General features: G+C 37.6%; 2 long non-coding RNA genes across 4 annotated transcripts; both read left to right on the top strand.

Moving 5' to 3' along the window:
* The first annotated feature begins 48,665 nt into the window (after nucleotides 1-48,665).
* Nucleotides 48,666-80,344, top strand: LOC134484291 (uncharacterized). Of its 2 annotated transcripts, XR_010061700.1 has the most exons (4): nucleotides 48,666-49,415; nucleotides 52,874-53,070; nucleotides 54,024-54,078; nucleotides 78,957-80,344. It is a non-coding gene; the product is annotated as an uncharacterized LOC134484291 (long non-coding RNA). The 2 variants fall into 2 exon arrangements; XR_010061699.1 differs by lacking the exon at nucleotides 48,666-49,415 and having other exon boundaries at nucleotides 52,800-53,070.
* Nucleotides 80,345-85,836: 5,492 nt separating this feature from the next.
* LOC134484415 (uncharacterized) lies at nucleotides 85,837-135,509 on the top strand. Of its 2 annotated transcripts, none has more exons than XR_010061868.1 (4): nucleotides 85,837-86,030; nucleotides 92,656-92,746; nucleotides 119,703-119,901; nucleotides 132,737-135,509. It is a non-coding gene; the product is annotated as an uncharacterized LOC134484415 (long non-coding RNA). The 2 variants fall into 2 exon arrangements; XR_010061869.1 differs by lacking the exon at nucleotides 85,837-86,030 and adding an exon at nucleotides 88,674-89,263.
* Nucleotides 135,510-144,179: the final 8,670 nt, after the last annotated feature.

The following is a 144,179-nucleotide window of genomic DNA, read 5'->3' as shown; positions in this document are numbered from 1 at the left end:
AAGAGATAGAAATGGATCAATTGGAACTCAGCTATATACAGAACAACAGCTAGGGTAGCATCATTTCTTAAAATGCTTTCTGTTATGTTCAACATACTTAGTCATCAGGTAAATGCAAATCAAAACAATGCTGAGATTCCACCTTACATTAGTTAGAATGGCTAAGATAAAAACTCAGATGATAGCAGATGCAGGAGTGGATGTGGAGAAAGAGGAACATTCCTCCATTGTTGTTGGGATTGCAAACTGGTACAACCTCTCTGTAAATCTGTCCTGAGTTTCCTCAACAATAGGACATTGCACTGACTGAGGACCAAGCTATAACTACCCTGGGCATATACCCAAAAATACTCCAACATACAACAAACAATCATGTTACACTATGTTCATATCAGTCTTATTCATAATATTCAGAAGGTGGAAAGAACCCAGATGCCCTTCAGCAGAGGAATGGATACAGAAAATGACATATATTTTCAGAAAGCACTACTACTCAGCTATTAAAACCAATGAGTGCATGTAATTCATAGTCAAATGGATGGACCTAGAAAATATCATCCTGAGTGAGGTTTCCCAATCACAGAAAAACACACAAGGCATGAACTCATTGATAGGTCGATATTACTCCAAATCCTCAAATTACCTGACATACAATGCACAGACCAAATGAAACTCAAAAAGGTCCAAAATGGAGATGATTCACTCCTTCCTTAAAAGGGTAACTAAAATATCCATAATAGGTGTAGGGCGGCATTGTTTTAGGAGACTGAAGGAATGGCCATTCAGAGTCTGCTGGACATGTGATGGATATATATATATATATATATATATATATATATATATATATATATATATATATATATATCTGTCAAAACTTGATAAAGTTGATGAAGCTAAGAAGTGCATGCTGGCAGGTACTGTTTATAGATCTCTCCTTAGAGACACTACCAGAGCATTTGAAACACAGAGATGAATGTCAGCAGCAAATCACTGACCTAAGCATAGGACCCCCTTTGGAGGAATTAAAGGAAGGACTGAAGGAGCTAAGGGACTTGCAACCTCAAAGAAAAAAAAAACTGCCAGCTAACCAGATATTCCAGGTACTAAACCACAACCCAAAGACTATACATGATCTGATCTGGGGCTCCAACTGCATATGTAGTCTTTTTGGGGCACCATTGTGAAGCCCTTAGTCCTATTAAGGTTGGACCCTTCATGTAGGGGAAAGTACAGATGGGTGCTTTAAGGAAGGGAATGGATGTGGAGAGTACAACCACATTATAGAAGGGGAGGGGGAGAGGATAAGGCTGATGGCCTGGAACCACAGAAAAGGAATAAAATTTGAAGTGTATATAGTAAATACCCAATTTAATAAAAATCCACTATACCCCCGTTTAGAGATTGGATATGTCAGAGATGAAAAGGGTTATCTTCGGTTCCTTATTGAATTTTATTTAATTAAATAAATGTACTTAAAAAGAAATATTAAATAATATAGTTTTCTCACTCCGTGAATTTCACTATAGAGTCAAGAAATTTTGTTAGTATATATGAGTCATTCATCAAATTTTTCATCCACTAACCTTCAGCATGTTCAAATTAACAACATCAATATTGAAACCTGTACCAACTTTAACTTTATTTCCTTTTCTGCCCTATAACTATTTGTTGCCATTTTTCTAGTATTTACCATGGATTTGTTAATAAACATATTTATGTAGTCCACTCAGAATCACTTGTAAATATTTTTCAACAACTTTCACTCTATATAAAAGTTCAGGTCTTTTACATTTTTTGTTTACAATTGCATGACGCACTTCCCTGCATGAGGTCTTCTACAAGCTCTGCTTTCTCTTCCAGAAGTGTTCTTCCTATTCTTCCTGTCACATGAAGCTATCTTCCACTCCACCCCCATTCTACCAGACCTCTCCACTCCCTGGGGTCTCAAGTCTCTTGACAGTTAAGTGCATCTTCACTTGTTGTGTCCAGAACCAGCACCCCAGTTTTAGGGGCTTCATATTAGCTGGTGCATGATGCCGCATTGGTGGCTCAGTGTCTGAAAAATCACTGAGGTCCAGGTTAGTTAATACTGCTGGTCCTCCTACAGGGCTGCTCCCCTACTCAGTTTCGTCCAGTTTTTCCCTAGTTTGACCACAGGGCTTAGCAGCTTCTCTTCAATGTCTGAGTGTAATTGTCTGCATGTGACTCTTTCAGCTGCTTGTTGGGTCTTTCAGAAGGCAGTCATGACAGGTCCGTTGTAGGAATATTGCAAAGCATGAGTAATAGTGTCAGGCCTTAGGGGCCTCTACTTAATCTGTTTCCCACATATGGCCGGTCACTGGAATTTCTTTTATTCATGCTCTTCTCTGGTTTTGTCCCTGAAGTTCTTTCAGAGAGGAAGAAATATGGGTCAGAGTTTTGATTTGTGGATGGCAACCTTATCCCTCACTTGATGCTCTCTCTTCCTCATGGAGGTAGTCTCTACAAGTTCCCTCTCACCACTCCTGGACATTTCACTGAGTCCTGATAGTCTGTTACCTCTCAGGTCTCTGGAATTATCTAGAGATACCACCCACCCCCAACCTTTTAGTTCCTGAAGTTGCCTTTTTCCATTCATTCTGCTGGCACTCAAGGCTTCAGTCCTACTCCCCATCCATACCTGACCATGTTCTCCTCTTTCCCTTACTGTCTCCTTTCTCACCCAGGTCCCTCACTCTTCTATCCTGGGGTTTATTTCTTCTCCCTCTCATGTGGGATTGAGATTTGTCACTTTGGCTCTTCAGCTTGTTAAACTTTTATTTTTCCTGTTATAAAAATTGGATATTTTTGTTTAATTTCAAATATTATTCACTTTCCCAGTTTTCCAGTCATAAGACTCCTATCCCTTCCCCCACCAGTTCCTTTATAAAGGTGTTCCCCCTCACCAACTACTCCCTTTCCCAGCATCCCCTGACATTCCCCTACACTGGGGGTCCAGCTTTGGTAGGCCTAATTGCTTCTCTGCCCATTGATGTCCAAACAGGCCATTCTCTGCTACATATGCAGTTGGAGCCATAGAACTGTCCATGTACAGTGTTTGAATATTAGTTTAGTATCAGAAAGCTATAGGTCATTGTCATTGTGTTCCTATGGGCTTGAAAGCCCATTCAGCCCTGGTAATTCTTTCTCCAAATTTACTAACAAGAGGTCCGTTTGCATTCCAATGGTTTGCCAATAACCTTCACTTCTGTAATTGGCATGCTCTACCTGGGTTTCTCAGGAAAGATCTATATCCTTTTCCTGGCAGCATCCACTTCTTAGCGTCATCAATTTCATGTAGTTTTGTGACAGATCTATCTATCTATCTATCTATCTATCTATCTATCTATCTATCTATCTATCTCTATCTCAATTTCCAATTTCTATATCTTTATCTATATCTTTATCTATATCTTTATCTACATCTATATCTATATCTATATCTTTATCTATATCTATATATGTATATATTTGGTGGGTCCTACAGCTATGTGGTTATGTGGAATTTTAGGATGGATTCTGTGCAAATAGGTAAAAATGTAGAATCAGCAAAGGCCAATGCCAATGAGACTCCCTCCTGTTATTATGAACCTATTAAAGGTGAGGATTCTCTGGACATCAAGCCATTTCTCTTCCTGCTCATCCCCCTGAGTCTTGTGTTTGGCCTGAAGAAAGAATCATGGTAAAACCTCCAAAATCTTTAAGTCTGGCCCTTTGAACATAGGAAGGTAAATATTATAGAACTGATATCTAATGAGACTAGAGACCTGCATTCTATAGTCCATGATGTTTTTTGCTTTACTGATGTCTCATAAATTTTGGGTAAAATAAGGATTTAAGAGTTTATCATTTGAATTAGGTATACAATATTTACACTGTTATATTCACTCTATTGCTTATTCATTTCAAAAAATGGAATTGCAAAACAGAATTTTTGAGTACATATTCAGGAAAAAAAAATATATATATATATAGTCTCCTATAAAGGAAAGGACAATGCAAAAATGAAATACTATTCAATCAATTAAAGGTCTGTAGGGAGAACACTGGACTTTTGGAAAGAGAGAAAACCTAGGAAACTGAAGTGTATGTCACAGGAATGGACCAGGGAATAGAATTATTATCCAGAATAAACTCCTCCTCCCCATGTTCCTAGATCTTTTCTACCCATGGCAAGTGCCTGAATAACTTTCTCCATTCAGAGCATGAAACCACTAATGAAGCAAGAAGAAGTCTCTAGCTTTAGAGTGATGGAGTATGTAAAGTTTTCCCCTGTGTCACAGGAGACACTCCTGGAAAAGGCACTCTCAAAACTGGCCAATGTAAGGAAAGCTTTTAAGCAAGTAGGCCAAGGCAGTTCTCAGAGACATCATCATTAGGCCTTCCTGAAAAATCTCTTATAACCTGGAGATCCCTATCTTCTGTGATGTCACAAGTGTTGTCCTGACAGCAACAGCCTCTCAGATATTCCTTCAGAACCTCTAGGGTTTATTAATTGGACTCTAATTCAGAGTAAACATCAATTTGGGAGGGTGAACAAAGAGGATGAAGAGATCAGAAATGGGGAGAACGAAGGAAGCTGGCCTTCTGTCTTGGTATAAAAAAAGGAAGAAATATGTGGTCCTTGGTACAGCTCAGTGAGTACTTGGTAGGGATTTAGTGGGATTGCTAAAGGGATAGCCTTGATCTGAGCCTCCCACCTATGGGAATCAGGAACTTGGAGTCTCTCAGAAGCATCTGGACTTCCCTGTTCTTACAGTTTCTGGAAATTAGAGAGTTTATATCATTAATTTCTTTATTCCTAAAGCCAAGTGTTGGGAAGGACACAGTTGTTTTCCTGAGAGCTCATGGCAGTTACACTTTTTGAGAAGAAGAAAAAGGTCCTAAGGAAAAAGGGAGAGACCTGTATTGTGTCCATAGCTCAGAGTAAACTCTTCCATATTTTGGGTATCTATAGTACAGTCTGGGAAGCAGCAGTATTATTAGTTGTGACTTCATCATTTCAGTCTTTCAACTAATATTTCCATTGACTAACACTTTACTTTTCTGAGTCAATAGGTATGATTAGTTGTCAGTTTCTCTTCTTTCATTTCTTTCATTTTTTATGTTTTAGCAATTATTATTGCTTTTTTAACTTGAAGTTTCTATATTTACCTTTAATGTTATTTCATTTCCCATTTTATTACCATAGGATTCCTAACCGTATCCTTCTCCTTCTTCTCTAACCCCCCTGACTGTGCCTTCACATTCCCTTGAACTGGGAGACAAACCTAGAGAGGAACAATAGCTTCTTCTTCCATTTGTGATGAACAAGGTCATCCTGTGCTACATGCAGTTTGAGCCATAGCTCTGTCAGAGTACATTCATTGAATATTGGTCTAGTACCAGAAAGCATTGACATTATTGTTCTTATGGGTTTTAAAGCTCCTTTACCTCTTGAAATTCTTTCTCAAAATCTGCCAACAAGAGGTCTGTTTCAGTTCACTGGTTTGCCACTAGCATTAATTTCTGTAGTTGACATGATCTACCTGTGTCTCTCAGGAAATACCTATATCTGGTTGCTGGCAGAATGCACTTTTTAGCTACAAAAATCTTATCTAGTTTTGGTGGCTGATGTACATATATACTTCTGGTGGCTCCTACACCTATGTGATTAGGTGGAATGGTAACATGGATACTGAGCAACTAGGTCAAGAATGTGGAGTTCAGAAATGACAATGCCAAATAGACTCCCTCAAGTTCTTATGAACCTATTGAAGTTGAGGTTTCACTGCTCCGCAAGCCATTCTTCTTTCTGCTCGTCCTCCAGTATCTTATGTTTGTCCTTCAGAGAGAATCATGGTAAAACATCTGACCTTCAAGTCTAGCAATGGGAACCAGGAAGGTAGATAGTGTAGTACTGATACCAAATAGGACTAGAGAACTGAATTCTATAGTCATTTTGTCCTTTGCTTTGGTGAAAATGGAATTGGAAACAGAATTTTTGAGTACACATACAGGAATATTAATAAAGACTCATATCATGGAATGTACAATGAGAAAGTGAAATACAATATTCATTCAGTTAAGGTCTGTAGGCAAAATACTGTCCTATGGGAAACAGAGAAAAACTGGGATATTGAACTGTATGTCACAGGAATGAACCTGGGAATAAAATGTTATCTAGAAGAATCTCCTCCACTCTATGTTCCTAAATCTTTTCCAGCCATGCTAAGCACCTGACTAACTTTGTCCATTCAGAGCATGTAACCACTAATGAAGCAAAGAGAAAACTCTAGCTTTAGAGAAACATAATATGTAAATGATTCCACTGTTTCACAGGAGACACTCCTGGAAAGGGCACCCTCAAATCTGGTCAATGTAAGGAAAGCTGGTTAGCAGTTAGGCCATGGAAGTTCTCAGTGACATCATCATTAGGCCTCTCTGAAAAATTTCTTGTATCTTGGAGAGCCCTAGCTTCTTCTGTGATGTCACAAGTGTTGTCCTGACTGCAACTGCCTTTAAGATATTCCTTCAGTACTTCTAGGATTTACTAATTGGCCTCTAATGCCGAGTAAACAGTCATTTGGGAGGGAGAACACAGAGGATGAAGTGATTAGACATGGGGTGTAGGAAGCTGGCCCTTTGTCTTGGTATAAAAATGAAGAAATTTGTGGTCAATGGGAAAGCTCCTTGAGTCTTGGGTAGGGGTTTAGTAGGTTCACTGAAGAGTTAGCCTTGATCTGAATCTTCCACGTATGGGAATCAGGTATTGGGATCCTCTCAGAAACTTCTGGACTTCCCTGCTTATTATTTATCTTGGAAGTCAGATAGTTTATATAATTCATATCTTTATCCCAAAAGCCAGGTGTTGGGAAGGGCACTATAATTTTTTCTGAGAGCTCATAGCTTTTACCCTTTTGCCAAGAAGGAAAAGATCCTAAGGAAGAAAGGTAAGACAAGTAATGTGTCCTCAGCACAGAGTAAACTCCTCCATGCATTGGATTCTAATAATGCAGTTCGTGTGTGGTACTGATATCGGAGACGGAGAAGTGCTTATAGATGAGACTTCATCATCTCAGTCTTTCCACAAGTAATACTCCATTCCCTGACAGTGACCCCTTAAAATTCTGAGTCAATAGGTGTGGTTGGCTGGTAGATTTCTTTTCTTTTATTACTTTCATTTTTTAATTTTTAATAAATTTTATTGCTTTTTAATTGTATATTTCTAAATTTACATTTAAAATATTATTTACTTTTCCAGTTTCCTGATTATAAGATCCATTACCAGTCCCCTTATTCTTCTCTTATAAACCCCCTTACTGACCCTTGACATTCCCTTGAACTGGGAGTCAAACCTAGGCAGGACCAAGGGTTCTCCTTCCACTGTTGACCAACAAGGCCATCTTCTGCAACACATGCAATCGGTGCCATAGGTCTCTTCATGTACATTCTTTGAATATTGGTCTATTAGCAGAAAGCTCTGTTTCATTGGCATTGTTGCTCTTATGGGGTTGAAATCACCTTCACCTCTTCTAATCATTTCTCAAAATCGACCAACAACAAGTTCGATTTCAGTTCACTGGTTTGCCACTAGGGTTCATGTTGTGATTTGCCCTGAAGTTATCTGTGTTTGATGCTAATTCCACTACCCCAAGGTCAGCTACATAGTTCTCTACTCAGAACTCAGGTGAATTCACCAGAACCACCTCCCTATTGAATTTGTAAAGAATATGTGAGTGGCAGGAATAGGATAGAAGGACGGTTATCATGGAGGAGAAGGAAGAATGGGCAGGAGAGATATTTGAAGGAAGAGGAAGAGACAAGAGGAAAAAAAGAGAGAAAGGAATGTGACAGAGTGAGAAGCCATGGCAGGTGAATTTAAGATTCTGCTCTGTGTATTTACAGGTCTTTATTAATGTTCCTAAGTGATGGATAGTACCCGACGTTGTATGTTTCAGTGGGCAACTATATCTAATCAACTAAATCAAAGATTATTGTGCTGTGTGTTTTTTATGTGAGGGTTTGAGTATAGGAGAGTGTGTGACGGCATGAAACACTCGGTAGCCGAGGAGCAGGGTGGTGTTTCTCCCAAGATATCTAGCAGAGAATTTCAGACTCTTCAGTGCCAGAGTTAGCAGGGTAAAACAAAATTTTACTTTTTTATTTTATTTTTATATTTTTAAAAGAACACATTCAGTTCTCTGTATAATATGCTCTAGGTGGGTCTCAGGAAATATCTATATCTGGTTCCTGGCAGAAAGCACTTCTTAGCTTCATCAATCTTATCTAGTTTTGGATATATATATATATATATATATATATATATATATATATATATATATATATATATATTCTTCTGCTACTTGGGTAGGGGGAATTTTCACATGGATTCTGTGTAACTAATTCAAGAATATAGATTCCACAAAGAACAATGTCAAATCCCTCCTGTTCTTATGAACATATTGAAGTTGAGGTTTCACTGGACGTCAAGTCATTCCTCTCACTGTTCTTCGTCTTGTATCTTATTATTCCTCAAGAAGGAATCATGGTAAAACATCCACAAACCTCAAGTCTGGCCACGGGAACACAGTGAGGTTGATAATGCAGAACTGATATCAAATGGGACTAGAGAACCACTGAATTCCATAGTCCATGTTGTCCTTTGCTGTACTGATGTCTGGTAATTTTGGGATAAAAATAAGGATTTGGAAGTTTATCATTTCAAATAGGTACACAATATTTACACTGTTATACTCATTCTATAGCTGGGCCACATTTGTTGCCAAAATCATTACAGAAAATGGAATTGGATAACAGAATTTTTGAGTACACATTCAGCAATATTTATAAAGTCCCATAACGATTAATGTACAATAAGGAAGTGAAATACAATATTCATTCAATTGACGGTCGGTAGGGAAAATACTGGCCTTTGGGAAATAGACAAACCTACAAAATTGTACTGTATTTTTCAGATTGTACCTGGGAATAAAATTAATATCCAGGAGAATTTCCTCCTCTCCATGTTACAAGATCTTTTCTACCCATTCCAAGCCTTGACTAACTTTTTCCATTCAGAGCATGTAACCATTAATAAAGCAAAGAAAAGTCTCTAGCTTTAGAGAGATGGAGTACATAAAGGTTTCCACTGAATCTCAGGAGACATACCAGGAAAGGGCACCCTCAAATCTGGTCAATGTAAGGAAAGTTGTTTAGCAAGTAGGCCATGGCAGTTCTCAGTTACATCATCATTAGGCCCTGCCTGAAATCTCTTGTAACCTGGAGAGCTTTATCTTCTTCTTTAATGTCTCAAGTATTGTCAAGTCTGCATCTGCCTCTCAGATATTCCTTCAGTACCTCTAGGGTTTAGTAATTGGCATCTAAGTCTGAGTAAACCGCCATTTGGGAGTTAGAACAAAGAAGTTGAAGAGATCAGAAATTGGTAGAAGGAAGCTGCCCTTCTGTCTCGGTCTAAAAAATGGAAGAAATATGTGTGTGTCGGAAAGCCCAGTGAGTCCTTGGTAGGTGTTGACTGGTATTGATGGACAGATACCACTGATATGAGACTCCCACATATGCAATCAGGAACTGGGGTCCTCTCAGAAGCATCTGGACTTCTCTGTTCTTATGGTTCCTGGAAATCAGAGAGTTAATATCATTAATTTTTTTTATTCCAAAGCCATGTGATGGAAAGGGCACTGTTGTTTTCCTGAGAGCACATGGCCTCCATTCTTTTTGACAAGAAGAAAAAGGACCTAAGCAAGAAAGGAAGGAAAAGTATTGTGTCCCTTGTTTAGAGTAATCTCCTCCAAGCTTTATATATCCTTTGGGCAGTTTGTGTCTGACACTGATATCTGGGAGGGAGAAGGACTTCTAGTAGAGACCTCACCATCTCACTCTTTCCACTATTATATCATTTATTTCTCATATTTTTTATTTTTTACAAATTTTATTTGTTTTCTTAAACATATAAATTTCTATATTTACATTTAAAATATTATTTCCTGTAAGAGTTTCCACCCATAGGGGCCCTAACGGATTCCTCTCCACTTCTTCTATAAACCACCTCACTCTCCCTTCACATTTCTTTTAACTGCGTGACAAACCAAGGGAAGACCAAGGCCTTCTACTTCCATTGGTGCCCAACAAGTCTATACTCTGCTACATATTCAGTTGGATGCAGAGGTCTGTCCAATAACAGTCTTTGAATATTGGTTCAGTGCCAGAAATCACTGGTTTTTGGCATTGTTGTTCTTATGGGGATCAAAGCTCCTACAGCTCTTGTTATCCTTTCTCAGAATCTACCAACAAGACGTACATTTCAAGTCACTGCTTTGCCACTAGCATTCACTTCTTTATTTGACATGCTCTAGCTGTGTGTCTCAGGACATATCTATATCTGTTTCCTGGCAGAATACACTTCTTAGCTTCATCAGTCTTATCTAGTTTTGGTGGCTGATATATATATGTATGTATGTATGTATGTATGTATATACTTTTGTTGCCTCCTACAGCTATTTGGTTAGGTGGTTAGGTGGAATGTTTACATGGATTCTGTGCAAGGAGATCAAGAATTTAGAATTTACAAATGAAAATATCAAATAGAAATCCCTCCTGTACTTATGAAGGTATTGAAGTTGAGGTTTCACTGTTCCTCAAGCCTTTCTTCTCCCTGCTCATGCTCCTGTTTATTATATTTGGCCTTAAGAAAGAATCATGATAACACATCTAAAACCTTCAAGTGTGGCCACGGGAACACAGGAAGGTAGATAGTGTAGTACAGATATCAAATGTGTCTAGAGATCCGAAATGTATAGTCCATGTGGTCATTTGCTTTATTGATGACTGGTAATCTTTGGATAAAATAAGGATTAGGAGTTTATTATTTGAGTAGGTACACAGAATTTACACTGTTATACTCACTCTGTACAACAGCCTATTTCATTGCCAAAATCATTGTGGAAAATGGAATAGGAAAACAGAATTTTTGAGTACACATTCAGGAATATTTATAAAGTCCCCTATCAAGGAATGTACAATAAGAAAGTGAAATACAATATTCATTCACCTAAAGGTCTATAGGGAATATACTGGCCTTTACAAAACAGAAAACCTAGAAAATTGAACTGTATATCACAGGAATGCACCTGGGAATAAAAATATTATCCAGAAGAATCTCCTTCACTCCAAGTTCCTAAACCATTTCTACCCATGCCAGGAACCTGACTAACTTTCTCCATTCAGAGCATGCAACCACTATTGAACCAAAGAGAAGTCTCTAGCTTTAGAGAGAAGGAGTACATAAAGGTTTCCCATGTGTCACAGGAGAAACTCCTGGAAAAGGCACTCACAAAACTGGTCAATGTAAGGAAAGCTGTTTAGAGGTAGGCCTTGGCAGTTCTCAGTTATATCATCATTAGGCCCTCCATGAAAAATCTCTTGTATCCTGGAGAGTCCTAGCTTCTTGTGATGTTACAAGTGTTGTCATGTCTGCAAATGGCTCTCAGAGATTACTTCAGTACCTATAGGGTTAACTAATTGGCCTCTAGTTCACAGGAGGCATCAATTTGGAAGTGAGATCAAAGAGGATGAAAGGCTCAGAGTTGGGGAGAATGAAAATGGCCTTCTGTCTTGGTATAAAAATAAGGAAGAAATATGTCGACCCTGGGAAATCTCACTGAGTCCTTGGTAGGAGCTGAGTAGTTACGTTGAAGAGATAGAATTGATATGCGCCTTCAACACATGATATAAGGAGCTCGGGGCCTGTCACAAGCATCTGGACTTCCAAGCTTCTAGTGGTTCCTGTAAGTCAGAGAGTTTATATCATTAATATCTTTATCCCAAAAGTCAAGTGTTTGGAAGGGCACTGTTCTTCCTTTAGAGCTCATGGCTTTTATTTTTTTTTGCCCAGAAGAAAAAGGTCCTAAGGAAGAAGTGAAAGACAAGTAATGTGTCCTCAGCTAAGAATAAACTCCTTGATTATTTGGATACCTATAGTGCAGTTTGTGTCTGATACTGGTTTTGGGAGAGAGATGTGTTTCTAATTCATCATATCAGTCTTTCCTCTAGTATTACTCTGACTCCCGTTGCCTGATAGTGACCCTTTATATATCTCAGTCAATGTGTGTGATTAGATGGCAGTTTTCTTATCTTTAACTTATTTTTTTATTATTTAGCAATTTTTTAGACCAAGGGCATCTCCTTCCACTGGTGCCGTACAAGGCCATTCTCTGCTACATATGCAGTTGGAGCCATAGGTCTATCCATGTACAATCGTTGAATATTCGTACAGTACCTGAAACCTCTGCTTGGTTGGCATTGTTTTTCTTATTGGATTGAAAGCTCTTTCAGCTGTTATAATCCTTTCTCAAAATCTACGGACAAGAGATCTTTTTTCAGTTCACTGGTTTGCCACTACCATTCACTTCTGTATTTGACATGCTCTAGCTGTGTCTCTCAAGAAAGAGCTATATCCGTTTCTTCTAATCATGGAAGTCTATGCTTCATCAATTTTATCTAGTTTTGGTGGCTGATATATATATATATATATATATATATATATATATATATATATATATATATATATATGTGTGTGTGTGTGTGTGTGTGTGTGTGTGTGTGTGTGTATTTACATATATCTATATATCTATATCTATATATATATATATATATATATCCTATAGATATGAGGTTAAGTGGAATTTTAGCATGGATTCTGGGAAATAAAGTCAAGAAAGTAGAATCCACAAATGACAGTGCCAAATAGACTCTCTCCTGTTCTTATGAACCTAATGAAGCTGAGGTTTCACTGGACCTCAAGCCATTCCTCATACTGCACATCCTCATGAATCTTATGTTTGGGCTATAGAAAGTATCATGGTAAAACATCCAAAAACCTCAACTCTCTTCCTGGGAATACAGGAAGGTAGATATTAGAGAACTGATATCTAATGGGACTACAGCAACACATTCTATAGTTCATGCAGTCCTTTACTTTAATGATGTTTTGTAATTTTTGGATAAAATAAGAATTTTGGAGTTTATCATTTGAAGAAGGTACAAAAGATTTACACTTTAATTCTTGGTAGCCACCCATACCAGCTGTTGTCTGTTACTACAGGGCACAACTATTGTCCCCCCCCGAAAGACGAAGTGCTCATGCGCAAAGGTTTGTTCACGCCAAGTCTTTGCCCACTCTGGGGCGTTCCAATGAGAATACAGCTATGCAGCCAATCAGGAAGGAACACGTTGCTTTGGGGGATAAAAACTAACACTCTCTGGGGCCGCGGTGCCTCTCCTCTTCAAGATGCAAGAAATGCTTTCCTGCACAAGGATCCTTGTGGCCGCGTGCGTTCTTGCTGGCAAGACAATAGCGCGGGTCATTTAATATTCACTCTATAGCTGTTCCTCCTTTGTTGCCATAATCATTGCAAAAAGTCAATTGGAAAACAGAATTTTTGAGTACACATTCAGGAATATATGTAATGTCCCCTATCAAGGTATGTAGAAAAAATTTAAATCAATATTCATTCAACTGAAGGGCTGCAGGAAAAATAGTTGCCTTTGAGAAGCAGAGAAAACTTAGGAAATTTAAGAGTATGACACAGGAATGTATCTAGGAATAAAATTATTATCCAGAAGATTCTCCTCCAATCCATGTTCCTAGATCTTTTGTACCCATGCCAGGACCCTGACTAAATTTCTCCATTCACAACATGTAACCACTAATGAAACAAAGAGAAGTACTTAACTTGAGAGAGATGGAGTATGTAAAGGTTTCCACTGTGACACAGGAGAAACTCCTTGTAAGGGAACCCTTGAAATTGATCAATGTAAAGAAAGCTGTTCAGCAGGCAGGCCATGGCAGTTCTCAGTGACATCATCATTAGGCCCTGCCTGAAAATTTTTGTATCCTTGAGAGCCCTAGCTTCTTTTGTGATGTTACAAGTGTTGTCCTGACAGCAACTGCCTTTCAAATATTCCTTCAGTACCTCTAGGGTTTACTACTTGGCCTCTAATTCAGAATAAACAGCCGTATTGGAGGGAGAAGAAAGAGGGTAAAGAGAATAGTGATGGGGAGAAGGAAGCTGGCCTTCTTTATTTGTATAAAAGAGGAAGAAATACTTGGTCCATTGGAAAACTGAGTGAGCCTGTTTAGGGGTTGAGTGGGTTAGCTGAAGAGTTATTCTTTATTTGAGCCTTCAACATATTGGAATCAGGAACTGAGAGCCTCCCAGAAACAGCTGGACATCCCTGCTTGTTATGGTTCCTTGATGTCAGAAAGTTTATATCATTAATTTCTTTATACCAAAAGCCAGGAGTTGGAAAGGACCAAGTTGTTTTCTGAGAGCTCATGCCTTTTATAATTTTTCCTAGAAGAGAAAGGTCCCAAGGAAGAATGGAAAGACATGTATTGTGTCCTCAGCTGTGTAAACTCCTCCATGATTTGGATTCCTATAGTGCAGTTTGTGTCTGACACTGATATCAGGGAGAGAGAAGTGCTTCTATTTGAGACTTCATCATCTCAGTCTTTCCACTAGTATTATTCAGACTATCTTTCCCTGACAGTTACCCTTTAGATTTCTGAGTCAATAGGTTTGATTGGCTGGCAGTTAACTTTTCTTTTTTTTTTCTCTCCTTTTTTTTTTTATTCTTAAGCAACTTTTATTGCTTTTTCTAATTGAATATATTTAAATTTACAATTCAAATGTTATTTCCTTTCCCAGGTTCCTTACCATGAGATCCCTAAACAGTCCCACTAACCTACTTCTATAAGCCCCCTTACTGCACCTTGACATTCCCTTGAACTGGGAGGCAAACCTAGGGAGGAGCAAGGGCTTCTCCATCCATTGGGGCCCAACAAGGCCATCCTCGCTAACTGTGCAGTTGGAGCCATAGGTCTGTCCATACACTGTCTTTGAATATTGGTTTAGTACCAGAAAGCTCTGCTTAGTTGAATTGTTGTTCTTATGGGGTTGAAAGTCCTTTCAGCTCTTGTAGTCATTTCTCAACATCTACAAACATGAGGTCCATTTTCAGTTCTCTGGTTTGCCACTAGCATTCACTTCTGTATTTGACATGCTCTAGCTGTGTCTCTCAAGAAAAATCTATATTCAGTTCCTGGCAGCATGCATTTCTTAGCTTCAACAAAACTATCTAGTTTTGGTGCCAGGTATATCAATATATATACTTTTGGTGGCTCCTACTACTATGAATTTTGATGGAATATTTATTGGAATCTGTCAAGAATTGGAACCAGGTCAAGAATATAGGATCCAAAAATGACAATTTCAAATAGACTCCCTCCTGTTTTTATAACCTATTGAATTTGAGGTTTCACTGGACCTCAAGCCATTCTTCTTGCTGCCCACCACCCAGAAACTGATGTTTGTCCTGAAGAAAGAATCATGGTAAAACATCCAAAAACCTCAAGTCTTTCCCTAGGAACACAGGAAGGTCGATATTAGAGAACTGATGTCTAATTGACCTACAAAACCACATTCTATAGTCCATGTTGTCCTTTGCTTAACTGATATCTGGTAATTTATGGATAAAATAAGGATTTGGGAGTTCATCATTTGAAGGACCTAAACAATATTTACACTGTTATATTCACTCTATATCTGGTCCCCGTTTGTATCCAATTTTACTGCATAAAATAGAATTGGAAAAATGAAATTTTGAGTACACATGCAGGAATATATATATATATATATATATATATATATATATATATATATTCCCTTATCAATGAATATACATTCAGAAAATGTAGCACAAAATTCACTCAATTAAAGGTCTCTAGGGAAAATACTGACACTTGGAAAACGAGAACACCTAGGGAATTGAACATTATGTCACAGGATTGGACCTGGGAATAAAATTAATCTCCAGAAGAATCTCCTTCTCTCCTTATTCCTAGATATTTTTTACCCATGCTAAGCACCTGACTAACTTTCTTCTTTCAGAGCATGTAACCACTAATGAAGCAGAGAGGAAGTCTCTAGCTTTAGAGAGATGTAGCTTATAAAGGTTATCACTGTGTCTCAGGAGACATTCCCGGACACGGAACCCTTGAATCTGGTCATTGTAAGGAGATCTGTTCAGCAGGTAGGCCATGGCAGTTCTCAGTGACCTCATCATTAGGCAGTGCCTAAAAAAACCCTTGTATCCTGGAGAGCCCTAGCTTCTTCTGTGACATCACAAGTGTCATCTTGACAGCCACTGCCTCTCATATATTCCTTCCTTATATCTATGGTTTACTAATTGGCCTCTAATTCAGAGTAAATAGCAATTTGGGAGGGAGAACAAATAGGATGAAGACATCAGAGATACAGAGAAGGAAGCTGGGCCTCTTCTTGGTATAACATAAAAGAAGAAATATGTGGTTCTTTGGAAAATACCCTGGGAAGATGACTTTAGTTCATAAAAATCTAGGTGCACCGAGCTCTTGGAGAAGTTGCTGAATATCCTTAAGACTTTTGGGCAGAAGAAGACTTTTGGTAAAGTTGTAGATACCCCTTTTTAGATTTCAATTGTCCTGGGATTGTATGGCTAATGGTAAATGTTTCCCAGGAAGAGTGCTAGAGCCCGATTGATTTTTAGATGTTTTAGAAGACATGTGATTTTTTTAGTATACTTAGGCTAATGGCATAAAGTCCAAATGATTTTCTTTTCGATGGGGACATTCCTTCAGTCCTTTGGAAATATAAAAATGTTTTGTATTTTTGAAGTGTAATTTGCACAATGAAAAAATCACTTTGAGCATCATTGGACGACATGGGATGTCCAGCATTTCCTTGAATGGATTGGTAACTTTTCACATTTCCTTCATCATTTTTTGAAAATCCAAAGGCCCTTTGGACAGATGTAGAAGGTGTGGGACTCACCTGAAGAGTAGTTGTAGCTTTTGGTGTCTCTTTTGCAGAAGAAGATGGCACAAGATTCCTTTTGGCAGAAGGGGGAAGGTTGAAACTGTCTTCCTTAGAGGAGAAATTTTTCAAGACTCCATCAGAAGGATAAAATCTTAACCCTTTGTTTCTAGAAACTGGATGCTTGTGGTCCACTTTGGTTGAGGGAGGATGTCGACTATTTCTCCCCAGAGTGAACATGTGAAATAAATCTACTTGGGTAAATGGGGATAGTTGTAAAGAATGCTGTTCAGACTCAGTAGATCCTAAGACATCCTCCTCAGTTGAGGAAGGTCTTAATGTACTGTGTATATGTGGAGAAATCTTGACTGAAGTCAGAATGGGGGTTAGGTATTAGAGCTAACTCTGAAGAGCTGACCTCTCCTAAAGCATCATGGACATATGTGAGAAGTCTGAGAGTCTCATGAGCAAATAAGGATGTTTCTATATATTGTTCTGAAATTGAGGAAGTTCCAAGAAAAATTACTTCTGCTGGAAAAGAGGAAACAGACTTTAGTATAAAAGAGTCCGTTTATCTAGTCTGATTGATAGGCAAAACAGGTTCCAAGGCCCCTTCAGGAGATTAGGTAAAATCCAGAGACTTTGAGGTATTAGGCAGATGTTCTGGGTCCCCTTGTGGGTATAAAGAAGGACTGGAAACATTTTGTGCACATTTGGAAGAGTGTGTAGCATCTTCTGTAGTTGGGGAAGATGGCTGATCTTGAGGAGACAAGGAAGTTCCCATATCCTCCTGTGAAATTTGCAGAGGTAGTATGCATTCTTTTGCACAAATGGAATCCAAGGAATTGGTTTCCTCAGATGTCGAGGATGCTACAGACACGGGTGGTCGCATATTATGTTCCACCACTACTCTTTGACATATGGTTGGATCCATAATGTTCTCTATAGATGGAATATGTCCAAGAAAATCTTCTGCATAGGTGTCACATCCACAAGCCGTTTCTTAAGATGTGGCTGTACGAAGAATGCCTTTAGTAGATGTTTCTTGCCCCACAATCTTTTATGAGATAGAGTACTACTCAGAGTATCCTGCTTAGTTTTGAGAAATTCTAGCATCTCTGATGTATATGTGGAAAATTTTGGAGCCTCTCCTTTTGGACAGAATGACCTAGAGTCCCCTGTGGAGAAAGGGGATATTTACTCTTCTCCATACATTGTGTAAATATGGAGTCTGCATGGCTCATTGACTGTGTGTTGTGATAAACTTGTCTCTTCCTGGTCTAATGACAAGTCAGGAGTGTCCTTTTGGGTGGTACAGGATATTTGAATGATTCTCTGATGTATAAGGACATAGGAAGCACTGGGGGAGATGGTGAGGGTAGTACATCCCATTTTTTTTATATGCACAAGGAACAAGAGACCCTTGGGTAGACTCAGAATTTTTTACCACATCTTGCGTGTTGTGGAAATCTAAAGAGCCCCTTCTAATTGGCAATGGTCCTTGATCTAATGGTGTACATGCAGAAAGGTTTCTCTCTTCTTGGGCTTGTATGTGTCTTATGAGGTTTACTTGGGGATTCGTGACTGCATTTTGTCCCCCTTGGACCATAAGTGATGATTTAAGCCCATTTTTAATAGTGTAGTGCATTGAAAGTCCTCTTTGTTTAATAGGAAATTTCTGAAATTCCCTTTGTCAGCAGAATCAGGTTTCAAACTCATTTAACCGAAAGCTGATTGCTTAAGACCCTGTGGTGGAGATGGGGGACATCTTAGACTGTCTTTCTGAGTGAACATAGCTCTGCCCTGCTTTGATAGGTGGCAAAGGTATTAAAGTCTCTTGTGGAGAGGGGCAGGAATTAATCCATTTGTGGAATATGAGAAATCACTGAAATTACCTTTAAGAGAAGAACTTTTGCAGGCGTCTTTGTCTGATGGGGCCTGTTGTACCTCCCCTTGATTAGAGGGGTCTTCTCCAACACACTATGGAGGAGAATTGGAAAGACTGGAGACCTGCAGGATAGGTAATGAACATTTGAACCTCCTTTGGAAACTCTGTGGGACAGAGAGCTGATCACCCAGAAGAGTGGGCAATATTGAGATCTCAGGGAAGGAGAGACTCCCACTTCTGTGCACCTGTGCCCACATCCCTATCCCAAGAGGAAACTGCATAGTGCCTCTGGACAGATGAATATAGGAGCAGTCAAGCTGCAGGAGCCTTGCAGTCCAAACTGCTCCTGTATATGAACTGGTCCAAACAATATTCTACACCCTAATCTCATGTGGGGTGAGGAAGTCTTAGACCATGAGATGGGACGAAACTCCTGAGAACTCTGCTCACTTTCCTGAATCAAGAAAAAAATACCTAGCTCAGTGTGGGCCTCCTGTGCGTAGGGACCTAGGAGCAGTAGAGGCAGAACATTTGTGGTTGCAGCCCTCATGGAAAGCTGCAAGTCAGCCCAATGAGCGAATTCAGGCCTGCTCAAAGTGAGCTGACTCGTGCGCTCAGGACAATCAAAAGAAAAACTACCTCAGGACCAGGCACTTCCAGTTTCTAGCTGGCTCCTGAACCTCTGTGATCCCTGCCCAGAGCTCCCGATCCTAGATGCTGTGGGAGAGAGAGCTGATCACCCAAGATTTTGGGCAATACCGAGCGTACAAGGCACAGAGACTGCCACTTCTGCCCACCATTGCCCACACCTCTAGCCCAAGACAAAACTGCCTAGTGCCTCTGGACACAGCAATGTAGGAGGAGTAAAGCTAAAGGAGCACCATGTTCCAGACTGTGCCTGGATATGAACTGAACTGGTCAAACAGCTCCCTGTACCAAATCCTGAGTGTGGGGGAACTAGACCTTCAGAGAAGTAGACACTCCTGGGAATCAAGAGTGGACTACACTCTGCCCAGATTCCTGACTAAAGAGGAAAACATTTTGTGCCATCTGTGACCCCATCCTCTACAGAGGGACCTAGGAGAAGTATGGTAATTTCCTTCTGGTTCCCGGCCACAGGGACAGTTGAAAGCCAGTGGACAGGACCACCTACATGCCTGAGAGCAGAATAATCTGTTCCCATAACTAGGTTAAAAAAAAACTGGAAAACAGGTCTACAGCAATCCTGACACACGAGCCTAAAGGGCAGTCCATCACTATCAGAAAGACCAAGACATGCTAACTCTAGAGACAACCTGATGGCTAGTCAGGAACACAAGCAACAGAAATCAAGACTATTTAGGCACAACAGAACCAAATTCCCCCATCAAAACAAACACTGTATATCTAAAGAAACCAGAAAAGCAAGATCTAGATTTAAATTCACATTTTATTTTAACGATGGAGGATGTTAAGAAGGTCATAAATAACTCCCTTAAGAATATGCAGGACAATAGAAAATTCAGAAGTAAACAAGTAGAATCCCTGAAAGAGAGTACTCAAAAATACTTTAAAGTACTTCTGGAAAAACAGCAAAACAGGAGAAGGAAATAAATAAAACCATCTAGCAGTTAAAAATAGAATTAGAAACAATAAAGAAAGCACAAGGAAGACAACCATGGAAATGGAAAACCTAGGAAAGAGAACAGGAGTCACAGATGTGAAAATCACCAACAGGATAAAAGAGATAGAAGACATAATCTAAGGAGCAGAGGATTCCATTGAAATTATTGACACAACTGTCAAAGATAATGTAAAATGGAAAAGAAGCTAGCCCAAAACATACAGGAAATCCAGGACACGATCAGAAGATCAAACCTAAGTATAACAGGTATAGAAGAGAGTGAAGACTGTCAACATCAAGGGACAGTAATATCTTCAACAAAATTATACAATAAAACTTCCCTAATCTAAAGAAAGAGATACCCATAAACATACACAAAGCCTACAGAACTCCAAATAGATTGGAACAGAAAAGGAAATCCTCCCATCACATAATAGTTAAAACAACAAAATCAAAAAAATAAAAATATTAAAAGCAGTAAGGGAAGAGGTCAAGTAACATATAAAGGCAAACTTATCAGAATTAAACCAGAATTCTCACCTGATACTATGAAAGCCAGAAGATTCTGGACAGATATCATACAGACACTAAGAGAACAAAAACGCCATTCCAAGCTACTGTAATCAGCAAAACTGTCAACTGGAGAAAGCAAGATTTTCCATGACAAAACCAAATTTGCAGAATATCTTTCTACATATCCAGTCCTACACAGGACACTAATGGCATAACCCAAAAAAAAAGAGGCAAGTAAAATTATAGATAAAGCAAGAAATTAATATTTTCAGAACAAAACAAAGATAAGAGAAGCACACAAACATTAACTAACCTCAAATTATGAAAATAAAAGAAAGTGACTGTCACTATTCCGTAATATCCCTCAACATCAATGGACTCAATTCCCCACTAAAAATACACAGATTGACCCACTGGATATATAATGAGGACCCAGGGTTTTGCACTACAGGAAAAACACTTCAGAGACAAAGACAGACACTACCTCAGAGTAAAAGTCTGGAAAAAACTTTCAAAGGAAATGGTCTGAAGAAGAAGCTGGAGTAGCCATTCCAATATCATATAAAATTGACATTCAACCAAAAGTCATCAAAAAGCATAAGGAAGGACACTTCATATTCATCAAAGGAAAAATCCACCAAGATGAATTCGAAATCATAAATATATATGCTCAAAATACAAGGGCACCTGCATACATAAAAGAAACCTTACTAAAGTTCAAAGAACATATGGCACCGCAAATAATAAGAGTACGAGATTTCAACACCCCATTCTCACCACTGGACAGATCACGGAAAGAGAAATTAAACAGAGACATAGACAGACTACCAGAAGGTATAAACCCAACGGACTTAACAGATATTTAGAGAACAATCTATCCATAACAAAGAATATACATTCTTCTCACCACCTCATACCACTTTCTCCAACATTGATCATATAATCAGTCAAAAAGCAGTCCTCAAATGATACAGAAATATAGAAATAGTTCCATGCACTCTATCAGACAACCATGGGCTATCGCTCTTCTTCAATAAAAATTAGGAAGGAACACCTACACATACATGGAAGTTGAGCAATGCTCTACTGAATGATAACTTGGTCAAGGAAATTTTAAAGGAAGAAATTAAAGACTTCTTAGATTGTAAAGAAAATGAAGGTACAGTATACCCAAACTCTTGGAACACAAAAAAAGCTGTGCAAAACGAAAACTCATAGCCCTGAGTGCCTGCAGAAAGAAACAGAAGAGAGCATACATCAGCAGCTTGACAAGACACCTAAAACCTCTAGTACAAAAAGAAGCAGATATATGCAGGAGTAGTAGAAAGCAGGAAATAATCAAACACAGGGCTGAAATCAACCAAGTAGAAAAAAAGAGACTATACAAAGAATCAACAGAACCAATAACTGGCTCTCTGAGAAAATCAACAGGGTACATTAACCCATAACCAGACTAGCCAGAGGATACAGAGAGTGTGTCCAAATTAAGAAAATCAAATATTAAAAAGGGAGACATAACAGCAGAGTCAGAGTAAATTTAAAAAAAATATTATTGTACTACAAAAGCCTATGTTCAGCAATACTTGAAAATCTGGAAAAAAAAGGAAAATTTTCTAGACAAATACAATGTACCAATGCTAAATCAGGAAAAGATAAACCATTTAAACAACCCAAAACTCACAAAGGAAAACAAGAAATCATCAAAACTCTCCAAACCAAAAAGAGTCCAGGATCAGAAGGGTGTAGTGCAGAAATCAATCCAAAATTAACTGAAAATTTCATAACAATACTGTCCAAACTATTCCGTAAAATTGTAACAGATGGAGTACTACCAAATTGCTTTAATGAAGGCACAATTACTCTTATAACTAAAACACATAAAGACCTAACAAAGAAAGAGAACTTCGGACCAATTTCTTTTATCAATATGGACGCAAAAATACTCAAAGAAATTCTTGCAAACCTAGTCCTACAACACATTAAACAATAATCCACTATTATTAAGTAGAATTCATCCCATGCTTGCAGGGATGCTTTAATATACAGAAAACCAACAACCTAATCCACTGCATAGAAAAACAAAAAGATGAAAACCACATGATCCTTTCATTAGATGCTGAGAAAGATTTTGACAAAATTCAACATCCCTTGATGATAATAGTCCTGGAAAGGACAGGAATTTATGTCCCATACTTAAACATATACAGCAAATCCGTAATTAATATTAAACTAAGTGGAGACAAACTTGAAGCAATCACACTGAAATCAGGAACTAGACTAGGCTGCCCACTCTCTCACAACTTATTCAATATAGTTCTAGACATCTTAGCCATAGCAAGCAGATACTGAAGGAGGTCAAAGGGATATAGATCGGAAAGGAAGAAGTCAGAATAACACTGTTTGTAGTTGATATGATACTATACTTAGTGACCTCAAAAGTACAACCAGAGAATTACTAAGCCTGATAAAATAATTCAGAAAGTGGATGGGTATAAAAAAATAAAAAAACTCTGCAAAAAAGCTAAACAAGTGGAGAAAGAAACTAGGGATATGACACCCTTCATAATAGCCCCGAATAATATAAAATATCTCAGGTGACTTGATCCAAGTTAGTAAAAGATGTGTATGAGCAGAACCTCAAGTCTCTGAAGAAACTGAAGAAGATTTCAGAAGATGGAAAGATCTCCCATGCTCATGGACTGGCAAGATTAATACAGTAAAAATGGCCATTATACCAAAAACGGTCTACAGATTCTTTCCAATCCCCATAAAAATTCCAATCCAATTCTTCATGGAGTTATACTGATCAATTCATAAATTCATCTGGAATAACAAAAAATACAGAATAGCTAACACTGTCCTCAACAATAAAAGACTTCCTTGGGAATCACTATCCCTGAACTCAAGCAGTATTACAGAGTAACAGTGATAAAGACTGTATGGCATTGAGACAGAGCCAGGCAGATAGACCAGATGAATAGAACTGGAGACCCAGAAATGAACCCACACACCCATGGTCACTTAATTTTTGAGAAAGGAGGCAAAACCATCCAATGGAAAAAAAGATTGCATTTTCAGCAAATGGTGCTCGTCCAGCTGGGAGTCAATATGTAGAATGCAAATTGATCCACACTTACTGCCCTGTAGAAAGCTTAAGTCCAATTGGATCAAGGACCATCCCATCAAACCAGATACACTCAAACTAACAGAAAAAAAGTGGGGAAGCATCTCGAACACATGGGCACTGGAGAAAATTTCCTTAACAAAACACCAAAGGTTCATGCTCTAAGATCAAGAATAGACAAATGTGATCTCATAAAACTACAATGCTTCTGTGCGGAAGAGGACACTGTTGTTAGGACAAAATGGAAACCAACAGATTGGAAAAAGACCTTTACCAATCGTACAACAGAGAGAGGGCTAATATCCAAAATATACAAAGAAATCATGAAGTTAGACTAAAGGGAGACAAAAAACCCTATTGAAAAATGCGATTCAGAGCAAAACAAAGAAATCACAGCTGAAGAATTTAGAATGGCAGTGAAAAACTTAAAGAAATCTTCACCATCTTTAGTCAAAAGGGAAATGCATATCAAAACAACCCTGAGAATCCACCTTATACCAATCAGAATTGCTAAGATGAAAACCCAGGTGATAAAAGATGCTGGTGAGGAAGTAGAGAAAGAGGAACACTCCTCCATTGTTGGTGGGATTGCAGACTGGTACAACCATTCTGCAAATCAATCTGGAGGTTCCTCAGAAAATTGGACATTGAACTATCTGAGGACTCAGCTATACCTCTCTTGGGCATATACCCAAAAGGTGTCCCAACAAATAACGAAGACACATGCTCCACTATGTTCATAGCAGCCTTATTTATAATAGACAGAAGCAAGAAAGAACCCAGATTCCTTCAACAAAGTAATGGATACAGAAAATGTGGTACATCTACACAATGGAATATTATTCAGCTATCAAAAACAATGACTCTTCTAAATTTATAGGCAAATGGATGGAACTGGAAAATACCATCCTGAGTGAGGTAACCCAATCACATAAAAACACACATGGTATGTACTCATTGGTAAGTGCTATTAGCCCAAATGGTCGAATTACCCTAGACACACAGAACACATGAATGTCAAGAAGGATGACCAAAATGTAAATGCTTCACTCTCTTTCTTTAAAAATGAGACAAGAATACCCTTCTCAGGGAATAGGGTGGCACATTATAGAACAGAGGCAAAAGGAACATCCTCTCAGAGCCTGCCTCAAATGGGGCCCACACATATACAACCACCAAACGAGATAAGATGGATGAAGCAGGAAAGAAGTGCAGGCTCACAGAAACCAGATGTAGATCTCTACTGAGAGACAAATCCGGAATATGGGAAACACTTAGGCAAATGCCAGCAGCAAACCACTGAACTGAGAAAGGGATCCCAGGTGAAGGAATCAGAGAAAGGCCTGAAGGAGCTGAAGGGGCTTGAGACCCCATATAAACAAAAATGCCATCCAAGCAGAACTTCCAGAAACTAAGCTAGTACCCAAAGACTATACATGAACTGACCCTGGACTCCAAATTCATACGTATCAATCAATGCCTATTAGGGGCACCATTGGAAGGGGAAGTCTTTGGTCCTCCCAAGACTGAACACCCCGTGAATGGCATTTTTGGGAGAAGGGCAGTAATGTGGGGAAGGATCGGGAGAGGAACACCCCTATAGAAGAGTAGGGGGAGGGACTAGAAAAATGTTAACGGGGAAACCTGGAAAGGGAATAACATTTGAAATGCCCCAAGTTAATAGTTCCCAAGTTAATAATGATTGAAAAAAAAACACTCCTTCTGGAAGAGGAGAATGTATGATTTTCCATTCAGGATGTATGGGAGGAATTTTGGACACCTTGACAAATGTGGAAAAAACCTATAGAACATTGGAAACATTTAGTTATTTCAGGAAAGTCTTGGGTGGGTAGGAACATCTTGGGGAAAAATGGGAGATCCAAGTTCTCCCTGTCTAGATAGGGAAGGATGTTGGGAACCTGTAATGTGTGGGGAAATTACCTGTGCCAGTTTTTCAGTAGAAGAGTCAGCAGATGGTGGCCCAGGCACAGTGTGATCTTCTTTGAGACTTTCACTGCTCTCTCCACTAGTGTGTTTTGTAGATGTTGCAGGCATTCTGGCTACCAACTGGTCATAGTCACATGTTCTTCAAACCCAGTAGACATAATCTGCCTTTTTTTTTTCATCTTCCCAAGAATGGGCACTAAAGATGAGGCCACCCTTTTTCTAGTAGCAGGATGTAAAGCAGATGTTCTGGTATCCCTGGCCATTGGTTTACTCAGTGATGTGCTATCCTTGGTCAGTGGATTACTCATGCCCTCAGGAACCGTCAAAGGAAGTGGAACTGTCCATTTCTTGTACTCCGTCAGTTCCCTTCTGGGGTCTAGGGCCCTCTTATTGACTGAAGCCTTTATATGATCTTTGAGTTTCTGTAGCTTTTCTGTAACACGAGCATCAGGTTTTTTTAATCTCTGGTCTTCATAAGGTTTTGTGCATCTGAACTTGTGCCGAGTCCTTCTAAGATGTCCTGGAGGTGCAAAGTCCCTCGGGTTTCTGCTGTTCAAGTGTTTCCCCAGTTGGGATAGGATGTTGCAATCTGGTTGGTGGACACTGAAGGGGGTCCAGGCGGCGGTGGCTGGGAACCCTTCAAGTGCTTCCACCATTGGAGTCCTATGTTATAATCATCTTGGAGGGCACTGAAGGGGTTCACAGGCTGTGGAGGCTGGGCTATAGGCGGTGCATGGTGTGAGGGTAAAGGCCGGTATGAGGCTCGCTGGCCCCTCTCCACACGTTTGCCCATTGAGTCATTAAGGAAATTGAACAAGAAATGTCAAATGGCCTACTACCCCGTGAAGGGGCAGTGAATGTGCTTTCCAATGGTGAGTCGTGGAGAACATCATTTAAGCTGTACTCTTTGAGTATGGCTCTCTCTCCCAAGAACCATGGACACTTCCTGAACTGGAAGCAGGCCAAACTCGTGTGTCCATTGATCTCGAGAAACAAGCAAAGCTCGAGAGGGACTGTTCTCGAGTCTGCACCGGCCGTCAGGGGCTGCCTCACTTGACAGTTCTGCTTATAGTAGCGGCGCGATCATCCAAGCTTTCTGAATAAGAGGGAACCCTGTCGACTATCTTCCTTTGAGTTCACCACAGGAGTGATCCGGATCACCTCATTATTCTACAGCTGCCCTGGCAAGGGGACAAGCCTGCGCATGTGGGATAAACTGATTACTACCAGACAGGACTGGGTGTGGGCACCATCTTTATTTTACCGAGCCGCTCCCTACACTGAAGGGTAGTTGAATTTTGTCAAACGCTTTCTCAGCATCTAATGAAATGACCATGTGTCCTTATCTTTGAGTTTGTTTACATGTTAGATAACATTGATGGTTTTCTGTATATTAAAACATCCCTGCATTCCTGATCAAGATGAATGATTGTTTTTTAGATTCGGTTCGCAAGAATTATATTGAGTATTTTTGCGTCAATATTCATAAAGGAAATTGGTCTGAAGTTATCTTTGTTGGGTCTTTGTGTGGTTTAGGTATAAGAGTAATTGTGGCTTCATAGAAGCAATTTGGTAGCGCTCCGTACAATTGTGTGGACTAGTTTGCACAGTATTTGTATGAAGTCTTCTATGAATGTTTAATAAAATTCTGCCCGGAATCCTTCTGGAACTGGGTTTTTGTTTTTGTTTTGTTTTTTTGTTTTTTTTTGTTTTTTTTTTTGCTTGGGAGACCTTTAATAACTGCTTCTATTTCTTTAGGATTCATGGGGCGTTGAGATACTTTATTTGATCCTGATTTAACGTTGCTATCTGGTATCTGTCTAGAAAATTGTCCATTTCCTCCATATTTTTCAGTTTTCTTGTATATAGACTTTTATAGTGGAATCTCCTGATTTTGGGAATTTCTTCAGATTCTTTGTTCTGGATCCATTTCATTTCTGATTTAGTCAATTTGGATACATTCTCTGTGACCACGGGTTAGTCTGTCTAAGGGTTTATATATCTCAAAGAAACAGCTTCTGGTGTTGTTGATTCTTTTAAAGTCCTTTTTGTTTCTACTTGGTTCATTTCAGCTCTGAGTTTGATTATTTCCTGCCTTCTACACATCTTGGGTTTACTTTTTTCTTTTTGTTCTAGAGCTTTTAGGTGTGTAGTCAACCTGCTGATATAGGCTCTCTCCTATTTCTTCTCCCAAGCATTCAGAGCTATAAGTTTTCCTCTTAGCACTGCTTTCATTGTGTTACTTATGTTTGGGACTGTTGTATCTTCATTTTCATTAAGTTCTAAGAAGTCTTTATATTCTTTCTTTATTTCTTCCTTGACCAAGTTGTCATAAAGTAGAGCATTGTTCAATTTCCACATATACGTGAGTTTTCTGACATTATTGTTATTGTTGAAGACCAGTTTTTGTGTGTGGTGATCTGATAGAATACATGTGATTATTTCTGTCTTCCTGCATATGTTGAGGCCTGTTTAGTGACTGATTATATGGTAAATTTTGGAGAAGGTTCAATGAGGTTCTGAAAATAATGTATATCCTTTTATTTTTAGGATGGAATGTTCTATAAATATCTGATAAATAAATTTGGTTCATAACTTCTGTTAATTTCTCTACATCTCTGTCCAATTTGTGTTTTCATGATCTCTCCAGTTATAAGAGTGGAGTGTTGAAATCTCCTACTGTTATCTATCATGAGAAGTCCAATGTATGCTTTGTACTTCAGTAAGGTTTCTTTTATGAATGCAGGTCACCTTTCATTTGGAGTATAGATACATACGGTTGAGAGTTCATCTTGGTGGATTTTTCCTTTGATGACTATGATGTCATAATCCTCCTTTTCCTCCTTAGAAAGCCATGTCCTTCCTTATCTTTTTCTTAAAGACTTTTAGTTGAAAGTCAATTTTAATTGATATTATAATCTAACTTCAGTTTGCTTATTCAGGCAATTTTCTTGAAATTTGTTTTCCAGTCATGTACTCTGAGGTAGTATCCGTCTTTGTCTCTGAGGTGTGTTTCCTGTCTACAGCAAAATGCTCGCTACTCTTTATGTATCCATTCTGTGAGTCTGTGTCTTTTCATTGGCGAATTGAGTTCATTGATGTTGAGAGATAGTTATTTTCCTAGTCAGAGGTAGAATTATGTTTCTTTGTCTCTCTTTTCATTTCATTGCAAGGAAATTATATTCTTGTTTTTGGTATGATGTATTTTCTCTCCTTGTGTTGGAGTTTTCCATGTATTTTCTTTTGTAGGCCTAGATTTGCTGAAAGAGATTTCATAAATTTGGTTTTGTCATGGAATATCTAGGTTTCTCTGTCTATGATCCTTGAAAGTTTTACTGGATACAGTAACCTGGTCTGGCAATTGTGCTCTCTTAGGGTCTATTTGAAATCCGTCCAGCATATTCTCACTTTCATTGTCACTAGTGAGAAATCTGGTGTAATTCTTATAGATCTGACTATATATTTCACTTGGACCTATTTCCCTTACTGCTTTTAATATTCTTTCTTTGCTTTGCACATTTGGAGTTTTGACTATTATGTGATATGAGTAATTTCTCTTCTGCTCCAATATATTTGGAGTTCTGTGGGCTTCTTGTTTGTTTATGGGCATCACTTTCTTTAGGTTAGGGAACTTTTCTTTTTTAATTTAGTTGAATATATTTACTGGCCCTTCAAGTTGGGAGTCTTCTCTTTCTTCTATACCTAGTAACCTCAGGTTTGAACTTTCATTTTATCCTAGATATCCTGTATGTTTTGGGCCAGGAACATTTGTTTTCCATTATCTTCATCAGTTGTGTGGATGATTTCTATGGAATCACCTGTCCATGAAATTCTCTTTTCTATATCTTGCATTCTTCTGGTGATTCTTGTATCTACGGTCCTTTGTCTCCTCCTTTGTTTTCCTATCTCCATCTTTGTCAACATTTACTTTCTCTATTATTTCTATATCTATTTTCAAGTCATCTTCCTGTTTGGTGATGTTTCCTGTAATTCTTTCATGGATTTTTTTTTCCTCTTGAAGGGCTTCTACTTGTTCACTTGTGTTCTCCTGCATTTTTCTAAGGGGATTCTTTAGGTTCCCCTCAAAGTCCTCCATCATTGTCAACAAATGTGACTGTAAATCTAAGTCTTGCTTTTCTGGTGTGTTTAAATATCCAGTATTTTCTTAGGTGGGATAACTGGGCTCTGCTGATGCCAAGTAGTATTGGTTTTTGTTAGTTAGGTTTCTTTGCCTGTCCCTAGTTATTGGGTTGTCTTTGGTGTTCACTTGCCTTACTGTTTCTGTGAGTGACTTGACCCTGCTGTAGCCCTCTGTGTCAGCATTGTGGTAGAACTCTTTTCTTGTTTTCTTTCAGCCTTTCCTGCGAACAGGTGTTCTGTTCCCATATGTGTAGGCACTCCTGGAGACCTTCTTCCAGTTCTAGGAACAGGCAGGAATCAAATGATCATGACCCTGACTGTTCCTGTATGTAATTACCCTCCATGGGCAAAGTTGGCACTGTGCAAAACCCTCTTGGGTCTTTATGGTGGGAAGCTGGGTATTCTCCTCTGACATCTCAGGATTACCCACACTCTTGAGGGTCCAGCTCTCTCCACTAAGGGATTTGCGTACAGGGAACTGTTTGGCCATTCAGTGCAGGCCTTGTTACAGACCCGAATCGTGGGTACCGGTGGCTGACTGTTCCTGTATCCCAGTGTCCAGAAGTACTGTTCAATTTCTCCTTGCATCAGGGATGTGGGCTGAGGTTTGTTTTAATTTAATATTGAGAAATATTTACAGTACATCAAAATAGGTGTGAAATGCATCACAATAGAATCCTCTGCATTCCAGCAATTTTTATACAAGACCAGAGTTTACTGAGAGGTCTGTACAACAGACCTCCTGCTTTATAATTGTCAGAGCTTTAAGTCTGTCTCGTTCTCTACACTTAGATTTTTATAACTTTTGCATGAATGGGTGCAGATCTAATCTAATAGATGTAATAAGCTAGTATACCTGACTAAGTCTCCAGCCCCCATGAGGGACTATGTATTGTTTTGCTTTTTTGTTGTTGTTGTTTGGAGAACTGTGTTTTTCAGTATCCCCAATAGAAAATTAATCTAGTGATGAATTAGTGAATAGAAACGAAAATTATGAATGATTATGAGGAATTCCCCAAAACAGAGTGAACACAAAGGTAAATCTGAAATGTGTGTGGGTAGACATGCACACATGCTCATGACCCATGTATCTGACAAGCATTCAACACCAGACCAACTTGAGTGATTTGGGAAATTAACTTATTTCACACACAAGCAAACTCATTGGGAATACATTGTTTTCTCAGTCGCGTCTTTAAGTGACCAAATGGTGAAACAGTATGTAAACAAATACTGTTACCCTGCTTTGTTGTTTATACTAACATTTTAATTCATGTACAATCTTCATGTGCTCTTTCTCTATTGTGTTTCTCTGTGTCTGTGTTTCTGCATGAATATATAGGAACACATGTGTATGTGGCATACATGTGAGTGTTTGTGCATGTGTGTGTGTATATGTGTGTGCGTGTGTGTGTGTGTTTTATGGAATTTGTAAACATAGGTAACATGTGTATTTATAATTTGGAAATACTGAAACTCACATTTGATTTGTTGATCAACCATGCGACTGATCTACTCACATATCTCTGAAATTCCATTATATCAAGTGAATAGAGAGAGAACTTAATAGGCTTGTGGTATCTCCAATTCTACCCTTGTCAGGAAAAAAATATTTTTTGGCAACAAAACCCAAACTTCAACAAACACATATACACCCTACAAAACAGGAAAGGTTATGTCATTTAAAGGGAAAAGATATCAGACTGGGAGAAAAATGAGTAAGCCACATCTCCAATACTTGAGAGACATGAGATTGAACTTCAGAAGATATAACGGGAAGGGACAGGCAGAATCCCTAAGAAGCCAAAATAAGCTAAACACTGGAGCTTCTCATTACATGACAGCTCATGGGTTGGTAAGGATGGTAGACTATACTCAGTCTCCATATAAGACTACAATTTGAACAAGGTGAAAAGCCTACAAAGTGCTAACAGGTACTTTACAAGTTACAGTGTGAAAAACAGAATGTAACTGTAGAAAGAAGAGAAGGATGATATCTGAAAACAGACCAGGCTGTGGTGGAATTGAACAGCTTTCCATGTAAGTAACCAAGCAACACAGCAGCTGCCCTATGCAAAAGTGAGCAAAGAGGAATGAACAGTATAGATACTATGTGTATATAAATACAGGCAATTTGGTAGATTTTTAAGATGTTGAGATGAAAGAATAGGAAGAAATTTCTATCAAGCTCGGCACAATGTCTTGCTCTTAGAATACTCACATTTGAGAGACTGAGGGAGAGGAATAAGGAATTTCAGGTTACCCTGGAATACATATCAAGACAACACCTCTTTTTTTCTCTTTTTTTTTTAATTCAAATCACTAGTGTGATTGATAGAATATCATGAACAATTTTAAGAAAACAGAAATGTAATGTCTATGCAGTGATACTCTCACTAAGAAAACATGTTCTATAAAGAGACAGGTATTATTAAGTTACAGATAACAGCTGCATTATTGAAGGATGTAGCATGAAGGGTTATGATCCTGTTTGATTGATCCTTCTTCTCTTTCATGGCTCAGCATCTCTGACCACGTCATTGTTGTGCAGACATCTAGATGTTCCCTGGCTTTAAATTTATGTATGTAAACCAGTAATCATTTATATATCCAATGATTTTTTGATTTTACTTTATCTTCAAAAACGATGAGTCTTTAGGAAATGATACCTTTATTGTGTGGGTTTGAATATACATAATTGCAATCAGAGAATAATCTGGGCTACACACACACACACACACACACACACACACACACACACACACACAGGATGGTTGGAGATACTATACCTGTGGCATCAGGAAAGCATAGAGATGAGTGTTTTGATCAGGTTTTCTGTATAATATTGATGACAGGTTAATGATAAGACTGGGTAAAAAATTGAAATACAGTCAAGGTTTTTTTTTCCTTCCTTTGATTGATAGCTTGTACAGCATGTGAAACTGAACTTAAACGCAAGGTAAATCTTGAGCCTGAGCTTCATTAGTGGCAGGACTCCATGTTTCCACCTTCTCTTGTAAATATATGGACACTTGGCTCAATGCTTAGCACACTTTAAAAAAATCCCCTGGTGTTAAGAGAGAAAGTATTAGATATGGAAGTATGTGAGAAAAAATCTTTTCTAAGCTTTGATTTTTGTTACTGCAGAAGAAGACTTTGACTCTGATGTAAATGAGGCTCTAAAATACTAAAAAAATAATATCTCTCATCTGCAAGAATCCTACTGATTTCTTACTGCTCTGTGTTTCCGGAGATGAGTGTCAATTGTGTCAATTGTTCTTTGTGGCAGGAAAAGGTATTGTCTTTCAAATGCTTTGCAAGTGCCAAGTTCTCTGAGGTCCCTGGAGAATGTTTCCTCCTGTTCACCCTTATCCTGCTCTCATTGTCTTTGCTATCTGCACCAGTCCATCTCTACGCACCCCATGCACTTCTTTCTGCTCAACTTATGTAACCTGGAAATTGGCTACATGGGCTCTGTCATACCCAAGATATGGAGAGACTTGTCAGTGTGATCTGAGGGCTCTCTTAGGAGGGATGTACCACACAGATGTTTTTCTCCACACTTTTTAGTATAACTGAGTGCTGTCTATTGGCAGTCATGGCCTTTGGCTATGGTATTGGCAAGATTAACTATGCAATCCAAATGAGTCATGGGGTATGTGTCCATTTATCAATTATTTCATGGGAAATAGGTTCCATTGTAGGGTTTGGACAAAATTACTTGAGGCCCAAATATAACCACACATCAAGATTTGATAAACTCTTGGTCTATACAGCAGTGACATCCATGCTGAACCTCATCATCTATAGCATAAGGAACCAAGAAATCAAGGAAGCACTAGGAAGAAATCTGGGTTTGAAGAAAATTGTGATAATAATTATGTGCATAGTCTGTGAAAGAAAGAAAACAAAACACTGTGATCTTTCTGGCTGTTTTGAAAGAAACTTTAAGAAACATAACTTTGTTTTAGAGTGTTCTCTATATTCACCACCATTCTTAATTGTAAAAATATTAATGTTTGCTTGCTATTAAATAACTTTAGTAGATTAGTCCAGTACTTAAAGATTTTGATATGGGCAGAGTTTAAACCACATGCTAATGTCTCAGGGGCCTTGAAAGTCCTCTGTATCCTTTCTTACATATTTGGAAATCTTCCAAGAAAATACTTCAGCACATTATGTTTCAATTCCAAACTCTTCAGTACATGTAAATTCAGTGCATTCGACTGGAACTGCTAAGTAGTTCTTAGGTCAGTAAATTGTTAGTCTCTGCTTTTTGTACTATTAGGTGAGTCCACATATCAGATTTGGGCACGCAGGGCCTATTATTTTGGAACAGGAGTAATCTTTCCTCCCTTTTATGATTTCTAAGAGGGCGGTGGAAAAGAATTTCAGCCAGGTGATTCTCAAAATCAACATCCGTGTTTCAGATAAACACACACACACACACACACACACACACACACAAACACGCACACACTCACACACACACACATACACATGCATTTATCTGCACATTATAAAGAAAATTAAGTGGGTTTACAAGTGACAGAAGACTAATATAAATGGTCAGCTTGTGTCAGATAATTAGATTCTGGTTGTTATTCCCAAATAAAATAAAATAAAATAAAATAAAATAAAATAAAATAAAATTAGAATAGTGTATAATGAAAGAAAAATAGAATTCTTTTCAAGTGTGCAGAAAATATGGAAGACTTTAAAATATAAATTACAATGACACTAAATCTAGAGTATTATTTTAGGCATGAGTCACCTATACAGAAAGACAATGATTAAATTCTCCTCAGAATCATTGTTCTCAGTCTACTTACACGCAGTAAGGACCATTAAGGCCAGAGAGTTGGAAAAAAATGAGGGAGAAGCTGAAAACAAAGCCTAAAGTTTTGAAGAAACACACAGTCTTTCCATAGTCTTCAAGTACTTCTCCTATAACTTCTATTACTTTAAAAGAAAATATAAAAGAAAAATACATTAAAATATTTTAAACTACAAAAGAAAAATAATTTAAAATAATTTCATTGCTCCTTAGTTGGGTGTTATTAAGATGCCAGTCATCCACCTAATGCTGAACTGAGATAAACAAAGCAGGAAACACTTTTTGGCATCTCTGCCAAGTACATAGAATCTCGACCTAAAAGAGAAAAAACACTAGGCAAATCCAAATTCAGAGACATTCTAGCAAAGTAATTATTTCACTTCAAAGGTGTAGTCACAGAAGATAAAAATAGTAATGAATTATCACAGAATAGAATAAACAAAGATATGTAATGATTAAGGGTCAACTGGATTTCTGGATTTTATACGGGCATAGAACATGTACAGTAGTAGAACCATTGCTTTTATGATTTGCTCAAATCACTGTTGTACTTGTAATATGTTAATGTTTTTCAATTATCTGATTTTTGAGAATTACTCATTAGATGGATTATGGAATATAAAATTGAGGAATTAGATTACGATAAAAAGGAGTACTGTTTCCTATCAATTACATTTGATTTTCCTGTACATTTTGACTTCAGCTTTATTTTTGGTATTTATTCATTTTTTTAATTTATATCTCAAATGTTGCCCTCCTTCCTGTCTTCCCCCACAGAGTCCTTTACCTCAACCCCCATCCCTTTCTGATTTCTTCTTCTAAAATGACAGAACAACAGTAGACATAAGGCATGATTAGTTCCTGAATAGCTGTTTTACATGTATTTGAAAATCTACAACACCGATAGTACAGACATCAGGAAATAGTTTCAAAAATGATCTTCAAAAATTAAATATTCTCAAGTTATCAGCTATAAGCTATCAGCTTGACAATACTGGAAAGATCCAAGAACATAAGTATCTTTGTCATATACATAGTTAAAAATGATCAGACAAGAAGAAAAACATATTGCAGCCTTCCTAGATTCAACATAAGAGAGCCTCAACAGAGATTATGGGATAATACCTGGAAATGAACTCCTACAAAAACCAAGAACAAACTAACCACAAACTGCAATATTTATAAAAGCCAAACAAATAGGTGGAAAGTATTATTTTCAGCTCTATATGAGAATATTAATGTTTATTAATTTGTATATTAATAAAATTTTAATTTCATGACTGCAAATTTTTATTGCAAATTTTTAAATCAATAGATTTTAAGTGACTCGTGATCATTAACTTTAGTGGCTTTGATTGCATTATAGATTACTAAAGTGTTTATTTGACTGTGATTATCACTATGAATATTCACAAAAATCAAATTATGTCAATCAGGAACTGCTCTTCTGTTTTTATACTTTTTGTTCTACATATGTAAGAGTTTTACCTGCTTGTTCACGTGTGCAACTCATCCATGCCTAGTGTCCAGGAGGTTGAAGAGCGTGTGAGATTCTGTGATGCTGAAATTACAGCCACTTGTGAGCTGTCACTTGGTAGTGTATATCGGCACTGGGTTCTCTGGAAGAACAGATAATGCTATTAATCACCGAATCATACCTTCATCTTCAGCAACGCCATTTTTTTCTTAATATAGTGCCTAAACTGTCCTGTCTTCTGCATAAACCACTATTTTCTCAATTGTGATAAGTTAATATTAAACACATAGCCACCTGCTTCTTGCCATCATATATATATATATATATATATATATATATATATATATATATGTATATATGTATATATATATGTATATGTATATAATATATACACACAGACACACACACAGACACATGCACAACTGCTCTTACTTTCAAGTTTACTTACTTACACACATACACAGACACATGCACAACTGCTCTTACCTTCAAGTTTACTTACTTACTTACATACACACACACACACACACACACACACACACACACACACACACTGCTTCTTACCTTCAAGTATACTTAGGTATTTTCAAAGCTATTTGTTTACTTATTCACTTTACATACTGCACACTGCCACCCTCCCGTTCACCCCTCTCACAATCCTTCCTCTAGCCCTCTCTCCTCTGAGCAGGAGGGGACCTCACAGGTATCTCCTCTGCTCGCATATCTAGTCTCTGTGATCACATCCTCTGCTACAGAGGACAGACACAGCAGTCTACATGGATAAGGGTGGTAAGGTAGATGTCATATCCAGAAAGAGGCAAAGAGCTGGGGTAAGAGATGCCCTTGAATCAATGGGTGTTTCCTTAGCTGAGACTCACAGCCTCAGTGATATCTACATGAAGAAGACATCTCCTGTAGCCAGAGATCAAACCAAATGGAATGATAGAGACACCAACTTTTGACCCAAAATTTATTCTTACCACAAGAAATAAAAAGGCAGTGCATAGAGCAGAGAGAGTGGAATGATTAACCAATGGTTAGTGCAGATTGAAAACCACCCCATGGATGAGCCCCAATCCCTGATACTATTAATGACACTCTGTTATGCTTGGAGAAAGGAGTCTAGCATGGCTTCCCTCTGAGAGGCTACACTAAGCTGCTGACTCAGTCAGTAGCAGACATCAACTAGCCAAACTATGGGTGGAGCTTGGAACTCTGATTGAAGAACAGAATGAAAAGGATTATGGCCTCTAAGGGTATAGGCACTCCACAGGCTTTGTCTTCATGTGGGTACCGAACAACTAGAATTGGGCTTTCCCAAACAAGTTGTCTATAGATGAGACATCTGTGTCTTTAAAATTTATTTATTTATTTTCTCACTTTACGTCCCATCCTCAGGGTACACCAACACCCATTGTCGGGGGAACCCATAAAAAGAAAAAAAGCTACACATTTCCTTCCTATGTCCTAAGGGCTCAGGTTCAGTACAAGTTCACTCTCTGGTTGGTGGTTCAGTGTTTGGCAAACCACAAGAGTCCCTGTGAGTTGACTTTATTGGTCTTCCTGTGGAGTCCCTCATAATATCTGGGCCTCGATTCTTCACCTGTTTTTTTAAAGACTCCCCAAGCTCCAGCTAATGTTTGGTGGTGAATCTTTACACTTCTTTCTCTCAGCTGTTGGGTGGAGTCACTTAGAGGACAGTTATGCTAGGATTCTGTATGCAAGCATGATAGAGTATCTGTAATAGTGTCAGCAATCGGTGATTGCCCACGGGGTAGATATCAATCTGTGCTAACCATTGGTTGGAAGTACCTACCATGTCTGCTCTATCTATCTTTGTCTCTGAAGGTCTTGTAGGTTGTGTTCATTTTGGACTGAAGGTTTTTTGGTTGTTGTTGTTTATTTTTTTTTCTTGTCACATTACTGGTAGTCATGTGTGGCAACAGAAGTGGCATTTTAAGAATCCTTATCCCCATTGCGAATGTCAACCCAATAGACACCCTGGGGATTTGCCTTTCCCAGGTCTCTGGCACTTCCTAGAGATGCACACCCCACACTTGTGATTTCCATTCCCTTTTCCCTTCATTCACAATACCTAGTTCCTCCAAACCCACTATATCCAATTCCTCCTACACATTCCCTTCTCTACCTCCCCTCCCATTCAGTTTCCTCCTTTCCTCCATCCACCTCAATATCTATTCTGCTGAATGCATTTTAAAGTCAATATTTAGGAAAAATACTGAGTAAGTATAGGAAGAATTTCAGTAATTATGGTCGATGTTTAGGCAAGATATGAACATATTAAATTGTATAGAGGCCACAATTACTACATATATTGATATAAGAGTCACTGTCTTTATTACATTCAACTTGAAGGAAAACCATTTATATATTCTATTAAGTTATACAAGGGAATCTGTTAAAAGAGTTACATGCATCACACAACTTTATTACTTTGAATGCTCTCTTTATTGCAAATATTTACGAAATGAAAAGTACAACGGTTTAAACTCATGTAAGTGTACTTTGTTGTAAAGTTAAAGTTTATATATACAGGTTGATGACTACAGTCATCTCAGATTCACAGGAGATAAATACATCAGGGAGTCATCTATTACCTTACCTGTCTTCTTTCCTTTATTCCTGATGAAGACTCATCTCATTTGCAGCCCCTCATGTGAGAGATGGATCAGAAAATGCTGAGTGTCTACAACCCAGTATACAACGATAGAAAAGATAAAAGACAACATCTCCAAATAGTATACACAATCGAAACTTTCTTGTAGATCTTGAAACAAAATGCAAAGAACAAACCCACATCTTAGGATATTACCACATATACGAAACGGTAGCTGGAGGAAGCATTCTCAGGGTATTTTAAACATTTGCACCTAGGAATGAAACTGGCTCCGTGAACATGAAGATTTACTCTTTTGGCAAGAAAGTCAGTCTGTCTCCTGATAGTCATGTCATCTGTCCATCACTAGAGCAACGGCCATGCTTTATGAATGTGTACAGATAAACACATACTGGTTTCCACGTTTTTCAAAGAATTACAAGAAGAACCTGAAAAAGAATACATAATTTTCCAGAGATGAAATATGGAATTTAAATTAGTCATCATACATATGTTGTTAAATTTTTCAGCCTACTATTATTTAATAATTATGACTATTCCTGCTATGAATGAAGAGATGGTTATTTAATGTCTACCAATCCTCAAAGCCTGAAACATTGTGAAAAATTGTATTATTTCTCCCTACCTTGTGTCTTTGGTCACCAACCTTTCCATTGCTCGTCCAAATACTCTTTCTCAAATAGATCAGAGGACTACGTGAGGGTGTCAGTCTCATGAAGAAGACCAAGGAACTTTCTGTACTTGCATGTATTTGCTCTACGGAACATGTAAATAAAACTTTCAGTTTCAAGAACTAAAACATGGCCGTCCATTGGGGCCCACATGAACCATAATCTTCCTGGCATCAGTGAATATTAGCAAACTAGTAACAGCGCAGACAATAATATAATGGAATAATTCTGGGATAATAATAATAATAATAATAATAATAATAATGATATATAATGATGATGACAATAATAATAATAATAATAATAATAATAATAATAATAATAATAATAATAATGGAATATTCCCCTCAAGGGATCACAGACTAAGGAAAGTAAATGTACAGACGTTTTTTTCAAGGGTTATTGTATCAATTAAAGTAATTCTCACTAGGACAGACTCCTCATACATGAAAATCACTCAACCTGTCATGTCTTCACAGAGAGTTGAGAACCAGGGTGGTCTTTTCTTAGGACAAGAGAAAGATTTGCCAACCTTCCAAAAAGAAAAGCAAACCAGACAGTCTGTGTGTAAGGATGGTTAGCTTGTGCAAGACTAACACACACACACACACACACACACACACACACGCATGCACACACACACACAGGCACACACACACACATGCACACAAACACAAACAGACACACACACGCATACACAAAGATACACAGAGAGACACAGACCGATAGACAGACAGAAACACACACACAGAGACACAGACTCAGAGACAGACACACATACACACATATACAGACACACATAAACACAGAAAGACACACAAAGAAACACACACATACAAACTCTCCCACACATAAAAATACACACACAGACACACACACACAGACTCACAGAGAGACACACAGACACACAATCACACATAAACACTCACACACATAAAAATACACACACACAGAAACACACAGACACACAGACACACACACACACACACACACACACACACACACACACACACACCTCTGATGTATGCTTCCTAGAGTGTTTAGGTGCAAAAGGATGAAGTGGCCCCAGGAACTAGTCGGTCAACACAATCTTGGTCAGCCTGCAAGTGAGTTGGGGGTTGCTCCAAGGTATTCAGTGTCACAACTCTCTTAGAAGGTATTCAGGGACGTGCTGTGTGCATATATTTTACTCAGGTTGAACAAGGGCTACACAAACCTTGGAGAGGGGGAAGGGGTTTTCGGGTGCATTTACATCGATAAGAGGCTTAAGGTACCAGGAAGGCATCATTTGCTTGAGCTTTTATAATCTCTGTCCCAGCATCCGTCTGTTGTTCAGGGATCTCCATTTGACTTCCTCAGAAACGGACTCGACTGAATGTGACCATCCCCAATCCTGAAGTCCTACTCCCTTGATTTCAAAGGATTGAAGGTTCGGACTCTGCGTTCTCTATCAGATTACATCCTCGGGAGGTTGCCCTCTAGATGCCGTGAATAAACCAGTTCATCCATCAAGTTTCTGCACTAACCCGTATGTCCCCTAACTCTGGCCGGTTCTCTTTGCACCGCGCTATCTCTCCTTCTTCCCCTCTGACCTTCTGCTCATGTCCTCAGTCGCCCTCACTCATCCACAGAATCTGTTCCAGTTTTCCTTTCAGAGAGGTCAATGCTTTCCCCTCACCGGCCTTCACCTTTCCTGTGACCTCTCTCCATTTGTGGATTGTAGATAGAATAAGATTTATCTCACAGCTGATACTATCCATAGGTAAACGTGCGCCATGTTTGTCTCCCTAGGTCTCAGTTCACTCTCGGGGTGTTTTTTTTTTTTTCCTAATTTCAACTATTTTCCATGATGCTTCATGATATCATGCCCTCATCACGATGATATCATGCCCCCACCTCCATGATGTCATGTCCCACTCTCATGATGTCATGTCCCACCCACATGATGTCATGCCCAACACCCATGATTTCACGCCCCCATCCCAGTGATGTCATGCCTGCGCCCCTTGCTTGAATAGTTGCATATATTCAACAGGTAACATTCTGAATGCTGCCCTTTCACCACACTCCTCCAGGCTCCACCCATTTACAGCCCCTCCTTCTATTCACTCCCCTTCTTCTCTGACAGAGTGGAGGACCCCTCTTGGTGCAACCTCTCCCCAGGCACATCAAGTCTCTGCAGAACTAGATTCATTGTCTCCCATCAGGTACTGAAAACGCAGCCCGAGTAAGAGAACAGGATCCACAGACAGGCGACAGTTTTAGTGAACACACGTGAAGACCATTGTGCTCCTCTACTTTGTCAGTCATTCCTTCAGCTCTTCAGTGAGAATCACTGAGCTCCATCCGGTATTTGGCCGTGCACCTCTGCTTCTGTGTCTGTCGGCTGCTTGATGGAGCCTTGCTGAGGACATAACGCGACCCTCCCGTCTGCAAACACAAGAAAGGACCATTAATAATGTCAGTGTTTGTCGTTTGCCATTAGGATAAGGCTCACATCCGGGCACTTATCCTTTGGCCATTCCCTCATTTCCTTTTCTATTTCTGTCCATGTGTTTCTTATGGTGGAGGCAATTTCTGAGTCAAAATTTTGGGGGTGGCTTTGAGTCCTTATCCTTCCACCTTGGGTCCTCTCTGGCTGAAGAAAGTGAACATTTCAGTATCTGTATCCCCACTGTTAAGAGTCTCAGCTAAAGTCACTCTCATGGACGCAGGGGTAGTCTCACCCATCCCAGATTGCAGGGAAATCACAGAGATAGCACCCACCCTGCCCAGTCTTTGATTTCAGTTTATTCTCTTGGCCCTCTGTCCCACTTGCCCGTCTCTCCTAAGAAATGATTCTCAAACCCCATTTCCCTTCCCATCCCCTTAGGCACACAGTCTTTTCCTTCCATCTGCCTCTTCTCATTAGTTTATTCCTCCTTCTGAGTGAAATTAAAGAATTTTTCTTGGCCCTTTCTTCTTCTTTATCCTCTTTGGTTCTGTAGATCTTAGTGTGTGAATTCTGTAGTTTATGGCTAACACCCCCTTTAAGTGAATATGTACATGTTATTTTGGGTCTCAGTAACCTCATTCAGGATAATACTTTCTCATTCCATCTACTTGACTGCAGCTTCTCAATGTCCTTATTTTTAATATATGTGTAGTATTCCATTGTGTAAAGGAACCACATTATCTGTAGCCATTGTTTGGTTGAGGGGCATCTGGCTTATTTCTATTTTCTGTTCATTATGAAGAAATCCACTATGAACATAATGGAGTACATGTCCTTGCGGTATGGCAGAGGTCTTTTCAGATATAAGACAAGATGTAGTATAGCCGGTTCTTTAGGAAGAATATTCCCCATTTTATCAGAATCCACTGGATAGATATGGAAAGCATTATAAGTATTTGCTCTTCCCCCAGCAAAAGTAATTTGTATCCTGATATTTATCTGCTTCCTCAAAGGAGGTTTCCCCCCGACTGGCCCTCTGTCATGGACTTAGGAGATGGCATATGAACCTTCTTCCCATTATAACCGGTCAGTAAATGCTAGAGCCTATTACTGAGAGCCAGAGGGGAAAGTTGGTACTGGAGGTTTGGCTGCGGGGTTAGGTAGAGAGGCAGAAGAGGGTAAGAGGGAAAGCCAGAGGACTGAAGAAAAAGAGGAGGAAGTAATGATGGAAAGAATCCATATGTCCTTGAGAAAGCACATGTAGCAACGTGTTTTCTGGTTGGGGAATACATTATGATAGCGTTAGATCTGCCCAATACACATTTATAGATTGTAATTATAATAACCAGATTGTGTGTTTTCTTATGGGTTCATTGGGTTCAGAAATTCCAACAAGCTTTCCTCAACAGTATTTCTGGATTAAATTTTCTGTTAATAGAGATCTCCCCTTGTAGGGTCTCTAACCATTGCTCTATAGTCCAGTAGACAAAGTTGTTCCTTCTTCGGTCATGTCTCTTGTAATTTCTATGGAATTCTGTGTCTTCAGTGACCCAGGCCCAGTGTTCCCTTTTCTCGAGGTCTTCAATGATCTCACTCAGAGGTTTCAGGTTTCTCAACTCGTTCCATCTAGTTGACTGCAGCTTCACAATGTCCTTATTTTTCACAGCTGCATAGTATACTATTTCAAATATTTCCTGATAATAGTGAACCGTAGCAAGCAGCTAAAATTTCCCAAGAAAACATTAAACATTCAGTATCTAAATCTAGATCTCCTCATCCAATGATGCTTGGGCTGATTGAATGGTGTGGCATGAGCAGTTTGTTCTTACAGACGCCAAATCCATTTCCTTCTCCAGTAGTGGCTGCCATCCCTCTGTTAGAGATTTTTACCCTGGTTATTTTCGGTGACTTATGTGATTTAGAAATTGTGATACCATCTGCATGTTAGAAAGCTAGAGATGTTTCAGGTTGACCCTGCCTCCACAGCCAATGAGGTAACATGTGCTCATTGGGCAACCATGTCACACCCAAATAGCAAGATGTCGTCTTTGATTCCACACATGACTGCAAGATTGCGTCTTGTCGTGCATGCACTTTGGCAACCATGTCACACCTGACAGTGAGATAGCAACTTTGTATCTTCACCCAAAAGTAAGATGGCCTCTTTGAATCTCTTAATCCTACCTGTCCATGAGCATGGGAGGTCTTTTTGTCTTCTGCTACCTTCCTCAGTTTCTCTCTTCAGAGACTTGGAGTTCACACCAGACATGTTTCTGATGTGCTAGGTTAGAGTTATTTTATATTTCATATATATATATATATATATATATATATATATATATATGTGTGTGTGTGTGTGTGTGTGTGTGTGTGTGTATATATACATATGCCCATTGTGAATGGCATTGCTTCCCTAATTTCTTCTCAGCCTCTCTGTCATTTGCATGGCAGATTATTTTCATTTTATTTTTCATCCGTCCACTCGGCTGAAGGTGTTATTCATATGTAGGTCATTTCTGGTAAATCTTTGGGATCACATATGTTCACTATTATATGATGTGTGAATGGTGATACACTGAGTTCTGATTTTCCAATATCATCCCCTCGACTTCCTTTGGTTGTCTTATTGCTCTAGCTGGGAATTTAAGGACTTTTCTGAAAGGATGCTGCGAAATGAGCAGTCTGTTCTCATTCTCCAATTTAGTCGAATTGCCTTTTGTTTCCCCCCCCCAATATTTGGTATTAACTGGTGGACTGCTTTATTTCATTTTATGTAATATTTTTGTATTTATTTTAGTATTTTATTGCATTATGTATGTGCCTGTCATCCCTGGTCTCCCTGAGACCAAAAATAGCGAAGGACGATTTATTCTGTCAAAGGCTTTTTCAGCATCTAAAGAGATAGTCTTGCATTTTTTTCTTTGTTTCTTCAATTCTGCTCCTTCACACCATTGTGTAATAGTGCATATTAAAAATTCATATTAAATATATTAATAATCAATATATTAATTTTGAAATATTAATGTAACATTTCATTTAATTTATTATATCACTATTTATTAATTTAATATTGTAACATAACATATCAATATTAATTATATTTACCATATTAATATAATTTAATGTATAATACAAAATGTTAATATTAATATAATACATTAATATTAGTTATATATTATAATATTAAGATATAACAATTTAATATGTTAATATATATATATATATATATATATACATATATATATATATATATATATTGCATGATATGCAACTACCAAAAAGTAAAATCAAAGGAGAGCTCCCACGTTAATGGAAAGTGCTGAGGGCAGAATTTTTTTTTCAGTTCAGTTTGTTAATATGGTGGATTTCTTTGATCAGTTTTCATCGATTGATCCACTCCTGCATCCTCAGGAGCAAGCCTACTAAATGTCACTGGATGGCGGATTGAAATGTCCTTGGATTTTGTTTTCAAGCATTTTACCTAGTCTTTTTTCCACCAATGTTCGTCAGGGAATTCGTCTGAAATTCTTTCTTTGTTGAGTTGATTTGTGATTTTGGTGTCAGGGCGACAATGCTGTCATGGAATCAGTTTGGCTATTTTCCTTCTGTTTCTGTGTTTAGGTGTAGGTTGAGATATCTTTGAAAATCTGGTAGAAGTCTGTGCTCAATCAATCTGGCCCTGGGAATTTTACAGTGGGCAAACTTTTAATTACTGTTTAAAGGTTAAATTACTCTTTAAGTGTTGTAGAGCTATTCACATAGTTTATCTGACCTCAGTTTACCTGTGGTCAGTGTTATCCTTCGATACAATCATCCATTTAATTCAGAGATTCTAATTTTGCAGACAGCAGGTTTTTGACACCTAATGATTCTGTGACTTTCATCAGTGTCCATCTATGCGGCTCCCTATTCATTTCTGATTTTGTTATTTGGATGCTGTCTTACCTCCTATTACATTATTTGTTTAGGGCTTTGTATGTCTGCTTGATTTTCCCAAGGAACTAGCTCTACTTTTTGTTAATTTTTGTATTCACTTTGTTTCTGATGGATCACTCTCACCCCGAGTTTGATCATTTCTTTCTGTCCCCTACTTTAATATGTATTTGCTTATTTTTATTTTAGAGATTTAGGGTATGCTGGGAAGTTGCTAGTGTGCGGTCACTCTGATTTCTTTATGAAAGCTCCCTGTGCTGCATATGCATGTTCCCCTTAACACTGCTTTCCTTACGTCCCTTAAGTTTGGGGAAGCTGTGCCTTCATTTTCATTAAATTCTAGGAATGCTTTTTCTTTTTCTTGTCTTCTCTGAACTTGTGGTTCTTCAGTTTGGAGCTATTGAATTTCAATGAATATATATATATATATATATATATATATATATATATATATATATGTATATATATATATATATTTTTTTTTTCCGGAGCTGGGGATCAAACCCAGGGCCTTGCACTTGCTAAGCAAGCGCTCTACCACTGAGCTAAATCCCCAACCCCTATATATTTTTTCTTATTGTTGAAGTCCAGTTTTAATCCCTGGCGATCTGAGAAGATCCAATGCTTAGCATAGTCTTTCTGTATCCGTTGTGGCTTGTTTATAGTGGGAGAACAAGGTCAGTTTAGGATAAGGTTCCATGAGGTACTGAAAAGAGAGTGTATACTTTTGTGTTCATGTGAACTATTCTGTAGATATCAGTGTGGTCAATTTAATTGAACCCCGTGTTAGGGACATCATTTATTTATTTATTTATTTTTTTAGTTTCTGTTTCAATGGTCTGCCCTTAGTGAGAGTGGGACATTGATGGACCCCACTATTATTGTTGAGCTTCGATGTGATATTTAAACTTCAGCAATATTTCTCTCACCAATATTGCTGCTTTTGTCTTTGTCTTATAGACATCCAGAATTGAGATGCCATTTTGGTGGATATTTCCTCTGATGCATAATAAGTGTCCTTCCCAGTCTCTATTCATTACCTTTGGTAGAAAGTCTGATTTGCTGGATGTTAGAATGGTTACACCATCTTGTTTCTTGTGTCCATTTGCTTGGAAAAACTTTTCCAACCCCTTGGTCTGAGGTGTGTCTAGCTCGGTACCTGGATTGTGTTTCTTGGGAGCAACAGAAGGATGTTTCCTCTTTTTAAATCCATTGTGTTATCCTGTGTCCTTTTACTGTTGAGTAGAGGACATTAATGCTTAAAGGTATTAATGAGATGTTGCGGAAGCATGGTTTTTTTGCTTGCATGTTTTTTGGTTTTTGTGTTTTCGATTGGGATGTTTGAGAAGGTATGTGAGTATTACTTCTTTTCAGTGGGGTGCATGTTTTTTTGTTTGTACTTTTTGTTTTTGTTTTCTGGGGAGCTATTGGAGTATGCATGTAAATGTGAGATATTTTCTGTAGTTTATGCTGTGTAATTATTAATTTCTAGTGGGAGGCAGGGATGGTTCAATTTCTGAAAATCCATCAATATATTTCACTATAAAGTGAAACTGAAAGAGAAAAACCACATGATAATCTCATTATATGCTGAAAAAGCTTGCAAAAATATTCCAACCCCCATTCATGTTAAAAGCATGAGACCAATCAGGGATATGATTCCTATGCAGAAACATAATAGAGGCAATGGACAGCAGGCCGGTACCCAACATCAATCTAAAGGGAAAGAAACATAAAGCAATTCCATTAAATCAAGGGCAATGTAAGGCTGCCCACTATCCCTATTCTTTATAGTATTTGAAATTCTATCCAGGGTAAAAGCATAGTTCAAAATTGATTCTGACATGGAGTATGGCCAAGGCCTGTGAAGGAGGCTTTACAAACAGCTTTAGAACTCCTGGGGTATGGCCCACTCTTCAGCACAGTCTCCTTGGACCTTGGTGAGTCATGAACCCCACGAGAACTTCACACAGAGTGTCACTCAGTTATTGCAATCACTCTCTCTTAATCTAAGAAGAGCATGAAAATCCTCATGGAGCTTCCCACCACTCAGAGGGCAGAGCCATTGGCATTTGCAATAACCGTGGTCCAGGTCTTTTAGCAATTGCCCCTGGGGTAGATCAGTGCTTCTATCGTTGACCAAGGAAATGTAGAATTGTCACAACCCTTAAAAAGGACCACAACCCTTAAAAAGCATTTGGAAAAATAAAATTGATTGTGAAGCTGCCTAAGATCTTTTCCGTACTGACTCTGTTATAAAAAACAATGTATGGAACAATTGGTAGTTCAGAAAGGCTGGGATCTTTTAAGGTCAGGGATCAAGAAAAATGGCGGCACAGACTTATGGTGTGACTGTAACAAAGGCTGGAATGTTGATGACTGATTTCTGAACCAGTTTTACCCTCTGCTTCCTGATAGGATTTAATAATGATTCCCAATCACAGATGTGCACTCTGATAATTTGAAGCAGATGACATTTTTATACAGATGTTTATATTACTGTTTTTTTAAAGATTCTTATAAGAGTATTTTTGAAGATAAATAATACAATACTTAACCATTTCTCTGTAAAATCAAATTGCTTACTAATGAAGTTATGTTGGCTTTGGGAATAATTTGTTTTCTTTAGGTTACTATGTAATATTTGTTCTAATACTGTATTGGGTATCACTTTTTCAACACTATGCAAGAGAAGAAAACTAAAACATGATCACATTTTTTGTAATACAATATTCAATAAATTAATGGTCTATAGGGAAATACTGCCCATTGGGAAACAGAGAAAACCTAGAAAATTTAACTGTATGTCACTGGAATGAACCTGGGAATAAAAATGTTATGTAGAAGAATCTCCTATACTTTATGTTCCTAAGTGATTTCTACCCATGTCAAGTCCCTGACTAACTATCTTCATTCAGAGCATGTAACCACTAATGAGGCCAAGAGAAATCTATAGATTTAGAGAGATGTAGTATGTAATGGTTTCAACTGTTTCGCAAGAGACTCTTCTGGAAAAGGCACTCTTGAACCTGGTCAATGTAAGGAAATCTGTTCAGCAGGTAGGCCATAGCAAGTCTCAGTGACATCATCATTAGGCCCTCCATTAAAAATCTCTTGTATCCTGGAGAGCCCTAGTTTCTTCTGTGATGTCACAAGTGTTGTGACATCATCTGCCTCTTAGATATTCCATCAGTACCTCTAGAGTTTACTAATTGATCTGTAATTCAGAATAAACAGCCATTTGAGAGAGAAAAAAAAAGAGGATGAAGAGATCAGAGATGGGGAGAAGGAACCTGGCCTTCTGTCTTGGTATAAAAAAGAAGAAATGTGTGGTCCATGGTAAAGTTACGTGAGACCTTTGTAGGGGTTGAGTGGGTTCTCTTAAGAGACAGCCTTGACCTGAGCCTTCCACATATGGGAATCAAGAGCTGGGAAACTCTCAGAAGCATCTGGACTTCCCTGAATATTATGGTTCCTTGAACTCAGAGAGTTTCTATCATTACTTTATTTCAAAAGTGTTGGGAAGGGCACAGTTTTCTTTCTGAGAGCTCATGGCTATTATTCTTTTTGACAAGAAGAAAAAGGACCTAAGGAAGAAGGGAAGAACAAGTATTTTGTCCCTAGCTCAAAGTAAACTCCTCCATGCTATTTATATCTATTGTTTAGTTTGTGTCTGACACTGATATCGGGAAAGAGAAGTGTTTCTAGTTGAGACTTCACCATCTCAGTCTTTCCAGTATTATTTCTCTGACTACCATTCCCTGAAAGTGACCCATTAGATTTCTGTGTCAATAGCTGTGTTTAGCTGTCAGTTTTCTTTTCTTTTATATCTTATTTTTTTTAATTTTTACAAATTTATTTGTCTTTTTAAATGTTTATTTCTCTATTTACAATTATAATATTATTCCCTTTAAGAGTTTCCTCCCATTAGATCCCTAACCGGTCCTTCTCAACTTCTTCTATAACCCCCCCTTACTGTCCCTTCAAATTCTCTTTAACTGTGAATCAAACCAGGAGAGTACCAAGGGCTTCTTCTTCCACTGTTGCCCAACAAGGCCATTCTCTGGAGTTGGAGACATAGGTCTGTTCACGTAGAGTCTTTCAATATTAGTCTCGTACCAGAAAACTTTGTTTCATTAGCATTGTTGTTCTTATGGGGTTGAAGGTTCCTTCAGCTCATGTTAGCCTTTCTCAAATTCTACCAAAATGAGGTCCATTTTCAGTTCATTGGTTTGCCACTAGCATTCACTTCTTTATTTGACATGCTGTAGTTGTGTCTCTCAAAACATATCTAAATCCGTTTTCTGGCAGAATGCACTTCTTAGCTTCATAAATCTTATCTATTACTGGTGACTGATATACACACACATACACACACACACACACACACACACACACACTTTTGGTGCCTCCTCCAGCTATTTGGTTAGGTGGAATGTTAACATGGATTCTGCACAACTAGGTCAAGAATGTACCATTTACAAATGACAATGTTATATAGACTCTTTCCTGTACTTGAAGTTGAGGTTTCACTGTTCCTCTAGCTTTCTTCACCCTGCCATCTTCCTGTTTCTTATATTGGCCTTAAGAAAGAATCATGGTAAAATATAGTCCATGTGGTCCTTTGCTTTATTGATGTCTGGTAATATTAGGATCAAATAAGGATTTGGGAGTTGATCATTTGACGTAGGTACACAACATTTCCACTGTTTAGTCACTCTATAGTTGGGCCAAGTTTGTTATCGAATTCATTGCAAAAAAAAATGGAATTGTAAAAATGAAATTTTTGAGTACACATGCAGGAATATATATGTCTCCTGTCAATTAATGTACAATCAGAAAATGTAAAACAATATTCACTTGATTAAAGTTCTGTGGGGAAAATACTGGCATATGGAAAACTGACGAAACCTAGGGAATTGAACTATATGTCAAAAGATTGGACCTGGGGAAATAATTAATCTCCAGAAGAATCTCCTTCACTCCTTGTTCCTAGATCTTTTCTACCCATGCCAAGCCCCTAACAAACTATCTCTATTCAGAGCATGTACCCACTAATGAAGCAGAGAGACGTCTCTAGTTTTAGAGAGATGAATATGTAAAGGTTTCTACTGTGTCACAGGAGACACTTTTGGAAATGGCACCTCCAAATCTGGTCAATGTAAGGAAATCATTTAGCAGGTAGGCTATGGCAATTCTCAGTGACATCATCATTAAGCCCTCCATGTAAAATCTCTTGTATCCTGGAGAGCCCTAACTTCTTCTGTGATGTCACAAGTGTTGTGCTGACAGCAACAGACTCTTGGATATTCCTTCAGTACCTCCAGGGTTTCATAATTGGCCTTCAATTCAGAATAAAGAACCAATTGGGAGTGTATTTGTATAAAAAAAAAAATACTTGGCCCAGAGGAAAGCTCAGTGAGCCCTGTTTATGGGTTGACTTGGTTTGCTGAAGAGATAGCCTTTATCTGAATCTTATCATAAGGGAACCAGGAACGAGGGCTTCCCAGAAGCGTCTGGACATCCCTTCTTGTTATGTTTCCTTGATGTCAGAGAGTTTATATCATTCATTTCTTTATTCCAAAATCCAGGTGTTGGAAAGGGCCCAGTTGTTCTGTGAGAGCTCATGGCTTTTATAATTTTTCCCAGAAGAGAAAGGTCCTAAGGAAGAAGGGAAAGACAAGTATTGTGTCCTCAGCTCAGAGTACAGTCCTCCTTGCTTTGGATTCCTATAGTGAAGTTTGGGTCTGACACTGATAACTGGGAGAGAGAAGTGCTTCTATTTGAGATTTCTTCATCTCAGTCTTTCCACTAGTATTACTCTGACTACCATTCCCTGACAGTTACCATTTAGATTTCTGAGTCAATAGGTATGATTAGCTGGCAGTTAACTTTTCTTTTTTTCTGTCATATTTTTTTTTTATTTTTTAAGCAATTTTTATTACTTTTCCTAATTGGATATTTTTATATTTACATTTCAAATGTTATTTTTATCCCAGTTTCCTGTCCATGAGATCCCTAAACAGTCCCACTAACCTTCTTCTATAACCCCCCTTACTGTACCTTGACATTCCCTTGAATTGGGAGGAAAACCTAGGGAGGAGCAAGGGCTTCTCCTTCCATTGGGGCTCAACAAGACCATACTCTGATACCTATGCAGTTGGAGCCATAGTCTGTCTATGCCCAGTCTTTGAATATTGGTTTAGTACCAGAAATCTCTACTTAGTTGAATTGTTGTTCTTATGGGTTTGAAAGTCCATTCAGTTGTAATCCTTTCTTATCATCTTAAAACAAGAGGTCCATTTTCAGTTCTCTGGTTTGCCACTAACATTCACTTCTGTATTTGACATGCTCTAGCTGGTTCTCTCATGAATGATCTATATCCAGTTCCTGGCAGTATGATCTTCTTAGCTTCAATCATCGTATCTAGTTTTGGTGCCTGGTATATCTATATATCTATATCTATCTATATCTATCTATCTCTATCTCTATCTCTATCTCTATATCTCTATCTATATCTATATCATCTATATCTATACCTAAAATATATATCTATATCATCTATAACTATATCTATATCATCTATATCTATAACTATATCTATACCTATTTCTATATCTATCTATACCTATATCTATATCTATCTATCTATCATATATATATATATATATATATATATATATATATATATATACTTTATATATACTTTATATATACTTTTAAACTTATATATACTTTTGGTGGCTCCTACAACTACGATTTTTGATGGAATATTTACATGGATTGTGCCTAACTAGGTCAAGAATATATGATCCACAAATGACAATGCCAAATAGACTCCCTCCTGTTCTCATAACCTACTGAAGTTGAGGTTTCACTGGACCTCAAGCCATTCCTCTTGCTGCCCATCACCCAGAAACTAATGTTTGGCCTGAAGGAAGAATCATGGTAAAACATCCAAAATCATCAAGTCTTTCCCTGGACAAACAGGAAGGTTGGTATTAGAGAAAAGATATATAATAGAACTACAGAACCAAATTCTATAGTCCATGCTGTCCTTTGCTTAACTGATGTCTGGTAATTTATAGATAAAATAAGGATTGGGGAGTTGATCATTTGAAGTAGGTACACTATATTTCCACTCTTATATTCACTCTATAAGTGGGCCCCATTAGTTGACAAATTCATTGCAAAAATGGAATTGGAAAAATGAAATTTTTGAATACACATGCAGGAACATAAATGATGCCCATGGTCCATGATTTTCCAGTCACAAAATGTAGCACAATATTCATTCAATTAAAGGTATGTAGGGAAAATAGTGGCAACTAGGAAACAGATTAAACCTAGGGAATTGAAATTTATGTCAGAAGGGTGGAAATTGGAGTAAATTAAATCTCGAGTAGAATCTCCTTCCTTCCTTGTTCCTAGATCTTTTCTACACATGACAAACCCCTGAATAACTTTCTTCATTCAGAGCATGTGATCACTAATGAGGAAGAGAGAAGTCTCCAGCTTTAGAGAGATGTAGCATGTAAAGATTTCTACTGTGTCACAGGAAACACTCCTGGAGAGGGCACCTCCAAATCTGGTCAATATAAGGAAAGCTGTTCAGCAGGTAGGCCATGGCACTTCTCAGTGACATCATCATTAGACCCTCCATGAAAAATCTCTTGCATCCTGGAGAACACTAGCTTCCTCTGTGACATCACAAGGTTTATCTTGACAGCAACTACCTCTCAGATATTCCTTCTATATATCTATGGTTTACTATTTGGCCTCTAATTCGGAGTAAAGAGCCATTTGGAAGGGAGAACAGATAGGATGAAGAGATCAGAGATGGGGAGAAGGAAGCTGGCCTTCTGTCTTGATATAAAATAAAAGAAGAAATATGTGGTTCTAGGGAAAATACCCTGGGAAGATGACTATAGTTATTTTGTTCTCTAGGTGCACCGAGCTCTTGGAGAAGTTGCTGAACATCCTAAAGACTTTTGGGCAGATGGTAAAGTTTCTAGATACCCCTTTTTAGATTTCAATTGTCCTGGGGATTGTATGGCTGGTGGTCAATGTATTCCAGGAAGAGTACTAGAGCCAGATTGATTTTTAGATGCATGGGCTAATGGCATAAGGTCCAAATGATTTTTTTTTGATGTGGACATTCCGTCAGACCTTTGGAAATATAAAAGGGTTTTGTATTTTTGAAGTCTAATTTGGACAATAACAAATCACTTTGAGCATCTTTGGAGGACATGAGATGTCCAGCATTCCCTTGAAAGGATTGGTAACTTTCCACATTTCCTTCGTCATTTTTTGAAAATTCCACGGCCCTTTGGACAGATGGAGAATGTGTGGGACTCACCTGAGGAGTAGTTGTAGCTTTTGGTGTCTCTTTTGCAGAAGAAGATAGCACAAGATTTCTTTTGGCAGAAGGGGGAAGGTTGAAACTGTCTTCCTTAGAGGAGAAATTTTTCAAGACTCCATCAGAAGGAACAAACCTTAAAACACTGTTTCTAGAAACTGGATGCCTGTGGTCCATTTTGGTAGAGGGAGAATATCGAGTATTTCTGCCCAGAGTGGACATGTGAAAGAAATCTATTTGGGTAGATGGGGATAGTTGTAAAGCATGCTGTTCAGATGCAGTAGATCCTAAGACATCCTTCTCAGATGAGGAAGGTCTTAATGTACCTTGTACATGTTTAGAAATCCTGACTGACATCAAAATGGGGTGTAGGTATTAGAGCTACCTCTGAAGATGAGACCTCTCCTACAGCATCATGGGCATATGTGAGAGGGCGGAGAGCCTCATGAGCAGATAAGGATGTTTCTACATATTGTTGACTAATTGAGGAAGTTCCAAGAAATATTTCTTTTGCTAGAGAAGAGGAAACAGACTTTCGTATAGAAGAGTCAGTTTCCCTAGCCTGCTTGACAGGAAAAACAGGTTCCAAGGCCCCTTCAGAAGGTAAGGAAAAGTGCAGAGCCATTGAAGTATTTTACAAATGTTCTGGGTCCGCTTGTGGGTATAAAGAAGGACAGGCAACCCTTTCTGCATATTTGGAAGAGTGTTTAGCATCTTCTGTAGTTGGGGAAGATGGCTAATCTTGAGGAGATAAGGAAGTTCTATAGACTCCTGTGAAGTTTGCGGAGGTCATATGCATTCTTTTGCACTAATGGAATCCAAGGAATCCCTTTCCTCAGATTTCGGGGATGCTACAGACACTGGTGTTTGCATATCATGTTCCCCTACTCCTGGTTCACATATGATTCGACCCATAACCTTCTCTACAGATGGAATATGTCCTAGAACATCTTTTGCACATGTGTCCAATCCACAAGCCAATCCTAAAGATGTGGCTGTGGGTAGAACTCTTTTGTAGATGTTTCTTGTCTCACAGAATCTTTATGAGATAGAGTACTACTCAGAGAATACTGCTCAGTTTTGGAAAGTCTAGCATCTCTGATTTATATGTGGAAAATTTTGGAACCTCTCCGTTCAGGACAAAATGACCTAGAGTCCCCTGAGGATGTAGGAGATGTTTTATCTTCTCTGCACATTGTATAAATATGGAGCCTGCATGGCTCATTGACTGTGTGTAGTGATAAACCTGGCTCTTTTGAGCCTAATGACAAGTCACGTGGGTCCTTTTCAGTGGTAGAAGATATTTGAATAATTCTCTGTTATATAGGGACATTTGCAGTACAAGGGGAAATGGTGAGGGTGCTAGAACATATTTTTTTATGTTCGGAAGGCGTAAGAATTCCTTGGGTGGACTCAGAATTTTCTAACACATCTTACACGTGTTTGGAATTCTCAAGAGCCCCTTCTGAAACTGGCAGTGGTCCTTGAACTAATGGTGTAAATGCAGAAAATTTTGTCTCTGCTTGGGCTGGTATGTGTGTTATGAGGTTCACTTGGGGATTTTGTCCCCCTTGGACCATAAGTGATTATTTAAGCCCATTTTTAATAGTATAGGACATTGAAGGTCCTCTTGGTTTAATAGGGTACTTCTGAAATTCCCTTTGTCAGCAGAATCAGGTTTCAAACTCATTTTACCCGAAGCAGATTGCATAAGGCACTTTGGTGGAGATGGGAGGCATCTTTGTCTATCTTTGTGAGTGGACATGGCTCTGATCCCTGCTTTGGCAGCTGGCCAAGGCAGTAAAGTCTCATGGGGAGACAGGGCAGGATTTAATCCATTTGTGGAATATGAGAAATCACAGAGATAACCTTTAAGAGAAGAACTTTTGCAGCCCTCTTTGTCTGATGGGATTTGTTGTACTCCCCTTGAACAGAAGGGTCTTTTCCAATACACTTTGGAGGAGAATTGGAAAGACTGGAGACCTGTAGGATAGGGAATGAACATTTGAAACTCCTTTGGAAACTCTGTGGGACAGAAACCTGATCACCCAGAAGAGTGGGCAATACTGAGACCACAGGGAAGGAGAGATTGCCACTTCTGATCACCGGTGCACACATTCCTAGCCCAAGAGGAAACTGCAGAGTGCCTCTGGACACATGAATATAGGAGTAGTCAAGCTTCAGGAGCCCTGCAGTACAAACTGCTCCTGGATCTGAACTGGACCTAACATTATTCTACACCCTAATCTCATGTGGGTTGAGGAAGTCTTAGATTGTCAGAGGGGCAGAAACCCCTGAGAACTCTGCTCACTGTCCTGAGTCAAGAAAAAAACACCTAGCTCCATCTGGGCCTCCTGTTAATAGGGACCTAGGGGCAGTAGGGGCAGAACATTTTTGGTTGCAGCCTTCATGGAAATCTGCAAGTCAGCCCAACGAGTGACTTCAGGCCTGAGACAAGAGGTGAATCAAACTTTTCTGCTTGAAGTGAGCTGAGTGGTGGTCTCAGGACACACAAAGGCAGAACTGCCCTGGGACCAGTCAGTTCCAGTTTCTTGCAGGCTCCTGAACTTCTGTGGTCCTGGCCCAGAGCTCCCTGATTCTAGATGCTGTGGGAGAGAGAGCTGATCACCCAGGAGTGTGGGCAATACCAAGCGTACAAGGAACAGAGACTGCCACTTCTGCCCACCATTGCCCACACCTCTAGCCCAAGACAAAACTGCCTAGTGCTTCTGGACACAGGAATATAGGAGGAGTAAATCTAAAGGAGCACCATGTTCCAGACTGTGCCTGGATCTGAACTGAACTGGTCAAACAGCTCCTTGTACCAAAATCCTGAGTGTGGGGGAACTAGACCTTCAGAGAAGCAGACACTCTTGGGAAACCAGAGAGGACTACACTCTGCCAAGATTCCTGACTCAAGAGGAAAACATTTTGTGCCATCAGTGTCCCCACCCTACAATGGGACCTAGGAGAAGTATGGGAATTTCCTTCTCATTCCCGCCCACAGGGAAAGATGAAAGGGAGTGGACAGGAGCAACTACATGCCTGAGAACAGAATACTTTGTTCCCATAACTGGGTAAAACAAAACAGGAAAACAGGTCTACAGCAATCCTGACACACAAGCCTACTGGGCGGTCAACCACCGACAGAAAGACCAAGAGAAGCTAGCTACAGAGACAACCTGATGGCTAGTCAGGAACACAAGCAACAGAAATCAAGACTACTTAGGCACAACAGAACCCAATTCTCCCATCAAAACAAACAGTGTATATCTAAACAAAAGCAAGATCTAGATTTAAATTCACATTTTATCATGACGGGGGAGTGTGTTAAGAAGGTCATAAATAACTCCTTTAAGAATACAAAGGACAATAGAAAATACAGAAGTAAACAAGTAGAATCCCTGAAAGAGTGAACTCAAAAGTACCTTAAAGAACTACTGGAAAAACTGCAAAACAGGAGAAGGAAATATACAAAACCACCCTGGAGTTAAAAATAGAAATAGACACAATAAAGAAAGCACAAGGAAGACAACTCTGAAAATGGAAAACCTAGGAAAGAGACCAGGAGTCACAGGTGCGAGAATCACCAACAGGATAAAAGAGATTGAAGACATAATCTAAGGAGCACAAGATTCCATAGAAATCATTGACACAACTGTCAAAGATAATTTAAATGGAAAAGCAGCTAGCCCAAAACATAAAGGATATGCGGGGCACAATGTGTAGATCAAACCTAAGCTTAACAGGTATAGAAGAGAGTGAAGACTGTCAACATCAAGGGACAGTAATATGTTCAACAAAATTATAGAAAGAAACTTCCCTAATCTAAAGAAAGTGATGCCCATAAACATACACAAAGCCGACAGAACTCCAAATAGATTGGACCAGAAAAGGAAATCGTCCCATCACATAATACTCAAAACACCAAAATCGAAAAACAAATAAAAATATTAAGAGCAGTAATGGAAGAGGTCAAGTAACATATAAAGACAGACCTATCAGAATTAAAACAGAATTCTCAGCAGATACTACGAAAGCCAAAAGATCCTGGACAGATGTCATATAGACACTAAGAGAACAAAAACACCATCCCAGGATACTGTATCCAGCAAAACTCCTAATTAACATAGATGGAGAAACCAAAATATTCCATGACAAAACCAAATTACAGAATATCTTTCTACATATCCAGTCCTGCAAAGGACCCTAACTGGCAAGCCACAAAACAAGGAGGCAAGTAACATCATAGACAAAGCAAGAAATTAATCTTTTCACAACAAATCGAAGAGAAGCACACAATCATTTTCTAACCTGCAATTATGAAAATAACAGAAAGCGACCATCACTATTCTTTAATATCTCTCATCATCAATGGACTCAATTACCCACTAAAAATACACAGATTGACACACTGGATATGTATTGAGGACACAGCGTGTTGCACTACAGGAAACACACTTCAGAGACAAAGACAGACACTACATCAGAGGAAAAGACTGGGAAAAAACTTTCCAAAGAAATGGTCTGAAGAAGCAAGCTGGAGTATCCATTCTGATATCATACAAAATCAACTTTCAACCGAAAGTCCTTCAAAAGCATAACGAAGGACACTTCATATTTATCAAAGGAAAAATCCACCGAGATGTACTCGAAATCATAAATATCTATGCTGCAAATACAAGGGCACTTATATACAAAGAAAAAACCTTACTAACGTCAAAGAACATATGGCACCACAAATAATAAGAGTATGAGATTTCAACACCCCATTCTCACCACTGGACAGATCACGGAAAGAGAAATTAAACAGATACATAGAGAGACTAACAGAAGGTATAAACCAAATGGACTTAACAGATATTTAGAGAACATTCTATCCAAAACAAAAGGAAATACATTATTCTCACCACCTCATGGCACTTTCTCCAACACTGATCATATAATCAGTCAAAAAGCAGGCCTCAAAGGATACAGAAATATAGCAATAATTCCATGCACTCTACCAGACTTCCATGGGCTAAGGCTGTTCTTCAAAAACAATCGGGAAAGAACACCAACATATACATAGAAGTTGAATAATGCACTACTCAATGATAACGTGGTCAAGGAAACATTAAAGGAAGAAATTAAAGACTTCTTCTAATTCAATGAAAATGAAGGTACAATACACCCAAACTCTTGGGACACAATGAAAGCTGTTCTAAGAGGAAAACCCATAGCTCTGAGTGCCTACAGAAAGAAATAGGAGAGAGGATACGTCAGCAGCTTGACAGCACACCTAAAACCTCTAGATTAAAAAGAAGCAAATACACCCAGGATGAGTAGAAGTCAGGAAATAATCAAACACAGAGCTGATATCAACCAAGTAGAAAAAAAGGGACTATACAAAGAATCAACAGAACCAATACCTGGCTCTCTGAGAAAATCAACAGTATATATTAACCCACAGCCAGACTAAACAGAGGATACAGAGAGTGTCCAAATTAACAAAATCAAATATTAAAAAGGGAGACTTAACAGCAGTATCAGAGGAAATTTAAAAAAAATCAATCTACTACAAAAGCCTATGTTCAACAAAACTTGAAAATCTGGAGAAAAAGAACAATTTCCTAGACAAATACTAGGTACCAAAGCTAAATCAGGAAAAGATAAACCATTTGAACAACTCATAACTCCCAAAGGAATACAAGCAATCATCAAAACTCTCCCAAACAAAAAGAGTCCAGGATCAGATAGGTTTAATGGAGAAATCCATCCAAAATTCACTGAAATTTTCATAACAATACTGTCCAAAGTATTCCATAAAATTGAAAAGATGTAGTACTACCGAATTGCTTTCATGAAGCCACAATTGCTGTAATAACTAAAACACAGAAAGACCCAACAAAGAAAGAGAACTTCAGACTAATTTCTCTTACCAATATCGACACAAAAATACTCAAAGAAATTCTTGCAAACCTAATCCGACATCACATTAAACAATAATACACTATGATTAAGAAGGATTCATTCCAGACTTGCAGGGATGTTTTAATACAGAAAACCAACAATCTAATCCATTGCATAAAGAAACTCAAATATGAAAACCTTTCATTAGATGCTGAGAAAGATTTTGACAAAATTCAACATCCCTTGATGATAAAAGTCCTGGAAAGGACAGATACTTAAGGCCCATACCTAAATATATACAGCAAATACATAGCTAACATTAAACTAAGTGGAGAGAAATTTAAAGCAATCACACTGAAATCAGGGACTAGACAAGGCTGCCCACTCTCTCACAACTTATTCAATACAGTTCTAGACGTCTTAGCCAGAGCAAGCAGACACTAAAGTAGGTCAAAGGGATAAAGTTTGGAAAGGAAGAAGTCAAAATAGCACTCTTTGCAGATGATATGATAGTATACTTAGTGACCTCAAAAGTTCCACAAGAGAATTACTAAGCCTGATAAACAATTTCAGCAAAGGGCCTGGGGATAAAAATAACTCTGCACAAAAGCTAAACAAGCGGAGAAAGAAACTAGGGATATGACACCCTTCAAAATAGCCTCAAATAATATAAAATATCTCAGGGTGACTTTATCCAAGCAAGTAAAAGATATAAGCACATGAGCAGAACATCATGTCTCCGAAGAAAGTGAAAAAGATTTCAGAAAATGGAAAGATCTCCAATGCTCATGGACTGGCAGGATTAATATAGTAAAAATGGCAATTATACCAAAAGCAACCTACAGATTCATTCCAATCCCCATCAAAATTTCAGTCCAATTCTTCATGGAGTTAGACAGAACAATTAATAAATTCTTCTGGAAAAAAAAACCCAGGATAGCTAAAACTGTCTTCAACAATAAAAGGACTTCCCTGGGAATCACTATCCCTGAACTCAAGGAGTATTACAGAGCAATAGTGATAAAAACCATATGGCTTTAAGTCAGCGTCAGGCATATAATCCAGTGGAATAGAATTGAAGACACAGAAATGAACCCATGGTCACTTAACTTTTGAGAATGGAGCCAAATCCATCCAATGGAAAAAAAGATAGCATTTTCTGCAAATGGTGTTGGTTCAACTGGAGGTCAGCATGTAGAAGAAGGCAAATTGATCCATACTTACTGCCCTGTAGAAACCTTTAGTCCAACTAGATCAAGGACCTCCACATCAAACCAGATACACTCAAACTAAGGGAAGAAAATTGGGTAAGTATCTCAAACACATGGGCACTGGAGAAAATTTCCTGAATAAAACAAAAATAGCTCATGCTCTAAGATCAAGAATTGACAAATGTGATCACATAAAATTGCAAAGCTTCTGTACGGCATAGGACATTGTTGTTAGGACAAAATGGCAACCAACAGATTGGAAAAAGATCTTTACTAATCCTATAACAGATAGAGAGTGTATATCCAAAATATTCAAAGAACACATGAAGTTAGCCGGCAGGGAGACAAAGAACCCTATTGAAAAATGGGGTTCAGAGCAAAACAAAGAATTCACATCTGAAGAATATCGATTGGCAGGGAAATACCTAAAGAAATGTTCAACATCTTTAGTCATAAGGTAAATGCAAATCAAAACAACCCTGATATTTCACCTCGCACCAGTCAGAATGGCTTAGATCAAAAACTCAGCTGATAGCAAATCCTGGCGAGGATGTGGAAAAAAAGGAACACCCCCCATTTTTGGTGGGATTGGAGACTGGAACAACAATTCTGGAAATCAGTCTGGAGGTTCCTCAGAAAATTGGACATTGATTTATCTGAAGACCCAACTACACCTCTCTTTGGCATATATCCAAAGATGCCCCAACATGTATCAAAGACACGTGCTCCACTATGTTCATAGCAGCCTTATTTATAATAGGAGAAGCTGGAAAGAACCTAGATGCTTATCAACAGAAGAATGGATACAGAAAATATGGCACATGTTCACAATGGAGTGTCATTAAGAGATACCAACTAAATAACGATGGAGAAACTTTACTGGCTCTTTATCTGATGTATGGATCATATCTATAAGACACAAAATACCTTATTCATCAGAAATAAAGTAATGCAATTAAATATGCAATATGGTTGATTAAATGCTTAAAATAATGGCACAGTAATTATCAAAAATTATATGAAAATTACTAAACCCACAAATCGTTGATGAAGTACAAATACAAATGACAGTGTTTGAATAGTGTTGCTGGAACAAAGAACCCTGGTATATGTTTGTTGGATCTAAAATTCAATATAGCTACTAAAGAAATTAATATAAAACTGAAAACTGAAATTATTTGTGATTCAATAGTAACACTGAAGGAATATGTACCTTGAGGAATATGTCTATTCCAGGTATAACTCCATGACTGTATTTACCTTCTCACTGTTCAAAATATCCATGTTACAAAATTGGAAAAATAATTTATATAGGCACCAGACCTTTTTTTTAACCATCAAAAGAGCAAAATTATATCATTGGCATGGATATTGATGAAACTAGATATCATTGTGCCAGTTGAAAATCCAGAAATATGAAGACAATTATATAAATTTTATGAAAATGGCCAACTGCTGTTTGTTTGACTTTGAAGCCTCTACTATAGAAGGAAAGTCAGATGTCATGTTGTAAACACGGTCACATTTTCCCCATGGCTCACATGGCCATAGAGAGGATCCTACTATTCCTGTTTTGCTAAATGGCCATGTTGTTAAACTGCCTTCCAATACTAACTGTTTTTATCCATACATTACTACTTTTATGATCTGTGGTCAGAGAAATGTATAGGTGTACTGTGCAGTAATTACTGTTGATCTGTGTAACTTATATAAGTGCTAAGACCATGAGAAGAAGAAAGCTGAGCATAAGGATGGGGAAACAGCAGAAAAGGAGAAGGCCAAATTGGGGAGTGAGAGGATCCAACCATGACATCTAGAGATGAAACAGTTGTCGGACCAATGGACTCACTGCATCTACAGTCGTATGCACAAGTCCTGTACACAGTTAAGACAATGAATTAGGGAAGATCCCAACAGGCAGTAATCAGTGAACCAATAGATTATAAAGAAAATAAAACAGGAAAATATAAAGAACATGAAGCTGGAAATGGAATGAATCCAGAGAGAGTAGAACCAAGTTAAGGATCGGTGTGATCAAGGTACATTGTATTCGTGTGTGAAGAATAAATAAAATTCTAAAATAAGGAAAAAGTTCTGAAAATATATTAAGGATTTTTATATCCTATGGAAGTCATTTTTTCCCAAAAATAGAATGGAGAATCCTAACTTTTTGTAAGTTGCAGAAAATTCAGTGAAAATATGTAGTTACATTAGTTCAGTGCATGCTGTCTGCATTATGGAAATATCAAACTGAGACTCATTAATCTGTACAGTTAACTTATATCACTTCTTCAAATATAATAAAATAAAACACTGTGTAATGATCCACCAAAACCAAACTGCACACTAGAGATTGAAATGCAAACCTAAAAATGCCCAGTTCTTAACCTCAACAATTTTACTCTTTGAAACTCCAAATACTTATGAATATAAAAGTTCTAACCTGATAATCAGCATATCTTATGGTGTCTCTGTGACTTATATAGTAAGACTTTTAGAGTTGCACATTGCCATCAATTATGTCATTCACTTTTAAAATCCTAGGACAACAAGATCTAAAATTCATGGGCTTTGGTCCTGACAGCCAGGGAGTGCACTCTGTACATGATCACTTTATATTAATTAGCTAAACTCTGAAAGGCAATTTGCTGCCTCACATAATTAAATTGATTCATTGCTATGGTTATGGTAAGGGTTTCATGTGAGTATATATATATATATATATATATATATATATATATATATATATATATATATTTCTCAGGACAAATTTGCTTTCTCTTGTAATGGATAGTGGGCTATTGATGAGCTTAAACCTCTTCCTTCCCAACATAGCACTTACAATAGATTATTTTTCACTCTCGATCCTAGACACAATAAAGATAGGAAAAACACTGAATATATTATGGGCTTTGTTCTCTGTCCCAAAAGATCGTTTTTGACTTCTTCATCATATTCACCACCACAACCAACACCACCACCAACACCACCACCCCCTCCACCACCATCATCAACATCAACATCATCATCTTCATCTAATTTACATGAAATTGAATTTGGAATCTTGTTACACCAAAGGATGAAATGAGAAGTATTTTGCTTGAAGAAGAGATGTTGATTAACACTAACTCCTGTACAGCCATTTTAATGTTATAAAGACATTATCAAGGTTTCTTCAGATGATTGATTTAAATGCTAGCGCGCTGTACATCAGGGTTTGAAATTCCTGTTGAGAGAGAATGATCTTTTACAGCAAGACCTTCATTATCAGACCTTAATTTAACCCATCTACCAACGAAGTGAAATTGTCCCAGAAATAAAATAGTGCCTCTCCAGAAACAGCTTTTATCCACTGATACACATCTACTTCTATTTCTTAATTGTCATGCTGATGTGGGCTTAGGATACAATATATTCTGAATTATTAATGGTATTTTAGTATTATTTGGGTTAATTGTGAAAATTTCAAAGGATCATACCTCTTCCTTGATTGTATCCCATACATTTAATTTGATCTTGAAGAGTTGCATGAAAACTGAAGTATCGAAAATGTATATCTTCCCATTGAAAATTTCTAACATCCATCATGTGAAACTCCCACTGGACTTCCGTGGATTAATATCTCTGAAAGCATTTAAAGAATTTCCTATTGCAATATTGCAACTCTACAGAAGCTTCACTCCCATAGTTGCAGTTCCAGATTGGCTGTAAACAAATAATTTTCCTTGCCTTGGAAAGGGTTTAAAATATTTTTATTAACTTTTAATATAAAATTTGTTAAGCCTTTGAGAAAAGTGGGCAGACAGGCACTAGAAAGTATGTTTTTTAAAATTCTTTTCTTAAAATTTGACTTTTTCATGCAATGTATTTGAATTATGATTTCCCTTTCCTCTATTCCCTCCTTCTTCTATTCCTCTCCAGTCATCTGTATCTACATTCTTCTGACTCTCACTAGAAAACAAACAGTCATCTAAGGGATAAAAATAAAATGAAAGTTCATGAATTTGAATAGAACAAAACAACAGATAGAAAAGAGCCAATGCAGGCTACAAGAATCTGATACAGACACAGAGACACAGACTTCCATTCACACAATCAGGTGTTTCATGGAAACAGAAAACCAAGAAAAAATATATACACAAAGCATACAGAGTAAAAATTAATAGATAAATAAATAAATAAATAAATAACAAAAGGAAAAAGACATTCCGAATAAAAACTCCTGTCATATTATGAGACAAGGATCCCCCAAAGATGTTGTTCAGTTCCCTTATTTCTTTATACGAATTCTACCCTTAAAATTAGTGTGGTTACCCAGTGAGATTCCCTTGGAGAAAACTAAGTTTTCATTTTCAAATGATTATCCACCGGAGATAACTTCCAGTGTAGAGATAAGGTGATATGCAGGGCTTGGCCTCTTTCAAGGGCTAATTAATAGGTAAGGAAATCTGTTAGGTGCTGTCTTCTGAGCTTGATACAGTTGTGGCACTCAGGAACTCAGAATACTTACATCTATCTGAACAGACCCTATATAATATTGACCCTGCCTATTCAAAGGAACTAAGCGAAGTGTTGGAGAATAGAAAATGATGTAGCCACTGGTGTCTTATAAGTTGTTAAGTGTATAGCTTCATGGTCTTTTTCACAAAAGTGACTCAGGTTAAATCCAGGATGTCATGAAGGAAAAATAAAAGATATGCATGTGCTGAGGGGATTTGGTCTAAAGAGGATATGTTCGTTGGGGAAGATAAGATATTGGGAGTGTAGTGGGCTTCCATACATGTGTTGTGCATGTATGGAATTGTCAAAGAATAACTTGCTTTCTTAAAACTTCCAAATGTAACCACTAAGATCGGTTTGGCAGATATTCTTTCAAATCAGATCTATTTGTTTTTAAAATTGGATCTCATTGTGTAGCTCAAAATGACCTAGAACTGCCAGTGTTCTGTCTACTGCCTCCCATGCTCTTGTATCAGGTTTACTCTACATTGACAAAATTATAGAATATATGTTAATCTTCTGTTTATAAAGTTTAATTACATAATGCAATATTCTCTCATTTGTTTTTCATTTAACAATATATCTTGAATACATGTGCATGAGGAATTTCTTCATGGAATATCATGCATTTAATAAATGGTAGATTACTCATTTGTTTAAATAATAACCTAATTGTGGCACTCAGATTATTTTCATTTTCATTAAGTAAAGTTCGCTACAGAAAATCAGCATGGACACTGACTTTGGCACTGTACTCAGTGGTGATTATTTACAATATATTTTGTTTAAATTACAAAACACATTGTTGGAATGATCTCAATGCTGTAAAGTAATGAAATACTTGTATAAATACTGCCAAATTTCCATCTCTGAAGACTATAATAAATACATAATGCTATCAATTTTTTGTGAAAGAACCCATAGTGTACCATTCAAAATTAAATGATACATATATTTTAAAACGGTAACAGTCTCTGATTTCTGTCAGTTGTTGGATTAGGGGAAGGATTGACGAAGTTGAAGTGGGGGGCAACCTCTATAGGAAGACCAGCAGTCTCAACTATTCTGGACTGTTGATATCTCCCAGACACTGAGCCAACAACCAGGCAGCATACACTATCTGCTCTGATGCCCTGACACATGTATAGCTGACGACTGCCTGGTCTGACCTAATCCTTGAGAGTTTTGAGGCCCCAGGGATTATGGGGCCTGGCAGAATCTGGGGAACATCGTCTTGGAGTCAGGGAAGGAAGAGGTGGAATGGGATGAGTAACTGTGTGAGGGGACAAGGAGATTGTACAATGGAAGGAATGTATTTAAATAAAATAATTTATAAAATAGTTTTACTCATAAATTCAAATGTTAGATTTTTTTAACATACACATTGCAATTCAATAGTGAAGTTTAACATTTTATCCTTACTGAACTGTGTAAGCTTTAATCCTTAATTTACTCTTCATACTATTTGCGAATTGTCTTCTTTCTTATTATATTGTAGCAATTGTGTTTGCATATGTAGAATGTTTACTATTCATAATATGTGCAGAAAATACATTCATGAATCTTTTTTATTTGAGTGATCTGTTATGTGTGAATGCGTATGAATAGATTTGTGCACATGGACACAGGCACCTGGGGAGACCAGGAGATGTCAGATCCCCTGGAGCTGCTTTTACAGCTGGTTGCAAGTGGCTTCGTGGATGTTGGAAAATGAATGTGTTTGCTCTTATGAGTATAAGTGCTCTTAACCACTAAGCTAATATTACAATACTTATTCCATAATAAATTCAACCTATTTATCATTTTCTCATGTATTTCTGGTGTCTTTGTATTTGAGACATCTTGGCACATTCTAGGTGCTGAGACTACACTCAGCCATCATTTTTTCCAGTTTTCTTTCCTTTATCATCGTAAGATGTGTTTGATTAAATATGTTAATATTATACTGTAGATCTTTCAAATTTTTCTTATAGAACCTTGGATAAGTGTCTGTTTCTGTCCTCTGCACAATCGATCTCATGTGTTTTTGCTTTCATATAGAATGAAGTAAAAGCCTGTTAGTTTTCCTTTGAATAGTTAGTGTACTAAGAAAAAGTGTTTAATTTCCTATTTTAAGACCAATACAATATATTATTTATTTAAAATGTTCCTATAGTTTTGTTTTTTTTCTTTTTCTTATCATTATTGTTCTCATTAGTCTCATTATTAATATTCTGTGTAGCCTTTATGTGTGCAGGTGTTGTGGTAATATTGAAGTCTTCAAAACATATATGTGTAGGTATCAAATTTAGGTTCTTGGTTTTTGAAGGCATGAAATTTTATCTGCTGGGACACCTCACTGGAACACACTATAAAACTTTAAGGTGACATATAGCTCCAGGCTGCTTTTATGTAAACAATATTTTCATCATTTTGCTTTTAATAAATATTTTTGGTTATTCAAATATATTTTATTTTCCATTTATACTTGGTAACCCAAGTATGCTTATTTTAATATTTAATTAATAATTTAATCATGATTATTATGCACTTGAAACCTAGCTAATATGATATAATCTTATATACAATTGAATAAATGCAATTATTTACCTAAAGCATGAAGCTTGGTACGTAATTTTGTTCATTATTCCTTTGTATTTGCATAAAGCAGAGAATATTTCATAGTTATAACCCTGATGCCAATTTTAGAAACTATGACAGCTACCAACTACATGTGACTTTCAATCACTTAAAAGGTGTTTGGATTATACTATTAAATTATATTTCCCCAACATCAAGTAAATATTTATTTTGCTTCAATTAAAAAACGCTCTATAGCAGGAAAAAGTTTAATTTCCTTTTGTTAGTTTAAGACTAAATTTAACTTTTACGTTCTCCTGAGTATCAGAAAGTAACTATTAAAGAGAAAGATGTGCCAGGCACAGGTCTAATTTCTAGTATAGCATGTAATTACAATCACCAGTCTTGTCAGTTTCAAGTGATTGTTCACATCATGCCTGTAAAACACAATGATCAACATGACAGGATAAACATAAGGGCAGTGCAGTGGCAGAAATAGCTTGCTGATAGCCAACAGCTCTCTAATTTTGCTTAAGTCCTGTTCAATGAACATGGATGGTACTGGTAATTTAGCCACATAAATAAGGCTATTGCAGCTGTGACTATGGGGGAGTATATACAGTCCCTTACTTACTTAAGCCAGTATCATACCTAACATCAATCAAAGTCATGTGTCCTTATATACAGAATTAATTACAGTCTCTGCAACAAAGATCACAGTAAAAATCCCAGCCTTTCAAAATGCAGGATAGAAATTTCAGGTGCAGTCTCAATGCATCTATCTATAAAACGTCACTTGATTCAAGGCTGAGGGACATTACAGAAGAGGGGAAAGAAGATTGTAAGAGACTAAAGTATACTATGAGATGGTGTTCCAAAGTAACACCAGAAATTACACTTATAGCATCTCACTAACATGACTGCCTAAACAACAGCTGAGGAAGAGAGGGAATGGGGAAGAATGGAAGTTTATTTTTCTTTCTCTTTCAATTCCTTCTTCTTCTTCTTCTTCTTGTTCTTCTTGTTCTTCTTGTTCTTCTTCTTCGTCTTCTTCTTCTTCTTCTTCTTCTTCTTCTTCTTCTTCTTCTTCTTCTTCTTCTTCTTCTTCTTCTTCTTCTTGTTCTTCTTGTTCTTCTTGTTCTTCTTCTTCGTCTTCTTCTTCTTCTTCTTCTTCTTCTTCTTCTTCTTGTTCTTCTTCTTCTTCCTCTTCCTCTTCCTCTTCCTCTTCCTCTTCTTCTTCTTCCTCTTCTTCTTCCTCTTATTCTTCCTCCTCTCTCTCTCTCTCTCTCTCTCTCTCTCTCTCTCTCTCTCTCACTCTTTCTCTCTCTCACTGTTGGATATTTCCTGTTTACATTTTGAATGTTATTCCCTTTTCCAGGTTTCCAGTCCACAAGCCCCTTAGCCCTTCCCCCTACCCTTCTATAAAGGAGTTCACCTCTCCACTCACAGCCTCCCTACACCTCCCCACATTCTCCTACACTGGGGGTACAACATTGTCCGAAAAAAAATTGTTTCTCATTCCATTGTTTCTCAACAAGACCATCCTTTGCCACATGCAGTTGGAACCATGGGTCAGGCCATGTATAGTCTTGCTGTTGGAAATTTCGTCTCTGGAAGCTCTGTTTGGTTGAGATTGTTATTATTAACTTCAGTTCTTTCAATCCTTTCCCTAATTCCTCCAACTGGGGTCTGATTTGGTTCAGTGGTTTGCTGTTGCCATTTGCCTCTGTATTTGACATATTCTGGCTGTGTCTCTCAGGAGAGATAAATATCCAGTTATCGTCAGCCTGCACTTCTTAGCTTCATACATCTTATCTAGTTTTGGTGACTGTATATGTATGGGCTACATGTGAGCCATGCTCTGAACGGCAGGTCCTTCAATCTCAGTTCTAAACTTTGCCTCCTTATCCCCTCCCATGGGTATTTTGTTTCCCCTTTTAAAGAAGGAGTGAAGCATCTGCATTTTAATCATCCTTCTTGAGTTTCATGTGGTCTGTGTATTGCACGATGGGTAATTCAAGCTTTTTGGATAATATCTACTTACCAATGAATGCATACCAAGTATGTTTTTCTTTGATAGAATAACCTCATGTAGGATGATATTTTCTAGTTTATTCTATTTGCCTATAAATTTCATGAAGTCATTGTTTTGATAGCTGAGTAATATTCTACTGTGTAGATGTACCACATTTTCTGTATCCATTCCTTTCTTGAAGGGCATCTGGGTTCTTTCCAGCTTCTGACTATTTTAAATAAGGCTGCTATGAACATATTCGACTATATTGCACTGTTGTATGTTGGAACATCTTTTGGTTATATGGCCAAGAGACGTATTACTGGGTACTCAGGTAATGGAATGTCCATTTTTCTGAGGAAACTTCAGATGATTTTCAAAAGGGTTGTACCAGTCTGTAATCCCACCAACAATGGAGGAGTGTTCCTCTTTCTCCACATCCGTGCCAGCATCTGCTGTCACCTCAGATTTATATCTTACCCATTCTGACTGCTGTGAGGTGGAATCTCAGATTTGTTTTGATTGAATTTCCCTGATGACTAAGAATGTTGAAAATTTATTTAGGTGTTTTTTGACCAGTTGAAAACCTTCAGCTGAGAATGTCTTGTAACTCACTCTACCCCATTTTAATAGGGTATTTTTGCTTTCTAGAGTCTAACTTCTTAAGTTCTTTGTATATTTTGGATATTATCCACTGTCAGATATAGGATTGGCAAAAATCTTTTCCAATCCGTTGGTTGCAGTTTTATCCTAATGACAGTGTCTTTTGCCTTACAGAAGCTTTGCTGTTTTATGATCTCCTATTTGTCAATTCTTGATATTAAAGCATAAGTCACTAGTGTTTTACTCAGGAAATGTTCTCCAATGCCCATGTGTCCAAGATTCTTCCCCACCTTTTCTTCCATTAGTTTGAGTGTATCTGGTTTTATGTGTAAGTCCTTGATTAACTTTTACTTAAGCTTTGTACTTGGTCATAAAATTGGGATTATTTTCATTCTTCTACATGCTGACTTCCAGTTGAACCAGCACTATTTCTGGAAAATACTATGTTTCTTCATTTGGATGGTTTTATCTCCTTTGCCAAATATCAAACGATAGGGTGTGTGGGTTCATTACTTGGTCTTCAATTCTATTCCACTGGTCTATCCATCTGTCTCTTTACCAATACCATGCAGTTTTTTTTTTATCACTATTGCTCTGTAATACTGCTTGAGTTCAGGGGTGATGATTCCCCCAGAAGTTCTTTTTTTGTTGAGGATAGTTTTAGCTACATGGCTTTTTTCTTATTCGGAATGAATTTGCAAATTTCTCTTTCTAGCTTTATTAAAGAAGTGAGTAGGAATTTTGATGGAGATTACATTGAATCTGTACATTGCTTTTGGCAAAATAGTCATCTTTACTAAATTAATCCTGTCAATACATGAGCAAGGAATCTCTTTCTATGTTCTGAGATCTTCCTCATTTCCTTCCTTCAGATACTTGAACTTATTGTCATAGAGATCATTCATTTGCTTGTTTCAACTAACACCAAGTTATTTTATATTATTTGGGACTATTGTGGAGTGTGTGATTTCATTATTTTTCTCAGCGTGTTTATCCATTGAGGAGTGGAAGGATACTGGTATGTTTGAGGTAATTTTATACCCTGACACTTTGCTGTAGTTATTTATCAGGTTGAGAAATTCTCTGGTGGAACTTTTGGGGTCACTTAAGTATATACAATCATATCATCTGCAAATAGTGATATTTTGATATCTTCTCTTCCAATTTGTATCTGGTTGAACCCCTTATGCTGTCTGATTTCTCTGACTATGGCATGGAGTCTTGTTTAGAATGAGTAGGGGAGAGTTGGGCAGCCTTGTCTAGTTCCTGGTTTTAGTGTGAATGCTTCAAATTTCTTTCCATTTAGTTTGATGTTAGCAACAGGTATGCTGTATATTTCTTACACTATGTTTTTTTTTTTTTGGTTCTTTTTTTCAGAGCTGGGGAAAGAACCTCGGGCCTTGCACTTCCTAGGTAAGCGCTCTACCACTGAGCTAAATCCCCAGCCCCACACTATGTTTTGATATGAGCCTTCATTTCTTGATTTTTCCAGGATTTTTATCCACAAGGATTGTTGAATTTTGTCAAATGCTTTCACACCATCTAATGAAATGTTCATGTGCTCTTTAATTTTGAGTTTGTTTACATGATGGATTACATTCATGGATTTTACTATATTAAACCATGCTTCCATCCCTGGGTTCAAGTCTACTTGATCATGATGGATGATTTTTTTGATGTGTTCTTAGATTCGGTTTGCAAGAATGTTATACGTATTTTTCATCAATATTCATAAGGGATATTGGTCTGAAGTTCTCTTTCTGTGCTGAGTCTTTGTGTGGGTTAAGTATAAGAGTAATTGTGGATTCATGTAAGGAATGTGGTAGTTCTCTGTCTGTTTCAATTTTGTGGAAGAGTTTGGATAATATTTGTATGAGGTCTTCTAAGAAGGTCTGATAAAATTCTGCACTGAACCATCTCTACTTGGGCTCTGTTTGGTTGGGAGACTTTCAATATCTGCTTCTATTTCTTTAGGAGTTATGGGGTTCTTTAGATAGTTTATTTGTTCCTGTTTTAACTTTGCTACCTGGTATCTGTCTTCGAAATTGTCCATTCCTCCAGATTTTGTAGTTTTGTTGAATATAGGCTTTTATAGTAGAATCTGATGTTTTTTTTTTTTTTTTTTTTACTTTCTTCAGATTCCCTTGTTATGTCTCCCTTTTCTTTTCTGATTTTGTGAATTTCGATACAGTCTCTTTTACCTCTGGTTGGTTTAGCTAAGGGTTTATCTATCTTATTGTTTTTGTCAAAGAAACAGCTCCAGGTTTTGTTGATTCTTTGTATGGTCCTTTTCATTTCTGCTTCATTGATTTCATCTCTGAGTTTTATTTCCTGCTTTCTACCCCCCTTGGGTTTATTTAGTTCTTTTTGTTCTAGAGCTTTTACATGTGCTATCAAGCTCCTGATATATGCTCTTTCCTGTTTCTTTTCGCAAGAACTCAGATCTATAAGTTTTTATTTTTAGCTCTGCTTTCATTGTGTCACATATGTTTGGGAATGTTGTGTCTTCATTTTCATTAAGTTCTAAGAAGTCTTTAATTTCTATCCTTATTTCTTCCTTGACCAGTTTGTCATGGAGTAAAGCATTTTTCAACTTCCATGTATACGTGAGCATTCTGACATTATTGTTATTGTTGAAGAAAAGTCTTAGTGTGTGGTGATCTTATAGAATGCATGGGATTATTTCTATCTTCCTGTATCAGTTGAGGTCTGCTGAGGGACCGATTGTGTGGTCAATTTTGAAGAAGGTTCCCTGACGTTATGAGAAGAATGTATATCCTTATATTTTAGGATGGAATGTTCTATAATTATCTGTTAAATCCATTTGGTTCATAACTTCTATTATGTTCTCTACATCTCTGTTTAATTTCTGTTTCCAAGATCTCTCCAGTGATGAGGATGGGGTGTTGAAATATCCTACTATTATCATGTCAGGTGCAATGTGTGCTTTTAGCTTTAGTAAGTTTTCTTTTATGAAACCTCAGGATTTCTCGTGAGTCATTTTTATTGCACAAATCCAAATGTAAATACAACATTCTAGTTCTTGAGTTAATATTCTGGAAATTTACCTGGGAGATGAAAGGCCTCACTCTCTAACTAGAGAGCTAACTATACAAATACAGAAATTACTAATGAAAAGTAAGTTGCTTTAAAAATATTTCATATTAAAAATATAGTCATTCTCTGTGTTCGCTGTGGGAAGGCTGTTTATTTGTTTTTGTTTTTTGTTTCTTTTATTTTAATATGGACAAATATTTACACTACATTAAAATAAGTGTGAAATGCATAACAATAGAATCCTATGCATTCCAGCATTTTTTTTTTCTACAAGAACAGAGTCCACTGAATGGTCAAGTATGTTCAACAGCACTCTCGCTTCATAACTGTCAGAGCTTTAAGTCTACCCTATGTTCTCTACACTTAGATTTTTATAACTTTTGTATGAATGGGTCAGATCAATCTAATAGATCTAATAAAGTATTATACCTGACTATGTCCCCTGCCCCCACAAGAAAATCGTGTATTGTTTTTCTTTTTTTGTTGTTTTTGTTGTTTTTGTTGTTTTGGAGAGCTGTGTTTTTTCATTAACCCAAATAGAAAATTAATCTAGTGATCAATTATTGAACAGAAACGAAAATTATGTATTGTGGTGAGAAATTCCCCAAAATAGCGTGTACCCAAATGTAAATCTAAAATGTTTGTGGCTAGACATGCACACAAGCTAATGACCCATGTAGCTGACAAGCATTCCACACCTGATCAACTTAAGTGATTTGGGAAATTAACTTATTCATACAGAAGTAAACTCATGGGGAATGCTTTTTTTCTTAGCCGTGTTTATAAGTGATCAAATGGTGAAGCAGGATGTAAACAAATACTGTTATCCTTCATTGTTGCTTATGCTAACATTTTAATTCATGTACAACCTCTACGTGCTTTTTTCTATTGTGTTTTCTGTGTCTCTGTCTCTGCATGAATATATAGGCATACAAGTGTGTGTGTGTATGTGTGTGTGTGTGTGTGTGTGCGTCTTATATGGTATTTATAAACATAGATAACATGTTTATTTATCTAAAATTTGGAAATACTGAAGATCACATTTGATTTGTGGATTAACCATGTGCTGATCTACTCACATACCTCTGACATTTCATTATATCAAGTGAATAGAGAGAGAACCTAAGAGGCTGGTGATATCTCCTACTCTACACTTGTCAGGAAAAAGTGGTATATTTTTTGTCAAGAAAACCCAAACATCAGCAAAGACATATACACTCCACAAAACAGGAAAGGACATCTCATTTGAAGGGAAAAGTTATCAGAGTGTGAGAAAAATGAGTTTGCCACATTCCAATATTTGAGGGACATGAGACTGAACTTCAGAAGATATAATGGGAAGGGACAGGCAGAATCCCCAAGGAATCAAAGTACGCTTAGCACTGGAGTTCCTCATTACATGAGAGCTCAGATATTGGTAAGGATGGTAAACATAATGATAAGAACTTTGCAGTCCATACTCAGTCTCAATATAAGGCAACAATGTGAACAAGATGAAAAGTAGTCACCACCACAGTGCTAACAGCTACTTTAGCAGTGACATTGTGAGAAACAGAGTGTAACTATAGAGAGAAGAAAAGGTAGATATTTGAAAACAGACTAGGCTCTGCTGGAAATGAACAATTTTCCATGAAAGTAACCAAGCAATCACACCACAGGTGCCATATGCAAAAATGAGCAAAGAGGGATAAACTGTATAAATACTATGTGTACAGAAATACAGGTAGTTTGTTGGAATTCTATGATGTTGAGATTAAAGAATAGGAAGGAATTTCTATCAAGTCAGGCACCATATCCTGTTCTTAGAATACTCACATTCAAGAGACTGAGACAGAGAAATTAGGAATTTCAGGTTATCCCGGACTACATATCAAGACAATACATCTTTTATTCTTTTTTTTCTTTATTTAAATCAAAAGTCTGGTTGATAGAATATCACGAAAAATATTAAGAAAATAGAAATTTAACGCCTATGCAGTGATACTCCTGCTAAAAAACATGTTCTATAAAGAGACGTTAATTATTAAGTTACAAATACCATCTGTCATATTGAAGGTTGTGGCACGAAGGGGTATGGTGTTGTTTGGTTGATCATTCTTCACTTCCATGTCTCACTTTACACATCTTAAAAAGCTTCTCTGATGACCTCCTTACTGTGTAGATATCAATATGTGCCTTGCCTTTAATTCTATGTATTAAAACCAGTTATTTATTTATCAAATGATTATTTGATTTTGCATTATCTTCAAAAATAATAGGTCTTGAGGAATTTATACCTTTATTGTGTGGGTTTGAATATTCATAATAGCAATCAGAGAATAATCGGGGCCCAACACACACACATGGTGGTTGGAGAGACTATACCTGTGGCAATACGAAAGCATAGAAATAAGTAGGTTGATCTATTTTTCTGCATAACATTTATAACTTGTTACTGATTAGAATGGGGAAAAAGTTGAGATACAGTCAAGGTTTTCTTTTCCTTAATTTCAATGATTGCTTATAGAGCATGTGAAACTGAACTCACCCATGGGAAAATTTCTGCCTGAACAGCATTAGTGCAAAGACTACAAGTTTGCACCAGCTTTGTAAATATTTGGACACTTGACTCAATGCTTAACACACTTTGGAAAATCTCCTGGTGTTAAGAGAGAAAGTATTAGATATGAAAATCTGTGAGAATAAATCACTTCTAAGCTTTGATTTTTGTGACTACAGAGAAAGACTTTGACTCTGATGTAACTGAGTGTCTAAAAGTATTAAAAAATCAATATCTCTTATCTGCAAGAATCCTTCTAATGGCTTAATGCTCTGTCTTCCAGGAGATGAGTGTTAATTGTGTCAATTGCTCTTTGTGGCAGGAAAAGGACTTGTCTGTCAAATGCTTTTCAATCGCCAAGAAGTTTGAGGTACCTGGAGAATGCTTCCTCCTGTCAACCCTCATCCTGCTCTCATTGCCTTTGTTATCTGCACTAGTCCATCTCTACACACCCCCATGTACATTTTTCTGATGAACTTATGTATCCTGAAAATTGGTTACACTAGTTCTGTCATACCCAATATATGGAGAGCCTTGAAAGTGAGATCTGAGGAATCTCTCAGGAGGGATGTGCCACACAGACGTTTTTCTTCACACTTTTTGTATAATTGAGTGCTGCCTATTGCCAGCCATGGCCTTTGTCCACTGTATGGCCCTGCTTCATTCTGCAGCCCAAATGAGTAGTGAGGTATGTTCCCACAAGGCAATTATTTCATGGGGAATAGGTTGCCTTGTAGGGTTGGGAAAAAACTACTTGAGATCCAAATCTAACCACCCACAGGGAGTTGAAAAATTATTGGTCATCTTCCATACCACAGTGATATCCATGCTGAACCCATCATCTTTGCTTAAAGTACGAAGAAGTCAAGACAGGACTGAAAAGAACTCTGGGTCTGAAGAAGGTTCTGATAATAAATAGGTAATAAAGGATCCCAAAGTGCTCTTTCAAAAAGGTGCAAAGTCTGTGAAAGAAAGAAAAAAAATAATAACTGTGCTTTTTCTTGCTGTCTTGAAACAAACTTTAAGAAACATACCTTTTTTTAAAGTGTTCTCTTTATTCACCACCATGCTTAATTGCAAACAATTGTAAAGTATGCTTGCTACTAAATTACTTTAGTAGATTAATCCTGTACTTAAGTGGTTTCCTCTGGACAGAGTTTAAACCACATGTTAATGTCTCAGGGTCTTGAAAATTCTCTGTATCCATTCTTAGCTATTTGGAAATCTTTCAGAAATTGTTTGTACATGATCTCAGCTCGTTATGATACAATTCCATATTCCTCAGTACATGTAAATTCTTTGCATTGGACTGGAACTGCTAATTAGTTCTCAGGAGAGTGAATTGTTAACCTCTGCTTTGTGTACCATTTGATCAGTCCATACTTCAGTTTTGTTCACCCAGTGTCTATTATTTTGGAACAGGAGTAGTCTTTCCTCCACTTTTTGATTTCTAAAAGGGCTGTGGAAAAGAATTTCAGCCAGGTGATTCTCAACATCAATATCATAGTTTCAGATAAACACACACACACGTACACACACACACACACACACACACACACGCACACACACACATACACACATGCACTTACACACACACATACAAATATGCATTCACATACAGGTACTGAAGTGGGTTTACAAGTGACCGAATACAAATATAAAAGTCAGCTAGAGTTATATAATTAGATTCAGGTTGCTATTCAACAGTAAAATAAAATAATATAAAATTAGAATCTTGAGTCTTTATGAGTATAATGAAACAAAAATAAAATTCCATTTAAGTGTGCTGAAAATATTGAAGACATTGACAAATTACCATGACACCAAAACTACAGTATTGTTTTAGGCATGAGTCACCCATACAGAAAGACAGTAATTATATTCTCCTCAGACTCATTGTTCTGAGTCTACTTACATGGAGTAAGGACCATTCAGGTCAAAATGTTGGTAAAAAAATGACGAGATGTTGAAAGCAATGCATAAAGTATTGAAGAGACACACAGTCTTTCCATAGGCATTAAGTAATTCTCTTTTAACTTCTATTACTTTAAAAGGAAATACAAAAGAAAATACATTAAAATATTTTAAATATGAAAGGAAAATAATTTAAAATAATTTCATTGCTCTATATTTGGTTCTTGTTAAGATGACAGATATCCTCCTAATGCTTAACTGCGATAAGCGAAGCAAGAAACACTTTGTGGTATCTGTGTCAAGTACATATAATCTCAACCTAAAAGAGGAAAACTACTGGGCAAATCCAAATTCAGAGACATTCTTGCAAGGTAAGTAGTTATCTTCAAAGGTGTGGTCACAGAAGATAAAAATAGTAATGAATTATCACAAAACTGAATGACTTAAGATATGTAATAAGTAAATGTTAACTGGATTTCTGGATTGGATATGGGCATAGAAAGTGTACAGTTCTAGAAACATTGTTGATATGATTTGGTAAACCTACTGTGTTACTTGTAACATTTTTTTTCAATTTTCTGATTTTTGAGAATTAGTCATTAGATTGCTTAAAGTATATAAAATTCAGGAATTAGGACACGATATAAAACCATACTGTTTCCTAGCAATTAAATCTGTTTTTCCTGTATAGTTTGAATTCTTTTTTATTTTTTGTATTTATTTATTTTATTAATTTATTTATGTCTCAAATGCTGTCCTCCTTCCTGTTTTCCCCCCAGAGTCCCTTAAAACAAACAGCATCCCTTTCTGATTACTTCTTTCAAAAAGACAAAGCAACTGTAGTTAAAAGTCATGTTTAGTCCCTTGATAGCTGTTCCTTTGGCCACACATTTGAAAATCTATATCATTGATAGTGCAGACATTAGGAAATATCTTCAAAAATGATCTTCCAAAATTAAATATTCTCCAGTTATCAGCTATCAGCTATCAGCTTGACAAAAGTGGAAGAACCCATGAACAAAAATATCCTTGTAATGTACGTAGAGAAAATTGATCAGAGAAGAAGGAATACATATAGCAACCTTCCTGGATTCAACACAATAGAGCCTACATTCCTGTAGTGTATTCTTCATGAGTTTATAGAGTTTATGGGCTAATACCTGGAAAAGAACTCCTACAAAAACCAGCAGCAAATTAACCACAAACTGCAATATTTATACAAGCCAAAGAAATATGTGTAAAGTATTATTTTCAGCTCTATATGAGAATATTAATGTTTTTTAATTCATATAGTAATAAAATTTTAATTTCATTTCTGCAAATTTTTATTGCAATTTTTTAATAAATAGATTTTAAGTGACTCATGTGATCATTAACTTTTAGTGGTTTTGATTGCACTATAGAACAATAAAGTGTTTATTTGACTGTGATCATTACTATGAATATTCACGAAAATCAAATTATGTCAACCAGGAACTGCTCTTCTGTTTTTATACTTTTTGTTGTACATATGCTTGTTCACATGTGCAACACATGCATGCCTACTGTCCAGGAGGTTGAAGAAGGTGTGAGGTTCCGTGATGCTGAAATTACAGCCACTTGTGAGCTGTCAACAGGTTCTCTGGAAGAACAGATAATGCTATTAATCACGAATCATTCATTCATCTGCAGCAAACACCATTTTTTTGTAAATATAGTGACTAAATTGTCCTTTCTTCTGCATAGACTACTGTTTTCTCAAATGTGATAATTTAATATTAAACATACACCCACCTGTTCTTAACTTCATATATATATATATATATATATATATATATATATATATATATATATATACACACACACAAATACATACACAGCCACACACACTCACACTCACACACACACACACACACACTGCTCTTACATTCAAGTTTACTTACTTACTTACTTACACACACACACACACCTGCTTCTTACCTTCAAGTAGACTTAGTTATTTTCATAGTTATTTGTTTATTTATTCACTTTACATGCTGCACACTGCCCCCTCCAGTTCACCCCTCTCACAATCCTTCCCCCAGCCTTTTCTCCTCTGAGCAGGAGGGGAACCCTCGGGTATCTCCTCACCTTGCATATCTAGTCTCTGTGATCACACCATCTGCTAGTGAGGACAGACACAGCAGCCTAGATAAATGGGTTGAGGAGGTAGAGGTCATATCCAGAAAGAGGCAGAGAGCTGGGGTAAAAGATGCCCATGAATCAATGGGTGTTTCCTTAGTTGAGACTCACAGCCTCAGTGATATGGACCTGAAGAAGCAATCTCCGGTAGCCAGAGAGCAACCCAAATGGAGTGATAAAGACACCTACTTTTGACCCAAAATTTATTCTGACCACAAGAAATGAAGGCGCCGTGCATAGAACAGAGAGTGAGGAAATTTCAACCAATGGTTAGTGCAGATCGAGACCCATCCCAGGGATGAGCACCAATCCCTGACACTACTACTGACACTCTGTTATGCTTGGAGAAAGGAGTCTAACATGGCTTCCCTCTGAGAGACTCCACTAAGCTGCTGACTCAGACAGAAGCAGACATCCATTAGCCATACCAGGGGTGGTGCTTGGGGACACAGATGGAAGAACAGAATGAAAAGGATTATGGCCTCTAAGGATATAGGCAGTCCACAGGCTTTGTCTTCATGTGGGTACCGAACAACTAGAATTGGGTTTCCCCAAAACATGTTGTATGTAGATGGGACATCTGTTTCTTTAAAATTCATTCATTTATTTACTCATTTTACATCCCAAGATCGGTGCTCCATCTTCAAGGTACGCCAACACCCATTGTCAGGGGAACCCATAAAAAGACAAAGCTATACATTTCCTACCTATGTCCTGGTGGCTCAGGCTCAGTCCATATTCACTCTCTGGTTGGTGGTTCAGTCTTTGAAAAACCCCAAGAGTCCCCATGAGTTGATTCTATTGGTCTTTTGTGAAGTCCCTCATATTATCTGGGCCTTGATTCTTCACCTGTTTTTTTAAAGACTCCCCAAGCTCCAGCTAATGTTTGGTGGTGAATCTTTACACTTGTTTCTCTCAGGTATAGGGTGGAGTCACAGAGAGGAAAGTTATACTAGGAATCTGTGTGCAAGCATGATAGAGTATCTTTAATGTATCAGAGATAGGTGATTGCTCATGCGGTAGGTCTCAATCTGTAATAACCATTGGTTGGACATTCCTTCCATGTCTACTGTTTCTATCTTTGTCTCTGAAGATCTTGTAGGCTGTGTTCACTTTTGATTGAAGGTTTAATGGGTGGGTTTTTTTCCTTGTCACATCACTGTGAGTCATTCCTGGCTACAGAATTGGCAAATTAAGGATCTGTACCCTCATTGCTACAGTCACCCCAATAGACATCCTGGGGACTCGCCTTTCCCAGTTCTCTGGATCTTCCTTGAGATGTGCACCCCACACTTGTGATTTCCATTCTCTTTTCCCTGCTTTCCCTATAACTAATTCCTCCAAAGCCTACTCCCTTCCCTACCTCCCCTCCCATTCAGTTTCCTCCCTCCCTCCATCCTCCTCAATATTTATTATGCTAAATGCATTTTAAAGTCAATATTTAGGAAAAAACACTGAAAAGTGTAGGAAGTATCCCACTCACATGTTGCTAACAGTGGACTGTGCTAGTGGAAATTTGTCTCTACAACCTCTCAGTACTAGAAGTCGTCATAGGCTTCCTATGTGTATAGATATTTGGTCTTTCTCAGATTTCTGGCGCGTTTGGAGACTGATTATAGTCTCATTGCTTATCAGGCCGTATAAATCTGGATATAGATATTTTTTGGATAGTTATCAGATAGTATACAAGCTAGCCAAGACATAATATAGATTTTAAGCCTTTCTCAAGCTGAAATGAAGAACTAAATATTATTTCTAACTGATATAGTAACAGACTGGGTGTTGAATATATCAAATGCTTTATAAATTGTTGAATGGTAATAATCTTACTCAATTGATATATAAATGAAAAGTCTGTTTAACTGGACAAAAAGGGGGAAACATTGTTTACACTGAAGTTATCTGTATTTTGATGCTAATCCACTGCTCTAAGGACAGCTGCCTTGTCCTGTACTCAGAACTCAGGTGAATTCTGCAAAACCACTTTACCATTAAATTTGTGAAGTACAGGTGAGGGGCAGGTCCAGTATAGAAGGAGGCCTATCATTGGAGGAAGGAAGGATGGGCAGGAAAGAAGTTTGAAGGAAGTAGAAGAGACTAGAGGAAAAAGGAGAGACAGAAAGAGGAGAGGTGAGAAGCCATGGCAGGTGAAGTTAAGATTCTGCTCTGTGTATTTACTTGTTGTTATTAATGTTCCAAAGGTATGGATGGTACCAGGCTTGGTATGCTTAAGTGGGCTATTATATCTTATCAATTGGGTCAAAGATTATTTTGTTGTGTGTTCTTTTATGTGAGGATTTGAGTGTAAGAATGTGTGTGGCAGTAAGAGACACTGGGCAGATGAGGTGTAGGGCTGTATTCAACCAAGATATCTAGCAGAGGCTTGGGAAACTACAGTGACAGTGTTAGCGGGGTAAAAGACTACTTTTATTTTTATATTTTTGCAACAGCACATTCACTTCTGTATTTGACGTGCTCTAGGTGTGTCCCAAGGAAAGATCTACATCTGGTTCCAGACAGAATGTGCTTCTTAGGTTTATCAATCTTATCTAGTTTTGGTGGCTGATTTTATATATATATTTAACATGGATTCTGAGCAGCTACGTCAAGAATGTAGAATCCACAAATGCAAATGCCAAATAGAATCGCTCCTGTTTTTTGAGCCTATTAAAGTTGAAGTTTCACTGGACCTCAAGTTCTTCCCTCCCTGTCAATCCTCCTTTATCTTATCTTTGGCCAGAAGAAGAATCATTTTAAAACATCCAAAATGCTGAAATATCACCCTTTGGAACACAGGAAGTTAGATATTACAGAAATGATATCTAATGGGACTACAGAAACATTTTCAATTGTCCCTGCTCTCCTTTTATTTACTCAGGCAGCTATGTATATGCATAAAATAAAAATTTGATAGTTTATCATTTTAAGTAGATACACAATATTTACACTTGCAAATTCACTTTATAGCTTGGCCACCTTTGTTGCCAAAATCATTGCAAAAATCTAGAATTGGTAAACAGAATGTTTGAATACACATACAGGAATATCTATAATGTCCCCTAACAAGGAATGAACAATTAGAAAATGAAATACAAAATTCACTCAGTTAAATGCCTGTAGAGAAAAAAAATGGCCTTTGAGAAAGAGGGAAAATCTAGAAAATTGAACAGTTTGTAACAGGAATGGACCCGGTAATAGAGTTATTATCCAGATGAATCTCCTACAACCCATGTTCCTAGATCTTTTCTACCCAATACAAGCCCCTAACGGACTTGGTCCATTAAGAGCCTGTAACCACTGATGAAGAAAAGAGAAGTTTCCAGCTGTAGAGAGATATAGTACAAAGGTTACCACTGTGTCACAGGAGACTCTCCTGGAATAGGCACCCTTGAATCTGGTCAATATAAGGAAAGCAGGTAGGCCATGGCAGTTCTCAGTGACATCATCATTTGGCCCTCCCTGAAAAATTTATTGTACCCTGGAGAGCAGTAGCTTTTGTGATGTCACAAGGAACTGCATCACAGATATTCCTGCAGTACACCTAGGGAATACTAAATGGCCTCTATTTCAGTACAAACAGTCATTTGGGAGGGAGAACAAAGAGTATGTACATAACAGAAATGAGTAGAAGAATGTTGGCCTTCTGTTTAGTTTAAAAAAATGAAATATGTGGTACATGGGAAAGCACAGTGAGTGCTGTGTAGGGGTTGTGAGGGTTCACCGAACACATAGCCTTGATCTGAGCCTTCCATATATGGGATTCAGGAAGTGCGAACCTCTCAGTAGCATCTGGTTTTCCTTGCTTGTTATGGTTCCTGGGAATCAGAGATTTTTTATCATTAATTTTATTATTCCAAAAGTCAGGTGTTGGGACAGGTATAGTGTTTTTTTTTTCTGAGAGCCCATGCCTTTTATTTTTTCCCCCAAAAGGAAAAAGACCTAAGGAGGAAGGGAAAGACAAGTATTGTATGCTCAGCTCAGAGTAATCTCCTCCAGCTTTGGATTCCTATAGTACAGTTTCTGTCTGACACTGACATCTGGGAGAGAGAAACGCTTCTATTTGAAACTTCATCACCTCATTCTTTCCACTAGTGTTATGCTGACTACCATTCCCTGACAGTGTCCCTCTAGATTTCTGAATCAATATGTCTGATTACCTTGCAGTTTTATTTACTTATATTTCTTTGATTTTTTTTAATTTTTAAGTTAATTTTAATATTTTTTGGATATTTCTATATCTACATTTTAAATGTTTTTTTCCTCTCCCAGTATCCTCTCCATAAGAGACCTGAACGTTTCCCTTCCTTTACATTTAAACCCCCCTTACTGCCCCTCGACATTTCCTTGAACTGGGAGTCAAACCTAGGGAGAACCAAGGGCCTCTCCTTCCTTTGGTGTCCAACAATGCAATCCTCTGCTACATATGCAGTTGGACCCATAGGTCTGCCCATGTACAGTCTTTGAATACCTGTATAGTACCAGAATGTTCTTGTTCATTGTCATTGTTCTACTGATGGGGTAGAGCATCTTCAGCTCTAGTAAACCTTTCTCAAAATTTACCAAGAAGAGGTCCATTTACAAATCTCTGGTTTGCCACTGGCACTCACTTGTGTAAATAACATGCTCTAGCTGTGTCTCTCAGGAAATATATATAACCTGTCCCTGGAATCATGCACTTCTTAGCTTCATTAAACTTAATCATATCTAATTTTGGTGGCTGATCTATCTATCTATCTATCTATCTATCTATCTATCTATCTATCTAGTTATCTATCTAGATATCTATTCTTGTCTCTGTCTCTGTCTCTGTCTCTGTCTCTGCATATATATATATATATATATATATATATATATATATATATATATATATATATATATATATATATATATGGTGGCTTCTACATCTATGAAATTATGTGAAATTTTAATATGAATTCTGTGCTCCTAGGTGAAGAATGGAGTATCCACAAATGACAATACCAAATATACTCCCTCCTGTTCTTATGATCCTATTGAGGTTGAGGTTTTACTGGAACTCAAGCCATTCTTTTCCCTTCTCATCATCCTGTATCTATTGTTTGGCTTGAAGAAAGTATCATTGTAAAACATCCAAAAGCCTGAAGTCTCACCCTTGGAACACAGGAAGGTAGATATTAAAGAAATGATATCTAATGTGACTACAGAACTGCATTCTATTGTCCATGCTGTCCTTTTATTTACTGATGTCAGGTAATTTCTGCATTAAATAAAAGTTTGGGCGTTTATCATTTGAAGTAGGTACACAATATTTACACTATTAAATTCACTCTTTAGCTTGGCCAGCTTTGTTGCGAAAATCATTGCAAAAAACTAGATTTGGAAAACAGAATTATTGAGTACACATTCAGGAATATCTATACAGTCCCCTATCAAGGAATTAACAATTAGAAAATGAAATACATAATCCACTCATTTTAATATCTGTAGGGAAACAATGCCCTTTGGGAAACAGATAGAACTTAGGAAATTGAACTGTTTGTCACAGGAATGGACCTGGTAATAAAATTATCCAGAAGGCTCTCCTACATCCCATGTTACTAGGTATTTTCTACACATGCCAAGACCCTGAATAACTTTGTCCATTCAGAGCAGGTAACCACTCATAAAGCAAAGGGAACTCTCTAGCATTAGAGAGATGTTCTGCATAAATGTTTCCACTGTGTCAAAGGAGACACTCCTGGAAAGGGCACCCTAGAATCTGGTCAATATAAAGAAAGATCTTTAGCAGGTAGGCCATGGCAATTCTCAGGGATAATGTCATTAGGCCGTATCTAAAAAATCTCTTGCAACCTAGAGAGCCCTAGCTTCTTCTGTGATATCAAAAGTAATGTCGTGACTGCAGCTGCCTCTCAGACGTTCCTTTAGTACCTCTAAGGTTTATTAATTGGCCTTTATTTTAGTTTAAACAGCTATTTAGGAGGGAGAACAAATAGGATGTAGATATCAGAGATGGGGGGAAGGAATTTGGCCTAATGTTTTAGTTTAAAAAACGAAGAAATACATGGTACATGGGAAAGCTCTGGGTACTGTGTAGGGGTTGTGAGGGGACACTGAACACATCGCCTTGATCTGAACCTTCAACATATTGGATTCAGGAGGTGAGAGCCTCTCAGTTGCATCTGCATTTCCTTGCTGGTTATGGCTCCTGGAAGTCAGAGATTTTTTATTATTAATTTCTTTATTCCAAAAGGCAGGGTTTCGGAAGGGTTCAGTTGTTTTTCTGAGAGCTCATGACTTTCATTATTTTTCTCCATAAGAAAAAGTTCCTAAGGAAGGAGTGATGACAAGTATTGTATCCTCTGCTCAGTGTAAATTCCTCCTTGCTTTGGATTCCTATAGTGCACTTTGTTTCTGACACTGATATCTGTGACAGAGAAGTGCATCTAGCTGCGACATCATCATCTCAGTCTTTCCACTAGTATTACTCTGATTACAATTCCCTGACAGGTACCCTTTAAATTTCTGGGTCGATACGTATGATTCCTTGACAATTTTCTTTTCTTTTACTTATATCATTTTTTAAGCAATTTATTGCTTTTTTAATTGGATACTTCTATATTTTCTTTTCAAATATAATTTCCTTTCCCAGTTTCCTCTCCAAAAGAGCCCTGACCTGTCCAATTCCCCTTTTTCTATAACCCCCTTACTGCCTCTTGACATTCCGTTGAACTGGGAATCAAACCTAGGGTGGACCAAGGGCGTCTTCTTCCATTGTTGCTCACCAAGACCATCTTCTGATACATATGGAATTGGAGCCATTGGTCTGTAATGTGCAGTCTTGAATGTTGATTTAGTACCAGAAGGGTTTCGTTCATTGGCATTGTTCTTATGGGGATTAAAGCCCCATTCAGATCTTGTAATCCTTTCTCAACATTTACCAACAAGAAGTCCATTTTCAGTTCAGGATTTGCCATTATCATTTAACACTGTATTTCACATACTCTAGCTGTGTCTCTCAGGAAAGGTCTATATCTGTTCCTGGCATAATGCACTTCTTTTTTTTTTTTTTTTGCTTCTTTTTTTCGGAGCTGGGGACCGAACCCAGGGCCTTGCACTTCCTAGGCAAGTGCTCTACCACTGAGCTAAATCCCCAGCCCCCATAATGCACTTCTTAGCTTCATCAATTTTATATCATTTTGGTGGCAGATGTATATATATACATACTTTTGGTGGCTCCTACAACTAGGTGGTTAGGTGGAATGTTAACATAGAATCTTCCCAACTAGGTAAAGAATGTAGAATTCAGAAATGACAATGTCAAATGGACTCCATCCTGTATTATGAACATATTGAATTTGAGGTTTTACTGGTGGTAATGCCATTCTTCTCTCTGCCTATCCTCCAGTATCTAAGGTTTTTACTTAAGAAAGAATAATATTAAAACATTCAAAACCCTGAAGTCTGGCCATGGGAACACAGGAAGATAGGTAGTACAGAATTAATATCAAATGGGACTAGAGAACCGAATTCTATAGTCCATGTTGCCCTTTGTGTTGCTGATGTCTGGTAATTTTTAGATGAAATAAGCATTTAGGAGTTTATCATTTGAAGTCAGTACACAGTATTTACACCATTATGCTCAGTCTATAGCTAGGCACAATTTGTTGCCAAATCATTGTAGAAAATGGAATTGGAAATCAATATATTTGAGTACACTTTCAGGAATATTTATGAAATGCCCTGTCAATGAAAGTACAATAAGAAAGTAAGTAAATATAATATTCATTTAATTACAGGACTGTAGGGAAAATACTGGCCTTTGTGATACATAGATAACCAAGAAAATTGAACTCTATGTCACTGGAATGAACCTGGGAATAAAAATATTATCTAGAAGAACCTCCTACACTAGATGTTCCTTAAACTTTTCTACCCATGCCAAGGCCCTTATTAACTTTTTTCATCCCAAGCATGTAACTGCTTAAAAAATCAAAGAGAAATCTCTAGCTTAAGAGAGATGGAGTATGTAAAGGTTTCCACTGTGTCACAGGAGACATACATGGAATGGGCACCCTCGAATCTGGTCTATGTAAGGAAAGCTGTTTAGCAGGTATACCATTGAACTTCTCAATGACATAATCATTAGGCCCTCCCTGAAACATCTCTTGTAACCTGGAAAGCCCTAGCTTCTGTGATGTCACAATATTGTTGTGACTGAAACTCCCTATCAGATATCACTTCAGTACCTCTAGTGTTTACTAATTGAATTCTAATTCAGAGTAAACAGCCATTTTGGAGTGAAAGCAAAGAGGATGAAGAGATCAGAGATGGGGAGAAGGATGCTGGCCTTCTTTCTTGATATAAAAAAAGGAAGAAATACATGGTCCTTGGGAAAGCTCAGTGAGTCATTGGTACAGATTGAATGGGATGGCTGAAGAGACAGCCTTGATCTGAGCCTTCAATATAAGGGTAACAGAAGCTGGGAGCCTCCCAAAAACATCTGGACTTCCCTGTTATTATAGTTCTTGGAAGTCAGAGAATTTTTATCATTTATTTCTTTATTTCAAAAGCCAAGTGTTGGGAAGGGCACAGTTGTTTTCCTGAGATCTCATAGCCTTTATTCTTTTTGTAAAAAAGAAAGTGTCCTAAGGAAGATAGGATTGACAAGTATTGTGTCCTCTTCTCAGAGTAAACTCCACCATGCTTTGGATACCTATGCTGCCGTTTGTGTCTGACACTGATATCTGGGAGAGAGAAGTGCTTCTGTTTGAGACTTCATCATGTCAGTCTTTCCACTAGTTTTACTCTGAATACCACTTTGGATTTCCGAGTCAATATATGTGATTAATTGTCAGTTTTCTTTCTTATCTTTCATTATATTTACTCTTTAGCAAATTTTATTGTTTTTTTTAACTGGTTGTTTCTATATTTAAATTTAAAATATTATTTCCTTTCCTAGATTCCTGCCCTTGAGATCCATATCTGTTCCCTTTTCTTCTTTTCAAACCCCCTTTTCTGCCAATTGACATTCCCTTGAACTAGGAGACAAAGCTAGGGAGGACAAAAGGCTTCTACTCCCATAGTGCCCAACAATGATGGGGAGAAGGAACCTGGCCTTCTGCCGTGGTATTAAAATAAGAGAAAAATACGTCGTCCTTAGGAATGCTAAGTGCATACTTCATACGTGTTGACTGGAGTAACTAAAGAGATAGCCTTGATCTGAGCCTTCACCATATGGGAATCAGGAGCTGAGAGCTCCTCAGAAGCATCAGTAATTCCAAGTTCTTATGGTTCCTGGAAGTCAGAGTGTTTATATCATTCATTGCTTTATTCCAAAAGTCAAGTTTTGGGAACAGTACAGTTGATTTGCTGTGACCTCATGGCCTTTTTTTTTTTTTTTTTTTTTTGTCCAAAAGAAAGACGTCCTAAGGAAGAAGGGAAAGACAAGTATTGTGTCCCTAGCTCAGAGTAAACACCTCCATGCTTTGGATTCCTATAGTGCAGTTTTTATCTGACTCTGATATTTGGGAGAGAGATGTGCTTCTAGTTGAGACTTCATCATCTCTGTCTTTCCACTAGTATTACTCTGAATACCACTTTAGATTTTCGAGTCAATGGGTTTGATTAGATGACTGTTTTCTTATCTTTTATATCTTGAGTTTATTTATTTTTTAGCAAATTTAATTGCTTTTTTTAAACTAGATGTTTCTCTATTTACCTGTAAAATATTATTTTCTTTCTAATTTTCCTTCTTATAAAATCCCTACCTATTCACTATCCCTTCTTTAATGACACTTTCTGCCCCTTGACAATCCCTTGAACTATAAGACAATTCTGGGTTTGATCAAGGGCTTCTCCTTCCATTAGTGTCCATTAAGATCATCATCTGCCACATATCCATTTAGAGAAATTGGTCTGTCCATGTAAAGTCTTTGAATATTGGTCTAGTACCAGGAAGTTCTGGTTCATTGGTACCGTTGTTGTTATGGTGTTGAAATCACCTTCAACTCTTGTAATCCTTTCTCAAAATCTACCAACAAGAGGTCCGTTTTCAGTTCACTGGTTTGCCACTAGCATTCACTTCTGTAATTGACATGCTCTAGCTATGTCTCTCAGGAAATATCTACATCCAGGTCCTGGTAAAATGCACTTCTTAGCTTCATCAATCTTATTTAATTTGGTGGCTGTTATATATACTTTTAGTGACTCCTACAATTATGAAGTTAGGTGGAATTTTAACATGGATTCTGCGCAAATAGGTCAAGAAGGTAGAATCCACAAATGGCATTGCCAAGTAGACTCTCTCCTGTTCTTATGAACCTATTGAAGTTGAGGTTTCACTGGTCCAGAAGCCATTCTTCTTTGTGATCATCCTCCTCTACCTTCTGCTTGGCCTTAAGAAAGAAACATGGTAAAACATCCTAAACAATTAAATCTGGGCCTGAGACACTAGAATGTAGATATTTTTGCAGATGATATCAAAAGTGACTAGAAAAGAAAATTCTATGCTCCATATGGTCCTTTTTTAACTGATATCTGGAAATTTTGGATAAAATATAATTTTGGAGTTTATCGTTTGATGTCGCTACACCATATTTACTGTTATACTCAGTCTATTGCTGTGCGCCTTTGTTGAGAAATCGTTGCAAAAAAGGATTTAGAAATTAGAATGTTTGAGTACACATTCAGGAACATTTATAAAATCACCTATCAAGGAATATACAGTAAGAAGTGAAATACAGTATTCATTAAAACTAAAGGTCTGTAGGGAAAATACTGGCCTTTGTGATACAGAGAAATCCTAGAATTTGAACTGTATTTCACAGTAATGTACCTAGGAATAAAATATTATCTAGAAGAATCTCCTACACTCCATGTTCCTAAATCTTTTCTACCCATGCCAGGTCCCTGACCAAATTTCACCATTTAGAGCATGTAACCACTAAGGAAGCAAAGATAAGTTTGTAGATTTAGAGAGATGGAGTTCGTAAAGGTTTCCATTGTGTCACAAGAGACATACCAGGAAAGGGCACCCTTGTATCTGGTTCATGTAAGGAAGCTATTTAGCAGGTAGGCTTTTTCTGTGATGTCACAAGTGTTGTTGTGACTGCAACTCCCTTTCAAATATTCCTTCAGGACCTCTAGAGTTTACTAACTGGCCTGTAATTCAGAAAAACGAGCCATTGGGGAGTGAGAAGAAAGAGGATGAAGAGATCAGTGATGGGGAGGAGGAAGCTGGTCTTCTGACTTGGTGTCAAAAAAAAAGGAAGAAATATGTGGTCCTTGGGAAATCTCAGTGAATCCTTGGTAGGGGTTGAGTAGGATCACTGAAGAGATAGATTGGATCTGAGCCTTACACATATGGGAATCAAGAGCTGTGAGCCTCTCCGAAACATCTGGACTTCGCAGTTCTTATGCCGCTGGAAGTCAGAGATTTTATATCATTCATTTCCTTACTCCAAAAGCCAAGTATTTGGATGGTCACAGATGTTTTCCTGAGAGCTCATGGCATTAATTCTTTTCATAAAATATAAAAAGGTCCTAAATAATAAAGGAATAGAAAGTATTGTGTCCTCTGCTCAGAGCAAACTCCCCCATGCTTTGAATACCAATAGTGCAGTTTGTTTCTTACACTAATATCTGGGAGAGTGAAGTCCTTCTAGTTGAGACTTCATCATCTCAATCTTTCCACTAGTATTTCCACTGAATAACATTTAAGTTCTGAGTCAATTGGTGAGATAAGCTTTCATTTTTCCTTTCTTTTCTTTCTTTCTTTTTTAAAAATTTTTTAGCAAAACTCTCAAATATCATCCTGGGTGACGATGTAGATTAGACCCATCAGATGAAATGAAGAATTGAAAAACTCTCCTGGGGATGAAAATGGTAAGGAAATCACATTGATGTATCATAAATGCAGTGCCAAGAGCAATATTAATACTAGTCTGGGGAGATGCTGCCTTTATCAGAGACCACAGACCTTTAGTTTAGAATGATTCAGTACTAAACTGGGAGTGGAAAATGATGGTTGATATGGTTCTAACAGATCTCATAACATTAAAAAGGGTCTCTTCCAGATCAGAGAATGATTATTGTAAAGCAACTTCCAGAATAAACTTATGAGACCCACCATCAGCCTGTGAAATAATGTGCGAAAGAAGAAATTAGTGTCTCTTCAGGGACAAACTGTTGCTTTCAAACAAACAGTAAAGTGTCCATTCTATGAATGATACATAGATATATACACATTATAGCAGGATGAATACAGAGTTTCTTCAGGTCCATGAAAGAGGTATTCAGCTGTTGACCTGGCTCAGCAATAAAGTTATTTTTTGCCAACTCATGAGACCTGAGCTCCTTCACTAGGAGATCCATGATTGAAGGAAAGAACAACTTCAGACAACTTGTCTCAGATTTTTATGTAGTTCAGATTTCCTGGTCTTGGTCCTCAGAAGGAAGGACATCTTGTTTTTCAATTCTTGTTCATCCTATAATCCTTCTCTCTGATGCACTAATGCAAATAAATTAGGGTGCATTTCATTGATAGATTACAATTGATATTTTAATTCTGTTGCCAAGAACTATAGAAAATAAGAAGGGCTGTATCAAAGCATCCTTTGAAAGTCAGACTACGGGAATGTGTCCATTGGAAATTTGTAACTGAGCTGAAACTCTTACTAGAGACAAACTGCCATAAAAGGTCTTCTCTAGATACCTGGTGTAGTAGTTGGTGTTCCCAACAGATAGTAAAGGATGAATCTCTCTGTATAGAGGAATCTGATTGTTCAAAATGATCACAGACTATGGACCACATAATTTAACAATGGCTGACTATTTGTAAACTCCTAGAATCCATTAGTTTATTAGTCCAAAAGGCTTGGTGTCTCATCTGGTCATAAGTATATGGATAAATTTTCAGTATGCAGGTTCTAATGTATGTGAGGGTTTGGTAGCATTGTGAGTGCAAACATGAAAAAGTAAAAGCTTCATTCTTCCATGTTTTCTATGGGGATTCAAATAAAAGGCATAGTTAAGAATAGACTGGGATTGCCATTCTCAAACAGACCAGTATCTTCAACTGAACATTCATTTCTGGGAAGCTGCACGCTGTCAGAATGGCTCAGGTGTATGTGAACTGCAAGATCTAGTCTGGGAAGGCAGTCCTGTTCATCAATCACACCTGCCACTATTACAGAAACACCCAAGACATCCTCAATCAACTTTTTTGGACACATGGTCTTCTGGGATTCGAAGAGATTAGATCTACTAACAACAACAATGCGATTCAAGATTACTTACAACAGGTCACTGGAGTGAGAATAGTTCCTTGGATCTTTAAAGGTAGAGAAAGACTGCATAGGTAGTCACAGTGATCTAATCTCCCTGCAACAGAAAGAGAATATAATGATGTTGCTGAAGCAGTTTGGAGCTCTGCAGTTATAAAAGGGATGGCTGTAAAAGCCCATGCTGACAGCAGACATTCAACCATGCTGAGAGTTGAAGTGCATCACAGATGATTTCAGTATTTTCTTAGGATTGGGATTTAGAACAAATTGGCTTTTATTCTATTCCTCAGTGCAAAAAATCTGTTGCTGTTTGCCTCAACCCATGGGGTAGGGAAACTTAAGAGGCAACAGAGGTTTGATTTTCCAGTCTTCATGTTCTGACATGTCTCTACCTCTAAGTCCATGTTTCACAATCCAGATCATTTAAATCTCCAGGGAATCAGTTACTGTTTGCCTACCATGCTGGTCTTCTGAAGTCATTTTACAGAAGTCCACTTCCTAGTAATTATTAAAGCAATGAATATTATGAAGTTGTTTATGATCTACACACAGGCCTTTCATGCCCCAAGCATGTACCATCCCACATCTGCCTTGGCAACTCTCAGCCAGTGTTTTAACCTATTCATCCAACAACCCACAGAAGTCCACACTTGTATGAGGATGTTGTTTGAAAAACTAATGAATAGCTTTAGCATGGTTGTTCTTCACTGTAGCCATATTAACACAGACGGCAGAGTATATGATGCATTCAGCTCTGTTTGTCGTGTTTAATTGCCCATAAAGTCCCAAACAGCTCTGAGTTGATTGTGTCAGAGTACGAGCAAAGTCAAATATAAAATGCAAAATTTCAGAACTCTCCTTCCAAGGCTGTTTGTGAAAGAAGTTGTTCGCAAAACACTGTCCTAATAAATTTATTCCATTCTCACTTTGATATTTTGATTTGATGTCTTGAAATGACATTTAATTATCATTGAAATGCAGGTTCTCTCTATAGTCTCTAGTGAGAAGGATTCATTTTTCAAAGGGATGTATCTGCAGATGCCTGAAAAAATAAATATAAAGAATAGATCTTGATAAAATTCTAGGGTAAAGATGCAACATCCTACTCCAATGATCCATATAAGAAGCACATTTGACATTGACCTTATATTATTAAGAAATTCTTCACATATTCCCTCTATCATTGGGGATTAAATAATCTCAGATGAATAGTTGACAAACAAGAATAGCCTTTAGAATCATTTTACCCTCTTCACTAATAGTTTTGAGCAAATAGAACACTAAAAGATCACATAGAAGAAATGGTTATAATCAAAAGATACATGTGGGTCAGCTCTAACTCTCATGGTCAAGGTCAATTTGGACACGCTCATTGTGGTCATGGATTGCTCTCATAAGACTCTGCAGAAGGTTTTTCCTATTGCCTCAGTGTAAGCTCCAGGAAGACCAAGCTACCAGAGCTGATCAGGTTCCCTTAGAATGCACTTGAAAGACACATACGCTGAGGAACTTTTGATGTGCTTTAGCTCTATTGTCAAGTTTTTTTAAGCCTCTAACAAATAGCAAGCTGTCCTTTTTACTCCCTCCTCAACACCTCTAAATGAGCCCTAGCTCAATTGCTCAGTTTCATTGGTCATAGCTCAGCACCCCAATATGCCCTCATCTTACTGTTTTTCTAACATCCTGCCTGCTACACCAATGGCCACTCCATACTAGATCTCACATGACTGGTAGCTATTACTCCACCCTTAAATCCTTTCTTCACCCTTGTGTCTACTAGCCTGTTTGCAGGAATACTAGATATTCACACAACTGATTGGCCAAGAGCATCTTTATTGAACTATACAGAATCAATTTTGGAACAGGACCTTCAGTGTTTGCAGGAAGATTCCCGATCTAAGAATCAAAACGTGACCAAACAAGACTCAATCCATATCTCTGGTTTTGGGAGGGAGATAGAGCAATTAGAATTTCAGAGTTGAAATTCAAATAATTATAATATATTTATAGTATTAATTATGCCAAGATAAAACGATCCAAAAAGTGGAAATGGGCAACATTAAAGGCAAGAGAAATTCCCTAGTACAGCAAACAATGTGAACGTGGTAGAAAGACTGGGTTCTTCCCAGCCATCTGAATTTGAACTTGAAATTCTTCTGACCAATTCTTGATCTCTGTATGTACAAATAACAAAAAGAAAAAGAAAACATAATTAAACAAAAAAAACAAACAAAATGAAACAAAAAGCAAAAGCAAAACCGAATCAACCGCAATCCTAAAAGAAGAAGACCGAGTGAAGATTGTTTGAGGTCCTCATTTTTAACTACACTACAAACCACCAATAGCTTTCAATGCAAAAATTGTTCATTATTTTATTTGAAACTTCTCTTTGGGTCCAAGGAACAAGGTTTATAAGCTGCAAAAACAGGAAACAGAAACAAATAATACTGTAGAGCTCACCACTGGTATTACTATGGTGACTGTGGGCAATGCGGAAAATACTGCTGTTTGACAATGGGTCTTATGGTTTTCTATATGCTGGCAATATCTATGACTCTGAAATGAGTTAGAGTCATCACCAAATCATGAATAAATGAACTGTTCCTTTTCTTTGGAGCACAAGATATGGCAATCAGTTGACTGACTATGATTTGTATTTTGTACCTAGCCTCTGTGGTAAAGCTAAGGCTTCTGATGGAAAATCCTCCACCAAATACTGGATGTTCAATGATGCTGCCAGCCAAAATCCATTTCCTGAGGCTACCTTTCAATCTCCAGAAGAGGTTTCAAAATGTCAAACTTAACAATATTTTATTTGTAGCTTTGTCTTGTCACTTTTATTTTAAATAATGTGTGATTTCTGGCATAATTCCTTCTAATTTCTTCCTCACATAGAACTTCACTTTTGACCTCAAATTCCATTCATGAAGGGGTACTCTTACCTTGCATTGAGTAAGTTTTCTATTTTCCTTTTATGGCTTACTGTGATTGCTTATTGTGGCTGTCTAAACAATGCATTATTGAGCAACTGACTCCATCAGAATGGCTTGTAGGCATCAGTGTATTGCATTTTCTTGATGGCTAGTTTATGTATGGGGACTTTGCCCACTGTTGATGGTACCAGCACTAGTAAGCTGAGGAGGTTATAGAGAAAGGTAGCTGAGCAGATTAATAAGCAGAGTTCCTCTTTCATTTCATGCTGCTGCCTTGTGTTCTTTTCTTGGATTCCATTGATTATGAACTGGAACTTGTGTTGTGAATAAAACCTTCAATTTCCCACATTGGCATTTATATTTACTAAAACATAGTAGTACTAACTAGAACATTTGGCATTTTCTTGAGATCTGATCCGATAGTCCATCCTCCTGCTGGTATGTAACCTCACTTTTAAAACAATAAATCAATCCTGGACGCTCCAATCTTTTGAAATATTTACTCTGCCAACAACATCATATGTATGTAACTCTTACTTTTTTTAATCTCATGATATTTTTCCTCCCTCTTTATTTCTCTTTAAAATTATCTCCCTAGACATGTTAGCACTTTGTATTTTAAAGTTGTCCTCTGTCCCATAGCAGAATAATTATAGTCAAATTCTTGAGTTTCGTAAAAGTAGGTGATTTATTGTAGTAAAATTTTCTAATCAATATTTATTGCATTAACTTTTTAATTAATCAAAAATTGACATTATTATATTATCTACTTATCCTTAAAACTATAAAAGATTTGATTTATACAAGTCTTTAAGGTTCTTCAGAACATCAGCTGGAACGTTCTTATATATATTCTGGATGGATCATGGTTACTTCATATGTCTTCTAACTAATATTATGCTTTAAAACTATGCTAATCTATGGTATTTTGTTATATACTTTAAGAGTGTTTCAAGTGGAATATTTCCTTGATTTCCCTCCTCTGGTTTGAAATTGGAAAACAGGAAAGATAACGTGTTTTCTGTGTTCACTTTGAATTCTACTATTTTATGAATGTATTTTCAGCTTTAAGAAACTTAATCTTTCAGAGAACAATTGTCTCTATTCAGCATCACTTCTAGCTAATTCATAGTGCTCTTTGCGTTTTAAATATTTTTATCCACAATATTTTATTTTATATTTTCAGATTATTGTGAGGGGAATTTTACCCATATTTTCTCACAGTATGGTTTGGATTGGCATAAATGAAGGCTCAGGAATTATGTGTGTTCGTATGATATTCTACTTTTATGACCATATTTTTCAGTCTTAAGAGACTGACACATTTTTAGAGTTTTTAAAATGGTATCATCACATCTGCAACTGAGACCAATTTGATTTCTTCATTTTTTCTTTTGTATTCCTGGATCTTCTTCAGTTGTCATATTGTTCTAGGTAAAATTACAAATACTGTAATATATAGGTATGAAACCAGTGTATATACTTGTCTTCTTCCTGCTTGTAGTAGAACTGCTTTGAATTTTTCTCTCTTTAGCACGATGCTTGTGGTGGCCTTCTTGTACCTTGCCTTTACTATGTTGAACTATATCCTCCATACTTATAGCTTCCCCAAGACTAATCAAACTTGTAAGTCTGGGAATTGGAGAAAGCTTACCTGGTTGAAGATTATTTTTTAATGTTGTCTTGAATCTGTTCACAAGTATTTTATTGAGAATATGAGTGTATAGGTGCAAATTAATGTGTGATAACTTCCTCTCTTTCTGCCAGTCATCTGTAACTCTTTTTTCCTGTCGCTTCCAACCCTGACCAGCAGGAAAGGTGTGACACAATGATGTTCTTCCCAAAGCAGTTTATTCAGGAACCCTTTTTCTGCAAGCCAGAACAATGTCTCCATCCAGCCCCCGAGCCCACTCCCTTATATGCGCCCTCAACCACCTCAACCGTCCAGTCTGCATAACCTCCATTCATAGGTCCATGTCACATGGCCTGATCAATCGTCATGGTGCACAGGTGCAGCTCTCATGATGGGGCGTGGCTTAATTTCACGTGCTGGTCGGGAGACAGGGTAGCAGTCCCAAGCTCCATCTTGGGATTTCCGCTAAACTCGCTTCCCACAGTAAATCACGAATGCTTTAAAAATATTCTAGATTTGGGACTGTAAATCTAAATAGTCTGAGTTTTCTCCATGTTTCCTATATTCTCTTTCATTTTATTAATTCAAACCTTTCATTACGTAACATGGCCAGAGGGTATGACGATCTTGTTAATACCTTCCAAGGGTGACCTCTTCCTTTCTTTCATTATATAGTTGTCTACATTTTATTGATTTCAGCCATAATGAGTTGGATACACATGTTATACCCCTTCCCCAAGGCTAAAAAGCCATCCTGAAACAAGGTGCAAAGAGAGTGTAGGTGCCCAAATTGTGGATGGGATCAGACATGAAGCGTCTTCTGGATACAAGAAGTGCTGCCCTCATGTCACATAGCAGCTGTGGCTTCCTACACAGCTTCAAGCCAGTCAACAGTCAAGAATCCAGTGAAAAGACCTGAAAGCTGCTATAACTACCTGACATACAATGGACAGTTAGTGTCTTCTGTTGGAGGGTTGAAAAAAATATTAGTAAGGGTTTATCATAGAGTTATTAAACACTATTTTAATGAAGAAGATATACACAGGTAGGATTCAAAGAAATAGAGTGATATGTGTAAAATAAATGGAAAAATATCAAAATTCATTGGTGGAAATTCTCAAAGAGTAAAATATATAAACTATATTCCTCAATATTATGTATATAGAAAATGTTTTATTATATAGGGATATTTAATGAAGCTACGTTATGGTTTCTGTTGGTTACAACAGATCTGCCAATTCTGTGAGTTTAATGAGTGCATTTTGTAATTTTATCTTAATAAGTTTAAAGTGGTTTTTTTCAAAAATAGTAAGCTTTATTTCCATGTACATGTTCAACAACGGGCTTCTATAAATCATATTATAAAAACCAAAACACTATATATCAAGAAAACATAATTATATTGGGCTACATATCCAAACAAAACATTCAAAAGTGAAGAAATTCAAGTGACTAAGAATCGAAAGTGAAATATTTATCATCCTTATACATTACTGAAATGCAAATCAAAATTATTCTGAGATTTTTTTCTTCCCTTTCTGAAAATTTAGTTTTATAACACATGAGTCAACTTTTGTTTATTGTGTTGTGGAGGGAGTGGAACATTCCTATTCTCCTGGTGGGGATGCAAACTTGTACAGCAACTTTGGAAATCAATATGATGTTTCTACAGGAATGCAGAAATGGAAATAACTCGAGGAAAATATATCCAAATGTTGATTCATCCTAGTATAGAAACCCTTGAATATTTGGTAATGTTCAAGTTGTTCCTTAACAAATGAATGCATAAAGAAAATGTGGTGCTTTTAACAGATTGGAATGGGAAAGCATGTAATTTTCAGGACAATGAATGTATTTTGTAAAAGTCATCATAGATGAGATAATCCAGATCAAAAAAGAAAAATGGGATACATTTTCACTTTAATCTGAATGTTAAGTCTCCACACTGTATTGCTATGATTACTTTATTGTAAATGTCAAGGGATGTGGTCCAGACTGTCCTCACTTTGGCATTTACACATGTACTTATGGATTGCAGAGGAACACTGTCAGGAACGGGAATGTCACATTTGAAGAAAGAGGGAAGAGGATGACAATGGAGGGAATATAGAGATGTACAGTTAAATTTGGAGACATTGGAGGCATTGAATGGAAACCTAATGAAACAGAAATAAAAAATATTTTTTTTTGTCGACGTAACTAAAGATTTATAGCCATAAGGACATAAAATAAAACATTGATTGGGTATATCTATGTGAATTTTCAATAATAAGAAACTCACAAAAATTATGGATTTCAACTTTCAATAAACCTATAGTATAGATAATGAAATATATATTCCTTAATGAGACAGATGTGAATATCTCTGTTGTAAACATAAATGTATTATATTATATACATTATATGTGTAAAATAATCTACTTTTTATTTACATTTCCAATGTCATTTCCCAAATTGGTCTTCCTTTCTTGAAACCCCTAAGGTATTCTGATCCTCATTTTTCTAATATTGTGCTACCCAATCTACATGACCACATCCCCCTTCTCTGGGATATGAAGTCTCCCAGGACCAATTGCCTCCCTTCCCAGATATGGCAGATGAGGCAGTTGTATTCCACATATGCTCTGATATCTATGTAGCAGAAGTCTTGGACTGGACAAAGCATACTCTAGGAGATGGAAAATTTCCTGAACATCTGAAGAGAAAACTTAATGGATACTTTTGTTCTTCATATTGGTTCCAATCCACTCCAGATCCATAATTCATTCCCCTAACTCTTCTTTTGTGGCTGTCAGGTGTTGTCAAATGCTTAGGTTTTTCTGCATCGGTCACAGTCAGGAGATGGCAGAGCCCCTCAGAGGGGAGACGTATTAGGGTCTTAATGCAAGCACATCTTGACATCAGGAATAGTCTGAGGATTTGGAGTCTGTGGATGAAATTGATCTTCTGGTTGGGTGGTATCTGCATTGCCTTTCCTACAGTCTCTGCTAATTTTTGTATTTAGATTTTTTAGATTTGACATTTATAGATAAAAATTGTGAGCTGTGTGGGCAGCACCATCCCTTCACAGGTGGGCATGTCGAGCTACAGGAGGCAGTCTCTAGTTGTTCTATCTATTTTCCTGCTCGGAATTTAAACTACCACCATCACAGTAAGTTTCTGGGATATACTTGCATCCCTGGCATCAGGGATTTTCCTGGAGATACCCAAGTTCACCACCAACAACTGATGCTTATTTTTATTTACTCCACATTTCCTCTGAATTTCTCCACTGTCTCTTTTAATTGTTGCAACTCCCACCACTTTGTCCATCATTTTCCACCTCTAGCTACTCTCTCTTCCTCCACTCCTCTGCCTTCCATGTTTATTTTGTTCTCCCTCCTAAGTGGATTGCAGGCATCCACAATTTGGCCTTCTAACATGTTACCCTTCATGTTATAAAGGATTTGTATAGCGGGTATTCTATTAGCAGGGCTAAGATCTGCTTGTCACTGAGTGCATCCCGTGTTTGGTCCTTTTCGATCTCTGTTACTTCACTATTTTCCAGTTCATCCTTTGTCTACAAAGTTCTTGGTGTCCTCATTTTTAATACCTGAATAATGTTCCATTGTTTAAATATAGCATATTTTCTGTATTTATTCCTGAGTGGAGATGAGGTATACCATGATTGTTTCCAGCATTCAAATATTATAAGTAAGACTGCTGTGAATATCTTCAATCACATGTCCGTGTTATGTGTGGATCAAGATTGAGTCTATTTGTTGAAGTGAGTGGTAAAGCTGGGTTTTCAAGTAAAGCTATGTGCAATTTTCTCTGAACCTCCACTTAGACATCCAAAGTGACTATCCAGCTACAAATCCCACGAGCATTGTAGGAGTGTTAAACTTTCTCTACATTCTAGCCCACTATGCTACTGCATTAATGTTTTGTTTTAGCCATCCTGATTGTTTTAACAAAGACTCTTGTGTTCATTTTGATTTGCCTTTTTGTGAACTAAGGATGTTAAACATTTCTCGATATGTTTTTCACTTACTGAGCTACCTCAGTTGAGAATTCTTTGTTAGCTCTGTAATCCAGTTTAAAAGTTGTGTTGCTTGATTGTCTGGGAGTTTACATTTCTGAGTTCTTTCTATATTTTTGGTTTTGGCCCTCTCTCAGATGTATGGTTCATAAAACTCTTTTCCAAATGTGTAGGTTGCTGTTTTCCTATTGTCAGTGTACTTGACTTTAAAGAAAGTTTTCAGAATGATGGGATTTCGTAAACTGATTGGTGCTCTTAGAGTCTGAACCTTTGGTGTTCTGTTCTTAAAATTTTCTCCTGTGCAAATATGTTCTAGGCACTTTCTGACACTGTCCCTTCTATTGGCTTCTGCATATCTGATTTTGTGAGGATTTTATTGATGTTCTTGGCCTTTAACTTTGAAGGAGAGAGAAATGGATCACTTGGCACAGAGATATATCTAGACCACCAGTTAGGAGAATATCATTTCTTAGAACGCTTTGTGTTATGTATAACATACTTAGTCATCACTTAAATGCAAATAAAAACAACTGTGAGATACCTCCTCACATCAGTCAGAATGACTAATGTCAAAATTCAGGTTACACCATATGCTGTCAAGTATATGGAGAAAGAGGAACACTCCTCCATTGTTGTTGGGATTGCAAACTGGTAAAACCTCTCTGTAAATCAGTCCTGAGTTTCCTCCAAAATTGCACTTGCTGAAGACGCAGCTATACCTTACCTGGGCATATACCCAAAAGATGCTCCAACATACAACAAGGACACATGTTACACTATGTTCATAGCAGCCTTATTCATAATATCCAGAAGCTGGAAAGAGCCCAGATGTACTTCACCAGAAGAATGTATACAGAAAATGGCCTATATTCACACAATGGACTAGTACTCAGCTATCAAAAACAATGAGTGCATGAAATTCATAGGCAAATGGATGGACCTACAAAATATCATCCTGAGTAAGGTTACCCAATCACAGAAAAACAAACAAAGTATATAATCATTGATTATTGAATATCAGCCTAAATGTTGTAATTAGCTATGATACAATGCACAGACCACATGAAACTCAAGAAGGAGGAAAAAATGCACATGATTCACGCCTTCCTTAAGGGTAAATAAAATATCCATAAGAGGGGTAGGGAGGCATTCTTCTTAAGAGACTGAAGAAATGGCCATTCAGAATCTGCTAGACTTTTGGCACTCACACACACACACGCACACACACACACACACACGCACACACACACACACACACACACACACATTATATATATATATATATATATATATATATATATGCACCAAACTATTTTGGATTAAATAAGGATTTGAGAGTTTATCATTTGAAGTAGGTCCACAATATTTACACTGTTATAGTTACTCTATAGCTGGGCCCCCCTTTGTTGCCAAAATCATTCCAAAAAATGAAATTTTAAACCAAAATATTTTTGAGTACATAATTAAGGAATATTTATAAAGTCCCCTATCAAGGAATATACAATAAGAAAGTGAAATACAATATTTATTCAATTAAATATCTGTACAGAGAATACTGGCCTTTAGGAAACAGAGAAAACCTAGAAAATTGAACTATATATCATAGGAATGAACATGGCAATTAATTATTATATAGAAGATTCTTCTCCACTCCATATTCCTAAATCATTTCTATCCATGCCAAACCCTGAGTACATTTCTCCATTCAGAGCATGTAACCACTAATGAAGCAAAGAGATTTCTCTAGCTTTAGAGAGATGGAGTACGTAAAGGTTTGCACTGTGTCACAGGAGACATACCTGGAGAGGGCACTCCAAATCTAATCAATGTAAGGAAAACTGTTTATCTATTAGGCCATGGCAGTTCTCAGTGACATCATCATTAGACCCTGCTTCAAATATCTCTTGGAGCCTGGAGGCCCTTAGCTTCTTCTGTGATGTCACAAGTATTGTCGTGGCTGCAACTGCCTCTCATATGTTCCTTCAGTACCTTTAGGTTAAACTAATTGGTCTCTAATTCAACGTAAACAGCCATTTGGGAGGGAGAATAAAGAGGATGATGATATCAGTGATGGGGAGAAGAAAGTTGGCCTTCTGACTTGGTGTAACAAAAAAAGGAAGAAATATATGATACTTGGGATAGCTCACAGAGACTTTAGTAGGGGTTGAGTGGGATCTCTGAAGAGATAGCCTTGATCTGACCCTTCCACATATGGGAATAATGAGCTTGGAGCCTTTCAGAAACATATGGACTTCCCTGTTCTTTTGGTTCCTGGAAGTTAGAGATTTTATATCATTAATTTCTTTATTCCAAATTCCAAGTGTTCAGCAGGGCACAGTTGTTTTCCTGAGAGCTCATGGCCTTTATTCTTTTTGTCAAGAAGAAAAAGGTCCTAAAGTTGAAGAGAAAGACAAGTATTGTGTCCTCCCCTCACAGTTAACTCTTCCATTCTTTGGATTCCTATAGTGCAGTTTGTGTCTGACATTGATATCTCAGAGAGAGAATGATTCTAGTTGAGATTTCCTTATCTCAGTCTTTCCACTAGTATTACTCTGACTACCATTCCCTGACAATGATCTTTTGATTTCTGAGTTAATAGCTGTGATTACCTGGCAGCTTTCTTTTCTCTTATTTCTTACATTTTTTTAATTTTAAGCAAATTTTATTCCTGTTTTATTCGATATTTTTATATTTACATGTCAAATCTTATTTCCTTTCCCAATTTCTTGCCCAGAAGATCTCTATTTGGTCCCCCTCCTCTTATATAACCCCCCCTTACTGTCCGTTTTCAGCTCATTGATGTGCCACTAGAATGCACTTCTGTATTTGATGTGCTCTAGCTGTGTCTCACATGGAAGATCTATATACAGTTGCTGTCAGCATGCACTTCTTAGCTTTATCAAACTTATCAATTTATCTATTCTAGTGAGTGATATATATATATATATATATATATACATACATACATATTTCTGCCACATGTTTGGCATGATCTGAATGGGATTCCATCAGTCTCTGCTATTAATTCATAGATAGTATCGTTCCACCTTTTAAAAAGGAGTGAACCATGCACATTTTGTGTGTACTTTTCTTAAGCTTCCAGTTATCTGTGTACTGCATCTTGGGTAACTTGAGCTTTTATGCCAATATTCACTTTCAGTGATTTCAAACAATGTGTATTTTTCTGTGATTGCATTACCTCAATCAGTGTGATATTTTCTAGTTCATTCCATTTGTCTATGTCTTTTTTGAGATCATTGGTTTGATACCCTAGTAGTACACCATTGCGTAGATGTACCACATTTTCTGTATTCATTCCTCTGATGAATGCCATTAGGGTTCCTTCTAGGTCCTGGGTATTATAAATAAGGCTGCTATGACCATAGTTGAGGTTGTCTCTTTTTTGTATATTGGAGCATCTTTTGGTTGTATGCCAAGAAGAAATATATCTGGGTCCTCAGGTCGTGCAATTTCTAATTTTCTGAGGAATCTCAGACTGATTTCTAGAGTGTTTGAACCAGTTTGTAATCCCACCAACAAAGAAGGAGCATTCCCCATTTTTGACATCCTTATCAACATCTGCTATCTCCTGAGTTTTTATTTCAGCCTTTCTTACATGTGTGAGGTGGAATCTCAGGGTTGTTTTCATTGACATTTCCTAGATGACTAAAAATGATGCACATTTCTTTAGATGCTTCTCAAATATTTGATATTCCTCAGTTGAGAAATCTTTGTTTAGTTTGGACCACAATTTTAATAGGGTTATTTGTCTCTCTGAAGCATTACTTCTTGAGTTCTTTGTATGTATTAGGTAATAGCCCTCTGTCAGGTGTAGGATTGGTGTAGACCTTTCCCCAATTTGTTTCCTGTCATATATATATGACAAAGTTGTTCTGAACCTTGACACCCACTGGCAAGTAGTCCAATAAGGTGTACAACAACAAGGAGTTGGTGAGCAACATTCCTCTATTAGTGGCTTTAGCAAGCTGACTGAATCCTCCGGCCTCCGTATGTGCTGGGTCAGGAATCTATATGGATGTCACACTGTTATTTAGACAGACTACACCAAAAACATCATATTATTTACACAGTACAGTATTGAAGCCTCTCCACATCACATAAATGGGATACTGATGTTAATATTCTACAGAGATGACAGCAATCTCTCCCTACTCTTGTCAGGAATTTATTCTTCCATAAGGAAAATCAATGTGTATTGTTATGTTTCAAAGCCTGAACTAAAGGTCTGATCATGAAAAATCGTTTTTAAAGTTTTTAAAGTTCATCCTGGTTTCATTTGAGATTTTTGGATAGGCAGATGTTTCCCAATAGTGTTTGCGATATATAATAAGTACACAGTGAAATGTGTCGGCTGAAAGAATAACATCGTATACAACAGAGTACACGATGCCTGCTGTATAGGTTATTCTTTCTCACAGGAGAAAGTTTATGTATCAAAAGATGTGTGGATTAGTACAGCAGCTGCTGACAAGTTTTGAAGAAGCATTGCTGAGGGCTACAATGGATTTTCAACACCGTGATATGCCATGGCCAGTAGGGACTAGCAATTACTTGGTTTGGAAACATCAGATAATGTGATGTTTGACAGCTAGGTTGGATGATTCTGGATTATTGTTAAATTAGCACAAAAGCATGTAAATACAAGATGGCATTCCAGAGCAATGAAGAGTCATTGTGGGGACCTTCACCCAGAACAAAGAAGTTGATTCCCAGATCCATAGATTGTGATCAGATCCAAATGACTATAAATAAAGAAATATGGGAATCACTTGTTCATCAAATTTGACACTTTATTAACTATTTCCGTTTTGTCCTACTGTTCTGTGCTAAACCTTAGCTCTTCATTACTTGTTCTTAAACAAGTGTTAATATGTGTTGATTACCACATGCTATTTAGCAGAAGGAATTCAGGAAAAATATTTATTCCTGCTTTCTCTGGCAAGTCAGCCAGGAGCCTCTCCCTGATTGGGAAGCTCCTTAACTGTTATTGAACCTCATATAAAAGGGAAAGAAAGACATCACTCCCACTGATATATATATATATATATATATCAGATGAACCAAAAAAAAAAGCTGCACAACCTTTTGTTTAGTGCTTTTACCTTTTCATAGATTTTAGACAATATTCTCTCTATGCAAAAAAGAATTCCATCTAGGTAAAATGTTCCAAAGGTTATTGTTAAATACTTTACATAGGATAATGTGCTTAGACTGGTGTACATTTTATATATAGTCATTCAGTCCAACAGCTGATTCATCCACAGGTGTTCTGCATACTTAAATGCATACAAATATACCTCCATGTATGTGGATATTAAACGTAGAGGACCTACCAATACATTTGGGTGGATCGATGGATCGATGCAAGGATTGATAGGGTAGAGAAAGAGTCCCCCAAAGCACCAAACTTATTTCTTTTCAATGGCATTTTTATGTCTCCTTAAACAAATGATCTTAAAAATTACCTCAGATATAAAATATTACAAATCATGGGAGTTATAGAAGGATGTTGTTCAAAGGGTTGTTTCATTCTATATGTTCTTTATAATTTGAAAGAAACAGTGTCCTATGGCATTGCCTAAACTTCATGCACAGTGACTTAAGCCGTGGTCCTGAATATTTACCTTGAATACAAATTCGTCCCCAACTTATTTCTCTTTTTAGGGTAATAATGAAATACTTTTGTATTTATCATTATATAGCCTTTATTTACTATTAAGTGGAATGGTCTCATTCTATCCTTTAGTTTTGCTTTATTACATCTTTCTAGCAAACAACTAAAATCATATCTTTAATCCTAATTTCTAAGATTATCTGAAGCAAATGAAGAAGTCTATAAAATCATTAATTCATCTAACCAACATTATTATATGAAAGCTTATCTTTATGTTGATCTGCAGGACAGATACTCAGTGGGGACTGTTGGGGGACAGGGCAATGCACAGCAATTCTTGTGCTTGTAAGTCTGAGAGGAAAGGCAAATCAGGTGCAAGAAGCAATCCCCAGATGAAGTCTCTTGACCCTTTGGAACTCTAGCTCATGCATCTTAGTCCACGCAAATGGTCAGAGAAATCAAGGAGGGTCACCTGTTAGCCTGAGCCTTTCCTAGATTGCTCCAGACAAAGGGCCACTTTTGTCTGTTTGTCTGTCTTTGTGTTTGTTTTGTTTTCTTAAACAGTGTTTTATTTGTATTGCCCTGGGTATCATGGTACTCACTACATAGACCAGTCTGGCCTTTAGTTCACAGTTACACACACCCATTATCAGGTACTGGAATTAAAGGCATGAACCAACACTATCAGGCATCTGAGGACTCTTAAAAATTTGTACGCAACCATACAACTTGTATTTAAACAAATAGTATCTGAATTTATAACTAACATGTAGACTAAACCTAAGAAGCTTACAAAATTCAAATGTAATTTGTTCGGCTGATGTCATATTTTGTGATTTCATTGTCATGCAAATATGAGGACCTGAGTTTGAATTCCCAACATGTATGTAAAAAGCCACCAGTTGCGAACAGAAATACTTTTTTTTGATGATTGATAAACTCATCTAAGAGCGCTGTTTCAAATGAGTTATGAGTTCTCTTTTTATGTTCAAAGTTTGTTTGTGTTTTAACCATGTGAATGTGTGCATGCACACACCCACACACACACACACACACACACACACACACACATACACACACACAAACTCACAGGCACATGCATATGCCCATGCACACACACAGGTATGTGTGATGTTTGAAGAAGCCAAAAGGGATCATTGGAAGACTTGAGGCTGAATTTACTGTCAGGGTGGGGGAGGAAGGCATATTAGACCCAGAAGAGAAAACAGAGTGAAAGAGGAGGAACATGCAATGGTTGATGTTTCAAAAAAGCATGGACATACCATCTGGTTAATTGGACTTAAGAGAAGGCCAGAGAAAACATACTAATAGTGTGGAATTATAGATAGACAATAGATTTTAATGAGATAAAGTGTAAATATCTGGCCAGTTCCATTCCTCATAATAGCTTATCTAAATAAAATTGTGTATATATGTTTGTTGTGTGTGTGTGTGTGTGTGAGTGTGTGTGTGTTTTGTGTGTGTGTCTTTTAACAGGGAATAAAATGGACAAAGACAGGGTAAAAACACTAGATTGGGATTAATTTTCTTTCTACAACAAATTACCTCTTTGCTGTTTTTTGTTTGTTTGTTTGTTTTTGTTTTTCTTGTTGATGGTGGTGGTGGTGGTGTTGGTGGTGGTGTTGCTGTGTGTGTGTGTGTGTGTGTGTGTGTGTGTGTGTGTTTTGCGCTATGTCTTCCTATTGTCTCAGTGCTCCAAGGTCACTCCCCAGACACCTTATAGAGATCAGGATTAGTGTATAAAGAATTGTATGTCTCAGAGATCCTCTGTACAGTCAGGGTGCCGCAATTGTCATATACAGACAGGCTCCCACTGTGACATAAGAAGGAGCTCTAAATGGTGATGTGTAGTATGCATTAGTCAGACATACTTCCAAGACAATGGACTCTTACAAGGCTCTTTGGTTATTTCTTGCCTTCCTAACCATCCTTTCCCCTGGTGGCCCTGTTGCATACAAACTAGATTACAATATCCTAGTACGCCAGGAAAGCACTCTTGCCTGGTTCTTCCCTGATTTACCAGAAAGCAAGTAGAGGAACTCCACACAAAGCTTTCACTTAGGATTCAGAAGGCTTTCTCTCCTACTCCCAACTTTGCATTTTCTCCCCTTAAAGGACTGAAGAAAATTTCTGTCATCCACAATTGGTCGAAATCACCTTCCATAAGTGTCCTAGAAGGTTGCTAGTTGGCGAAAATCAAAATATGAGAGGAGGTGTGTTCTACAGCTTGCCCTCTTCTCAGCAGACAATCAACAAATATTTCTCCAGGCTCTTCTGTGTGACAGCTCTGTGCCCATGTCCGAAGGGCCCACAGGTGTGTGAGACAAGGAACATAAGTTAGGGAAAGGAAGACTGCAACACAGTAAGGAAAACTGCGGGAGAGTTAGGTCATGTGGCCAGTAATTTCTTTGTTTTAATTCCCTTCATCTCTTCCCTTTGCATCTGGACTACAGCCTTTTCCAAGTCCTCTCATCCCATTCCCACTCTCACATGCTCCTCTTCAATTGCTCCCTATCCTTTGCCTTAGAGATGGAGGATTCCCACATGTGTTCCAATCTGCCATACTCTACACCCCCTTTTTTAGTTGGGAGACTTTTAATGATTCTATTTCCTTAGGGGCTTTACCTCCATTTAAGTTGTTTACCTTGATTTAAATTTGAAATAGACTATTTTGTTCTGATTTTTTAATGTTAAGGAATATATGCTTTTGTAGTAAACCTAAGGATTCTTTGAGTTATCTCATTGTTCCTCGTTATGTTTCCCTTCATTTCTCTATTTTGTTAGTTAGGATAGTGTCCCTCCATGTTTGAATTAGATTAGCTAACTTGTTAATTTTATCAACTCTTGGGATCCTTGATAATATTATTGTGTTCCTTTTTTCTAATTTACTGATTCCAGCCTTGAGTTTGATAACTTCCTTCTGTCTCCCTCCCTTTTTCTTTTTTTTTTTTTCTTCTAGATGTTTCCCCTGTGTTTTTAAGTTGCTGGTACGTGATCTCTCTGATTGGACTGGAAAGGCCCTTTTTGAAGTGAACTCTCCTCTTTGCAATTCTCTCATTGTTTCTCATGAGTTTCTGTATGCTACTCCTTCATTTTCACTGAATTTTAGAATGTTTTTAATTTCTGTATGTCCCCTCGAGGCCATCAGTCATTTGGTAAAGAGTTGTCTAATTTATATGAGTTTGTAGAGACTTTTCCTTGATTTTTAATCCTAGCTTTAATCCATGGTGATCTTTTCCTATATCTGTGTTCTCTTATTGTATGAAAGACATCTGGCTAGGCCTTTCTGGCTTTTAGACCTTCTGCTGAAAATTAATATAATTTTGTTAAGTTTGCCTATGTTTGTTTCTTGGGCTTTTTGCCTTGTACCGTTTAATATCCTTTTTCTGTAGATTAAGTGTTTTGATTATTATGTGGACACATTTGTTTGATTTCTTTTCTTTTAGTCAAACATATTTCTTGTTCTGTAAACTTCATGTACATTCATGGACATCTTTTCCCTTAGGTTAGGAGAGGTTTCTTCTATTACTTTGTGGAAAATAGTTCCTGGAATTTTGAACTGAGAATCTTCTCCAACTATTACTATTGCACTTAGGTTTGTTTGTTTGTTTTTTACTTTTTTCATAGTGTCCCATATTTCTCGGAGGTTTTAGATTTACTATTTTTCTTTACTGATAGATTAATTCCTTCTGTCTTCTATGGCTGCAATTGCCACTCCCATCTCTTATATTCCCTTGTTGATGTTTGCGTCTATAGTTTCTGTTCTCTTACCTAGGGTTTCTGTTTCCAGGGTTTCTTTATTTTATGTTTTTATCATTTCTTGTATTTTTCTTTTCAGGCCTTGTACAATCTGATTCATTTTCTTCACTCATTTGATCGTCTTTTCCTATATTTATTTACAGGTCTTATTCATTACTTTTTTAAAGTTCTCTACCATCTTCATAAGATTAGATTTAAGGTCATTTTCTGCTGCAGCTGTGATTTAATATTCATGACAGGCTGCTTTAGGATAGCTAGAACATGGTTTTACCAATTGCCCTGGAGTTATTGATTGTGATCTTATGTTGGCCTTTAGCTCTCTTGGTTTTGCAGTTATTATTGATTTACATGATGATTTCTGAGATTATCAGTGTTGGAAAAGTGCTTTTGGATGCCCCACACCATTGATTCCTGTTTTTTCTCTAACTTCTAGTCTGAGTGTCCCAGAGCACCAGTTACTTGCAAAAGTTCAAACCCAGTAGGAGTCTATCCACGGATGTTTATGGCCTATGTGGCCTATTGGGTTTTGGGTGCTTAACTTGTTTCTATGGTACCTAGTATAAGTTTTGATTGGGGACCCTGTTACCAAATTAATCTAGAGCAAAGAGGTGGAAGTTGTTCTCCAGATAATGGACCCTAGGGATTGGGATGCTATTTAAGGTTCCTGGGTGTGCTTTAAGGGGTCTTGTTACACAAGGAATTGGGGCAGGACCTTATGTGGTTAGTCCTAGTCACAGCTGGTCTCCATGAAAGCAGTCAGAGTTGTGCATCAGAAAATGGAGTGCAAGATTGAGGGTGTAGTTTACTCCTGCAGAGTGTGCTTTAAGGGGATTTGACTGGCAAGTGCTTGAAGCAGTGTCTTCCCGGTTGTCCATTGTGCATGTAGGCCTCAGGGGAAAAAAAGTAGAGTTTTGAGACGTGAAACATAGTGCTAAAGATGGAGTCTAAATGCATGAAGTTTAATTGAAACCAAAATTCTTTATTGGCATTGTTTATCTTTTTTCTTAAGATACCTATAAACTCTCGCACAGTTTTGTTTATGTCCTGTTTAACTGAATACTAATTATGGAGGAAGTTTGCTTCCACAGCAGTAACAGATATCTTGGATTGAGAAGAATTAAGCACCAAATCCCTGTGACTTGGTTGGAGGCACCTACTCTATCCTGGGTCTATACCCATTTGACACAACCTAACATTAATGTTTGTGTCTATTTATATGTCTAGGTATCTAGGTATCATGGTAGGTAGATGAACAGATAGAGAAGTATAGATCTGATATATATATATATATATATATATATATATATATATATATATGTGTGTGTGTGTGTGTGTGTGTGTGTGTGTGTGTGTGTGTGTGTGTGTGTGTGTGCCTGTATTGGTTTGTGGACATATGGGGTGAGGAGAGATTTATTTGAGTGACTTACAGTCTCTGGTCCAGTTAATCCAACAATGACTGGCTGTGAAAGTTAAGTTCAAGAATCTTATAGTTGCACCATCACCAAGAATGATGTCTTAAGTTGTCTTCTGTGGTTTTGGAATTCTTTTAAATTAAGATTTAATGCCAGTAATGAAATAAACTTTCTATCAAGACAGAACAAGCAGGATAAGAACAAACACCTCTTTCTTCCATGTCCTCATATAGGCTTCCAATAGAAGGAATTGCTCACTTTGTAGCAGAATTAAATATCTGGATTCAATGTGTGTTTTTGTATTTTACATATTCAGACTAGAAGTAGATCTTTTCACATTGAATGAAAGCAGAATTCCTTCAAAAATATGCCCATTATTTTATGGTTTTATATAATTCCAGTTGTAATCAAGTAGGCAACCAAATTAGCCATCACGAGTCTACTTCTTGTCAACTTGAGACATTATACTTCCTTATATTGTGAATAATTTGTAAATGAAATTAATGACCAGATTATAATGGTACCTTGATATAGTAGAATGATGCTACATACAAATAGAAACGAATTATATATTAAACCAGTTCATAGTTATACTGAATGCGATATAATTATCAATTCCACAATGTCAAACATGTTATAGATTTAGAATAGGTGAAATGGGATTTATGGCACTTTCTTTATTATCTCAAATTTGAAATGAATATGAAAATGATTGTATTGTCTTAATTGTTATTATATTGCATGGTACAGTAGTTGATGAAAGAAAACACAAAAATCTATAGAAACACTTTGTTAACAAAATACGAAGCAATTATTGATTTCAATTATTAATCATTTTCTACAACTAGTTATGGTTATTTAGACAACCATGTGTAAATACAACCTTAGGTTATATTTATAAATACCTTCTTCACTACCCTGTTTTATTTTCTTCACCCATTAGAAGCACCTCATTAGATACCAATCTCCATGCCTGGTGGTTTTGTACCCTTTGTCATTCTGCATTAGTTTGTCTATTTTCTTTTCACATTGGCTATGAGGACAAAGATCCCTCCATCTTTTCTAAGCTCAAGCTGTTTCGCGATTCTACCCCCTGGCCTGATAAGTTTTATGGCAGAACACCCAACACTCTTTTAGAAACTGAGAAGATGACATAGCTAACCACATGTTCTTGACTCTTGTTAGACTGCTTTCTTGTTTCCCCCTTCAATAGCCAAACAGGATATGTGTCTTTAAAACTCAATCTGGCAATTTGCATTTGGAGTTAGTCTATTGAAAATGTTTCCCTCCAAGCTTTGGTCATTCTGAGGTGTCTGTCGATTTTACCCTGTAATATCGGGAAGCCTTAGATTTATCTTTTTGAAATTGTAACCAGTTTGAGCAACTTATACATTTCATCATGGACTATGACCCTGATATCTGAAGAATTCTTTCAAAGTGCAACCTGAGGCATTCAACAGGGAACCAAGACAAAGAAACTCAAAAGAGTTGTTCATTCACCTGTGATACCCTGGTCTAAATTGCCTATAGAAATTGTCATTTATCTTGCCACTTCACTACTCGATATAACACCTTCTGTTGAACATAGTGATGGCCATTTTTTTTACTTCTGGTAACAGACATCAAGATTCTAGTGAGATGTCTCCAAATGACCCTTTTCGGAAGTGTATGATTGTGTTGTAGCCACCATTAATTGTCTCCTTATATACATTTGTTTATGTGTTGTCTATCTCTGTCTCTTCTGAACATTCTGTTGTTTGTCATTGTGAGTTGAGAATTTTGTATTAAAACTAATAAGCAGTTCTCTCCTTGGGGATAATATCTTTATTATTTCCTGAAGACTTATAAAGACAAGGATGTGTGTATGGATTCTTTGAGTTAGAATGGCCTTCCTTTAATGTTAAATGGCTGAGTTCAGTGACAATAAAACACTGGAAATCTGGAGAAGTATGGCTGGGCATCATAAGAACTACTGGACATTCTAATTAGTTTCCTTCAATAGATGTGTGCTTATGTTTATAACAACATGTTCCTCTCTGCTTTGCACCTGTTTTCTTAAAATTATATCTGTGACAACTTTAAAAATATCCTTCCCCTAGGAAATAACAGGGACAAAACTACAATCCCAAGAGTACACAGGGATTTACCTATAACTCTAGCCATATATGTAGCAGAGGATGGACTTGGAAGGAGAGGTCCTTTGTCCTGTCAAGTCTCAATGTCCCAGAGTAGGGGAATGTCAGGGAATGGAGGTTGGAGGGAGTAGGTGGTAGGTGTATAAGGAGCTCCATCATAGAATCAGGGGAAGAGGGATGGGATAGTTTGTTCCTGGAGGTGAAACAGAGAAAGGGAATAACATTTAAAATGTAAATAAAAATAAATAAATTATGTCAATCTTTCCGTAACCATGCGTGGAGAGAAAAAACATTAAAAAATTATACACATTTATTAAGATGAAGAAGAACTACACCAACCCTCTTTATTTTTAGTATTGATGACATCATGCTGTGCATCAGCCATGCCCAAGTGCCCTTTCCTCTTCTTCTCCCGAAGTATCTCATTGCATACCTAGGATTGATCCAATTAAGTTCCTTGTGTCCTCAACAGTCGAATATGGCTTCAGAATGTGCAGCTCCTGCAATTATTTTCCTACAGGTAACCTCTGATCTTTCTCCTTTGGGAAGAAAAGATCTGAGTAAAGAGCCTCTATCCAGAGTCATGATAAGCGTTTCCTTAAGATCCAGTGAACAATACAAATAGAGCACAAAGAAACCCTCTTCCTCTGAGAAAACTCAGACACTCATCTCTATTTTATAGAATGTTTTTAAAGTTAATCAACCCAAAGGCAATGCAGGCAAACTGTTACTGGCCACCCTGTTCATATCAAAAAAGAGGGACTGAATAATTTTGGAAAATAAAAACCAAGTTCTGGGTCCATTTATGGATCTCTGACTGATAACAATAATAGTATTGAGAGTCAGTTTCCATTCCACACACCTTCCTTAGGATTCTGACCTTGACCAAGGTACTGTGGTTCTGGGCATCTAATTCCAGACTTTCTGGCTGGGCTACAAGCAGCAGCTCAGAAGCCAGAAAACCTATAAATTAAGTGACTTCACCCAGGGTACCTCAGAACATCCTTCTTTTCTAAAATACTTTTTATGGACTTATCGTATCTCTACTCCAATAGTCCTAGATGCCCTGGACCTAGACAGATGTTGAAGTGTGCTTTTGTCACTCAGTTCGCACAAGATATTTGATTTAAAAAGATTAGAGGGATGTGGAGGTATTGATGAGTCTCAGTGGTTAGTAGTAGTTTAAATTAGTGTGAAAATAGAAATCTGAATGAAAGCCAGGAGGACAGGAGATTTAAGAAGGCCATTAGTGGTAATCCGAAGAGTAAATCTGAATAATAATAATCAAGTCTGTTAAAACAAATATGAAAAGGGCTAGAAGAGAGCAAGCAACCGTTGGAGCAAGACAAATATGCCTCTTGAAAATGAAGTGAACATTGGAAAATTAGTATTGTAATTGGAAGTAAAAGGTACAGCAAGTCCTACAGTTAGAACAGTGATGGGGCCCAGGGTGCTGTACTCCAGGAGCCTATGGTAAAACTTAAACTTGTGACAGAGAAATTGATTTCATAATGGTCACTGTACCTACATATTCATTCCTCAATAATGTACTATGACAATTTTCTGATCAAAAGATAGCATTCACAGTAGCAAAAGTAAAACTCCCTTAATGTCTCTAAAGCAGCAAACATGCCATTGACATAGTTTGGCGTGATGTTACACACTATGATCCTGGCACTTAGGCAGGAGAATTTCAAGTTAGAGGTCAGCCTGGGCTACATAGTGAGTTCTGTCTCAACCTATTCTCCTTAAGAGAATTGTTATAAGAATTGAGCTATACCATTCAATAAACTCTAAGGGAATATATTGCATGAGTTAGTTGCTTAAAAGATTTATCATTATATTCAGAATAGTGGTCAGATGTGATTTTTGTGGAAATTTTAAGGCGAACACAGTCATTACCATTTCATTAGTGAAATCAATATTATATAGTCTGTGGGTGCAGTCAAGTGGTAGAGTGCATACATCATGTGCATAAGACCCTGGGCTTGAAACCCAATGCTCTAAGAGTGTCATTTAGTTTAGAGAATGCAACAGGCCTTAGATGATCACACTCCCTGCCTGTTTTTCTCTCCCTGATTTTCTGAGACAGGGTTTTTCTGTGCAGCTGTCCTACAACTCACATTGTAGACCACGCTGGCCACCAATTCAGAGATCTGCCTGCCTCTTCCTCCCTGTTTTGGGATTAGAGGCATGAGCCCCCACTGTCTGGCCCTTCATGTCTTTTATAGGCAAAGCAGAGATTTGTAGTCAACCAAGTGCTCCCCTGTCCAGCAAATGCTTTGTACCCTAACAACAGGTTGCCTATTGTGCTTCCATCACTTATTTTTTCTTGAAAGGGTCTTACTCCGTAGCACAGACTAGCCTCAAACTTGTTGCATTGCTGCCTCAGCCTTCTAAGTGAAGGCCTACAGGAACGAACCATTATGGCTAGCATATTCTCCCTCCCCTTCCTTCCTCCTTTCCTCAACAACAACCACACACTCATCCACTGTTTACCTTCCAATTTTGCATTCAACTCCTTCCTACTTTACTACTTTACCCACCCTCGTTGTCTGAGCTTTGTGTATCTGTGTGATTTATTGGTTTCCTTTTTTCCAGCAGTCACTCTGAATGGTCAGCCTTGAACTAGAGAACTGTTTCTATGTTTTCTCATTTTTTTTCCTTTCTTTTTCTCAGTATCCAGTATTTACTGCTCCCTTCCATTAGGTAGGCTTTGAAAATTTCTGGTTGGCTGATCAGATGATCAGCCTGTCAGTGATTCACATGGACCTGGAATATATGATCTGTTTTAACAATTAGAACTAAAATGGAATGAGAGGCGGGCCGGTTGCCAAATGATCCACAAGTTAGTGTATAATTTTGTATTCACACTAGTGAATTGCCAGCATAAACAAAGAACTATTGGGAATGATAACTATGACAGTAAAGGTCATGATGAAAACTCATCCAACAGCATTGCACATCTAATTAAATGTGTTTGTCACCCTGTTAGCAATCTCCTTATCTGAAATCATTTATTTGGCTTTTAGGTTGTGTTATGATTTTAGTCAACCACTTGCCAATATATCTAAAACTTACACTTAAAGAATTCAGCAGTAATCTCTCAACCTTCATATGTGTTGGGAGCTGTATCACAACTGCTAGAGTGCCAGCAACTTGTCCTCATAGAAATGCTCAGGATGCCATTGTAGGTGCCAGTGGTCCATGTACTGATTGCTTAGAATCATGTCAGATGCCGTGAGAAAGAACATCCTGGTCAATTCAGAAGTCTTGACCTTCTTCTGGCTCTTTACTCATGCTTAGGTGATGCCAAGTTCATTTAGTTAGGAATTCTGCATTAATAACAAAGATCTAATGGAGACAGATCTAGCTTGTACTCAGAAAAGATCATGATGAATTGGGTGTGGCAGGCCACCACGCCCCTGCAATCCCTGCAAGGGAGGCTGAAGCCATAGGATGGTCGGTCATCCTGGGGTGCATAAATGTAATCCTGTCCCCAAAATAAAAATTACTGCAGAGCAGCAATAAAAAACAATAATGAGCCATAAGCATTCTATGATTATGAGGAGGCCATAGAGAGCGTGCTCTGGGTGTATGTTTATAGTAACTTGCCACTTACAAAGTTGTCTCAGTACCCGTGATATTTCTACATTTTCCTATGTTTAAAGTCATAGAACAAAGCATGTGTTTTTCTTCCTTTTATTAATAGACTCTTTTCCTATAATTTTATTCCAACTGAAAAAAGTACAAAATTGTTTGAATTGGTTCTAGGATATTCCGAAATCAAAAAAGCATTGCCCAGTAGTCACCTCAGCTTCTCCGGTTTCTCATCCACTAAAGAGGTCGAGCAAATGGTGTCTGCATAGGAGAAAGTGACTGTGAACCCACCGGTTAGGGTTTTACGGATATGTTGATGGTTACCTGTACTGTGAGACTAAATGGTATGAACAGTTAATTCATTTGAATTGTGATATTGTTTTCCTTCTTCTTTGAAATCTTCACAGAACCAGAATTTTGCCAAAGATATACATACGGAGTGCGAGCCACTGTTCAGTGCATTCCTGCTTGGCTTTATTTCATTCAGTGCCTGTGCTGGTACTGTGACACAAGAAGAGCCTTTTCTCATCCAGTAAATGCTGCCTGGCAAATACTCTACGACTTTCTTCATCGTGACATTTCCAGCCCTTTACAGCACCCACAAAGGTAGGCTGAGGTCTCCCATCTGAGCCCTTACTACTGCAATCTGTTGCCCTGGACTCTGCCATCCCTGCCGTTGGTTCTGCTGAGGCTCCAGACCCGGGTTATCTCAGTTTAGCCTTGAATACAGTTTTTATCTCATTTCAATTAGCAGTTATTATCAGTAAGACTTGCAGTCAGTTGGTAAGAATTGTGATGCTGTTTCACCCTGTCTGTTGCTCAGTGGCTGTAAACGTATAGCTGCCTGGGGTTTTAATTTAGTTCATTAGAGTGTTTTTTTGTTTTTTTTTGTTTTTGAGCACTTTTTTGTTAATTTTTTCTTGGGGGGTTTGGGGAGGTTGAAATTTCCTTGTTTATTAATGAGGTTAAGAAATGGTTAGGTGCATAAAAATCCCTCTCGCAACCAAGTTTATTTTTAATCATTTTCTTTGATGAACTTGTAAGAATTGTTTACAGTCCATTTAATTGCAAATTGAGTTCTCTGATCGCTCCTGTTTCTCATCTCCAAGGCATCCTGCTATGACTTGCTCCTGCTCTTCTGTTGGGAATAGAAAAAAAAAAAAAACTTTTAAGTTCAGAACCAAATGCAGACGCTCCTTTTGAATTTTTAACCTTTTTCCAAGAACTGTCAATCAGTGATATCCCATCCTTGCACTAAAATGCATTCCTTCTTTGTCTGCTGAGTACAGGGCATCAGCCCACACCTTACACAGTGCAAAGAGCTGTGACTAATGCAGATTAGTAAAGTGCTTTTAAATACTCACGTAAATTGTTCTCAGTAACCTTTTCTGTGTGGCTCAATTGGGAGACATATTCAGAAGTACAAAACTACTGTTGCTCTAACATGTATCTGATGCTATGTCAGATGAGGGCACTGTTAGTACCATGATATTGGTGTCCCTGAACATTCATAGTATGACATAGGGTCTATGCTAGAATAGTATTGAAAATGTATCCATTCTTGTTAAGTGATAGAATTTAATTTAGTACCTCAGTGAAGGAAACACATCCCCATGAATTCCATAATTTTAGTTCCTCCTAAGGAATGCCAGTAGTCAATACCAGTATGCACCTTGATTTATAGAATTGACAGTTGATTTGGTAAAAGATGCTATATGGCTTCTTTTACTAAATAATCAGAAACATCTTCCTCCTGTCTCAGATATAAATGAGTATTGGGATAAATTATACTAGTAATATATTCATTAGGAAGTTAAAATTGCTGGTAGGTGCTATTGACACAAAATACAGAACTCACCCCAGGAAATAAGAGATAGTTAATTCTTGAGGAAAACCTAAGTGCTCGTAGCCTGGGAGCACAGACTCAGGTTATAACCACTGGAGGTGATCACATAATATTTTATTTGATACAGAAAAAAAACATAAATCAGTGCATTTATCACATTGGTGGTCACTGCAAATAAGCAGGCTGCAGCAAAACAAGGGGAACTCTGTGTAGATCTGTGATGTCTGGTCACATGTTTAGCTTTCAGATTGGTAAGGGCTGGTGCCCTCCTAAGCATACATTTTAGGGCTGTAGTGAATTTGGTCCCTAACACCCATGTAAAGGCTGTGGAAGGCAGCAAACACCTATAACTCCAACTCTGGGGAGATAGACAGTGTGACTTGCTTTCCAGTCATATTATGGTGTCATTGAGCTGCAGGTTCAATCAGAGACCTTGTCTGAAAAAATAAGGTAGAAAACACCTGGGAAGACACTGATGCCAAGCTCCCCACACACAGAGAACACATTTGACAGATTTGGATAGTCACAGGCATGTTCAGACTCAGGCGTGAACAGTGAGTGACTTTCAAAGGGACAGTCTAAGGTAGTCGGCTTAGGGTCTTCACACCATTTATAATCACGAATCTCAGCATTGAGACTCAGCCTTGAGGAACTTATGTTTACATAAAGAACTTTAACAACACAAAAGGATTACAAGTCAAAGGCCTGTCTTATTTACAGAGTGAGTTCAGAAAAACTTGGCAACATAATAAGATCCTGTCTCAAAATAAATAATATAGCTTACCTGTCATTCATGGAGCTCTGTGGTCATTCCTTAGCACGATGTAAGAAGAAATACAATGAAGGTTGGGATGGGCCAGCAAAATGGCTTCACAAGTAAAGGCACCTGAAGCAAAACTTGACAGCCTGAGTTCAGTCCCTGAGCACCCATGGTAGAGAAAAAAGACCTGCCTCCATCAGGTTGTTTTCTGACCTCTGTGTTTGAACAGTTGGCTTATGAGGAAATGGATGCTTTGTCCTCAGTATCACAGGGGGCTAGGGAATGTGAACAGAAGTTTGAGCCAGCAAATTTATTTATAAATGAAGCAGTTCTGTACTAATAAATATATATATTTCCTATTTAACTATAGTTTAATGTGGTAGAGTTTTACATTAATATATTTGATGCATTGATTACTTATCTACTGCATATGTATGTAAACTGATAGTAAATATATTCTTTTCTCAAAAACAAAACAATGTGAGATTACATTATTATTATTTCCTTATATCTGATTTAAAATAATAGAGCTTTGTTTAACTGTATATCCTAAGGAATGGTTAAAGTGGTAAATTTGTGGAGGTTTAAAACCAAATATTTTTGAAAGGCTTCTATTATACTATTTTTTGTGAGCAGTGATCAGGAAAACCCTTAGCACAAATCTCTCACACATCCTGCAAGACCACAGATAAAAGATGACATTCAGACGACATGCAGCTAAGAATGACCGTGAAGGTCTGGTCCTCCTACCATATCCACTCAAGTTCTGGGTTTACAGAAGTGAGTAGCCCTGTCTCGCTCCTTATTTTTATTTTTTGATACCAGGCTCGTGCTCAGGATCCTGAGTGTGGTGTGCCATGTGGTCACTGAGCCACAGGGCTCATCCAGTCTCACCTGGCAGTGTAAGGGGTAATTCTGTTTCCTTCTTCTGTTTCCCTTGACCCCATTTGTCACGGCTGTTTTGTCTTACACATAGCTATATCTTTAAAGTGGAGATAATAATACCTATATCTATTTACTTCACAGAATCATTGTAAGAATCGTCCTGAAAACATGGTATAGACTTTATAGGTGTGCTTGCTGCATGAATGCCCTGGAGAGAAAAATGGAGTAGCCGTTTATTAATTTTGTTGATCATATCAAAAAGTTTTTTTAAAAAATTGAATATTGCTGCATATCGGACACATAAATAATTTTTGTACCAAAAAGTCTAGAACTTGGCATGGCAAAATTTTGTCGTTGAATTGTGTTCAGGTTTCATTTCCTTCCTTCTTTTCTTCCTTCCATTCTTCCTTCCTTCCTTCCTTCCTTCCTTCCTTCCTTCCTTTCTTTCCTTTTTTCTTTCTTTAAGATTGGGTCTCATGTCAGGTGGTAACAGTGCATCCCTTTAATCCCAACAGAGGCAGGTAGATCTTTGAGTTTAAGGCCACCCTTGTCTATAGAGTGAATTCTGAGATAGCCAGAGTTACACAGAAAAGCACTGTCTTGAATGAGAAAACAAAAAACAGAACAGAACAGAACAAAACAAAACAAAAATTACAAGTCTCACATAAAAATTAAAAAAAGACAGGGCTAGGCCACACATAGGTCTGACTAGCTTCAAATTCATTATGTAGCACGCTTGACTTTGAACTTCCTACTCCTTTCTTTCTGTTTCCCTCTTAAGTGCTGGGATTACAGGAATGTGCAACAACAACAACCAGTATTATGTGGTGATGGACATCAAACTCAGGGCATCAGTTTGCTAGGCTGATGCCCTACCAGTTGAGCCATTGCCCCAGCCCTAGTTAGGTTATTTTATTGGATAGTGTCCTAAAAAACAAAGTCTTTAGAAATAATTACTGGGACAAAAGAAGGTAGACAAAATGACTAATTATGTAGATATTGTTCTATTGAGGCTTTTGCAAAAGAAAGATTCGTGAGGAAAGTAGAGTAAAAGACCATGACATGATCTTGTTTAGACTCTGATGTGATTCTTTCAAAGAACTAGTCTGCCTGGGTTACCATAGTAACAGCACTGTATTAAGTGCACTTTCAAAATTGATACAGTGAAGTGGTTGTTTTTATTTTATGCTGCATGATTTGTTAAGATAGAGGTGGATGCATTAACTCTGCACTTAGAATCATTGTGGGTGAGCATTTAGGCACCCTATTTAGGAAGAGTAGTTATGATAATATTTATTTGGCCTCTTTTGTTATATTAAAAAATAAACATATTTGATATTAGTTATTTGCTATCATTGATATTTGGAGACAAAAGAATTCAGCTAGCAGCCAATCTCTATGTTCAAAGATTCATATTTCATTCATGAACACATTTGAAACAAAATACCATTTGTGTGTGTGTGTATCTATACCCCCCCCCTCTCTCTCTCTCTCTCTCTCTCTCTCTCTCTCTCTCTCTCTCTTTCTCTCCAGGTTCTTCTGGAACTGGAGCTGCACACAGCTGTGAGCTGCCATGTGAGTCCTAGGAATTAAACCCGGATCCTCTAGAGGAACAGCCAGTGCTCTTAACATCGAGCCATCTGTTCTGCCCCAATAAAATACATTTTAAAGGAAGTATTGAAAAAAATTAGGAAGTTGGCTATTATGCTAATAAATAAAACATGTCATATATATATATACATATATATATACATATGTATATATATATATATATCTTAAAATGTAGTGGATAAAAATGTGCACACATTGCACATACACATGTTGGGGATTTACAATAAAGCCTTGAGCATGATAAGCATATCCTTATACTCAGCTACACCTTGGCCTCCTCAGTGATACCCTGAATAGTATGCAGTATATGGTTTTCATTGAAATATGGAAAGAAAATTTGTTTCATACAGTAAAATATTGCTTCCTTTCTATTTAGTGGAAAGAAAAAGAAAAATCTAGTCATCACCTAATATTTCATCGAAACAGCATTTGCATTTGATTCAGGCAGGCTTCTCAGTGCTTGCTACATATTTTTTAATGGTTTTAAAGGAGATCAAAGAGCTTATCTTCTTTAAAGGCAAAAATTTTACATGTTTACATAAGGGGAATCAACATTTACCAAATAAAGTGAAATATTATAACCTACTCAACATATCTCATTTCTGGTACAGAAAGACTAAAGCAAAGAAAACTGTACAAAGTGTAGAAACTGCTGGGTGGTCCTTCTTTTCCCTGACACTTACACAAACACTATTCTGTTTCCTATATCAAGAACTTCACAGCTGGGTGTGGGGGTATAGCCCAGTAATCCCAGCACTTGAGAGCCTGAGTCAGGAGGATTTTGAGTTTGAGGACAGCCAAAGTTATACAGTAAGACCCTGTATCAAAAACCTCCCCACCCAATTCTTCCTCTTCAAACAAACACTACTTAAAAGATTCTAATTGTTTTCTTATTAATCCCCCACATAATTTTTCATTGCCTACAGTAAGGTTTCATTACTTCTCTCTTTCAATTTAACCAAGTCCTCTGCCAGAAAGAATTTTAAAGAAACATTTGAGTGAAAAGCCTTGGTATGTCAAGAGCTGGAACATGGCCTTGGAAATATAGACAGAGTAGGACTGGCTTACTTTTCTACCATATGAACTGTGCTACACAGAAAGAGGCACTCATCTAAATTATAGGTTTATAAGTGTAAAATACAGTTCCTTTGTTACCTGTAAGGTTTACCTTCTGTGTAAGACTCCTGTGTCTGAGTTTGGTTGGTTGAGCTCCATGGTGTGACAGAAACATGTAGAAAGCACAAGTGAAATACTAGAGAATGTCTCTCTCTTCCTCTTAATATTTTTATGAATGTGAACATTGAGCATGCATGTATGTCTGCACCATGTGTGAGCCTGATGTCCTTAGAAGTCAGAAGAGGGTATGGAAACTTCTGGAATTGGAGTTTTAGGTAGTTGTGAAGAAACATATGGATGCTGGGAATTAATCCTGGGTCCTCTGGAAGAACAGCCAGCCATCTCAAACACTGACCCAGTCCCAGAAAGGAGCTTTGTCTACTTTTTAGCACACTTCTGGAGAACTTCAGTATATCAGAGGTCGCTTCAGTTTTCATCTGTCACTCTGTAGAGCAATTTGCAAGCACATGTGCCACACTGCTAGATGATTAAATTGGAATTTAGCCGTTTCATTTGGAATTTCTTGTTTCTTGATGAATTATCAGTGTATGTTTTCAATCCACCCTTCGTTGAATTTCCTATTAGTTTTTTTTTTTAATTTGTTGAGTTCTTTACATATTAGGTAGAATTCATCTGGTAGTTTTTAAAATCTGGTAGTTTTTATAAGAAAATATTACCCCAGTCATGCAGTCGTGGCCCATCCTTTAATCCCTGCACTAGGGAAGTGGAGGCAGGTGTATCCCTGAGTTTCAAATCAGTCTGGTCTACAGAGAGTTCCAAGTTGGCAGGGCTACACAAAGAAGCATCTGCTGATGCTTTTCCTCCTAACATGGCCTTTAACAATCAAAGTTTAGTTTATCAATATTTCCTTGTATGAAGACTCTTTACCAAGGCCTTGGTCTGAAGTTTTCTTTTTTTTTTTTCTTTTCTTTTTTTTATCTCGGTCTTCACGTTTTAATTGGTGTCCTATTTTCTTGTTTTACAGGTAAGTCCATGATCTATTTTGATTGAATTTCTATGTAAGTTTTGAAATAGTCAAATTTTTATTATATCTGGCTGTCAGGTTTGAGTAACACTAGTGTTATTGAAAAGAGCTGTCTCTGCTCTATTGAACGTCAGCTTTCAAGATCAATTAGGCATTTTGGGGGCTGTGGTGTCCATTCCTAGATTCTTCATTTGTGTTTTGTGTTTGCCAATACTGGAACTGCATATTACATCTCAATTTGGTAAACAGATTCCCCCTGCCTTACTATTCGTTTCCTGGTTGTTTTGCCTCTTTTAATTTCTTTTCCTAATTTTAGAATTATATTGAACCCACTTATCAGTTATATACTGCCTGCCTCTGCCTCCTAAGTGCTGGGATTAAAGATATGTGACACTACCACTTAGGGTTTTTTCCCCCTTTATTATTATTTTTTTTAACTTAATTCACTTTACATCCTGCCCACTGCCCCCTCCTCATCACTGACTCACACATTCCTTCTCCGCATTCCCCAATCCCTTCTCCTCTGACTAGGTAGGGTTCTTCCTGGATATCCCCCAACCCTTACACATCAAGTCTCTAAAAGACTAGGCATATCCACTGCTCCTGAAACCTGACATGCCAGCCCAGTTAGAACATATCCTACATGCAGGCAACAGCTTTTGGGAACACCCACCGCAAGATGTTCAGGACCGACATGAAGTCCAGGCTGCTTCTGTGCAGGGAGGCCTAGGTCTAACCTGGGTATGTTCTTTCATTGGTGATTCAGTCTCTGAGAGCCTAAAAGATCCAGATGAGTTGCTTCTGTTGGTCTTTGTATGGTGTTCCACTCCCCTCCTGGTCCCAAAATCCTTCCTTCTAATTCTTACATAAGAGTCCTCAAGTTCTGACAACTCTTTTCCTTTGGTTACCTACATCTGTCTGAGTCAGCTGCTCGGTGGAGACTCTCAGGGAACAGCCATGCTAGACTCCTGTATGTAAGCATAACAGAGACTCATTAATGCTGTTAGGGATTAGTGTTTGCCCATGTGATGCATCTATAGTTGGGCCAGTTATTGGTTGGCCATTCTCTAAGTCTTTGATCCATCCTCTGTCCCTGCATTTCTTGACGACAGGATAGATTTTGGGTCAAGTTTCATGGATGGGATGGTGTCTCTCTTGTTTCACCAAGGTTTCTGCCTTGGCTACAGGAAGTGTCCTCTTTGGGTACCATATCCCCAGTGCTGTGAGTCACAGCTAAGGATGCTCCCATTGACCTTGGTCAACTCCCTTATCCCAGGTCTGTCTCACCTTGGAGTTGCCCACCCCTACCCCTGTCAGTTGCAGATTTACACTCATTCTCATGTCCATTTGGCCATCCCTCCTTTTCCTCCCCACACCTGTTAATGAATTCCCCCCATTCCCCTTCTCATCCCCTCTTCCACCCAGTTCCCTCCCTCCATCTGACTCTAATGACTTTTTTATTCCCCTTCTATGTGAGTTTGAAGTGTTCACAATTGTGCCTTCCTTCCTGTTTAGCTTCATTGGGTCTGTGGAATGTAACATGAGTATCCTGTGTTTTCTGGCTAATATCATTTATTAGTGAATACATACCAGGCATGTCCTTTTGGGATTGGGTTACATCACTCAGGATGATATTCTCCATCCACTTGTCTGCAAAATTCATGATGTATTTTTTTTAATAGTTGGATAGTAGTCCATTCTGTAGATGTACCACGTCTTCTGTATCCATCCCTCAGCTGAGGGTCATCTAGGTTGTTTTCAATTCCTGACTATCGTGAATAAAATTGAGGAAGTGTTTGTGGGATGGTGGAGCATCTTTTGGGTATATGCTCAGGACTGGTATAGCTATGTCTTGGGTTAGTACTATTCCCAGTTTTCTGAGAAATCTCCAAATGTCACTCCCACCAGCAATGGAGTAATGTTCCCATTGCTCACATCCCCGCCAGCTGGGTTTTTTTTTTCTTTTTGATGTGAATGTCAAGTCCAGGTCTCACACAGGCAGAGTGTTGCTCTACCACAGAGCTGCTCCCTTAACCTCTATGTATGGTTTAAAACAATTTCCCTGCATTATCTTAGAAATAGTTTTAATCGTACTCCATACTTCTAGGACTTCCTTTTCACTTTAAATGTGAGAGGGGATCAGGGAAACATGCTCTGAGGTACAAATTTTCAGAATAGAATTGCTATTTCATTTTTCCTCTTTTATTCTTAGGACTAGTTAGCCACATTCTACATCCAATTATGTAAGAGTACAAGTCTCCTGTAACCATAAGCTTGGGAAGTGATAGAGTCTGGCTTCCAACTCAGATCAAAACCAGTTATTTTTGTACCTCCCGTCTCTCGGATTGTCGTATCTTTAACTGTGAATGAAAATGAGAATGGCTGCTTTTCACACTCAAAGATGAAGGTGGTCATCATCTAAGGAGTACCATGTGGAATCATATGTGCACTAAAACTCACTGATGACCAGTGACTAGGCACCCATACTTCTGACGGATGAGAAAGTTGTGTCCTGTAATTAATGAGCATTGAGAATATGGTCAGTCTAAGTGGATTTCATGCATGTAGCCGACAACATATCAGAGCTTTTGCACTGGGGAGAACCAGTTGCTGAGAGTCATGAACTCATGACTGCTGGATCTGTGCCCACTGCTGCTGCCTGTCACTGTGAGGATGTCATGCAACATATAATTAGTCAGAATACAGGCTATAGTTTCTTCAGAAGTCATACAACTTTTACATTATTATATGTTGCAGATTTTCTGTCTATTAATTTCTCAGAGAACAGTAGTAATCTCAAAAATCAGTAGTTTGATCTGGGGGATTATAGGAATAAATGCAAATTTTCATACGCGCAAACCTCAGGCATAATTCAGCTTACTCCAAAGTTTGGACTTTGAAAACAATGTATGCCCCATTTAACTTTTTATCTAAATTTGGTTTCAAAGTGTTAATTATCAGAGTAGGAGACTTTTGACAGGATAGACACCCTTCACATGCTGCCCCATTAAGCACCTTTCAAAAAGAGATGGGTTGCTGTTTGGTGCTCTGGTTTCCTACCTTTCACTCCTCTCCCTTCTTATTTCACTTTCATTCCTATCATGGCTGTTGCTCAGCAACTGTTATGAAATTTATTTTTATTTTAAATTCAATAGATGTCAGTTCTATAAATTTGTTCCATATATTCTGTTTCAAATATGGCAGATGAGTAAGAGAGAGACTCCTCTGGCAGAATAGCAATGACTTGATTTTCTGTGATCCTTATTATTACTAAAGTGGACTAGCAGGGTAAGCCAAGAGAGATTACGGTGTAATTGCTGGACTAAAGTTGTGGTAGCATCCTTCCAGGACATCCTCTCAATACCAAAGAAGGAGGAGGACTTAAAGGCGGAATATTCTTTATTAGGGAAATAGGGAAGATAAAAAAATGAGACCCAAATGTAGCATGGGTGCATCATTGATATCTGACGTAAAATATAACCTACTCTGGAATAGTCTGTGAAGATATTTAAAAGCCAGTACAACTAAATTTTTTTCTCCTACAAGTTTCATAGAATAAATGGGCTTAGAAATAGGAAGCTGCTCACACCATCTTAACAATTGTATTATAAAGACAAGCCAAAAATGTAGAAATGCAGGGAGATTAGTATACTCTGTTTTGTTTCAGTATTAATACTTTCCTCTGACATTAATTTATATTTATTTCTTCACTAACTAATAAAGTAATAAGACTTGATACTACTTATGCTCACTTGACAAACACCAGCATATGACTTACTGGATATATGTCTTTTATTATGTGCAAGTCCTCACTTACTAGCAAGCTAGTTAATTTATTACTATTACTATTATTATTATTATTAATAATATTATTATTATTATTACTATTATTAAAATGAAATAAAATTTGTAGATTACATGGCTTATCATAAACATTTCATTTTGAATGTTGCTAATTTATCATCAAATATCTTGTCTTTTAATCTCTCTGTTCATCTTATTTTTTTAAATATTGAAGACTGGATTTCATTCCATTCATGAATTTGCTTTATTTTTGTAAACATTGGTAGATAAGTTGTAAGTGTGTTTTAATTACCCGTGAAGCTGATAAGTCCTACTACTTAGCTGACCTCTGAAGAAATCCAAATATAACTAGATAACAAGTTTTTTGTTAGATACGTAGAATTCAAATTCAGTGTTCTAATATAAATATTTAGACCAATATGCTTATGAAGAAAATTCTTATGACTTTCTCACTACTTTATTGCTGTGAATAGACAATATCATCACAGCAATTCTTATAAAGGAAAACATTTAATTATAGCTGTCTTACAAGTTTCAGAAGTTTAATCCATTTTCATGGTGTGAAGCATGACAAAGAACAGGCAGACTGATGCTGAGAAGGAACTTAGAGTTCTACATCTTGATCCAAAGGGAACATAAGGAAACTGTATATTACATTGGGCCTAGCATGAACATATTAGACCTAAAAGCTGTCTCTTCCTACAAGGCCACACCTCTTAATAATGCCACTCTCTTTGGACCCAGCCTTCAGTCTGTTTGGCCAAACCTATTCAAATAACCACAGTGAATTAAACCTGGAGATTGTTTCCTATCAAAACAGAGCCTTTCTGTTCTGTTCTGTTCTTTCTTTTCTTCCTCCTCCTCTTCATCCTTTTTTCTTCTCACTTCTCTTCCTCTATTTTCTTCTTTTTTTGATAGATCCAATTAGGATCACTTGCCTTTACCTCATACTAACTGTCTAAAGGAAGCTAAGTAAGTCATATGCTGGTGTATATTTATTTAATAAACCAGCTCTGAGGTGGGAGTACAGATTGGGAACACTCTGTTATAGTGTTTCTTGATTTCCATGATATAAATTTTCCCATCAGACCCAGTTTTATGCCACTTACTGTTGCATGTGGAGTTGAAAGAAGATGTACAGTAGACCAACAATGCACAGTGTTTCTATCATCCAGATAGAATATATGCAACCTGCGAAGGGTAGAGAAAAAGAGTTTACACCAGGAAGAAGTGATACATTTGAGTGTCTATTATTTTAACATATACCTAGCTGTAAGTTTATATGCCTTACCGTTTAATAATGACTGTGTCAGCAAACAGTTATGTATCTTATGAGATAAGACATACTGACTCCAGTTGTTCTAGGCCTGCAAGGTATCAGCTCTTTCTGACTGTGCAATTCTTGTGTCAGTAAATGTCTGAGCATTAATTTGAATAAAATAATGACCCTAAGGTTCAAAAAGGCATTCAGAAATCAAAACCTATGTCTTTTCCAATGTTATTTCAAGTGGTTACAAACTATCTTGTGTGTTGTCTTATGTTTTATAAACCCTAGATATAAACAACAATTTTTTTAAACATAACACACTTTCATACCTAAAACCTAATTCAGAACCAGTTTATCGGTTATCTAGCCATATCTTGAAACTGGAGAACATCAAGGGGACAAATGAAATAACCAGAGGAGGATTTCCGAAAGCAAATGGCACTCAAAACCAAAAAGTTTAAAATGTATGACTATGTTTACAAATTGTTTTTATTCTGATTTGAATTTGATGTGCTTTATTGTGTTCTCAGAATAAAGCCAAAAGTTTCCAGCATAAAGACAGATTAGCCTTTGAATGGGTGATGCCTCAGTTGGGGGAGGCGTGGAGGGAATGTCATGTATCTCTGTAGCTTGCGGGAAGCTCAGCTCCATAAACATAAAGGGCAAGTAAGTGACTCATCATAACCTCTGTTGTGTTCTCAGCATTTTCTCTGGAGTCCTCTGTGCTCCTGAAGGGTAAGCATTGATGATCCAGTGTGTGAAGGATACTCTAAAGTTAAAAACACCCCAGATGCTCTTGGAGAGAAAGTGGTGCAGGCTCTTCCTGTGGTTTCTGCACTGTTTTTCTCCCCATCTTTTAACCTAAGCTGTCACCTAGTGGTAGAAGTTTAAATTTCATGTTTAGACATCAAAAGAGTACACTGAAATGCTACAGACCCCTAGTAAACATTTGTATAATTTTGTATACGGGTAGCTCAATGATTGTTGAGGCACATCAGAGAAGTCATATTTGTTATTAACCATTGTTTGACAATGATTCTTTTAAGGATGTTTGTTTTAACAGTTTGATTTCTTTATGGTGTTATGAAGAATCTACCTTCACTAAGGAACTGTAATTCAATCTAGTAACCTTTTCTTTCCTTTTCCTCTTCTCTCCTCTTTCTCCAGAACAAAGTCACTCTGACACCATGGTGTTCTTTTACCTGTGGTCATCCTTTGCATCATCAGCTCCTGCTATATCCTCATCTGGGATCTCAAGATGGACTGGGGTTTCTTTGATAAGAATGCAGGAGATAACAATTTCCTCTGTCAAGAAATTTTATACCCCCAAAAAGCATGTGTGGAACATTTACACTTATCTTAGATATATCTTTAGATAGGTCATACAGCAGTACTGACACAGGTCTAGTTAACTAATATGATTACAAAACAATTATCCCAGATACCAATATAGTCCACAAAACACCGTATCTGTTTCTTTTTTGTGTAGTAGAGCCAGTGGGACATTTGTTAGAATTGAGTGCCAACCCAATAAAAGTGGGAGAAAAAATATATATGTCATATATTGTATATAATATATTTTATATTATATTATATTATTTATGATTTTACTGGCATATTAGAGTTACAGGGCTAAGAGATGCTGAATTTTAAATTAAAAGAACAAGAATCCTTAAACAGATGATTTAGTAAAGGTAAATGTGATTAGATATTGAAAACATTGAGCCATGAACTGGGAATCTAGCTGTCCTTATCCAATCGCAGCTGTACACCAACTAGGCCATTCAGACAGCGAAGTCTGCAGAAGATTATCAAAGTAAGAGTGTTAGACTTCATTAACTCTTGATAATTTTATTGGCCTAATGTTCTGCTGTGGATAGCGTAGAGATTGAGTTAACAATTTTTAAGGATTTATATATTATGTCATGCATATGACTACCCTGTAGCTGTCTTCAGACACACCAGAAGAGGGCATCAGATTCCATAACAGATGGTTGTGAGCCACCATGTGGTTGCTGGGATTTGATCTCAGGACATCTTGAGAGTGTTTTTAACTGCTGAACCATCTTTCTAAGCCTGAGTTAATGTATTGACCTATATCAAAATGTCATCATTATGTCAAATTTGTGTTTTGAAAAGAATGTGATTGTGGGGTCCTGGGCAGAGAAAGTTGCCTGTGAAGACTGGAGCAGCATACGTAAGCAAATGCTGTGTGCATCAGGGCCTCGGGTGAGCCCTTGCAGGGAAGCAGTCATCCTCACATGAGAATTTAGGAAACATCACTGAGCATTGAACATACTTTTTTATAATTCTCAACTAAAGGGAAACAAGGGGCAGGGCCAGGTGTCAGCATGCAGGCACAAGCAGGCACAGGATGCAGATTTCAGTCCCTAGTACCGTTTTAAAGAAAGAAAGAAAGCAGGGACAGGTAAAGCTGCTTCATTATCACCACACATGGGTTTTTTATGACTGTTGTTGTGTTTAGTAAACACTTGGACACATTTGTTTCCTGTGCTCACTGTGTAAGTTCAGTGGCTCTGTATCAATGCTAGTTTGTTTCCTGTCATACACTTCTCATTTGTAGAATTCCATACAGTGATATTGGCAAATAGATTCTGTCAGTCAGTTTCTTTATTATTATATATTTTGTTTTTTTTTTCTTTTTTTCTTATTTTTTGGAGCTGAGGACTGAACCCAGGGACTTTCACTTGGTAGGCAAGCACTCTACCGCATACCTAAATCCCCAAACCCTTATTATTTTATATTTTAATGCTCTAGAAAATAAAGTTATACTTTCTTGAAATATAATCGTAAATTTATAAGAAAAAAGTGAAGAAGCCATTGTGCAGTCCAGTTTACCTTCATTCTGAAATCCTGTTACAGTGTCATACAAATTCTGCCTGCCTCCTCTCAATGAGGAACCTAGGTTGGGTGTGTGTGAAATGAAACTAGAAAGGGGACCATGAAAGGGTTAAAAAGAGCTATTAAGGCAGGAGGGGATGGTAGTGATCACCACATGTGACATGAAAATAGAAGAGGATACACTGTGTGGCAAGAAGAGGAGTTAGGGCAGGGGGTAGGAACTAATCTGAAGAATTCAGAATGAAGACTGAGGAGATGCCCTATGGAAACCTTTTGCTGATTTTTGCTGGCATATTTTTTTTTATTTAAAAGCTAATTGTCAGCTCATTGATAATGTTTAAAACTGACTAATCAAAACATTTACAATTATGGAGGCAAATGGGATGGATAATTACAAATGTTTGTCTATAGGGAGTGCAAAAAGAGAGCAGTACAAGGGGACTGATTGTAAGTTTTTGTTAACCTTCTAGTTTAATGAATACACTTGTTTAAAGTTAAAATAGGATTGGAGGAATGGCTCAGTACCTAAGGAAACCTGTTGATCTTGGAGAGGAACTTGCTCAGTTCCCAGTACCCCATGACAGCTCACAGCCATCTGCAATTCCAATGCCTGGGACTCATTTTCTTCTCCTCACTTCTGAAGGGACTAGGTACACACAAGGTAAACTTACATACATTCGGGCAAACACACACATAAAAGAAGAATACTTTTAAACACTAAATTAAATAAATACTCCCACTTAGTACCTAGCAGTTCTAGTTACCAAAATGGCACAGCCTTGAAATACTCTTTGAAGTGCTAATTTTGCTTTGTAATAAGTAAATTGTGTGTTCTGGGATTTTATGGCAGTTGTGTATTTAAGAATCTTGGATAAACTGCATTAGCAGAATACTATGATCAATGATGCTTCTCAAATCCAAGCCTCAATTTATTTTTCAACATCAAAAATAAAAGGCTACAGTTATGTGAGGGATGAAGAAATTAGTGTGAACATTGTTTCTGACACTGACATCTTGGAGAGAGAAGTGCTTCTAGTTGAGACTTCATCATCTCAATCTTTCAACTAGTATTACTCTGACTACCATGCATTGTCCATGACTCTTTATGTTTCTGAGTCAATAAGGATGATTAGCAGGCAGTTCTCTTTTTTATAACTTCTATCATTTTCTCTAAATTAACAAGTTATTTGCTTCTTTAATTGGATATTTCTGTATTTTCATTACAAATGTTATGTCCTTTTCCAGTTTCCTGTCCATAAGATCTATAAGCGGTCCCCATCCAATTCCTCTATAACCACCCTTACTGCCCCTTGATATTCCCATGAACTGGGAGTTAAACCTAGGCATTAAACCAAAGGAGTTCTCCTTCCTTTGGTGACCAAAAAGGCCATACTCCTCCACAGTTGGAGCACTAGGTCGGTCCATATACATTCTTTTAATATTGGTTGAAAATGAAATTTCTGTTTTTTGGGCATTCTTGTTCTTATGGTGTTGACGCCCTTTCAGCTCTTGTAATCGTTTCTCAAAATCTAACAACAAGAGGTCCGTTCTCAGTTCACTGGTTTGACACGAGCTTTCACTTCTGAATTGGATGTCCTTGAGCTGTGTCTCTCAGGAAACATCTGCATCCTGTTCCTGGTAGCATGCCTTCTAAGATTCAACAGTCTTATCTAGTTTTGGTGGCTGGACACACACACACACACACACACACACACACACACATATATATCATAATATAATGGATAATATTCATATATTTACATATATATTTGGTGGCTCCTACACACATGAGATTAGGTATGATATTTACATTGATTCTTTGTAGCAAGCTCAATTATAAAGAATCCACAAATGACAATGTCAAATAGAATCTCTCCTTTTCTTATGAAATTAGTAATGTTGAGGTGTCCCTGGACCTGAAGCCATTCCTCTCCCTTCCCATCCAAATGAATCTCATGTTTTGTCTGAAGAAAGAAGCATGATAAAATATCTAAAACCCTCCAGAGTGTCACTGGGAAAACAGCATGGTAGTTATTAGAGAACTGACATCTAATAGGACTACAGAACCTCATTCTATTGTCCATGTTGTCCTTTGCTTTACTGATGTCTCGTAATTTTTTTGGCAAATAAGGATTTGGGAGTTTATCATTTGAAAAAGGTACAGAGTATTTACACTGTTATATTCATTCTATAGCTGTGCCATCTTTGTTGCCAAAATCATTGCAAAAAAATTGAAAAGGAAAACATAAGTATTGATTACATATTCAGGAATATTAAAAGTCCCCTATCAAGGAATGTACAATAAAAAAATGTAATACAATATTCATTCAATTAAAGGTCTTGATGGAAAATACGTGTCCTTGGTAAACAGAGAAAAACTAGGAATTGAACTGTACATCACAGGAATGGACATGGGAATAAAATTATTATCCAGAAGAATCTCCTCCACTCCATGTTCCTAAACCTTTTCTACCCATACCAAGACCCTGACTAACTTTGTCCATTCAGAGCATGTAAACAATAATGAAGCAAAGAGAATTCTCTAGCTTTAGAGAGATGTAGTATGTAAAGGTTTCTACTGTGTCACAGAAGAGTCTCCTGTGAAGTGCACCCTCGAATCTGCTCAATGTAAATAAAGGATTTCAGTAGGTAGGCCATGGCAGCTCTCAGTGACAACATCATTAGGCCCTCCCTGAAAAATCTCTTGTATCCTGCATTTACCTAGCTTCTTCGGTGACATCACGAGTGTTTTTCTGACTGCAATTGAATCGCAGATATTCCTTCAATACCTCTAGGGTTTACTAATTGGCTCCTAATTCAGAGTAAAAAGTCATTTGGGAGGGAGAACAAAGAGGAAGAAGATATCAGAGATGGGCGGAAGGAAGCTGACCTTCTGTCTTTGTATAAAAAAAAATGGAAGATATACATTAGCTATGGGAAAGCTTGGTGAGTCCTGCGTTGGTTTTGAATGAATTCTCTGAAGAGATAGCCTTGATGTGACCCTTCTACATATGGGTATCAGGAGTTGGGAGCCTCTCAGAAGCATCTGGATTTCCCTGCTTGTTATGGGTCCTGGACTTCAGAGAGCTTATATCATTAATTTCTTACAAAATCCAAGAGTTAGAAAGGGCATAGTTGTTTACCTGAAAGCTCCTGACTCTTATTATTTTTTTTCACAGAAGAAAAAGTTTCTAAGGAAAAAGGAAAGACAGGTCTTTTGTCCGCAGCTCAGAGTAAGCTCCATGATTTGGATTCATTTAGTGAAGTTTGTGTCTGACCCTTTTCTCTTTGATAGAGAAGTGATCCTAGTAGACACTTCATCGTCTCCATCTTTTCACTAGTATTACTCTTACTTTTTAGATTTCTGAGTCAATAGGTGTGAATAGTTGGTCTTGCTCTTTAATTTCTTTCATTTTTTTTTATTTTTACCATACTTTATTCCTTATTATTAATTGGATATTTCTATATTTATATTCAAATGTTATTTCCTTTTCCAATTTCCTCCCCATAAGATCCTTAACCAGACTCCTGCTCTTGTTCTATTATGCCACTTACTGGCCCTTTATGTTCCATTGAACTGTGAGTCTAACACAGGTAGAACAAATGGGTTGTCCTTCCATTGATGCTTAAGAAGGACATAACCAGCCATAGTTTTGTCTGTGTACCTACATTGAATATTGGTTTAGTACCAGAGAGCACTGACTTATTTGCATTGTTGTTCATATGCGGTTAAAGCCCCTTCACCTCTTGTAATACTTTCTCAAAATCTACCAACAAGACATCCATTTTAAGTTCACTGGTTTGCCACTAGCACCCACTTTCGCATTTAATGTGCATGTCTCTAAGGAAAGATATATATCTGGTTCCTGGCAGAATGAACTTCTTAGCTTCATCAATCTTATCTATTTTTGGTGGCATACACACACACACACACACACACACACACACACACACACACACACACACGTTGATGGTTCCTGCAGTGATGAAGTAAGGTGGAATTTAAACATGGATTCTGTGCAACTAGGTCAAGAATGTAGAATCTTCAAATTAAAATGCCAAATAGACTCCCTCCTGTTCTTATGAACCTACTGAAGTTCAGGGTTCCCTGGACTTCAGTAATTCCTCTCCCTGCCCATTCTCCTGAATCTTTTGTTTGGCCTGAAGAAAGAATCATGGTAAAGCATCCAAAACCCTGAAATCTGTCCCTGGGACACTGGAAGGTGATACTGTACTACTGATATCAAAAATCTAGAGAAAAAAAATTCGATACTCAATGTGGTCCTCTGCTTTACTGATGTCTGAAAATTTTTGAAAAAAATAAGGATTTGGGAGTTTATTATTTGATGTACGTACACAAAATTTACACTGTCATACTCACTGTGTACCCGGTCCCATTATTTGCCAAAATCATTGCAAAAAATTGAATTGGAAAACAATTTTTAATACATATTCAGGAATATATATATATATATATATATATATATATATATATATATATATATATATATATATATAATATCCCCTCTCAAGGAATGTAGGAAAAAAATTAATACAATATTTCATCAATTGAAGATCTGTAAGAAAAATACTTGTCTTTGAAAAACAGCGAAAACATAGGAAATTGAAGTGTATGTGACAAGAATGAACCTGGGAATATAATTATCCAGAAGAATCTCCTACAATCCATGTTCCTAAACCTTTTCAACCCATGCCAAGATCCTGACTAACTTTCTCCATTCAGAACATCTAGCAACTAATGAAGCAAAGAGATGACTCTAGCTTTAGAGAGATGGAGTACATAAAGGCTTCCACTGTGTCACAAGAGACACTCCTGGAAAAGGCACTCTTGAATCTGGTCAATGTAGGGAAAGCTGTTTATCAGGTAGGCCATAGCAGCTCTCAGTGACATCATCATTAGGCCCATCCTGAAAAATCTCTTGTATCCTGGAGAGTCCTAGCTTCTTCTGTGATGTCACAAGTGTTTTTCTGACTGCAACTGCCTTTCAGATAATCCTTCAGTACCTCTAAGGTTTACTAATTGTCTCTAATTTAGAGTAAACAGCCATTTGGGAATGAGAAGAAAGAGGGTAAAGAGAAGAGTGTTGGGGCGAAAGAAGCTGGCCTTCTCTATTTGTATAAAAAAGAAAGAAATACTTGGTCCATTGGAAAGCTCAGTGAGACCTGGTTAGGGGTTGAGTGGGTTTGCTGAAGAGATAGCCTTTATCTGAGCCTTCAACATATGGGAATCAGGAGCTGAGGGCCTCTCAGAAGCATCTGGACTTCCTTGCTTATTATGGTTCCTTGTAGTCAGAGAGTTTGTATCATTAATTTTGTTATTCCAAAAGCCAGGTGTTGGAAAGGGCCCAGTTGTTTCCTGAGAGCTCATGGCTTTTATATTTTTAACTGAAGGGAAAGGTCCCAAGGAAGAAGGAAAAGAAAAGTACTGTGTCCTCAGCTCGGAGTAAACCCCTCCTTGCTTTGTATTCCTACAGTGCAGTTTGTGTCAGTCCCTGACATCTGGGAGAGGGCAGAGCATCTATTTGAGACTTCATCATCTCAGTCTTTCCACAAGTACTACTCTGACTACCATTCCCTGACAGTTACCCTTTAGATTTCTGTGTGAATAGGTGCGATTAGCTGGCAGTTAACTTTTCTTTTTTTCTCTCTTTTTTTATTTTTTAGCAATTTTTATTGCTTTTTCTAATTGGATATTTTTATATTTACATTTTAAATATTATTTCCTTTTCCAGTTTCCTGTCCATGAGATCCCTAAACAGTCCCACTAACCTTATTCTATAGCCCCCCTTACTGCACCACGACATTCCCTTGAACTGGGAGGCAAACCTAGGGAGGACCAAGGGCTTCTCCTTCCATTGGGGCCCAACAAGTCCATCCTCTGCTACCTATGCAGTTGGAACCATAGGTCTGTCCAGACACAGTCTCTGAATATTGGTTTAGCACCAGAAATCTCTGGTTAGTTGAAATTGTTGTTGTTGTGGGGTTGAAAGCCCATTCAGCTCGAGTAATCATTTCTCAACATCCATAAAAAAGAGGTCGATTTTGAGTTCTCTTGTTTGCCACTAGCATTCACTTCTGTATTTGACATGCTCTAGTTGTGTCTCTCATGAAAGATCTATATCAAGTTCCTGGCAGCATGCTCTTCTTAGCTTCAACAATCCTATCTAGTGACTGGTTTATCAATATATCAATCAATGTATCTATATCTATATCTATATCTATATCTATATCTATATCTATATCTATATCTATATCTATATCTATATCTATATCTATATCTACCTATCTATCTATCTATCTATCTATATATATATTTATTTGGTGGCTCCTACTATTATGAGATTTGATGAAATATTTACATGGATTCTGCGTAATTAGGTCAAGAATCCAGGATCCACAAATGACAATGCCAAATAGACTCCCTCGCGTTCTTACAACCTATTTAAGTTGAGGTTTCACTGGACCTCAAGCCACTCTTCTTGTCGCCCATCACCCAAAAACTGATGGTTAGCCTGAAGAATGAATCATGGTCAAACATCCAAAACCCTGTGGACCTGTCTTGCCATGGGACCACAGGAAGGTCGATATTAGAGAACTGATATCTAATAGAACCACAGAACCATATTCTGTACTCCATGTTGTCCTTTGCTTAACTGATGTCTGCTACCTAATGGATAAAATGAGGTTTTGGGAGTTTATCATTTGAAGGAGGTACACAATATTTACACTGTTATATTCGCTCTATAGCTGGGCCCCGTTTGTAGCCATATTCATTGCAAAAAAATGTAATTGGAAAAATGAAATTTTTTAGTACACATGCAGGAAAATATAAATTGTCCCATGTGAATGAATGTATAATCAGAAAATGTAGCACAATATTCACTCAATTAAAGGTCTATAGGGAAAATACTGGCACCTGGGAAACAGAGAAAACCTAGGGAATTGCACTTTATGTCATAGAATTGGACCTGGGAATAACATTAATTTTCAGAAGAGTCTCCTTATCTCCGTGTTCCTAGATCTTTTCTACCCATGCCAAGCCCCTGATTAACTTTCTCCATTCAGAGCATTTAACCAGTAATGAAGCAGAGAGAAGTCTCTAGCTTTAGAGTGATGGAGTACGTCAAGTTTTCCACAGTGTCACAGGAGACATCCTGGAAAGGGCACCCTTGAATCTGGTCAAAATAAGGAAATCTGTTCAGCAGTCGGACTATGGCAGTTCTCAGTGACCTCTCCATTAGGCCCTCCATGAAAAATCTCTTGTATCCTGGAGAGCCCTAGCTTCTTCTGTGACATCACAAGTGTTGTTTGACAGTAACTGCCTCTCAGATATTCCCTCTGCGTAACTATGGTTTAATAATTGGCCTCTAATTCAGAGTAAAGAGGTATTTTAGAGGGAGCACATATAGGATGAAGAGATCAGAGATGGGGAGAAGGAAGCTGGACATCTGTCTTGGCATAAAATAAAAGAAGAAATGAGTGGGTCTTGGGAAAATACCCTGGGAAGATGGCTTTAGTTCTTTTGTTCTCTAGATTCACCGACCTCTTGGAGAAGTTGCTGAACCTCCTAAATAGCTTTGGTCAGACGGTAAATTTTCTAGATACCCCTTTTTAGATTTCGATTGTCCTGAGGTTTGTATTGCTGATGGTAAATATTTGCCTGGAAGAGTGCTAGAGCCAGATTGATTTTTAGATGCTTTGGAAGATATGGAAATTTTCTGATATACTTTGGCTAATGGCACAAGGTCTAAATGATGTTTTTCCGATGTGGACTATCCCTCAGTCCTTTGGAAATATAAAACAAAAATAGGGTGTTTTTAAAGTCTAATTTTCACAATGACAAATCACTTTGAGCATGGAGAACACTTTCTGGAGCCCTAGAGTGGGGTGAAGAAATTCCCTGAAACCCTAGGACAGATGGTGAACCTGCCTTTTTGATAGAAGGAGGAGTTACTTGAGCATCTGGGACAATATGGAATGTCCAGCATGCCCCTGTAAGGATTGGCAACTTTCCACAATACCTTCATCATTTTTGGAAAGTCCAAAGACCTTTGGACAGATGGAGAAGTTGGGAGACTCTCGTGAGGTAATTGTAGCTTTTGATGTCTCTTTGGCAGGTGAAGATGGCACAAGATCCCTTTTGGGAGAAGGGGTAAGTTTGAAACTGTCCTTCTTAGAGGAGAATTTTCTCAAGACTACATCAGAAGGATCAAATCTTAACATTTTGTTTCTATAAACTGGACGCCTGTGGTCCATTTTGGTAGAGGGAGAATGTCAACTATATATCCCCTGAGTGGATTTGTGAAATAAATCCATGTGCGTAGCTGGGGATAGTTGTAAAGCATGCTGTTCAGATGCAGTAGGTCCTTAGTCATCCTTCTCTGAAGAGGAAGGTCTTAATGTACCATGTATATATGTAGAAATCCTGACTGTGACATGAGAATCAGGGGAAGGTATTAGAGCTTCCTCTGAAGATGTACAACTCCTAGAGCATCATGGACATATGTGAGAGATCTGAGAGCCTCATGAGCAGATAAGGATGTTTCTGGGTATTGTTGTGGAATTGTGGAAGTTCCAGGAAAAATATCTTCTGCTTGAGAAGTGGAAAAAGACTTTAGTATGGAAATGTCAGGTTCCCTTGCCTGCCTGATAGGCAAAACAGGTTCCAAAGCCCCTTCAGAAGATAAGGTAAAATCCAGAGCATTTGTTGTAATTGGCAGATGTTCTTGGTCCACTTGTGGATATAAAGAAGGGGCAACCTTTGGCATATTTGGAAGAGTGTGTAGCTTCTTCTGCAGTTGGGGAAGATGGCTGATCTTGAGGAGATAAGGAAGTTGCTATAGCCTCCTGTGAAGTTTGCGGAGGTCATAAGCATTCTTTTGCAAAACGGGCATCCTAGAAATACCTTTCCTGAGATGTCGAGGATGGTACAAACACTGAAGTTTGCATATCATGTTCCCCTACTCCTCGTTTGCATATGGTTGGATCCATAACCTTCTATACAGATGGAATATATCCTAGAACATCTTTTGTATATGTGTCATATCCACTAGCCATTTCTAAAGATGAGGCTGTGGGTAGGACTCCTTTTGTAGATGTTTCTTGTCCCACAGTCTCTTTATGAGATAGAATACTACTCAGAATCCTGCTCATTTTTTGGAAATTCTAGCATCTCTGATGTATATGTGGAAAATTTTCTAGCCTCTCCTTTCAGGACAGAATGACCTAGAGTCCCCTGAGGTGGTAGTTGATGTTTTATCATCTCTGTACATTGTATAAATATGGAGACTCCATGGCTCATAGACTGTGTGCTGTGATAAACTTGTCTCTTTTGGGCCTGATGACAAGTCAGGAGTATCCTTTTCAATGGTAGAGGATATTTGAATAATTCTCTGTTGTTTAGGAACACTGGAAGTACTGGGGGAGATGGTGAGTGTGCTAGATCACATTTTTTATGTGCAGAATGCACAAGCGTCCCTAGGGTGGACTCACAATTTTCTACCACATCTTGCATGGGTGTGGAACACTCAAGATCACCTTCTGAAACTGGCAATGATCCTTGATCTATTGGTGTACATGTAGAAAATTTTGTCTCTGCTTGGGCTGGTATGTGTGTTATGAGGTTCACTTGGGGATTTGTGAATGTACTTTGTCCCCCTTGGACCATAAGTGATGATTTAAGCCCATTTTTAAGAGTGGAGGACTCTTGAACGTCCTCTTGGTTTAA

The sequence above is a fragment of the Rattus norvegicus genome, chromosome Y, assembly GCF_036323735.1.
Source record: "Rattus norvegicus strain BN/NHsdMcwi chromosome Y, GRCr8, whole genome shotgun sequence".
NCBI lineage: Eukaryota > Metazoa > Chordata > Mammalia > Rodentia > Muridae > Rattus > Rattus norvegicus.
This window is presented reverse-complemented; position numbering and strand designations above follow the sequence as displayed.